This window comes from Erythrolamprus reginae, chromosome 4 (assembly GCF_031021105.1).
Source record: "Erythrolamprus reginae isolate rEryReg1 chromosome 4, rEryReg1.hap1, whole genome shotgun sequence".
Lineage (NCBI taxonomy): Eukaryota > Metazoa > Chordata > Lepidosauria > Squamata > Dipsadidae > Erythrolamprus > Erythrolamprus reginae.
In genome coordinates, this window is record NC_091953.1 from 138,374,169 (window position 1) to 138,518,347 (window position 144,179).

The 144,179-nt window shown below is 43.6% G+C and overlaps 1 protein-coding gene across 4 annotated transcripts; it reads right to left on the reverse strand.

The window, feature by feature from the left end:
* Positions 1-9,513: 9,513 nt before the first annotated feature.
* Positions 9,514-79,900, reverse strand: FGFR3 (fibroblast growth factor receptor 3). Of its 4 annotated transcripts, none has more exons than XM_070751450.1 (17): positions 79,579-79,900; positions 51,284-51,547; positions 39,663-39,728; positions 35,467-35,636; positions 33,971-34,094; positions 32,124-32,314; positions 29,612-29,762; positions 23,825-24,012; positions 22,120-22,265; positions 21,154-21,275; positions 19,788-19,898; positions 18,106-18,296; positions 16,121-16,243; positions 15,382-15,452; positions 14,747-14,884; positions 13,427-13,532; positions 9,514-12,417 (listed from the first exon to the last, which is right to left on the reverse strand). In XM_070751450.1, the coding sequence occupies exons 1-17, from the start codon at positions 79,748-79,750 to the stop codon at positions 12,253-12,255; spliced, it is 2,499 nt and encodes an 832-aa protein (XP_070607551.1). In that variant the 5' UTR covers positions 79,751-79,900; the 3' UTR covers positions 9,514-12,252. The 4 variants fall into 4 exon arrangements, with proteins under 4 accessions (XP_070607551.1, XP_070607552.1, XP_070607550.1 ...); XM_070751451.1 differs by lacking the exon at positions 29,612-29,762 and adding an exon at positions 27,712-27,856 and having other exon boundaries at positions 10,975-12,417; positions 22,120-22,268; XM_070751449.1 differs by having other exon boundaries at positions 10,975-12,417; positions 22,120-22,268.
* Between the last annotated feature and the right edge of the window lie 64,279 nt (positions 79,901-144,179).

Consider the following 144,179-nt stretch of genomic DNA (forward strand, 5'->3'; position numbering starts at 1 on the left):
GTGAGTCCAGGAGAACCTCACTGTATTACTCGGAGTATAAGACACACCTTGGTTTGGAGGGAGGAAAATAGGGAAGAGAATCTGCTCACCAGGTATTCCTCTGACCAGACTCATCCTTATCTCGTCAGCTTCAGCACATTATTTTATCTCCTGGTTAGGGCTTAAAAAAACTTTATTCAGAGAGTAACAGTGAAAGAGCTTGCAAACCAGTAGGAGCTGGGAACATCATTAGCACCTGGAAAGAAACGGTCGGAGCAAGTAAAGCAATGGAAAAAACCCTGCAAAGTCTTAGGGCTTGGAGAACATTCTTCTTCGCAGAGAGTAACAGTGAAAGAGCTTGCAAGCCAGTAAGAGCTGAGAACATCTTAAGCACCTGGTTAGGGCTGGAAAGAAACTTATTCAGAGCAAGTTAGAGCAAAGAAAAAAAAAACCTTGCAAAGACTTGGGGCTTGGAAAACATTCTTTGCAGAGAGTAACTGAAAAAGAGCTGGGAACATCGTCAGCAGCAAGTTAGGGCTGAGAAAAGCTACATTCAGAATATAAGCCATCCAAATTATGAGACTCTTGGGGAAGAAAAAGGTACATCCTCTACCAGTGATGGCAAACCTTTTTTTCCTCGGGTGTCAAAAGAGTGTGTGCGCACTATCGCGCATGTGTTAGTGCCTACACCCATAATTCAATGCCTGGGGAGGGCGAAAACAGTTTCCTCCATCCCCCTGTTTCTCAACTTCTGGTGGGCCCAGTAGGTTCGTGTTTTGCCCTCCCCAGGCCCCAAAGGCTTCTCTGGGTCTCTCGCTTCCTGTTACGAGTTGGAGTAGCCATGGAGTAAAGAGCAGAGCCAAGATAAAACTCTCCTGCCCAGCATCCACTCAGGAATGTTGTGAGTTGAACTCCACAGAGCTTAAATCCTGATCTATAATGTCCCTTATTTCATTACTACATTTTAACATTCACAATACGGAATGGAAGAACAGCAGTTCGATACCATATTTATCGAAGTGTTGGTGAATCTAAGATTCACACATGCACATACACACAAATTAAAATAAAATTCTGCTTAAATAATCTTATAAATTGTTTTGGGGAAAATATTCTTTTTTCCCCCCCCCCAGGTAATTTAATGAAAATTTAATTTTCAGGTAGTTTGATTGGGTTGCGATGGGCCACACAGGACTTGACAACTAACAACAAATGTTTGCTTCAGCTTTAGCAAAAAATAAGAATCTTGCCCCGCAGGTATAATAGTCTTTGTCTGAAATATGCTTCTGTTTAACAAGATTGAAAAGAAAGCAAAGCATAATTATTTATTAATTATTTATTAATTTAATTTATATGCCGCCCAGAGCACATTATTGTATAGTTAAATTATTATTCTCTTCCCCGCCACTAGATGTCCCTGTTGCCACACGAATCACCTTTGGATTCTTCACGGGATCTTTACTCTAGGTAGTAAAGGAAAAACCCACTGATTTCTAAGATGATAAAATGGATCTTATTCCCCACAGATTCTTGGGAATTTAGAGCATCAGATCTATATTCTATATGTGTAACACATATAAATGCATTTTTTTTTATTATGACATCCATATTGTTTTACAAATCAGCCTTCATGCATTTCCCGTTTTTGCCCAAATTTTTCACGTTCTTCCTGGAGAAATGAGAGATGTTTGCAGGCAGAGCTTCAGCCAATGCAGTCCCACCATTGTGTTAAACAGAAGCTCTTGGTTTTATTCCTTTTATTTTATTTTATTTAACAGGATTTAGATGCTGCTCAACTCCAGTGGACTCCGGGCGGCTAACAAAATTTAGAACAAGTGTAAAAAGATTACAACATGAAAATAAGAGGGTAGAAACATAAGAACCTAAGAAGAGCCCTGATGAATCAGGCCAAAGCCCATCGAGTCCAGCCTTCTGTGTCCCACAGTGGGCCCCCAATTGTCCAGGGGGATCTTGAGCAGAAGGAGAAGGCAAGACCCTCCCTTACAGAGGCAGCACATGGACATCTATTTCAATAACCACCGATAAACTTGGCCTCCATGAATCTGTCTCATCCTGCCTTGAAGCTCTCCAAGCTGACAGCTGTCACGACCTCTTCTGGAAGGGAATCCCATCAACCAAGGACCCTCTGGGTGAAGAAATATTTTTCTTTATTTGTCCTCACTTTCTTACCTATGAGCTTTAGGGAGTGGCCCCCTCATCCTAGGATTGTGTGATAGAGAAAAGAATTTTTCTCTATCCACCTTTTCTATCCCATGCATGATTTTATACACTTCGATCAAGTCACTTGATCATTCTTGTTGCCCTTCTTTGCACCTTTTCCAGTTCCATTCTATCCTCCTTGAGGTGCGGTGACCAGAACTGTACACAGGACTCCAAGTGTGGTCTCACCGTAGATTTGTACAGAGGCAATACAACACTTGCCGACTTATTTTCGATTCCATTCCTAATCCTGCCAAGCATGGAATTTGCTTTTCTTACAGCTGCTGCGCACTGGGTTGACCTCTTCATTGAGCTGTCCACCAAAGCCCTAAGATCCCTTTCTTGGGTTGTCTCAGAAAGCTTGGTCCCCATCAGTTGGTAGCTATATATTAAACAAATAATAACCCTTAAAATAACATAGTACTCTCAGTCATTCATTGCTCCCAGGCCCGCCAGAAAAGCCAGGTATTAAGGGCTTTCCAGAAGGCTGGTAGGGTAGGGATAGTGCAGATCTCTGGAGGCAATTGTTTCCAAAGGGTCAGAGCAACTGACATTGTTTGGTAGACAGGACCTGGAGAAGGCCAACTCTGTGGGACCTTATTGTCCACTGGGAAGTAGGCAGTAGGAGACAGTCCCGTAAGTAATCTGGTCCCAAGCCTTTAAAGGTAATAACCAAGACCTTGAATTGCGTCCGGAGGTCAACTGATAGCCAATGCAGCTCACAGAGAGTTGGAGTGAAGCAGGTGTATCTTGGTACAACCACTATGTCTTGTGCGGCTGCATTTAAAACCAAGTGTAGTCTCCGAGAACTCTTCAAGGGTAGCCCCATGTAGAGCGTATTGCAGTAGTCATGGCGTGAGGCAATGAGGGTGTGAGTGACCATGCAAAGCGCTTTCTGGTCTGGGTAAGGCCACAACTGGTGCACAAGTCGTACCTGTGCAAAAGTCCCCCTAGCCACAGCTGAGAGGTGTTGATCTAACCTCAGCTGTGGATCTAGGAGGACACCCAATTTGTGAACCCCATCTGAAGGGGTTCCTTCCCCCCCCCCCACCTCCCCAGGACCAAAGAGGGACAGATCATATGGTCTTTAGAGGACAAACCCACAACTACTCAACGTCTTGTCGGGATTTGTACCTGAGATGATGACGTAAAGCAAAACACCCAAATCCATCTCTACCTGTGGTTCGCCAATAGAAATCCGACTGTAAAGTAATCGGGTCAACAGTTGGCAACAATTGCGATACTTGACAAATTTATAGATATGAATTTATTTCTCTTTCTTTTTTTCTTTTCCTTTCTTGCTTCCTTCCTCTTCTTTCCTTCTTTTATTGCTTCCTTATAGGTTTCTGAGAGTCAGCAAGTAAAAGTTCATTTTGCATGAAAGAAATAAAGAAAATGTATCTTTCATTGAAAACAAAATATAATGCATGGAATTATCATGATACCAGATCAGAATGAGTTCGGTGCTTGGTATCCGTTGTTACATGAAGAGGGTGTGAAGGTAAATTGTATTTATATTTTGCTGATCTTATTTTCTGAGCTCTGCTCTTACAGCTGCTTATAACAACAGAATGTTGGCTTAGAAAGCCTTGGGTCTGGTCCTGCAGGTTGTTCTGTGGAAAGGGAGAAATACCGTAGGTGTGTTCTTCCTTTTTAACGTTTTTTACTTCTGGAGTTATATTTAGGAAAGGTGGAGGCTGTGCGTGTTCATTGTGTACTTTAAAAAAAAACACTTTGGGGTAATTCCACTTTTTAGCTGAGCAAATGCTCAAAGGACTTTTAATGTGGGCCGGTCCCAACATCCCAAAATTATTATTATTTTTTGATCTCTCAGAATAACTGGGTGTGTACCCAGTTTCTACCTTGCAAGAAACAGCTTGCCTTTTTTCAGTGTAATGTTGATGTTAGCTTTTGCCAGGGAGATGCTTCAGAGAGATGCTCCCTCTCACACACACACACCTTGCATATCTAGGGGGGGGGCTCATTAAGTAGGACTACTGTAAGGCTCTCTACATGGGGCTAGCTTTCAAAAGTGTTCGGAAACTTCAGATCATGCAGAATGCAGCTGCGAGAGCAATCATGGGCTTACCTAGGTATGCCCATGTTTCACCAACGCTCCGCAGTCTGCATTGGTTGCCGATCAGTTTCCGGTCACAATTCAAAGTGTTGGTTACGATCTATAAAGCCCTTCATGGCATTGGACCAGAATATCTCCGAGACCGCCTTCTGCCGCACGAATCCCAGCGACCGATTAGGTCCCACAGAGTGGGCCTTCTCCGGGTCCCGTCAACTAAACAATGTCAGTTGGCGGGCCCCAGGGGAAGAGCCTTCTCTGTGGCGGCCCCGACTCTCTGGAACCAACTCCCCCCAGAGATTAGGACTGCCCCTACTCTCCTTGCCTTTCATAAGCTCCTTAAAACCCACCTTTGTCGTCAGGCATGGGGGAACTGAGACATCTCCCCCGGGCATATACAATTTATACATGGTATGTTTGTAGGTATGTTTGTTTAGTAAATGGGGTTTTTAAAATATTTTAAATTATAATTTAGATTTGTCATGAATTGTTTTGTTTTGCTGTGAGCCGCCCCGAGTCTGCGGAGAGGGGCGGCGTACAAATCTAAATAATAAATAAATAAATAAATAAATAAATAAATAAATAAATAAAGGCACATGGGGGGGAGAACTGGTAGCATTCTGTTCATATGTGTCTTAAAAGGAAAAATAATAATAATAAAAAGAGCAAGGTTTCCATTTAGGCAACAGAAGTGAAGGGAGGGGAGGGGAGGGAAGAGGAGGAGAGGAGAAGAGAGGAGAAGGAAGAGAAGAGAATTAGGGATATGCTTGACAAATTGTGCTCAAGTACTCTTCTTTTCATCTTTACAACACATCTCAATTTGGTTTCTGTTGTGGTCCCTCTGTGTCCCGCACAGCTGGTCATGGATCCTGAGGATCGGGAGATGGTTGTGGCCTGGTCTCCTGGGCCCATGTACCTGGCACCCGAATCTGATAGCAAGGAGGTCAGAGAGGACATGACGTCGGAGGCTGAAAGCCAACCAGGGCCTTCTGCACCTCCCAAGGTGCACATGAGTGATTTGGGAGAAAAGAAGGAGCCTCTTCTTGATGCTAGGGTACGCAGGGTTGCCAGAAGGCACAAGTGGCTAAGCAGGAGGAGTTCTCTGTGTAAATAGATCTCTAGAACAATTGGCCACACCCTTAGGCTATTTAAAATTGATCCACGTGATGCTTCAGTGTGGAAGTCAACTTTCATTATGTTCCTGATATCTACTGGCATTTGTCTCTTGGGATATTTTTATTTCAATGATGAATTACGAACTGGGGAGTTGGGATCATCGCTTGGACAGAAAAATCTCTTTGGGTGATCTTAGACTTTCCCCCAGTTTTACACCTCTACAACTGTTTTCAGAAAGGAGTACGGACAAAGAGGTCGATGTAGAGAGTAATGCCAGGTTTTTGTGAGTCACCTGCTCTCACAGTGGCTTAAATAGCCATGGTTTTAAAACAGCATCATTGAAGATTTCCACTTGAGGAATGATGGACAAGTGCAGCATTAGCTTCAGAGTTGAGCCGTTCAAATACGTTCAAATAAATGTATTGTGTGCACTTCTACATTTCGTATCAAATATTGTTCGTGCTGAAAGTATTTGCTAGCAAGGAGAACATCAATCAACTCGGTTTTCCTGTTTTGCCAGCAGCAACTTAATATATAAGCAAGTGAGGCTGTTTTTAAGAATTTGCTTCAGAAACAAGTTATACCAATTTGATCATCGTTTAATTAAAAAATAAATGATTTATCTGCCTGGGCAAGGAACCAAATTGTTCTGTGTGTAGTAAGGATTAACTCCTTGCTTTCGTAACACGTTTGAGGAGAAGATCCTGCCGGTCTGAAATACGTATTTCCAAGTGGCGTCCTTTCCTCAGCTTTCCCGCTGTGTGTTTCGAAACGGTGTGGCTGCCGTCTTCTCTAGCCGTGTGTCACACAGGGATGTGGAAACCACCAGGGTGTGGTCTTAATAACTGCTAACCCTAAGGTTATTGGGGTCACTATAGCTCAAGCTCGGGGAGCCTTTAACAAAGGTCACCAAAACCCACTCAACCCAATGTGATGAGTGGGCCTGTTGTGTGAACTCAATGAGGGGCCACCATGGGTGAACCAAGTTGGTCTTGATATGCAGAGATATCAAGATGAGGACGGCCCTCCCTCTTTGATTGACACCCTCCCCCCTTTTAATGTGTGTGCGTCGCATGCAAAAGGACAGAGATGTTTATCATTTTTATTTGATCCTTTGTTAATAATCAGACAGCTATGTTGTCATGGACTGCAGAGGAACCCAGATATCATTTTTATTTGATCCTTTGTTAATAATCAGACAGCTATGTTGTCATGGACTGCAGAGGAACCCAGATATATTTCATCAGGCTTCTGAATTCAGGTAGAATTAGGATTTCTCTCACCTTAGAAACATAGAAACATAGAAGTCTGACGGCAGAAAAAGACCTCGTGGCCCATCTAGTCTGCCCTTATACTATTTTCTGTATTTTATCTTAGGATGGATCTATGTTTATCCCAGGCAGGTTTAAATTCAGTTACTCTGGATTTATCTACCACGTCTGCTGGAAATTTGTTCCAAGGATCTACTAGTCTTTCAGTGAAATAATATTTTCTCATGTTGCTTTTGATCTTTCCCCCAACTAACTTCAGATTGCTGGATGCAGGGAAAAAACCAAGGTGGGTTATGTTCTGTCCAGGGATGGGTCTGGCCACAGAACGGCAGGAACGCCATACCGGTAGTGGAAATGGAGCGCATAACGTAGCTACGTGCAACCGGCGTGCTTCCTATAAAAATCACTGTGCATGCACAGAAGCAAAGAAATGGGTAATTTTTGCCCAAATCTCGCTGTCGGAAGGACTGAATCTTGCTCTGGCGCCTAGAGCAGCAGCTGGGGCCAGTGGCAAAAGCGGCCTTCCCGAGCTGTGGCCACTCTCCCTCACCGCAGGCATCTCTCAGTGTGGCGATGGTGCCTTGGGTGAGTCGTGGCCTTTGAGAGCAACAGCGCTGTGCTCCTGAAGGCCACGACTCGCTGGGCTGCCATCGCTGGGCTGAGAGATGCCTGGGGTGAGGGAGAGAACAGAGCAGGCCACACGGCCGGAGCTCAGGGCCGGTCAGCCTCCTCCCCACGCCACATGTCATCTTCTCAGTGCAGTCAGGGAGAAACCGTCACACAAACACTCTCGCAGCCACAAGAGCAATCATTGGCTTTCCTAGATATGCCCATGTCTCGTCAACACTCCGTGGCCTGCATTGGCTGCCAATTAGTTTCCGGTCACAATTCAAAGTGTTGGTTATGACCTATACTGCCCTACATGGCATCGGGACAGAATATCTTTGGGGCTGTCTTCTGCCACACGAATCCCAGTGGCTGATTAGGTCCCACAGAGTTGGCCTTCTCCGGTCCCGTCGACTAAACAATGTCGCCTGGCAGGACCCAGAAGAAGAGCCTTCTCTGTGGCGGCCCCGGCCCTCTGGAATCAGCTCCCCCCAGAGATTAGAACCGCCCCCACCCTCCTTGCCTTTCGTAAGTTGCTGAAAACCCACCTATGTCACCAGGCATGTGGCACCTGATGTATCCCCTTGCTAATATGGTTCATGTATGGTATGATTGAGTTGTGTGGCTATTTTAATGTTAGGGTTTTTAGATAGTTTTTAAGTATTGGATTTGTTTACATTGTTCACTATTGTTGTGAGCTGCCCCAAGTCTTTGGAGATGGGCGGCATACAAATCTAATAAATTATTATTATTATTATTATTATTATTATTATTGTTGTTGTTGTTGTTATTGTTATTATTGTTATTATTATTGTTATTATTATTAGGCAGGCGGCGGGCAGGGGAGCACTTAGGCCACTCATCGCAGCAGGGCAGGCAAACGATCAAGCGGTAGAGCCTCGGTGACTTGGAAAGTTCAAAGTTTGGGTTGCTGTTCAGATGGAAGATCTCCAGAAATTTCTACGTGGTTGGGCAAGACCGGGAGTCTGAAAATGCACCCAGGATGGGTGGCGCAACGGGCCAGGAACGAAAAGCCAAGCGTCGATTCCAAGTCGGTAGGAGCCAATCTTGACATGAAAGGAAACTTGTTCAAAAGTTCCGTATCTCAGAGCTATCAGTGTTCAGCAGTTCCAGGAGTCCTGATTAAACACTCTCGTTTATGAAACCATCTTGTTAGCTATGCAAAGCGAGTGTGGCTGGAGGCAAAAGGGCAATTATTACAAGATAACACTTGTGGGGGAAGAAAAAGCTTGACAAGAGTATTAAAGTGTATCAGATGTAGAGATTTCAGTGCAAAATACAGAAGCATCGATGGGTTCCAGATAGCAGCAGATACAACCTCTGATGAGAAGGGCGTTGGCCCCATTGTATCCTCCGGAGACACAGCAGGAAGCCAAGCGATCACCCCGGGACTTCCTTCATTTCCCCGCTGACTTGCAGCCCAGGAGAGAAGTTCTGAGTTTTCCTACCACGCGACTCAAGAAACAGAAGCTTTCTGACCCCCTTGGGTTCTTAATTTGCACTAAAATTGGGGAGGGGGTCTCCTGGTGCTGCAAAGAAAAAGATGGCTGCTTTGGGAGGCCTCCACGGAAAATACTTCGACACCGCGACAAAAAAAAGAGTTCAAATAACGTAAAAAGAAAATGCATATAACAATATTATTTACATTTCATTGATATTTACTTCCTTGACATCGGTATAATATTTTTATGACTGTTTGTGTAAATATATGGTTTACATATGTATAAATATATATGTTTTCCTTTTTTCTTGATATCACAATTATAGATTCACAGTTGCGGTCTTTTATATATTATCTTATTACAATTTTATTTATTTATTATGAGTTTATAAGCTCTCCTCTTAATATGAAACAGAATGAAGGGGGTTTTTGACCAATGATAGATCAGGAATTTGGGAATTGATTGGAACAAACAGGAAGGGTCCCTACATTTTCAAATTTTGGGACTGTCAGGAATGAAAATCAAACTTCCTATATAACTTCCTATAACTGTACAAATGAGTACTGATATTTTTAGAAGGCCTTTGGTTATGACAAATTGTGTGGGGGGGAAACGAATGATAAATGAAGATTCATAAAATGTGAATAAACAAATATGGCTTAATATTAAAAGGCACTTGAAGAAGAATTATCACGATGAATTAAACGGATAGCATTCAAATTGGGGAGAAGTGGTTGGAAATCGAATATTGGAAATCCCAGAAGACAAAATTAGACTTATATAATTTTCTTTTCTTTTTTTTATGCTAGCACAATAATTGTATGACAATATACTTGAAATGAAGAATATACAAATGACTGACTGAAAAATGTAAATTACAAGCATGTGTTTACAATACTGTACAGTGTAAAAGTAGATGGACTGATGTGTGTATTGTTTGGAATTTTTTAAAAAAAGAAAATTACTGTGAGAAAAGAAAAAGAAAACCAGAATTCTGTTTCAAATTGTTATGTGAGGGACTGGAACGGCTCCCAAGGAATCTAAAAAAATCTTGCAACAACTCTTTGAAATGCTGTCAATGTATCTAGAGAGGTTTGACCAACCTATTCACAAAACCTAGCATTTCCCCAAGCAACATGTGAGGTTCGGAGTCTATCTACAATCGTCAGAACTTTCTCTACATACCGTATTTTTTGGAGTATAAAACACACCTTTTTCCTCCCTAAAAGAGGCTGATAATTTGGGTGCATCTTATACTATTAATGTAACTGTTTTTTCCAGCCCTAAGTAGCTTCTAACAATCTTCCCAGCTCTTACATTGCAGGCTCTTTCATTGTTACTCTCTGTGAAGAATGTTTTTCAAGCCCTAAGTCTGTGCAGGTTTTTTTTCATTGCTCTAACTTGCTCCAAGTAAGTTTCTTTCCAGTCCTAACCAGGTGCTAACAATGTTTCCAGCTCTTAGGCGCTTGCAAGCTTTTTCATTGTTACTCTTTGCTAAGAATGTTTTTCCAAGCCCTAAGTCTTTACAGGGTTTTTTCCATTGTTCTACTTGCTCCAAATGTTTATTTCCAGGTGCTGACAATGTTCCCAGCTCTTACCGGCTTGCAAGCTCTTTCATTGTTACTCTCTCCGAATAAAGTTTTTTAAAGCCCTTAACCAGGGGATAAAATAATGTGCTGAAGCTGACCAGACTAAGGACGCTAGCCAGATGAATCCCTGGTAAGCAGATTCTTCTGCCTATTTTCCTCCCCAAAAACTAATACTTATATTCCAGTGCATCTTATACTCCAAACATATGGTACATTCTGAGTTATTATTTTATTTGGATCCTTTTCTCTACCAGAAAAAAACCACACACACAAATTGGAACACACACATGTAGTGGATTAATCATTTGCAGTCAACATTCAGCTCTGCCACATATTTGATATTTTTTCAACCGTGAAGAACACCTTCATTCAAAGAGGGAAAAAATCTCAATGCACAGAGGCAAAAGTGACGAAAGATTTCTTAGCTCTCACAGAGGTGGAAAAAGGATTATTTTGGCTGTCAAATGTTTGGGTTTAATGTTAACATATTACAGAATGCATGTCCTGATCGTTGTTGCAACTCAGGAAAAGCAGTATATTTTTTTGGTTTGTTTTTTTTAATAAAGAAAAATTAGTATTAAAGTAATGTGTTGGAGGACTATACAACTATACATTTTTCTACGATTTCTCAGCAATTCAGAAAAAACAATCTTGAATAATCTTCCTCTATTTTTAATAAGTTAAAATCCTTAAATCTGATGAAAAAATTAAATGTATACATTAAAGAACATATGTTAATATCTATAAATAATTTTACAAATATACATGTTAAAATATAAACTTTTAAAACAAAACAAGTTGACAAAATAAAAGAAACCCTTTGCCTAAATCAGTATGTCCTACTCTGGAAGAATTCTTAACTGGAATAAATTCTTCTTCTGTCTTGTCAGCCCTGTTAATATCAGAGATATTATATACACACAAGAGCTATTTATAGATATATGCATAATTGTACGAAATAAAACTTTGTGATTCGTTGAAAGGCGTTCGACTTTGGGGTACCCGTAATATATATATATATTTCTCTTTCTCTCTCTCTCTCTCTCTCCAAGTGTTTGATAATAGATTTCTGGGAAAAATTTATGGACCTCCGTAACAAATATATTTAAACTTTATCTAAAAAAACCCCCTCACCCAGAAAATAGCTAAATAAATGTAGCAAATAGCAGAATTTCGGTTTGAGGCACATTACAGTTCATATAAACCCCCCTGGAAAAGTTAGCCAAAGTCACTGCTACGTGCTTATTAACAAACGACAAACTCGCACACCCCAACACACACACACACACACACACACAATTTTCTAGAGTTTGCAACACCTCCGGGCCTTCACGTCTCGTCTTGCCTGCACACACTCAACTTATCCAGCCATTAGTGCAAGAGGCGGTGTGTTTCCCACCGCGAGAAAAGTGAAGGCAACTTTGAAAGAAGGTTTAGTTTAAAACACTCGAGAGTGATTAACTCCTCAGAATGGCTTCGAATGCGCCCTTAAGTAGATGGCGACGTTTTATATTTATTAAATATCAAACCAGTCCTTAACTGAAGAGTCCCTGCAGGGAGCGTGGCTACGGAGCCCTAGCGAAGGAGATTTCGTGTACGGATTGCACGAGGGAGGGGCAGCGTTGCCTACATTCTTGGCGCACGGGTCTCTTTGTTTGTTTGTTGTCATTTTCCCACCCGCTCCTAGAATTTTCAGGCGCAGAAAACGGACTCGAAGGCCGGAGGCATCCCGTCCTCTCCTTTGCCTTTCAAGGTTTTCTGGGCGTTTGACAAGACAAGTAGGAAGAAAGTACGTCCGGTGTGCCGCGACTTAATGGCAACGCGGGCCTTCAAGCAGAGCAACACCTCTTCCTCCTGGGGGGCGGGGGTTTCTCGTTCCGGAGTTCCTTCCCAGACCTACATTCACGAATCTCGTTTTTGAGGCTCAGTGTCCGTCATCCGGTCCTGACGATGCCGTTGGCCTGCTGTTTTGGAAGGCAGGGCTCCTCCGCGAGCAGCTCGTGGGAAAATACGGAGTCGTCTCCCGAAGAAGAGGCGCTGTGGGTGTCGTGGCCTTTGGGGGAGTATTGCTCGAAGGTCACGGACAGATCGATGTATTCCTGCGTGGAGAGCAACGGCGTGAGTATTTGCTTTCTTTGTTTGCTTGTTTATTTATTATTAGATTTGTATGCCGCCCCTCTCCGAAGACTCGGAGCGGCTCTCAACAGGAATACAAAATACAAATCCAATGATGAAAAAGCAAAACAGTTAAAAACCATTGATTAAAACCACTCATACATCCCAAACAAACCATACATAAAATGGAGCGGCCGAGGGGAACCAATTTCCCATGCCTGGCGACAAAGGTGGGTTTTTAGGAGTTTGCAAAAGGCCAGGAGGGTGGGGGCTGTCCTAAGCTCCCTAACATTAAAATAGCCACACAACTCAATCATACCATACATAAACCATATTAGCAAGGGGACACATCAGGTGCCACATGCCTGGTGACATAGGTGGGTTTTCAGCAAATTACGAAAGCCAAGGAGGGTGGGGGCGGTTCTAGTCTCCGGGGGGAGTTGATTCCAGAGGGCCGGGGCCGCCACAGAGAAGGCTCTTCCCCAGGGCCCCGCCAGATGGCATTGTTTCGTCGACGGGACCCGAAGAAGGCCAACTCTGTGGGATCTTATTGGCCGCTGGGATTTGTGCGGCAGAAGGTGGTCCCGAAGGTATTATTGGGTGATATTTATCCGCGAGGCAAAGGGCAGACTATAAATCTAATAAATAAATGTGCTGCCCAACTCCAGCAGGACCCTGGGTGGCTCACAACAATCACAACAACTGAAAAGCAATATAAAATATAACAACAATAAAAGAGCAAATAACATAAAGTACATGAATAACTCTTAAAAAGCCATACATGCACTCAATCATTCCTAGTGCCAGGCCTGCCAGAGAAGCCAGGACCTAATGACTTTACAGAACACTGGCAGGGTGGGGACCAGCGAAGGCCTGTCGTCTGCCCCCTTGGAACGGCTGCAACACTCAAAAATGCTCCCGGGTCGATTCTCTGTGTATTGGGGGGAGGCTAGCCTAAGAGCTCTCCTGAGTAAGAAAGGAGGAGGTACTCACATCTGTGGAGGTGACGGTCAGCACTCGGTCCAGGTCTTCTACCAGCTGCTTAAAAGTTGGCCGCTGAGAAGGCACCGCATGCCAGCACTCCCGCATGATCATGTACCTGCGGAAGAGAAGGGCTGGTCAGCGCCACTGATGGAGAAGGACCTACGGCAGAGAGAGGGTGGCAAGACTTTTGTTGGCTACACACAGGGGTGGGTTACTTCCCGGACAGGGAGGAACGGAGTGGGGGAGCGAAAATGGAGCTCCACCCCAGAGCCCCCAATTTACATTTGAAAGATGTTGAAAGGAAATGTGGGGCGTCCTGCATAAGCCACACCCACAGTGGGGTAGTAACATTTTTGGTAGCACTTCACTGGCTACAGAGCTGCATTCCAAAAACAAACCAACAAGGCTGTGACCTTCAAATAAGTCAGAGGTAAGACCTGTGCAAGAATAGTTTTTAGACTTATAACCCCTATTGATGGCAGAAAAGTTCAAGAGAGCTTCCATGTGGGTCCCTGTTCTTGGTTTTCCTTACAACAGTAACCCTGTGAGGTGGGCTGGACTGAGAGAGAAGGAGAGAAGGAAAGAGGGAGTGGGAGTGGGAGTGGGAAGGAGAGAGAGAGAGAGAGAAAAGGAGAGAGAAGGAAAGAGGGAGAGAGAAAGAGAAGAGAGAGGGAGAGAAAGAGAGAAAAAGAGAGGGGGAAGAGAAGGAAAGTAAAGAGAGAGAGAAGGTGAGGGAAAGAGGGGAAGGAAAAGGAGAGAGGGAGAAAAGGAGAGAGGGAGGAGGAGGGAGGAGGGGAGAGGGAGGGGGAAGACAAAGATATAGACAGGGAGAGGGAAAAGGAGAAAGAGGAAAGAGGGAGAGAAAGCAGAAAAAGATGGGGAGAAGAGAGAGAAAAATAGAGAGAGAAGGCAAGGGAGAGAGGGAGAGGGAGAAGGAGGGAGGAAGGGAGAGAGGGGAAAGTAGAAATATAGAGAGAGGGAGAGGGAAAAGGAGAGGGAGAGAAGGAAAAAGGAGAGAAGGAAAGAGGTAAATGAGAAGAGAGGAAAAAGAGAAAGATATGGAGAGGGAGAGGGGAAAGGAGAGAGAGACAAGGTGAAAATGGGAGAGAAAAAAGGAGAAGGGGAAGGGGAAAAGGGAGAGGAGAGAGGGAGAGAAGGAGACAAGAAGGTGGGAGGAAAGGAGGGAGGGAGAAAGGGAAGAAGCAAAGAAGGAAGGAAGGGAGGGAGGGATGAACAGAAAATACAGAAGGGAATTAACTGAATTAACAATCCTGGCAGATAGGAAGACCTGCTTCCCCGAAGTATCATATTCTCAGGTCGAAAACTTACAAATCTGGGTTACAATTTGCAGGCTTGTCCATTCGGTGGCCTTCCTTTAACAGCTTGAAGAGTTCTTCCACTGGGATCCCTGGGTAGGGAGACCCTCCTAAAGTGAAGATCTCCCACAGCAGCACCCCAAACGACCACCTGAAAAGCACCAGGGTTGGAAAAAATCCAGTGAAATATTGGGCGGGGGGGAGAGAATAAATTAAGATGTATTCCCCTCCACCCCCCTCTTTGAAGCCATTGCAAAATAACAGGTCATCCATAGTTTGATTACTGAACTTCTTGGATCGTATTATTATATATTTTTTCAAACCAAACACTGGCCAGTTGGGTTGAACAGAGTCTCTTGGGAGTTGGGCGGCATGCAAATAAATAAACAAATAAACAAACAAACAAACAAACAAATAAACAAAAACAAACAAACAAACAAATAAATAAATAATCCCAAATTTTATAAGCACTTAAATAGATACAGCTGTTCTCTTTGATCTTTGTGGAAGCTCCATGAAATCAATGAACAGAACAAGCCCGTTTATTCATGGATTTCGGGATATCTTTCTCTGCGTGGCATCTCAACTCTTGCCCTGAATGGGTTGTTTTGTTCCCTTTTTGATTTGAAAACTGTAGGTATTGCTTACACATCACTCTGATGAGTGTAGACCCGGTCGAACAATGCTTCGGGAGCCATCCATTTCACCGGCAGGCGGCCCTGTTATCAGGGACATGAAAACAGAATATTATCCATCGGCAATTCCGGTGTCTTACTGCTGTCACACCATCAGAGACACACACACACCCTCTGTTACAAACGGGTCCAAATCACCTTTAATCAAACCTGATCATCCCAATTCATCTAATTATTGTGAAGTCGATTGCTACTGTTCTGTCCCAGCACCGAGCCCCCCAGAAATCAGATACACACCACCAGTTTTAAATAATAAATAAATAACATTTACTATGTACAAGAAGAATTTTGCAGTTTTTTCAAAATGAAACTAAAGTCTTTTAACGGCTTCACCATATTGCTATAAAGTCTTATCAGCTGGCTAGAGTCCCAGAAAGAGATAAGCACAACAATAATTACCCAGCTGGAATAATATTCAGAAGCGGAGACGTACAGAAGTTAGCTAGAAGCCCGGAGCTCCTCAGAAAGCCGAGAATGTAATACAGTGGTACCTCTACTTAAGAACACCTTTACCTAATAACTTTTCTAGATAAGAACCGGGTGTTCAAGATTTTTTTTGCCTCTACTTGTGGTCATTCTCCATTTTGGCTGGGGGATTCTGGGAGTCACCATTCCAGCACATTTAGCTGGCCAATGACCAGAATTCTCCCTTCTATTTTTAAAATAAAAATAAAAATAAACTTTCCACTTACATTAGTTGTTTTTTTGTAATAATCGATGTTGTGGACGTCTCTGGCTAGACCAAAGTCAGCTATCTTCATCACATTGTCTTCTGTGACCAGGACGTTTCTAGCGGCCAGATCCCGGTGAATACACTGCAAGGAAAGAAGTTTATCAATAAAATAAAAGTTAAAAATGCATGGTACTTACTACCACATGTGGTGGTTATGTTCAGAAACAAGGAAATTCTGGATTATGGTTCAAAATATGGTGAAAGAGATATTAAACTTTGAATTAGAATTTAAGCCTGAGACATTTTTATTAGGAATAATCAGAGGACAACACGAAAAGGCGAACTATTATTTAAAATGTTTTACTTGAGAAGGAAATGTTATACAGTGTTCCCTCGATTTCCGCGGGGGATGCGTTCCGAGACCGCCCGCGAAAGTCAAATTTCCGCAAAGTAGAGATGCGGAAGTAAATACACCATTTTTGGCTATGGACAGTATCCCAAGCCTTCCCTTAACACTTTAAACCCCTAAATTACCATTTCCCATTCCTTTAACAACCATTTACTCACCATTATTACTGGTACTCACCATTGAAAAAGACACTTAGTGATCCTGATATTTATAAACATAATTTATTAACAATAATTTATTTATTTATTTATTTATTTATTCAATTTTTATGCCGCCCTTCTCCTTAGACTCAGGGTGGCTTACAACATGTTAGCAATAGCACTTTTTAACACAGCCAGTGTATTGCCCCCACAATCCGGGTCCTAATAATTTTTTTGTTATTTATTTGCAAAAATTATTAGTTTGGCAATGACGTATGATGTCATAGGGCGGGAAAAATCGTGGTATAGAAAAAAACCCGCGAAGTATTTTTTAATTAATATTTTTTGAAAAACCGTGGTATAGGCTATTCGCGAAGTTCGAACCCGCGAAAATCGAGGGAACACTGTATATTGTTATTTTTAGACATTGAAGCCCTGTTTTTTTATTATTCTATGTATGTTTTATTGTACGGTGGAGAAAAATAAAGAACAATTTATAGACATTAAATTTCCTCCGTTAGAGACAGGTTACAAAAATTCCCTGAAACTTCCTGGTTCCATCTGATTTGATCTCTGAACGACGGGATTTTGCAGGCAGCAACAATATCTTATTATGCAAGAAGATTTACAGCGAAGTCCCTCCGTGTTAAAGACGTTATGTTGTATTATATTCCAAATCTCTGGAATTCGACAGTCTTTGAGGAATGATGGTTATGCTCAGATTGGGGCATTGCCACAAGAATTATTTTGAGAAATAGGAGACGGGTAATGGATCTGTTTGTTTTTGAAATAAAAGGCAATTTTCCCCACTTCACATAAAATGAAGTCATGTCTTTCCCGCTGACCCAGATTTCCCAATATTTTACAATAGTTTCGTCGTTTTCTATTTAACAATAAAGGGCATTATTTTTCTGCGTAGTTTTATGATATGCAGGTGATATATCTTCCAAGCTTCTTTCTTTCTTTTCTGTTTATAATTTTCTTAGTAGTTCCGGGGGGACTGGTGTTCTAGGGGGCACATCACAGCGAGAAATGGCTTCTGAGCATGCGCAGGAAGCAAATCTCGGGAGAAGGCATGAGATTGCAGCGAATTTTTTTCATGCGCAGAAGCCAAAAACACCCTAGAAAACGTCCAGAGATACTTGACGAGAAGAGCCCTCCACTCCTCCACTCGCAACAGAATCCCCTCCGCCACTAGACTCACAATCCTGGGTTAGAACTACGTTGCCTTAAACACGACCTAAGCACAGCCCACAAAATCTTCTGCTACAATATCCTTCCTGTCAGCTTCAACCACAGTAACACACAAGCACACAACAGATACAAACTCAAAGTAAACCGCTCCAAACTTGACTGTAGGAAATACGACTTTAGTAACCGAGTAGTTGATGCCTGGAACTCGCTACCTGGCTCTATATTATCAGCCTCTGGGATCCTACTAGCTTTGGTACTCACCTTTTGAGACGCCAGATACTCCATCCCACGCGCCACCTGGTACGCACACGAGACTAAGTCCTTAAAGGTGAGCTGTTCCTCAGGAATCTTGCAGGTATCAAAGGAATAATCCATGCCAGGTAGCCGACGGGCTCTCAGGTATTCCCTTAAGTTCCCCTTGGAGGCATACTCCACGAGAACGTAGAGAGGACCTGGAGAAAACAACCTATTGTTACTTGACACGCCCTCTCATTTCTCTCGCAACTTTCCTGGCAGCTTACTACTCGTTTTAGGATAGTTGTGTCCTTTCGTTCTAGAAGGGGAAATTCAGTTCCACGATAGATGCCTTAACCCTTGGGAGGAAGAGGAGCAACACCGGAAGTATTTACCAAAATGACATAGGGTGGGTGAAGATGGATGTGGTTCAAACTATCATGTTGTTCGGAGTATAAGATACAACCTTTTTCCTCTCTAAAAGAGACTGAATATTTGGGTGCGTCTTATACTCTGAATGTAGCTTTTTTGAAGCTTTTTTTCCAGCTCTATCTAGGCGCCAACGATCTTCCCAGCTCTTACGTTGCAAGCTCTTTCATTGTTACTCTCTGCGAAGAATGTTTTTCCAGTCCTAAGTCTTTATAGGGCTTTTTTCCTAGCTCTACTTGCTCTGAATAAGTTTCTTTCCAGCCCTAACCAGGTGCTAATGATGTTTCCAGCTCTTACCAACTTGCAAGCTCTTTCATTGTTACTCTCTGCAAATAATGTTTTTCAAGCCCTAAGTTCTTTGCAGTTTTTTTTCCATTGGTCTAACTTGCTCCAAATGTTTCTTTCCAGCCCTAATCAGGTGCTAATGATGTTCCAAGCTCTTACTGGCTTGCAAGCTCTTTCATTGTAACTCTTTGTGAAGAATGTTTTTCCAGTCCTAAGTCTTTGAAAGCTTTTTTTCATTGCTCTACTTGCCCCAAATATGTTTCTTTTCAGCCCTAACCAGATCCTAACTGTTCCCAGTCTTACCGGCTTGCAAGCTTTTTCACTGCTACTCTCTCCAAAAAGGTTTTTTTCAGCCCTAACCAGGGGATAAAATAATGTGCTGGAGCTGATCAGACCAAGGATGCTAGCCAGATGAATACCTGGTAAGAAGATTCCCCCCCCCTCTTATTTCCCTCCCCCCCAAAAGAAGGTGCTTCTTATATTTCAGTTCGTCCTATATGCCGAAAAATACGGTATAGGCATCAAAGCTGAAGCTGGAAGAATCCACCATCTTCCAACCACTCCTCAGAAAGGAAGCCCAAAGCCCAGGCCATGCCAGGAGCTTCTTAGCAAATGGAGATTAACTGACTAATCCAAGCTCTTCACGGTTGCCCTGAGGAGGTCTCGTTTGAAAGGCCACCTGCGTATTCAGCACCAAGGCCTTCCTGAACACCCACTCAGCTTCCAAATTCAGAGAATGGAAAATCTGAGCTCATGCGGGAATTTCTGCCCACACAGCTCTACCTGTGAGGTTTCCTCACGCAGGTGTTTCTCCAGACTAGAGTGATCTTGAAGGGGCAGTACTCACCTCCTTGGCTTTGAGGAGGACCTCAACGGAAGAAAGCAAAATCAAGGACGCCCGAAGGATATCAGTAGCCACAAAGAGGCCCCCAGCTGAGCAGACGCCTGACTAACATTACAAAAAGCTCCACAGCTGTCTTGTTTTCGAAACGTACCATCCTGTGTGCAGGCCCCCAAGAGATTAATAATATTTTTGTGTTTCCCGATCATCTTCATCATTTCCATTTCCGAGACCAAGTCAGAAAGATCTTTGTCGGTGGCATCATCTGCAGGAGAGAGAACAAAGCAGCAATGAGGTGAAAGGCTCATTGCAAGGTGGAACGCTCTACACGGGGCTACCCTTGAAGAGCGTTTGTAGACTACAGCTGGTCCAGAATGCAGTTGTGTGAACTATGGTGAGTGCACCTAGGTACTCTCACGCTACACCAATTCTTCACGGACTACACTGGTGCAATTCAAGGTGTTGGCCATGACCTTTAAAGCCCTACATGGCTTAGGGCCAGACTATCTTCAAGACCGCCTCCTACCACATAGCTCCCAACAACTGACAAGGGCCCAGAGTTGGTCTCCTCCGGGTTCCGTCAGCTAAACAGTGTCGGCTGGCGGGTCTGCAGAGGAGGGCCTTCAATGTGGCTGCTCCAACTCTTTGGAACCAGCCACCTCCCGAGATCCGTACTGTCCCCACCCTACTGGCCTTCCAAAAAGCCATAAAGACCCGGCTTTTCGGGCAGGCCTGGGATTATTGATAGATGGCACACCATCAGGATCTGACCAGTAAAGATATGCATGGCTTTAAAAAAACTATTTTAATTGTTAATTGCTGGTTTTAAATTGTTTTGAACAGTTTCTAGGAGGTTTTATATTACATTTTATCTGTACAGTGGTACCTCTACCTACAAATGCCTCTACTTGCAAACTTTTCTAGATAAGAACCAGGTGCCTCTTCTCAAGAACCATTTTCGGACAAAAAAACCTAGCTTCCAAAACGGTAACCAAAAAAGGCAGTGAGAAGCCTCCTTGGGGCCTCTATAGGAATCTCCTAGAAGGAAACAGGGCCGGAAAAGGCAGGGAGAAGCCTCTGTGGGGCCTCTCTAGGAATCTCCTGGGAGGAAACAGGTCCGGAAAAGGCAGGGAAAAGCCTCTGTGGGGCCTCTCTAGGAATCTCCTGGGAGGAAACAGGACCGGAAAGAGCATGGAGAAGCCTCTGTGGGGCCTCTCTAGTAATCTTCTGGGAGGAATCAATGGTTGGAAAAGGCAGGGAGAAGTCTCCGTGGCCTCCCTAGGAATCTCCTGGGAGGAAACGGGGCCTCCACCCTCCCTGTGCTTTCCCCAATCACACCCATTATTTGTTTTTACATTGATTCCTATTGGAAAAATTGCTTCTTCTTACAACTTTTCTACTTAAGAACCTGGTCACGGAACAAATTAAATTCGTAAGTAGAGGTTCCACTGTATTTGGTTGTAAGCCGCCCAGAGTCCTCATGAAAACACCCGTGTCCTGGCATTTGGGGCCTTTGGTACCTTTCAGCATCTTGACCGCTACAGTAACAGGCTTGCTCGATTTCTCCTTGTCGATTCCCATGGCTTCAGCCATCACAACTTGACCGAAGCAGCCTTCACCCAGCGGCTTCCCAAGAGTCAAGCTGAAAAGCAAAACCAGCCAGAACATGAGTATGGAACAGGTGGAGACAGCGGAAGAAGGAAAAGAAAACGGCCCTCTCAAAGTCCGGTTTCTGTTCTGCTTTGGCCTATTTGGATCAGAAAGAAGGTAGAATCCATGCGCTGAGATTTCAAACAACACAATTTTATATAAAAAGCAGGATTTATACAAGCAAATTCAGGTCTTTCCGTTCATCTTGGCAGCTTTACAGGTTAAATTGGCTAAGAGATAAAAGTCCGGGCGGCCACCAAGAGTCAAAGCTAATTATAACATTCCTCAGTGATCAGGGTTCTTCGGTCACACATAAACACACTCACAAATCTTCATGTTTTCCTCAGACAGCTGCATCCCTGCACAATGAACTTAAAGGGATAACAGCAGTTGCCAGCAAAGCATTTCTGGAACCCCAGATCTAGGATCTCCATTATTACAAATGTTGATTCTCTACATCTCTTTTCCCATAAATCCTCACTTATATACTGTCTGGTGTGGTCAACTGTTTCCTAGAGATATTCACTGTCTAAACTTTCTTTCATAGAGATTCACCTTCTAGAACTTTCCCCTTAAAGATATTCCTATCTGCTTCGTGATCTCCTGACCTGGGCATCTAATAGGGGCTCCTGATCTCCCATGTCTCCCTCCTCCTCTGACTCAGGCATTGCCATCATTGGGGTTTCTACAGTCTCTGGCAGTTCCTCAGGTTCCAACTCTTCCTCACTCTCACTAACTGACTCAGTTGTCTAGAACGCAGTCCTAGGGTAGCAAGATGGGCCCGGTTCATCCTCCTCAGAATCCGTCACTAACTGACCCGGTTGTGGACCACTCACCGAGCTCTCGCCAATTCCCATTTTGGATCTGCCGGCAGTTCCAGCTCAGAGACGTTGGCCAACATGGCGCCCTCGCTGGAGGAGAGGCGGGTGATCCTCACCAGAGGCGTGTTGGAGTTCATGGAGGAGTTCGACTCCAGAGACACCTGCTTGGGTAGAGCAAAGGAGCGGTTACTGGCAACAGCCTCTCACGGGGGGAAGGAGGGCAGCCCAAGTGGCGGGAGGGGGTAGGGCAGCCTTTCCAAGCCACAAACGCAAGACAGAATGGTCCCAAATCTTGATGGGATGCCACTGAGGGACCCTTGTTCTTTTTTAAAAAAAAATAATTTTGGGTTTAAATAATCTAATTCCCGAGAGTTAGCAACTCTGCTCCTTTGGGATTGGATGCGATGAGAGTAGTGCATCTTTTTTTCATTCTTTTGGGGAGGGGGCTGCCCCTGGAAAAGAGTCCCGATCCCTGTAAGAACATGGTTGCAAGTATAGAGCAGAACGACCACAAGGCTTCCTGTGATCTTGAGGCTGATATTTGGCATGGAGAAAAAGCAGCTGAGGGGGGGAAACGAATAGGGAGGGAAGCATTCGTGTTCTCTCCCTTTCTCCCTCCCTCTTTCTTTGTCTCTCTCTTCCTTGCTCACTCACTTTATCTTTCTTTCTTTTCTTTCTTTCTGCCTGTCTGTCTCTCTCTCTCTCTTTCCCCCTCTCCCTGTGTCTCTCTCCTTCTTGCTTTCTCTTTCTCACTCTTTCTTTCTTTCTTTCTTTCTCTTCCTGTCTCTTTCTTTCTTTCTTTCTCTTCCTGTCTCTCTGTCTCTGTATATCTTACTCTCTCCACCTCTCTCCCCCTGTCTCCCTCATCTCTCTCTCTCTCCTTCTTTCTTTCCTTTTTCTTTCTCTCTTTCTTTGTCTGTCTCTGTATCCTCAGCCGAGGACAATGGAGCACACAGGAAGATAGAAGGAGGTGTGAAGAAGGCTCAGCAGGGTCAAAAGGGGGGGGGGGAGGGAGGAGTCATCTACTCCGCAGTGTTTATATAGTCTGCAGAGTACATGCCCCTTTTTGTCATCAAAAGGTGACACAGTAATATGTACTGGAACATACACATTTGTGCCTGCATTCTGTAAATGCATGAATCAACAGAATTGTAAGTAAAGATTGCAGTGTATTTCATCTTTATGAAGCCAGGATCATTCATTGCTAACAAATGGGATTCGAAGCCACACAATTGATTTCTGGCCATGCTGAATCCGTTGCAAGTTAAGCCAGCTGAACTCTGCTAATACTAATAATGTTAATAGCAATCAAATACCCAACAATTCGATTCTACCCCCTGGCCAAAGAATGTATAGCAGGTTTGTTTGAAGGGGATGTCTGCATGTTAATAGGCCTTTTAGTTTCTTTTAAAATGTAATTCTTAATTTTAACTTTAATTATTATCTCGATGCACACTGCTTTTATATGTTGCAAGCCGCCCCAAGTCTTCGGAGAGGGGCAGCATATCAATTTAATAAATAAATAAATAAATAAATAAATAAATAAATAAATAAATAAATAAATAAATAAATAAATAAATAAATAATGATTGATGATGATGATGATGATGATGATAATAATAATAATAATAATAATAATAATAATAATAATAATAATATCCAGACAGGGAGGGCAGAAGGAAGAGAGGGGGACAGAGATCTTGTATCTACTTTCTGTTACCTGTCTCTTGAGTGGGAACTTGGAGACTTTCTGGACTGCGGTGGCGCTTATGGCTTTTTTGGCCGGCCGTTTGATTTTATAGATCATGACCATCACAGCCACCAGGATGGAAAGGGCGAAGGCGATGCCGTAGCTGAGAATGCCTGCATAGAACGAGCTGGAATCCTGTCTCGCCAGCCGCTTTTCGGCTGCAGGAGGAGAGAGACACACGTTAAGAAGCAGGGAAATATCCCGACCGTATTCAGATGCGTTTCCAACACAGACCATCCCCCATCTAAAGTACCCACGAAATGCACACAATGCTCAGGGCACAGCACCTCAATGGCTGCCACTTCCAGATTTCTTTAAATATGGGGGTTTGACCCTGATGTAGAAGGGGTTTTAGCAGACAAGACACAAAGGCCTCTCGTCTGAAAATTCTAATAGCTTCCTCCGCTAGATCCTTTGTTTATTAGGAGGCTTGGTGGTAAAGTGGCTAGAGTGCAGCACGGCAGGCTACTGCAAACTGTAGTTCAGCAGTTCAAATCTCACCAGGCTCCAAGTCGACTCAGCCTTCTGTCCTCCCAAGGGGGCTCAAATGAGGGTCCAGATTGCTGGGGGTAGGAGGCTGACTCTGTAAACTGCTTAGAGAGGGCTGGAAAAGCACCATGAAGTGGTATATAAGTCTAAGTGATTTATCTATCTATCTATCTATCTATCTATCTATCTATCTATCTATCTATCTATCTATCTATCATCTATCTATCATCTATCTATCATCTATCTATCTATCATCTATCTATCTATCTATCTTTCTATCTATCATCTATCTATCTATCATCTATCATCTATCTATCTATCTATCTATCATCTATCTATGTATCTATCTATGATCTATCTATCTATCATCTATCTATCTATCATCTATCTATCTATCTATCTATCTATCTATCTATCATCTATCTATCTATCTATCATCTATCTATCTATCTATCTATCATCTATCTATCTATCTATCATCTATCATCTATCTATCTATCTATCTATCTATCATCTATCTATCTATCTATCTATCATCTATCTATCTATCTATCATCTATCTATCAACTATCTATCTATCATCTATCTATCTATCTATCTATCATCTATCTATCTATCTATCTATCATCTATCTATCTATCTATCTATCATCTATCTATCTATCTATCATCTATCATCTATCATCTATCTATCTATCATCTATCTATCTATCTATCATCTATCTATCTATCTATCTATCTATCATCTATCTATCTATCTATCTATCTATCTATCTATCTATCTATCATCTATCTATCTATCATCTATCTATCAACTATCTATCTATCATCTATCTATCTATCTATCTATCATCTATCTATCTATCTATCATCTATCTATCTATCTATCTATCATCTATCTATCTCTATCATCTATCTATCTAATCTATCTAATCTATCACATCTATCCATAGTCTCTATCTATCCATGATATCTATCTGTCTTTCTTTCTTTCTTTTTTCTGTCTGTCTGTCTATCTACGGTATCTATCTATCTATCTATCTATCTATCTATCTATCTATCTATCTATCTATCTAGTTCAGCCAGTTCAAATCTCACCACCGGCTCACAGTGGGTCAAATGAGGACCCAGATTGTGGGGGGCAAGAGGCTGACTCTCTGTCTGTAAAAGCTCTAGGAAGCGATATATAAGTCTAAGTGCTATTGCTATGTAGGAGCAGCCATTTAAATACTGTAACAACCGACGCATTGACATTCGAGGGTAATTAACATGCACAGTCCTGCGAATAAATGAGTGTGTAAAAAGAATAAATGCCAAAGTGCAAAATTTCAGTTCATGTTGCAGCCCTGAATGAGGAACGCTCTGGGGCAGGGGTGGGCAAAGTGGGCTCTCCTATGACATGTGGACTTCAACTCCCAGAATTCCTGAGCCAGTCATGCTAGCTGAGGAATTCTGGGAGTTGAAGTCCACATGTCACAGAAGAGCCCACTTTGCCTGCAACTGCTCTGGGGGGGTTCTGAGATGAGCTGGCAGCCAAACAGACGTGTGTGGAGATTGGGGCTGAGAGTGGCATTTGTTTAATTTGGGACTGGGTGAGTCATGGGTGCAAATGGTGAACGTAGCCTCCCTTTGGAGAGATAGCCCAGGGCAGAAGAAGGCTGGGTGGCTGGGTGGGGCTGAGCCAGCAGGCCCTTCCTTGCGTCCACCTCGTGAGAAGCCGAGAGCCACAAGTGACTCACAGGAGGTTCCCAGGACACACTCTTGGGTTCTCCAAATTAAACGTGGGCGCAATTCAACCAGGGAAAGTTGGGGATCCAGTAATAAGGGAACCGCTCCATTAGACTGAGCATTCAGAAACACCCCAGCTTCTAAGTGGTGTGGAGCAAAGACTGTGGAACTTCTAGGGGGATGCCCCACCCACCAGGAGAGACCCAAAAGTCCCAATGGCCTTTGCAACGGTTCAGCTGAATCCGTGGCAGCCTCTCTCTTATCACACACTTGTGGCCGTCTAAACATCAGGCCTGCATCCACGACTGGTCAGAAAAGGCCACCACCACCAGGGCTCCGCAGCAGGAGGAAGGCTAACAATTCACACTTACTCTGGAGCAGAAATGTGTCATTTGTGGTTGCATGAAATGAACTAAAGATTGTCAGTACCACGTACTGCACTGGTTGGTTTTTCAATATGTGAACTAATCAGCAATGGATATTTGGATGAAACAGTGTGGTGTTACTTTAAGAGCTAGGCTGCGATTAGCCATAAAAGGGAGGCAGATGTGCTGTTCTCTGTTGCATTGTTCTCTTGCCTTGTATTGCCTTGCATTGCATTGCATTGTTGGCTGTTGGTGTTTATATGCTGGTTAGTATTGATGCTATATTGCTGCGTACTAAGTTATTGATGTAATCTAATATATAACTGTGTGCTTAATACTCTTGTGTGTTAATAATAGAATATATTCTGCTGTGTGCTAATACTGCTGTGTGCTAATAAGAGAATATATTGCTGTGTACTAAATGGTATATGTATTTGCTGTGTGCTAATAAGAGAATATACTATATTGCTGTGTGCTAAACAGAATATATAATGCTGTGTGCTAATATTGCTGTGTGCTAATAAGAGAATATATTGCTGTGTGCTAAATGGTATATGTATTTGCTGTGTGCTAATAAGAGAATATACTATATTGCTGTGTGCTAAACAGAATATATAATGCTGTGTGCTAATATTGCTGTGTGCTAATAAGAGAATATATTGCTGTGTACTAAATGGTATATGTATTTGCTGTGTGCTAATAAGAGAATATACTATATTGCTGTGTGCTAAACAGAATATATAATGCTGTGTGCTAATATTGCTGTGTGCTAATAAGAGAATATATTGCTGTGTGCTAAATGGTATATGTATTTGCTGTGTACTAATAATATACTATATTGCTGTGTGCTAATAAGAGAATATATTGCTAAATGTGTGCTAAATGGTATATGTATTTGCTGTGCTGCTATGTGCTAATAATATACTATATTGCTGTGTGCTAAATATTGTTCTATGTGCTTTCTGTGTGCTAAATGGTATTGCTAAACAAAGGTCTATGGATTATATTAAGGTTACTGTGTAATATTAATGATAAACACATCTACTACGTTGGTTTGTGTTCTTGGCTGAACAACCATCATGGCCACATAGACTCTCTTTGGAGTTGGGCATTCTAACATTGGTCAGCCCAGTGTGGGATGCTAAGAAAGATGATCTTTTTTGTCCTGAATTGCAAGATGCAACTCTCACTCAAGAGCTTCACCTTGGCATGAAAGGGGCCTTTTAGAGGCAAAAGTATTTGCTGTGGGTAGGGAAAGGAGACCAAGCAGAAATACCTGGTAATACCGTCAGCCAAGCGGAATGGTGTGAGTAACCAATAGAATTCCCCGCCAGGCAAGTATACTCCCCAGCGTCTTCAAAAGTGACATTGTGCAGGGAGAGAATCTCTAGCTCTTTATCCGTTTTGTTAACACCTGCTGTCTAGAGAGGAAAGAACAAAACAAGAGACAGGAAGGAGGGAAGGGAGGAAGGGAGGAGAACAGGATAAGCAAAAATTCCCAGAAAGAAAGATCACCCAGGCGAGTTTCCAAAGAAAGCGGCGGATCGGAAGGGCCCCAGTGGGCCTGTCCTGGTTCCCTTTGCACCGACCGACCGACCGTGGTTTTCTTTCCAAAGCAACCAGCTCCCTTCACCAGCCTCGGACTCTGTCCCACTCAGGGTGCATGCAGGCCAAAGCGCCTCCGGAGGAAAAATCCCCTTCACAATATGACTGTCTCAGAGGGGGGGAGGGCGAAGGGTGAGAGACAAGCAGGGAGGGGTCGATGCCGGGGGGCAAAAGTGGCTTTGCAAGAGAGAGAGAGAAAAGCTTTTCATGTTTCAATTTGCAGAATTTATCCAGAGATTGCTATGGCGGGTTTGTTTGGATTTTTTATTGGTTTATATTTCTTGTGTTATTTAATGCAAGATATTTTATTGTTTCAGATTGCCTATGACTATATGGCGCCCAGAGTCCACTAGGAATCGGGTGGCTTAGAAGTTAAAAATTAAATTAAACTACCATACTTTTTTGGATTATAAAATACACCTTTCCCCCCTCTAAAAGAGGCTGATAATTTGGATATATCTTATATTCTGAATGTAGATTTTTTCAAAACTTTTTTCCCCACCTTAACAAGCTGCTAATGATTTTCCCAGCTCTTAACTTGCAGGCTCTTTCATTGTTACTCTCTGTAAAGAATGTTTTCCAAGCCCTAAGTCTTTGCAGGGGTTTTTTCATTGCTCTAAATTGCTCTGAATAAATTTATTTCCAACCCTAACCAGCCCTTCTCTCTGCGAAGAATGTTTTCCAACCCCTAAGTCTTTGCTCCAAATGTTTATTTCCAGCCCTAACCAGGTGCTAACAATGTTCCCAGCTCTTACCCAATTGCAAGCTCTTTCATTGTTACTCTCTGTCAAGAATGTTTTCCAAACCCTGTCTTTGTAGTGTTCTATATTGCTTTACTTGCTCTGAATGTTTCTTTCCAGCCCTAACCAGGTGCTAACAATGTGCCCAGCTCTTACCGGCTTGCAAGCTCTTTCATTGTTACTCTCTGCAAAGAATGTTTTCCAAGCCCTAAGACTTCGCATGTTTTTTTCATTGCTCTACTTGCTCCAAATGTTCCTTTCCAGCCCTAACCAGGTGCTAATGATGCTCCCAGCTCTTACTGGCTTGCAAGCTCTTTCATTGTTACTCTCTCACCAGGGGATAAAATAATATGCTGAAGCTGACCAGACTAAGGACGCTGGCCAGATGAGTATCTTGCAAACAGATTCTTTTCCCTATTTTCCTGCCCCAAATCTAAGGTGTCTCTTATACTCTGGTGTGTCTTATATTCCGAAAAATACGGTAAATAAGGGTTTGACAATGGCTCTAGTGAGGTGAGCTTGATGGAGGACGAAAAGAGGAGATGGAGGACTTGGTCAGACAAAGAGCCGGTTAATAACACAAATGGGAGGAAGAGACGCTTCAAAGACAGTCATTAATTGTGGGAATTTTTCTCAGCGATGGATTCATAAAGCATTGCGTTATTCTAAAAGTTAAAAGGAGAAAAGTCACAAGCCATCGTCTCAAGGACGTAGAGGAGAGGACACCAGAGGAAGAGGAATAATAACAACTAGCAGTTGGAAGCTTCTGTTTTTATTTTGCGGCTCATTCGTGCAGCTGCAAAGCCTCTGGGACAGAGTTGAGGGATTTACCTGCTTCTGGTTTGTGAATGTGGAGCCAAAATGACCTTTCGGCTCTGCCTATGAAATTGTTGGCTCTACAAAGGTATTCGCCTTCGTCTTGTTTGGTCACATTGAATAGATTTAGGTTAACATCGGCTTCCGCCTTTTTACTGATCCAAGACTGCGGAACAGACAAAAACTTGAACTTCAGTAACCCAACAATCTCTCTATCACACATTAAGACAAGGCAGGGCCTGGCTAGCCCTCACTCGGCTTCGCTCTAGGGCAGAACTTTGCATGTTGGAAGAGGAGGGCTCCTTCTCTCGGGGCAGGAGAGAGAGAGACGGTGGCTGGGTCTCCTGCTTGGACCCTTCATCCAGGAGGATAATAAAGCCCACCTCCTCTCCACACCAGGGGTCTCACTGCCCCTAAGAAAATTCCCCCATCTGGAGTCTGCCTTTCGATCTCTTGGACCCAATTTCTTTTTTTCAAATTCTGCACTCTAGCACAGGGGAGAATCAGATTTGACATTAATAATAATAACAACAACAACAACAGAGTTGGAAGGGACCTTGGAGGACCTTGTTGTGAGCCACTCCGAGTCTTTGGAGAGGGACAGCATATAAATCTAATATATTATTATTATTATTATTATTATTATTATTATTATTATTATTATTATTATTATTATTATTATTCTAGTCCAGCCCCCTGCTTAGGCATGAAACCCTCCACTACTTTAGACAGATGGTCATCCAATATCTGCTTAAAAACCTCCAGTATTGGAACATTCACAACTTCTGGAGGCAACTTCTGTTCCACTGATTAATTGTTCTCACTGTCAGGTTCTCCTTACTTCTGAGTTGCTTCTCTCCTTGTTTAGTTTCCACCCATTGCTTCTTGTTCTACCCTCAGGTGCTTTGGAGAATAGCTTGACTCCTTCTTCCTTGTGGCAACCCCTGAGATATTGGAAGATTGCTATCCTGTCTCCCCTGGTCCTTCTCTTCATTAAACCAGCCATGCCCATTTCCTGCAACCGTTCTTCATATGTTTTAGCCTCCAGTCCCCTAATCATCCTTGTTGCTCTTCTCTGCACTCTTTCTAGAGTCTCAACATCCTTTTTGCATCATGGTGACCAAAACTGAATGCTGTATTCCAAGTGTGGCCTTAACAAGGTCTTGTAAAGTGATATTAACTCTTCGCGTGATCTTGATTCTTCCCATCTGTTGATGCAGCCTAGAACTGGGTTGGCTTTTTTGGCAGCTGCTGCCCATGGCTGGCTCCTATTTAAATGGTTGCCCACTAGGACTCCAAGATCCCTCTCACAGTTACTACTCTTCTTTGAGGGGGTCCTATTAAGACATTTGAATGGGGATATCCTAAACCCCACCACCCTCCATCTTCTCTTTCCAAGGTTTAGCAACTCTTCAATCTCCTTCCACAGCCATCTACTTCTAGCTTTCTCTTATTGTCTCTCTCCCACTGATCCATTCTCAGGCTGCAACCTAGAGGCATTTACTGCACGATCTATTAAAGCAGTTAGTGGATTAAGGAATTGTTGCAAAATTCATTCTTGTTAAATAATAAGGATGGAATTTAAGGTGCTCACGGAACCAATGACTTTATTTATTATTTGTTGATTAGATTTCTATGCTGCCCTTCTTCGCAAACTCAAGACATCTCACTAACAAAATTAATGCAATAATACAGCACACAAGAGATCTAAACTTTATCTAAATCTAATTAAATCTAAACTTTAAACAGACTTTATGATCTGTTTAGGAGCTTCTTAAGTATTGATGCCAGGCAATCTACGTCAAACGATTGGTGAATCATCCTTATCTTCTTCTTCTTTTTAAGATTAAAGAACATTTTGTATTCTCCAATGTCTGCAATTTCTACATTCAGAGATCAATCCATCCATGGACCAATGATGGAAACCAGCAAGGCATCATACAGCTTTGCTAAGAAATTACAATCAGGGCTTTTCTAAACCAATCGCATCTTGCTACTTGCATGAATTTGGTCGTGAAAGATGGAGATCTTTTTTAAGAAGGCTATCGGGAAACAGCTGCAGATCATCCTGATATTAATTCTGAGTGATGGATATCTTCTCCACCATAAAGCCTGTTGAGTGGTATTATCTTGAGCATGCTGAACAGGTTCACGATATAATGTTCAGATTTACATCAAGACTTTCCCAAAGGTGTTTTTCCAAAAGTCACTAAAAACTTCTCATCCAAGATACCTCTTCAGTTCTTCCCATTTTCAAGGGGGGGGGGGGGGGAAACCCCAAGAAATTCCAGTTGACTTTTGGAAAACCACCTATGGGAGAACCATAACTTGGATGATGGACAACTTCCATGGGCGTCAAACCTTTCCCAATTTGTGGTCCTATGACCTCTCAGACATGGTTACATCATCAGGATTAAGCCCTGGCTCTTCCAACAAGATTCTCAGAAGATCTCAAGTGACTTCCTGTAAATATCTCCCCATTCTAGTAGACCCCACACTTAGAAGACTCTAACCGATGGGTACCAACCTTTAGGACAGAAACATAAGGAGTCCCATCTGGCCCGTATTTGCTCCCGTTGACCTCCACATGTTTCAACCACTGGATGTGAGGCTGAGCATCACTGTACACTTTGCAGTGGAATTCCACGTTGCTCCCAATCACCACCGTTTGATTGGCAGGCAGCCCCGCCTGGAGAATGGGGCGGTGTGGAGATCTCTCTACAGAAAGGAGAGAGGACGCTTACTTATTATGGGCAATGAGTAAACCCTTCTACACAACACTTGTACAATAAAAGTTCCCAGTTAGCACACCACAACATTGCTGCTAGTTGTTGGTTATTGAAACGGATGTCCATGTGCCGCCTCTATGTTGGTTGAGGTAGGCAGGGTTCTCTTGGGTCCCATGTGTTGGGGGTCAAGGGAAAGGGAGGGTCTTGCCTTCTCTGCTCAAGATCCCCATGGACAATTGGGGGGCCACTGTGAGACACAGAATGCTGGACTCGATGGGCTTTGGCCTGATTCAGCAGGGCTCTTCTTAGATTCTTATGTTAGGAAGGAAGGAAGGAAGGAAGGAAGGAAGGAAGGAAGGAAGGAAGGAAGGAAGGAAGGAAGGAAGGAATTGATAGTTATTGAAACGGATGTCCATGTGCCGCCTCTATGTTGGTTGAGGCAGGCAGGGTTCCCTTGGGTCCCATTGGTTGTCAAGGGAAAGGGAGGGTCTTGCCTTCTCTTTCTGCTCAAGATCCCCATGGACAATTGGTGGGCCATTGTATGTGACACAGAATGCTGGACTCCATGGGCTTTGTCCAGATTCAGCAGGGCTCTTCTTAGGTTCTTATGTTGCAAGAGGTCTACATAACCACAATACCGAGACGTAATATAATATGTGCATGCATAAGCTCTTGCTCAATTCTCGTCACTACCGTGGAAACAAAAAGGTGGACTGAACCCAGCATGGAAGAGCCACAAAAGGCAGATTCTCTTGCTCAGTCTGGCTTCATAGATGGGCAGCAAAGTTCGTTATCATCAGCTACCACGTCTTTACTGCAGAAGTAATAACACAAGTCTACATTTTTTTGTAATCATCGCAGTTGACCTTGTACTTTTCTGAATCATTTTTTTGTTCTGATTTCAAAAATGTATATAGTTTTTCTGTAGCAGGAGCAGCATCATTATGAAAAGGTATAGGAAATATGCTGGCGACATTAAGAAAACAGTCATTACCACAGACATTGAAAATGTAGAAATAAGGTAATAACAAAAGTGCTTCTCTATCAGAAACTTTATGTGATAGAGCAAAAGTGCTCTGTTTGTGAGTTGCCCAGAGTCTACAGAGAGGGGCGGCATACAAATCTAAATAATAATAATAATAATAATAATAATAATAATAATAATAATAATAAAACTAAGCATATATTTGGAATTAGCACATCAAACTCCATAAAACAGACATAATACCTTTGCTGATGATTTTTTGGGTGGTTGACTAGTGTAATTTAAACAAAGTGTTTGCAGAACAAGAGGGATTATCTATTATCTCTGTGTGTAGTTCTGAAAATTGTGAGTGCATTATTTTTCTTTTGAGATAGAGATACAGTATAGTCCCTTTTTTTATTACGCGCCACCAGGAAACTCCTACTTCCTCTAAACTCTGAAAGCCGAGGCTGGAGGGAAACAAGTGTAGCGGTTCCCAATTCAGCAAGTCTCCTTTCCAACTGTTTTTTCCAACTTCAGAAGTGGAGGAGCTGAGACGAATTCTTTTTTTTTTTCTTCCAGAGGATGTTAGTTTGGGACAGATGGGGAACAGCTGTCCATTCTGTGACTGCCAAGTGGCAGCGCATGGATCTTGGCTGCAAAGCTTAAAGCAACACTTACCCAGAACATCCAGTTGGTAAGTATGCCTGATGACACCATGTTTGTTCTGGACCACACAGGTGTAGTTGCCTCGGTCTGACGGGACAACACTCTCCATGACGAGGCTCCACTGCTGGTGCCGCAGCTGGGAAAAAAAATAAGGAAAAGACCAGTAGAAGTTGTTGTGGCCCATCTGCGTCCAGCCCAGCTGATCATGGATTCTGAGGATGGAGAGACAGGTGTGGGTTGCTATCCTAGGCTGGTGTATTTGGCAGCAGAGTCTGAGAGTGAGGAGGTCGGAGAGGATGTGGGGTCAGAGGCTGGAAGCCAACCAGGGACTTTTGCATCTCCAGAGGTGCCCAGGAGTGACATAGGAGAAGAGGAAGACCCTCTTCTCGATGCCCGAGTACGCAGAGGTGTTAGAAAACATGAGTGGCTGAACAAGAGGAAGACTCTGTGTGAACAGAACACTTGGACACGCCTTTTGGATATTTAAGGGTGAGTTTCGTGACAAGTCATTGCAGAAGTCAAATTTTGAATGTGAGCAATGATTGTCTGGATTGGGCTTTTGAACTATTTATGTGATTTACCAATTAAGAATTGACAAAGGTCCCTGCTTTGCAGTATAAAGGTATTGACTGTGCAGATACGCTAATGAATACGCAACAGCATCTTGGCACATTCACAATTAACTTTCCATAATAACACTGTGTGTTCTCTGCAATAATATAACCCAACTTGATGAAAATGATGGAAACCCTCTACCATACTTGGATTTAAGTTAGAAATTGGATTTGTATTGGAAAACCTAATACTTACATTAAGGAAGTTCACATTAACAAATACCATATAACAAATCAATATCTATCTATCTATCTATCTCTCTATCTATCCATCCATCCATCCATCCATCCAACCATCTTCAGTCATCTATCCATCCATCCATATCTATCTATCTTTCTGTCTAGCCATCCATCCATCTATCTATTTATCTATCCATCCATCCATCTTTTATCTATCCTCTATTCATCCATCCATCCATCCATCTTCTATCTATCTATCTATCTATCTATATCTATCTATCTATCTATCTATCTATCTATCTATCTACAGTATCTATCTATCCATCCATCCATCTTCTATCTATCTATCTGTCTGTCTGTCTGTCTGCCTGCCTGCCTGCCTGTCTATATCTATCTATCATCTATCTATCAAACATATTTATCTTTATTTCTCTCTCTCTTTATGTTTGTCTATCATCTATCCACATACATGCTCATTAAATAGATTACGTATCAACGCTTACTACCAGTGTAACCTCTGGGTCTAATTCACAAGTGCCTAAAGCATCTGGTGCATTTCAAGAATAACCTCAAAGCCACGTAATGAGTTTTCAGTAACCCAATTGGGGGAGGGGGTGTATGTATTTATCCCCAAAGGCCATTCCATCAGAGAGAGAAACAAATGGGTAAGCAAGGAGGGTGGCCACCAAATCCCACCCACGAGTGAGGACTTACTTTAATGCCTCCAATACGGTTCTCTGCTTTGAATTCTTTGCCATTTTTCTGCCAGTATATGGAAGGAAGCGGCTTGCCAGCTGCCGGGCACCGGAAACGAACAGTATTGGCAGCCGGTACCGCCAAAAGCTTCTTGTCCATTCTGTCAAGATGGGTCCAATAAGGTGCAACTGCAAATGAAATGCAGAATGAAAGAGGTCAGCTGAGAAAGACCACAGGCCTTCAGCTACGGAGGTAGGGGGTCTTATCTCCACCAGTTTCCTATCAGGGGTGGACTTCTAAACTTAAGGAGTGTGCAGAATGACCTTTGAGTTATCAAGAACATGCACAATGTGGGATTGCAGAAGATATCCAGGAGATACGAGTAATTATTCAGTCGTACAAGACTGATCTATTAAAGTGCATAAAATAGGGTTTACTTTAAAAATAGTACAGTCAAGATAAACAGTCATTATCTCTCTTACAAGAATAATATTACAAGCCTGTCTTTGTCTTACATATCAGACATACATTACAGCTTACAAGTACATCAAACTAAAATAGAGCTTACTACATCAGTCACAGTGAATCAGCAGAATAAACAGAGAGAGCAGAGAGAGAGAGAATCATGCTTTCTGGCTCCCTGTTGTGGCAATTTGCAACATTACCTCTTAAAGCTACAGTACTTCAATACATACAGGCATTCATTGTTAGCTTGTTTATATATTGCCAACCCAACTGTTTGTACATAGTACTAACAGCGTTCAGCAGTCCTAGGCAGCATAATCAGAACTAACGTTTGATGGAGGTTTGCAGGACTACATGTTACCCATCCTTGGGTAAAATGACCTCTCCAAAATGTGCAATTAAGCCTAAGATGATGATGAGAAGAACAGATTGAGTGAATGTACCACCAGCCTCTCTGGAGATTCTCCATCATCCAAAGGTGTTTTTTCAAAAGACAACTGGAATTTCTTTGAAAACTTTTTGCTTCTTGTCCAAAAACCTTCTTCAGTTCCTCTGGGTCAGCCAGCGGGAGCAGAGATTTGTCTTCCAAACTCCTGGACTTGTGCTGGAGCCCATCCTCAGGGAACTTACATAAGAACCTAAGAAGAGCCCTGCTGAATCAGGCCAAAGCCCATCGAGTCCAGCATTTTGTGTCCCACAGTGGCCCACCAATTGTCCATGGGGATCTTGAGCAGAAAGAGAAGGCAAGACCCTCCCTTTCCCTGGACCCCCAACAAGTGGTACTCAAGGGAATCCTACCTGCCTCAACCAACATAGAGGCGACACTTGGACATCCGTTCCAATAACCATCTATATGGTTAGCATCTATGAATCTGTCTAATCCTGCCTTGAAGCTCTCCAGGCTGTCACGACCTCTTCTGGAAGGGAATTCCATAAACAAAGGACCCTCTGGGTGAAGAAATATTTTCCTTTATTTGTCCTCACTTTCCTATCTATGAGCTTTAGGGAGTGGCCCCCTTGTCCTAATATTGTGTGATAGAGAAAACAATTTTTCTCTATCCACCTTTTCTATCCCATGCATGATTTTATATACTTCGATCAAGTCCCTCCTTCAATGCTGTCTTTCAAGGCTGAAGAGACCAAGGCGTTGCAACCTGGTTTCATAAGGGAGGGGCTCCGTTTCCTTGATCCTTCTTGTTGCCCTTTTTTGCACCTTTTCCAGTTCCAATCTATCCTCCTTGAGATGCGGTGACCAGAACTGTACACAGGACTCCAAGTGTGGTCTCACCATCGATTTGTACAGAGGCAACACAACACTTGCTGACCTATTTTCAATTCCCTTCCCTCTCTTTCTTCAGTTTGACTGAAGCAAAACATTTTCAAAGAAAAAAAACAAGTCCAGTTCTTGTTTTTCTTTGAAAACATTTTCCTTCAAAAGCTTCTTCAAAGAGGAATGTCTTCAAAGAAACCCAAGGAAGCCCAGTTGTCTCTTGAAAGAAATCCCCCTTGGGACACCCAGGACAGAGAATCTCCACGGACATTCATCATAGCTATCATAGAATAAAATTCCAGGCTAGGGTTTCAAACGGGAATCAAACTGTAATCATCATTTCCGAGTGGAGCCCATGAGTCGACAGAAGGAAATAAGCTGGACGAAGCATCCCCTCCTTCATCCCCCAGCGATCAAAGCTGAACCTCAGATGATGGACAGGAACCGTGACCTTCCGGAGGTCAGGAGGTCCTGGGGTGGAGCCATCGGCCGAAGAGGGCAGCGAATCTGCTGAGTTGGCTCCAACAGTCCCAACAAAGGAAATGTTTGGGGCAGCTATAATTACTGGCCAAGGGATCTCGCGGTGGGATTTGCCAATTAGGAGTCAACTGAGAGCACAGACCCAAAGCAATTTCATGGGATGGTGGCTTCGGAGAACAATCGGCAAATGCCAGACTACATCCCTACAATGAGCACTAAAGCCACAAAGATTAGCTTTGCCGGCTGGACAAAATGCTGACCATACGGATACATCTGGGCACTCTGTCTCCGGCCCAAACACAAAAAATAACACGAAATGCCATCCGCGGCTGAGAATGTAAGACCACGCAACCTACGTGTGGTAGGTTATAACCTTACAACCGGTAATCTCACACCACTAACCGGAGCATACAAAACTTTTGCCAGACCAGTCCTGGAATACAGGTCATCTGTCTGGAATCCACACCGCATTTCAGACATAAACACTCTATAAAATGTCCAGAGATACTTTACCAGAAGAGCCCTCCACTCCTCCACTCGCAACAGAATCCCCTACGCAACTAGATTTACAATCCTAGGTTTAGAAAGCTTGCCTTCAACACAACCTAAGCATAGCCCATAAAATCATCTGCTACAACATCCTTCCTCTCAACGACTACTTCAGCTTCAACCACAACAACACATGAGCACACATCAGATACAAACTTAAAATAAACCACTCCAAACTTGACTGTAGAAAATCTGACTTTAGTAACCGAGTAGTTGATGCCTGGAACTCGCTATCTGACTCTGTAGTATCTTCACCTAACCCTCAAAACTTTCCCCTTAGACTGTCCACTGTTGACCTCCCCTGATTCCTAAGAGGTCAGTGAGGGGCGTGCATAAGTGCACCAGCGTGCCTTCCGTCCCCTGTCCTCATGTTTCTCTCTTACTGGTATCATGTATATAAACATTGTTATATCTTTGCATATTACTAATATGTGCTTGACAAAATAAATAAATATAAATAAATAAATGAATACGCTTTCTGAAGTAACTCTTATTGTAGACTTGAAGCCTACAGGAAAGGCCAGGAAAGGCAAAGCACCTAGAATATCATCTGAAATAAGAAAAGCACCCGGGGAGAACACTACTCAGATGGTCTAGAAAATGCTCGAGGAGGATAGGAAAGCAAGACCCTCCCCAAATCTTCCTCTAAAACAAGGGTGGGCAATTCAGAGTTTGGATATGGCCTCCAGCACCTTAACGTCAGGCTCTGTCGATTTTGTGCGCTTCAGTAAACATCTTGGACACCCATCTCAGCAGTGTTCATGCCCTTAGCATTCAGGGAGCCTGTCCCTTCCTCCTTCCTCATCCATCCATCTGCCATTGTTCTTTCTTCCTTCCTTTTTCATCCATCCATCTTACATCTCTTTCTTTCTTTCTTTCTTCCTTCGTTCATTCATTCCTCCTTTCCATCCATCCATTCATCTGCCATCTTACTTCCTCCCTTCCACCTTCCCTCCCTCCTTCCTTTCCATCCATCCATCCATCCTCCATGCATTTGCCATCTATCTTCCTTCCTTCCTTCTTTTCCCTTTCCTCCCTCCCTTCCTCCTTTCCATGCATCCATCTTCCATCTTCCTTCCTTCCGTCTCTCCCTCCCTCCTCCTTCTTTTCTCCTTCCTTCCTATCTTCCTTCCTTCCTTCCTCCTTTCCATCCATCTCCCATCTTCCTTCCTCCCTCCCTCCTTTCCACCCACCCATCCCTTTCACAAAAGAAGAAGGAACTTCGAGGACAGAAGAGGGTTGCTCTAAACTCTCTTTGGGGGCTTCCTTCTGAGCAAATATTTTCTCCGGTCGGGTGGGGGCTGAAAATCAGCCTTCACAGACTTGGTCTCAACGCCCAGGAACTGCCAACAGGGGAAAACAGAAAATGTTTTATTGGAGAGCTCTGATTCAGGTCTAGCTTTTATGAATGCCGGTTCTACCATGCTTTGCTTCCCTTCGTGATATTTACCTCTGTCTTCAGAGTCTTCATCTTCTTCATCATCATCATCTTCGTCATCACCCGATGATGGGGATTCTTGAAATGGAAAGAAAAACAGGTGAGAATTGTTTCTGAAAATAAGATTCTAAACATACTTTTGCAAACATGAGAACATAGAATTAGTGGGGCCTCAGCAAATATTTTCTCAATTAAAAAAGATCTTCTTATTAATAATAATAATAACAACAACACAGTTGGAAGGGACCTTGGAGGTCTTCTAGAGACACTACACTACTTCAGACAGATGGTTATCCAACATCTTCTTAAATACCTCCAGTGTTGGGGCATTCACAACTTCTGGAGGCAACTTCTGTTCCACTGATCAACCATTCTAACTGTCAGGAAATTTCTCCTTAGTTCTAAGTTGCTTATCTCCTTGTTTAGTTTCCACCCATTGCTTCTTGTTCTACCCCCAGGTGCTTTGGAGAATAGGTTGACTCCCTCTTCTTTGGGGCAACCCCTAAGATACTGGAAGGCTGCTATCCTGTCTCCCCTGGTCCTTCTTTTCATTCAACTAGACATGCCCAGTTCCTGCAACCGTTCTTCCTATGTTTTAGCCTCCAGTCCCCTAATCTTCTTGGTTGCTCTTCTCTGCACTCTTTCTAGAGTCTCAACATCCTTTTTGCATTGTGGCGACCAAAACTGAATGCCATATTCCAAGTGTGGGCTTATCAAGGCCTTGTAAAGTGGTATTAACTCTTCATGTGATCTTGATTCTATCCCTCTGTTGATGCAGCCTAGAACTGTGTTGGCTTTTTTGGCAGCTGCTGCACATGGCTGGCTCCTATTTAAATGGTTGTCCACTCAGACTCCAAGGTCCCTCTCATAGTTACTACTGTTGAGCAAGGTGCCATATATACTGCACCTGTGCATTTGGGGGGGGTGTTGCCTAAATGTAGGACCTGACTTTTTGGATTTCATTTTGTGAGATAGCGCCCATTGCTCAAGTCTGTCAAGATCCTTCTGTGTCTTGAGCCTACCTTCTGGAGTGTTGGCTCTTCCTGCCAGTTTGGTGTCATCTGCAAATTTGATGAGTTCCCCATCTCTCTCCTCATCTAATGATGAAGATGTTGAAGAGTCCTGAGCCTAAAACAGACCCTTGGGGGCCTCCGCTATACCCATCCCTCCGTGTAGATGCAGTTCCGTTGAGCACCACATGTTGAGTGAGTTTGGTTCACCTGTTTTGAATCCACCTGGAGGTGTTGCTGTCCATCCCACATCTCTCTACTTGATTTAGTAGTAGGTTATGGTCTACTTTGTCAAAAGCCTTACTGAAGTCCATTCTATGGAGCTTTATTTTCTTCATTACCTCATCACACGTCTCCAAACATGGCCAAGAGGTAAAATGTCACCAAGCACATCCACAACCAGGGGTCAGACTAGAAGACCTCCGAGGTCCCTTCCAATCCAATGTTTTATGTTCTAGTCTTTCCTAGCCTGTATCTTTACTTCTGAACCAATATTAGACTGAAATGTTTCCATTTGAGGGTCAAATCAGCCCACCACGGTTTTTCCACACCAATTTCATTTTTATTTTTTAATTCCCCTAAATATCCTCTTATCACCTCCTTCTCCGAAAATTGACTTGCCCAATGAGAGCCAGCAACCTGCCTCTCCCAGTTTAGAGAACCCCAACCTACAAAAGAATAGAATTAAATAAGGCAGAACAACATTAAATCAAAATTATAAACACTCTAAACTCACAAGTTGTTCGGTTAGAAACTTTCCGTTTGGTTAGCATATTGGAGTGATTTGGCTTTCCAAATCTGGAATAAGCTAAAGTGGCTTTAAATAGGGTGGAATTTTTTTTCTTTTTGTCCCTGTTCAGCACAACAATTCTTTTCATGAAGAAAACCATTAGAATTCCCTGCAAATGAAACGCCAGGACGCTTCGTCCCAGCCCAAGTCTCTGGACCGATTTCAATCTGCTTTGTCGCCTGAAAACTGTTTTCTGCAGCTGCCTCTTGAGAACATGTGAACGTGTTTGCCTACAAGGAGCTTTGGAAAATATTTATTAAGAAACCTCAACGTTCCTGCGAAGGGAAGGGCGTGACAGCAATATATTATATAGTATTTCTTCTTTCTCTCTCTCTTTACGGTCAAAGCTGCATTATGTCATACAAAGTAAAAAGGCTTCCACAGAGCAATTTTTTTTAATTAAGCATTATTTTTTCTCGGTTTGAAACAACTGAAGCTTCATTAAGATGTACTTAAAACCCTGGGCAACTCCCAGCTTTGGACAACGATGCTACCAAAAAAGGAGATTTGGTAACCTACCGTATTTTTCGGAGTATAAGATGTACCTCTTTCCTCCCTAAAATAGGCTGATAATTTGGGTGCATCTTAAACTCTGAATGTAGCTTCCCCCCCCAGCCCTAACTAGCTGCTAACGATCTTCCCAACTCTTACCTTGCAGGCTCTTTCATTGTTACTCTCTGCGAAAAATATTTTCCAAGTGCTAAGTTTTTGCAGGTTTTTTTTTCATTGCCCTAACTTGCTCTGAGTAAGTTTCTTTCCAGCCCTAACCACGTGCTAACAATGTTCCCAGCTCTTACCAGCTTGTAAGCTCTTTCATTGTTATTCTCTGCAAAGAATGTTTCCCAAACCCTGTCTTTGTAGTTTTTTTTCATTCTCTACTTGCTCCAAATGTTTCTTTCAAGCCCTAAGCAGATACTAACAATGTTCTCAGTGCCTACAGGCTCTTTCAATGTTACTCTCTGCGAAGAATGTTTTCCAAGCGCTAAGTCTTTGCAGGGTTTTTTTCCATTGCTCTACTTGCTCCGAATGTTTCCAGCTCTTACCAGCTTGCAAGCTCTTTCATTGTTACTCTCTCCGAATAGGTTTTAAAAAAAACCCTTAACCAGGGGATAAAATAATGTGCTGAAGCTGACCAGACTAAGGACGCTAGCCAGATGAATACCTGGTAAGCAGATTCTTTTCCTTATTAAAGTGCGTCTTATACTCTGAGAAATACGGTAGATACGACAACTTTTATTTTTCTGTTCTTTTGTCTGGGACTATAAGTTGCCTCCTCCCCCCTCCCATATAATCAATGTTTGATTTGCCTACACCAGAGGCTCTCACATGCTTCAAGAAGGGAGGGAGGATTCTTTGGGGCTTCCAGATCTGCAAACCTTCGGATCCGCCTGCCTGTGCTCCGTTTTGAATTACGGTACAATTTTTGGAATAGTTACAGTGGCAGTTGGTGTGAAACAAAAGAATTTTAATTAAGCGAGTTAATGGGTGGAAGATCATTAAAGAGAGACCCAAGCTAGAGCGAAAGAGAAATTTCTCAACGGTTAGAATAATTAATCAGGGGAAGTTGTGAGTCCTCCTTCACTAGAGGTTCTACAAAGAGATTGGATCACCATTTGTCTGAAACGGTGGAGGGCTCCTGCCTAAAAAAGAGTCAAAAAGAGGGTGGGGAAAATATTGACTGACCCCTCGCATCCTGATCACAAACTGTTTCAACTCCTGCCTTCAAAATGTCACTACAAAGCACTGCACACCAAGACAACTCGACACAAGAACAGTTTTTTCCTGAACGCCATCACTCTGCTAAACAAATAATCCCCACAACACTGTCAGACTATTTACTAAGTCTGCACTACTATTACTACTAGTTTTTTCTCATCCTTCCTATCACCCATTTCCTCCCACTTATGACTGTATGATCGTAATTTGTTGCTTGTATCCTCAAGATTTTTATTTATTGATTGTTTCCTCATTGCTTATTTGACCCCTGTGACAATCGTTAAGTGTTGGACCCTCTGATTCTTGACAAATGTACATTTTCCTTTATGTACACTGACAGCATCTGCACCAAAGACAAATTCCTTGTGTGTCCAATCACACTTGGCCAATGAAGAATTCTATTCTATTCTATTCTAAGCGGGGGTTGGACTAGAACAAGGGTAGGCATAGCTGGCTCTTCTATGACATGTGGACTTCAGGTCCCAGAACTCCTGAGCTAGCATGGTTGGCTCAGGAATTCTGGGAGTTGAAGTCCGCAAGTCCTGGACTAGAAGACCTCCAAGGTCCCTTCCAACTCTGTTATTCTGTTATGCTAAATGCTGCTTCCCTAAAGATTCGAAGAAACAAATTCCATGAGATTATGGGACATCACTTCTTCTCTCAGTTTCTCAATTGAGAGGATTTCTCAGGAAAATCGAGAAATCTGTGAAAACAAAGAGCCCTTCACGAATAAACACAGAGCTGATAAAGTGATTAAATCAAGCATCTGTATTATGGGCGGCCTTCCAGCTATCTCTCACCTCTGGGGTCCTGGGATTGTCCCACTCAGCTTCAAGGTCTTGAGTCTGTCCCTGGCACTTATCTACCCATTCCTGTTTACTTTCGCCGGAGTCAGGCAGATACAACATGAGTAAATCAATGTACGAGGGTTATGCGGAAAGTGAGGTTACAAGACACTTAGCTCTCGCGGGGAATGTTCGTGGGGGAAGTTGGCATGACTTGTAGCGGGAAGCCAGCGGAAGAGACCAAGCAGTGCCAGGGGTCAGCAGGTCATCGACTGGTGTTGTGGGGAAGGTTAGAGATGAGCGTCCTCATTCCGTTTCCCTCAAAGGGCGAAGTGCACGTGGTAATGCGCTACCTGAATGTGAAGGGCAGGAATGCTGCTGCGATGGGGGCCCAAGATTTTTCTCAGCGATTGCTGAGTTTTGAATTTTGGGGCTGAAGGAGAATGGGGATGGCGCCACTGCACTGATTGACGTTTGCTCTCTGGAGTCTGGCGATGAGTCCAAGTTTCATCTCCTGTCACTACACAGTTGAGAAAAACCTTACCTTCAATCTCAAAACGGTGAAGGAATTCTTGGGCAGCACTAATTCTGTTGATGTTGTGCGCTTCAGTCAGTATCTTGGGCCCCCATCGCAGCAGCATTCATGCCCTCAGCATTCAGGTAGCGCATGACAGCGCACACTTCACCATTGGAGGGAAACAGAATGAGGACGCTTCTCTCTAACCTTCACCACAACGCCAGTCGATGATCTATTGACCCCTGACACTGCTCGGTCTCTTCCGCTGGCTTCCCGCTACATGAGAGTCGTACCAACTTCTCCCGCGAACATTCTCCGCAAGAGCTACGTGCTTGTACCTTACTTTCTGGAGAACCCTCGCATGAACCAGGTTGTCTAGGTTTATGACAAGGGTTCCCAACCAGTGAAAGTTCTAACTGGCCAGACTTCAACTCCCAGAATTCTCAGCACTGACCACTCCAGGTTTTAAACTGTGGGAATTGAAGTCCATATGAATAGAAGTCATCCCAGTTAGAAAACACTGGTGTAGGGAATGAAAATGTAGATGATGGGGTTTTTTAAGGTGCGCATTGCACAGGGTTGTAAAATAGTGGTGGGACATCAGTTTGTTTATTTATTTATTTATTTATTTATTTATTTATTTATTTATTTATTTATTTATTTATTTATTTATTTATTTATTTATTTATTTATTTATTAGATTTGTATGACGGCCCTCTCCGTAGTCCCAGGGTGGCTAACAACAACAGTTGGGCAGTTGTGACTCCTAAAATGGCCCCATTGTCGATATGTTTTCCGTCTCTCTCTTTCCCAAGTTGCCAAGGATGGACAATGGGTGGTTTTGAGACAGAGCACACCCAAATGGATGATCTATTAATGCCTCTACAGAAATGTCTCCCCCACCCTTTTTTAAAAAGAAATGCCCCCAGGGACTCCGATGGAGGAGTTTTAAAAGTTGAAAATTAAACCAAGAGGGTACATCCTAGTAAACTCCACATTAAACGACCACTGTGTGTTAAATATTAATCCTTTGTTTGCACATGACATGAGATACATGGCACAGCAATAAAAGAGGGTTGGGGGAGGGGAGGGAATATGACTGGATGTTTCCACTGTCCAGCTCTGCTCTTTGATGCCGTCTCGCCAATGAAATGTGGAAAGGGCTTTTATTTTCAGTCCCAAATCTGTTTGTTCAGCTATGACTTTTCAAGGATCCAAAATCATTCATAGAGGCCTATTGAAGAAGCCAAGGAAAGCCATTAAAAGCAGATTATGCTAATGCAGAGCTAATGGTCCCAGTGGCCAACGGAAGGATTCTCCAGCACTCAGGCCAAGGGGAAGCAGCACACTTCCAAATTCCCTCCTTAGCATCCTTCTTCTGCCTCCTGGATTTTTTACAATATGGTTTCATAAGACCCTAAGAAGAGCCCTGCTGAATCAGGCCAAAGCCCATTGAGTCCATCATTCTGTGTCACGCACAATGGCCCCCCAATTGTCCATGGGGATCTTGAGCAGAAAGAGAAGGCAAAACTCTCCCTTTCCCTTGACCCCCAACCAATGAGACCCTGCCTGCCTCAACCAACATAGAGGTGGCAAATGGATGGATGATGGATAAAGATAGCTGTATAGCTAGCTAGAAAGAAAGAAAGAAAGAAAGAAAGAACGACAGACAGACAGACAGACAGATGAACACATGCAATAGATAGACGCATGCAATGATAGGTAATAGCTAGCATTTAGACTTATATACCGCTTCCTAGTGCTTTTCCAGGGGCCTCGGAGGTCTTTTGTCCAACTCCCTGCTCCAGCAGGAACCCCTATACAGTATATGTATATGTGATGGGGAACCCATGGCACGTGTGGGTGGCACGCTTAGCCATATGAAAGGGCACATTGGCCTATGTCAGCTCCAGTGGCTCTTCTTATGTTCTTATGTTCTTATCTATCCATCTATCCATCTGTCTGTCTGTCTGTCTGTCTGTCTTTATCCATCCATCCATCCATCCATCCATCCATCCATCCATCCATCCATCTATCTATCTATCTATCTATCTATCTATCTATCTATCTATCTAACTATCTATCGCGCAGCCCTGCAGGCTACTTTCAGCTAACTGTTCAGTGGTTCAAATCTCACCACCGGCTCCAGGTTGACTCAGCCTTCCATCCTTCCCAGGTGGGTCAAATGCAGACCCAGATGGTTGGGGGCAAGAGGCTGATTCTGTCAACTGCTTCGAGAGGGCTGTAAAAGTACCGTGAAGTGGTAGATAAGTCTAAATGCTGTTGCTATTGCCTCTCCATCTTTAAACAGCTGACACTTTGCAAAACGGCAGGCAGCTTAAGAGACGTTGAGCTCTGAAGAAAAAGGTGGGTTGCAAATAGAGACCCCTATTTCTGCTTTTACGCGGAGTTTGGTTTCTCTTCGGATTGTATAAATCTTCTTCATTCAGTGGCAACAATGGGTTTTGGCTCTTGGTTTGTCTCGCACCATTTACCAAATATATTAAGCTCCTGGTGGCTCCAGCTCCAATTCCTCTTGGCCGGGACATTCAATGCGGGGGCCATCGTTTGTCTAAATAAGGAACTGCAGTGTATATGTGCCTGTTCATCCTTTCTGCCTCATGTCGGTCTCCATTCACAAACGGAGGACTCTTCCGTTCAATGGCACTCACGTTGCGTGCAGAATGTGGTTCAAGCCAGAGAAAGAGCCCGGGATGTGGCTTAAATTTGGCTTAACTTTGGCCAACCTCAATTCATAAATCTTCCATTCAAGGGAGTCTTGCGAAGATAAGGGAATGGGACATTAAGCAGCCCCAAATCTATGAAAGGGTTTTTTTTAGAAACTACCAGGCTTAGTTATTCTGGCCTTTCAAGTGCATGTACTATCTTGATATTTTATCATTTGGAGTCTATTTGGATTCTTTTTTTAAAAAAAATTAAAAAAAATTAATTAATTTTCCACTTTTAAAAAGAAAACACAAAAGTAAATACAGAAGAAAATCCAAGAAAATTAAATTAATTATAGTATATACAGATATTATCATTAAAGTCACTATATTTATATTATATTAATTATACACTAAACTATAATTTGTCTCAAGTATATAAATTAGTACATTAATTAATTATTTTATTTTATTCAATTTCTGTTTGCATTTGTGAGTGGTAAATTTAATGCTAGTTTTATTTTATGTTACTGAAATATTTCCTCTCTTTGAGCCATTTATACCCTCTTTCCCAAGCTGTACAGAAACCCGAATCATCTTTATCATCAAGCTCCATAGTCAATTTTGTCATTTCTACACATTCCAAAACTTTATAACATTTAAAGTTGTAGGAATTGTTTCTTTCTTCCACATTTGGGCATACATCATTCTTGCTGCCGTTATTAAATGAAGAATTAAGTATTTATCTTCTTTTTTAAGGAGATGTTGTCTGATAATACCAAGTAGAAATAATTCTAGTTTTAGATGAATTGTTTGAGAGATTATTTGTTCTATGTATTTTCTAATTATTTGCCAATATTTTTTGCATATATACATGTCCACCACTTATGATAATATGGTCCTGGTATATTCAGATTCATGTCACTGGATTACTGTATAGCAATACTTTTCTTAATTATGTATATTAAGAGTTTTGATTGTTTTTTCAGTCAATTTGTTTTCACTTGGTATGCAATTCTTAGGACTCATTCTCTGCTGGTATGTTTGATAGAATAGAATAACAGAGTTGATATTTATATCGTTATTAAAAAAAACACCTTTTAATGCAAATGAATGAAGAAGTAGTATGATGATCCAGATATCTTCTGAGTGTTTGGGGAAAGAAAAAAAATTCGATGACCCTGAATTTAGCTTCTGGAGGAATTGACCTTGTGAAATACCCTCCATTCATTCTCAAAGAGCACTTTAAATCAGTTTAGGGAACAATGGGTGTAAGGAATAAAGAAATTCAGCACTCAAGTTTTAATCTAATCAGGCTGAACTGATTACTGGAGATCCTGCTGGGTTGGGGATCAGTTTCAACAATTGTGCAATAATGCAAATATATATTATGAACAGAAACACTATTAGATAATGCCGATCCTTTTACCATGAAGAGCTTTCGTTATGGGGTCATTTACTTCTTAAAATAGCAGGTAAATATTTTAGGGGGTGTAAAATGGCTTTCTTAACTTACTTTGCATCGTGTAGATTTTCAAGACGCTTTTTTAAAATGTGCATAATTTTTCTTAAAAGTTAGATGCAGACTTTTTCTTGGCAATTAAGCTCAAACTTTTCTTATTCAAATTATTTGCAGGACAAATCAATAAATACAAACTAAAATGAAATTGATGAAATTCAGTTCCGATTCTGTCTGTTTCTTTGTCTTTGCTCCTTTACTGGCTAAAATCAATTTTTTTAAAAACTGTCATTCTACTGTCAACCAAAGAAGGAACCAACTCTATCCGAGAGCGTGCAGGAAATCTATATATTAATCCTTTCGATCAAAGCAGAGTTTGTCCAAAGTACCAACTCACATCGCTGGGGTGAAACTCTTCAAAACCAAACCTTTATAGCAGGATCAAGAGATTTGTGCGAACACAAACCTAAGGAACGGCAATAACCTCTCTTGACTGTCAAAAACCCTGGCTGTCAAAAGGAGCCCAGCCTTGCCAGTAAGAAGCGCCATACACAAAGTGAAAACAATAAAAGGATTAAAACGCACAAAGAGGCAAGGGAGCTGTTTAATCTGAACTCTGATGTGGCCGGATTGAACAAGTGTAAATATTGAACGACTTGGAGGCCTCCGACACCTCGCCCAGGAATAGCGATACCAATTGTGCGTTTTTTCTGCAAGGCAAATCCGCCAGTGAGCGGCAACCCTTCTTCCCTTGGCCAAAACCTGCCAGGATAATTTAGCATTAAGGAGGCTATTAAATCTGTGTGTGAAGCAACAGGAAAAGGGCATCACAACAGAGGAGGCGTCAACGGGCTCGCTATCTCCAGCTGGCACCGCCACAACGGACCCTGTATTCGGAGGCTATTGTGTCTCTTCTCTCCGAAACGTAGATGGCAGAGTCCGGGGTCTTGCCAGGGGGAGGGAGAGGGGCACTCCAGCACGGGACAGGCGAAATGTTAATGAGCTAGTGAGACTGAGCGGCCTTTCATCGAGACCACCCTGGCAGGCCAAAGGCAGGTTGCTTCAAGCGCAAGTCGGGACAGTTGTGAATCCAAATGTTCAATTGAAAGACCATTGAAGATCCGATTCAATGATCCTCCTCTGGCCCTGGATACACAGAACCATTCAGAGTCCACCAGGAAAGGTTTGCCTTATGGAAGGCAAACTTGGACTACCATATTTTTCAGAGTATAAGACGCACCGGATTATAAGAGGCACCTTAGTTTTTGGGGAGAAAAATAAGGAAAAGAATCTGCTTCCCAGGGATTCATCTGGCCAGCATCCTTAGCCAGCACATTATTGTATCCCCTGGTTAGGGCTTTAAAAAAACCTGAGTGTCTGTGGGATCTGCCTGTCTGTCTTTGATGCTGGGGGGAAGGTAATAATGCCCTCAGGTAAGGTCCCCAACTTGGGTGTCCTCCTAGATCCGTAGCTGAGGCTAGATCAACATCTCTCAGTTGTGGCTAGAGGGACCTTTGCCCAAGTTTGTCTTGCGCACCAGTGGCAACTCTACTTAAAGCAGGAGGCCTTCCGCATAGTCACTCCCTCCCTCATCACCTCAGGCCTTGACTGTTGCAATGCGCTCTACATGGGGCTACCTTTAAAAGGCGTTCAGATATTTTAGCTGGTTCAAAATGCAGCTGCGTGAGCTATCTATCTATCTATCTATCTACATACCTATCTACCCACCTACCTACCTACCTATCTACCTATCTATGTATCTACCTACCTATCTATCTATCTATCTACCCACCCACCCACCCACCCACCCACCCACCCACCCACCTATCTATCTATCTATCTATCTATCTATCTATCTATCTACCTATCTATCTATCTATCTATCTATCTATCTATCTATCTATCTATCTATTAGATTTGTATGCCACCCCTCTCCGTAGACTCGGGGCGGCTAACAAGAATAATAAAACAACATATAACAAATCTAATATTTAAAATAAATAAAAACCCTTATTAAAAACCAAACATACACACAAATATACCATGCATAAATTCCAACCCTTTGGAATCAACTGCCCCCAGAGGTCCACACTATCTCCACCATACCGATCTTCCAGAAAACCGTTAAAACCTGGCTTTTTCGGCAAGCCTGGGGCTGTTAGGTTAGCATCTTGATTCAGCCATGAATGGTCCAGAGTATGTATGGTCTTTTAAGGGTGATTGATGTATTTTTAAAGTGACTTTTAACTGTTATTATTGTTGTAGCCGTATTTCACATTGTCTCTTAACTCTTATTATTATTATTATTAACTATGGTTATTGTCGTAAGCCGCGCAGAGTTCAATTGGAGTTGGACAGTATATAAATTCTACAAACAAACAAATAAAAACAAGCAAACTCCGAGAGCACCAAGGACCCCACAGTTCTCCTTCCCCCCTCCTCCTCTCTTCTAACCCTGATGGTGTTACCCACTTTGGGTAATGAAACATCTGCAAGAGAACAACCAAACTCATAGAGCATTAAAGACACCACAGTCATCCTTCTCCTCCTCTTCCTGTCAAACACTGATTATGTTTCCTAGCTGGGTCGTGAAACCTCTGCAAAAAAACCCACCAGAGCTCAGAGATCACCCAGGGGTCCTCATTCCAACCTTGAGTTACAAATACTCTCCTTTATTGCTACTGACTCACCTGTAACTCGGACCGTAAAGTTCCTGAGCATTTCCACCGAATGCCTCTTCCTACAGCTGTACAGCCCTGAGTCATTGTAGGACGCATTTATAATCCTCAAGAGTTTTTGACCAACATGAGTCCGGTTGGTAGCTGAAATCCCAACACCGTCTTTATACCAGAGGAGGGAGACAGGGGTGTCCAGGGTATTGCACTGAAGTTCAATCGTATCGCCACTTCCAACCACCAACTCTTCGAAGAAACCCCTTTCACTTCTTAAATCATCTGCAAGAAAGGTATTTTTAAGAAAAAGAGAATTAGGTTCTCAAGCCGTTGAGATATATTGAATCAAATTATACGGTAGCATTGATTGTGTACCACCATAAAAGTAGTGGGTTACGACCTGTACAGACCACACTATAGTTCCGGTAGCAAAAATACGAGCCCTTCCAGGAGCGAAAATACAAGCCACACTATAGTTCCAGGAGTGAAAATACAGGTCACATTATAGATCTGGTTGCAAAAATATGGGCCACACTATAGTTCCAGGAGCTAAAATATGGGCTACACTATAGTCCCGGAAGTGGAAATATGGGCCATACTATAGTTCTGGTAGAAAAAATATGGGCAAAACTATAGATCTTGTAGCAAAAATACAGGCCACACCAGAGTTCCGGGAGTGAAAATACGAGTCACACTATAAATCTGGTCGCAAAAATATGGGCCACACTATAGTTCTGGGAGCTAAAATACGGGCCACGCTATAGTTCCAGTAGTGAACTATACTTAACTATACTTATATTTATTCTAAGCCATTCAATTCCACTCACAACACAATACCCTACACAACTAGACTTACAATCCTAAATCTTAGAACTACATCCCCTTAAACACAACCTAAGAATAGCCCATAAAATCATCTGTTATAACATCCTACCTGCCGATGACTACTTCAGCTTCAACCACAATAACACACAAGCACACAACAGATAGAAACTTAAAGTAAGCCACTCTAAACTCGACTGCAGGAAACATGACTTTAGTAACCGAGTAGCTGATGCCTGGAACTACTCTGAAGTGTCATCACCAACCCCCCCAAAACTTTATCCTTAGACTATCCACTGTTGACCTCTCCCGATTCCTAAGAGGTCAGTAAGGGGCGTGCATAAGTGTAAGGCATTTTGTTGCCAGCGGAGGAATGGAGGACTCTTCTTGTGAAATATTTCTGGACTCTCTCGATTGTATTAATGTCCGATATGCAATGCGGATTCCAGACAGGCAAGTTGTATTTCAGAATTGGTCTAACGAATGTTTTGTAAGCTCTGGTTAGCAGTGTAATATTGCCAGAGAAGAAGATACCAGAGAAGGACGGATACTCATGGAAAAGTATGGCCAAGAGTGGAGCCCACCACCATTTTTCCTCACACCTGAGGCACATGGACCAGGCGCATGGAAGAATCCCAATGCCCTTCAAACGTGGCACAGAAAGCAATGGGCCATAACGAATTTTAATTTTAAAACATCCATTTCTCTCTCACACATGTTGTGCCTATTAGTGAAGTGACATGACAGTTACAAAGAGGGCGAAGGGGAGGTGGGTAGGTTTTTGTGGCTGGCCACAGTCTGAATTTAGAAAGGCACTGTTGTTCTTAAACTTGGTTTCAAAAGTTGGAAGCCTGGTATAATGGCTTGGAGGCAAGATTTAGCACCCACTATCTCTCCTCCTCACTTTTTCAGTCCTCAAAAACGTCATTAACATGCTTGCTTGCTCTGGGCCACTTTGCAAAGGGTTTTATTATTATTTTCCCCCTTCTCTCCTTCAGCCAGCAACTCTGCAGATAAATGTCCTCCATTCTTACGGGGTCTCCCTGCCCTTTTGTTGCAGCCCCTCAGATGAAATCTTCCCTTAAAACAGACAGCTGGCTTCCAACACCTCAAGATGAAAATGCAGGATGCTGCAGCCCCCCACTCCCCACCCCCACAAAAACCTTCATTAGGAAAACAAAAACACAAAAGCCACTTTGGATCACTCCACAAAGGACACAATGGCCAAACTTTTGCTTGGCAAGCTAATTAAAACGGAAGCCACCAATGGTCCAGAGCCAACATCGAGGGCCAAACCAGGAAAAGGGGGCGAGAAAAGAGCCAAGGGGGCTTAACTCCATTCAAAAACCAGCTTCCAACTGGGATTATGCTCGGCGCACATTAATTGTCATTCCGACTACAACTGTCCTAGTTTCAGTGCGAAGTTTACTCTCCAGTGCACAACGACTGAAAAGCAGCCATTGGTTGCATGGGCCCCCGGGAGCCTGGAGTATTTAGTGTTTGTTTTTTTCCACAGCAAGTAAAAGGGAACTTTTAAGAAGCATAAAAGTCCTGAAAAACTTGGCCTTTTTTCCCTCCAGCTTTCTATCATTCCCATTCACTCCAAAAACATGTAATCTCATTGTGGCTTGAGTACATAACAGTGTTTTTATACTTGCCCAGGCACAAGAAATAAGGAATCTAAAATCAACAGAGGGACATCATAATAAAAAAAAATGAGATGGGAGCAAAGGGGGTACAGGGGAAAGATTTAAAAATATGAACAAGTTTCTATGCCAGTCACTAAGGGGGTTCCTTCAAACGCCGCATCGCTTCTTTATGATAATAAGTCCTTGGATTTCTAGGCAAATCTCCTTCCGGAAGAGATGAACCTCATAGCATAAGACAGACCATCAGGGCACTAAGAAGTTGGTTGGCTGGAGTATTGCACCTGTTCACTCTATAGATGCTGAAATATACTGCACAAGTCAAAAAAAGTGGGCTGTGAAAATATTGACCGACCCCTCACATCCTGGACACAAACTGTTTCAACTCCCACCCTCAAAACGTCGCTACAGAGCCCTGCACACCAAGACAACTAGACACAAGAAGAGTTTTTTCCCCAACGCCATCACTCTGCTGAACAAATAATCCCCTCAATACTACCAAACTATTTACTAAGTCACTATCAAACTATTTACTAGTAGTTTTTTCTCATCATTCCTATCACCCATTTCCTCCAACTTATTGCTGCATGACTATAACATGTTTCTTGTATCCTTAAGATTTTTATGAATATTAATTGTTTCTTCATTGCTTATTTGACCCCTATGACAATCATTAAGTGTTGTACCACATGATTCTTGACAAATCTATATTTTCTTTTATGTACACTGAGAGCATCTGCACCAAGACAAATTCCTTGTGTGTCCAATCACACTTGGCCAATAAAGCTATTCTATTCTATTCTATTCTATTCTATTTTACATTCCATTGCATTCTTGACAAATGTATATTTTCTTTTATGTACCCTGAGAACATCTGCACCAAGGCAAATTCCTTGTGTGTCCAATCACACTTGGCCAATAAAGAATTCTGTTCTATTCTATTCTATTTTATTCTATTTTACATTCCATTCTTGACAAATGTATATATATTTTATGTACACTGAGAGCATCTGCACCAAAGACAAATTCCTCATGTGTCCAATCACACTTGGCCAATAAAGGAATAAAAAGGAAAGATTTCTAAAGAATAAAAGAAAATGCTTATGGGTGGGTGATGCCCCTAAATCCTGACCGTCCAGATGTTCTCCTTTTATTCCTTTCTAGAATCTTCAAGACCATGTATTTGTATTCATGTAATTATCCATGCATTCTAGCTGGAATGGGTGTTTGTTTGCAAAAGTACATTTTTGTGGCGTTTGCCTCAATGGTAAGCAACACCTTCAATTATTTCTTAGACCACTATCTCTTCTGATCCTTTCTTTCTATTACTCTTCTGCTCCACCCCAATTTCAACAACCCCAATTTCCCAATTTCCTGTCTTTTAAGAAATGACTTGTTTACATTTTGCCTTGGAGTCTCGATGATAATCTCTGGGCAAACAACCCAGAGTCCAAAGCTTGGTGCTATCAAGAGCCATGATAAAGAGGAGAGATAAATCATTTCAAGAGGGGTTAAATGCATAGGTTGCAATGTTTGAGAAAGAAAGAAAGAGAGAAAGAAAGAAAGAAAGAAAGAAGGAAGGGAGGGAGCATGGAAGGAAGGAATGGAGGGAGGGAGGGAGGGAGGGAGGGACGAAAGAAGGAAGGAAAGAAGGAAGGAAGGAAGGAAAGAAAGAAAGAAAAAAGAGAGAGGGAGAAAAAAGAAAAAGAGAAAGGAAGAAGAAGAAAGAAAGAAAAAGAAAAAGAGAAAGGGAAAGGGAAAGGAAGAAAGAAAGAGAAAGAAAGAAAGAGAGAAAGAGAAAGAAAGAAAGAGAGGGAGGAAGGAAGGAAGGAAGGAAGGAAGGAGAGAAATAAAGGGAAGGAGAGGGAGAGAAAGAAAAAGAAAGGAAGGAAGGAAGGAAGAGAGGTTGAAGAAAAGAAAAGAAAAGAAAGCTACCTAAAATTTGAACAACCAAAATCTTGAAGGTGCCTCTCTATCTTGTAACAATTCAGCATCTCTTTACCAGCAACGGCATTTCAATTTCAATGGCTTTGTTCACCCAACTCACTAATTCTTGGTTAACCAGAAGTAAAGTTAATGAAGTAATTCAGTTGCTTTGCGCAGCACAAAGAATGATGAGCTGGTTGAATAAGATCCTGGGCCACCAACTCAAGAACTGGGCTTTGGTCTAGTAAGTTATTAAAATCCAGCCCTTGAGCAAGAAGAGACCGATTCGTATGCCCATTGCTCTCGCACCCATCCAAAATTCCCTTTTTCCATGTAATTTTGGCTTTCCACTCAAGCGGTTACAAGGTGCCAATGTCCACATAACAGCTTTCTGTGCTCATGTGCTGCCTCAGTGTCCTTCTAATTGCACAAAAGAGGGATTCTCCCATTGGATGTACTTTCAGCACCGAATTAAAAATGCTGCATTTGTGATCATTAAAATAAAGCACAAAAATCACTAAAAAAAGAAAGAAGCAGCATAATAAAGATAACAACCAACCGAATATAACTGTAAAGGGATGCGTTCACAATCCGAAATTTTGTTCACTAACCAGTTCAAAATTTAGCAACATCTGGGGTCACTAATTGAATTGTTCACTAACCAAGCGTTCACTAACCGAGGTTCCATTGTACTTGTTTTGATATTCCTCTTGCTCAAATTCCTCTTTTGTGATTTGTTCATGTAGACACATATACAGTCATCTCTCGCTACTTCGCGGTTCATCTTTCGCGGATTCGCTACTTCACAGGTTTTCAAATCAGGCTAAAATCCATTAAATCCATTGAAAATTCATAAACTTTTCATAAACAGTATTCCTGTACTCGTATTAGAGAAACTGGTGGGACATCCCATGTAGTTCCAGCTGAGAAAGATTATAGAATGACTGTTTCATGCAAAGGGTGGGGTTTAAAAGTCCAAAGACTCGTTCAATACATAAAAAATAATCTTTCCTCTACTTCACGGAAATTCCTTTTTCACGGGTGGTCTTGGAACGCATCCCCCGCGGAAAACAAGGGATCCCTGTACATATTGTGGTGTTGATCTTTCTTCAATAATTTTTTTTTCTTTTATAAAAGTAAAACTCAACCTCTGAGAAGAAGCCCCCAATTCCCACCGCAACTCCCACAGTCCCCCCCCCTCATTCCCGGCTGCCTGTTTTGGGGAAGATCTGCTGAAAGTACACAACGTCTCAGCCTTGTCTTTCGTGCGCTAGGTAAAGATGTGGGACACACAACAACACATTCCATTCACCAGCAACACAAGGCCCTTCTATTTGGGGGCTAATTAAAACGGTGTTTTCTCGAGTCTTCCTCCTTGCCTCCGAGGATGGAAACCGCCCGAGAATTAGATTTCCTGCCGTGGAGCTGCGGCATGAAGTTGGCCAAGAGCGTTTTGTCGTTTTGTGCTGCTGGGTGAGGGTTCTCGCACACTTGGCAACTGCGGGACTTGTAGATGTCGGGGCCCAGAATTCCTCGGGTTTGGAGACCCCTGGGCTATAACTCTGTGTAGGATGTCCTCAATGCTTGACCATATCTGAGCCCCGAACTTCTCTTGCAGGGAAGGGCTACCAAAATATTTACTACCCTGTTTCCCTGAAAATAAGTCACCCCCGAAAGTAAGACACTGGAGAGGTTTGGTAGAATTGCCTAATATCAGGCATCCCCCCGAAAATAAGATGTAGGAGATGTTTCGTTCCACAGCATTCCCGAACAGAACATATATATAACATATATTTGAAGAAAGTGTAACTGTCATAAGACTCTAAATTGTTAAAGTACAAAGGAAAATTACCTGGTGACAAAATACAATGTATAAAGGAGAGCAAGATATCTATATTAATTAAGATTATTACCTTTTGTCTCTTTATTTTTTGCTAATTAGTAATTATTAATTGCTATTTAACATAGGCAATAGAGAATGTACATAGTTAATGTCACTATACAGACTTGCCGCACACTCGCCCACTGTTTATTGTGAGTTTTAATTGTGTATGTTTGTATTGTTTATATATGTAAATAAAATTTAATAAAAAATTTAAATGTACATCGCTTACAGGCGCCATTTCAAAACTCAGCTGCAGGCGCACTATCTGTCTGAAGAAACACAAAATTTACACACGCAGTCCTGAAAATTCAAATAATGTGTATCTAAAGTTTCACATTTGTACCATTACTGTAGGCTGAGAAAAAAAATGTGGTGCATTGCTTTCTGGGCGACCCTCGTATAATGTCCATTATAAAATGGATATAATATAAGAGATCGGTATTGATCTGTGTAAAATTGCTGTGATGTTTTTAAAAACGAAAAATGGAATAAACAAAGCATTTTGGAAGAAAAGGAAACAAATATTGTGTCTGGGAAGCTTTAATCTTCCCCATCCTTCTGGGAATGAAAAAGCTGATTAAAGAGAGAGGTGTTTATGGGGAACCATCAGATGACATGGCCTTCTTCGTAGAAATAGCAGCCACGATTCCTGTGCTGGAATTCCAGGGTCAGAGCAGATCTACATGTTATTGCTTCCTCAAGAACCTCAAATAATATTCTCCAGTCACCTTCCAGGACCTCTTTCCCAGCAGATTCTTCGGAGCAGCTGACCGCTATGTTATCCTTGATGTTAAATCAAGACCACCTACATGGTGTAAGTAAGCCGAAATAGCGTGTGAGACAAGGAGACATTTGATTATAAAATTGGGGGGAGAGGTTTCCTGTATTTTATTTTTTAGCAGAGGGGTGGGAGGGTGGGGGGATAGGAATCGTCTCCTTGCTCTCTGCAAGCCAAGCCTGTCAACCCTCCAATCTACTCCAATTGCGGTCAGATGGTAGAGAAAGCAAGTAGAAGGCTTGGCTGCATAGCTAGAGGTATCACAAGCAGGAAGAGGGAGATTGTGGTCCCGCTGTAGAGAGCGCTGGTGAGACTCCATTTGGAATACTGTGTTCAGTTCTGGAGACCTCACCTACAAAAAGATATTGACAAAATTGAACGGGTCCAAAGACGGGCTACAAGAATGGTGGAAGGTCTTAAGCATAAAACGTATCAGGAAAGACTTCACGAACTCAATCTGTAGAGTCTGGAGGACAGAAGGAAAAGGGGGGACATGATCGAAGCATTTAAATATGTGAAAGGGTTAAATAAGGTTCAGGAGGGAAGTGTTTTTAATAGGAAAGTGAACACAAGAACAAGGAGACACCATCTGAAGTTAGTTGGGGGAAAGATCAGAAGCAACGTGAGAAAATATTATTTTACTGAAAGAGTAGTAGATGCTTGGAACAAACTTCCAGCAGACGTGGTTGGTAAATCCACAGTAACTGAATTTAAACATGCCTGGGATAAACATAGATCCATCCTGAGATAAAATGCAGGAAATAGTATAAGGCAGAGTAGATGGACCAGGAGGGCTTTTTCTGCCGTCAGTCTTCTATGTTTCTATGTTCAAGTCCATTTTTTGTGATTGCAATGGCAGAAGTCAATAGGACTGTAGGAGAGGGGACGGTAGGCACATTGGTACGCTTATGCATGCCCCTTACAGACCTCTTAGGAATGGATGAGACCAGGGGTGGGCTTCTGCCTGAATGGATGGGGGACGCAGAGGGTATCAAAAATGGAGCCCCACCCCAGAGCCCCCAATTTGCACTTAAAGATGTTGAAAGAAAATTCAGGGCGTCCTGCATAAGCCACGCCCACAGGGTGGTAGTAAAAATTTTGGTAGCCCTTCCCTGGGTGAGACCGACAGTAGACAGTCCGAGGTTAAAGTTTTTGGGGTTTGGGGAAGAAAGCTCAGAGTCAGGTAGGGCATTCCAGGTGTTGATCCTGCAGTTGCTGAAATCGTCTTTTCCGCAGTCGAGTTTGGAGCGGTTTCCATTGCATTTGAATCAACTTTGTGCTTGTGTATGGTTGCAGTTGAAGCTGAAGAAATCAGCTTGTTTATTTATTCTTTCATTATTTTATTTGTTTAAAAATTATTTATTTACTTAATTTGTTTGTTTAATTTAATTTTGCCAAATGCCTATTGGTAATATACATAGATATAATGTTGTTTATATACATCGAATATACAGGTAAGAGGGAACATGAGGACAGGGGACGGAAGGCACGCTGGTGCACTTATGCACGCCCCTTACTGACCTCTTAGGAATCGGTCAACAGTGGACAGTCTAAGGGGAAAGATTTGGGGGTTAGGTGATGATACTACAGAGTTTGGTAGTGAGTTCCAGGCATCAGTTTACTTTGAGTTTGTATTTGTTGTGTGCTCCTGTGTTGTTGTGGTTGAAGCTGAAGTAGTTGTTGACAGGAAGGACATTGTAGCAGATGATTTTATGAGCCATGCTTAGGTTGTGTCAAAGGCAAAGTCATCCTAAACTTTCTAAGCCCAGGATTTCAAGTCTGGCTGCATAAGGTATTCTGTTGCAAGTAGAGGAATGGAGGGTGAATATTGACAAGTGGGACATTTTGGGAGATGGTTTTATGAACTACATTTAGGTCAGATCGAAGGCGACAAAATCCTAGGTTTTCTAAACCCAAAATTTCAAACCTGGTGGAGTAAGGTATTCTGTTGCGAGCAGAAGAGCAGAGGACTTTTCTTGTGAAATATTTCTGGATGCTCCCAATTATGTTGATATCTGATACACAGTGAGGGTTCCATACAGGTGAGCTGTATTCAAGAATTGGCTCAGCAAATGTTTTGCATGCTCTGGTTAGTAGTGTAAGATTGCCAGAGACTTAATATCACCTTGATGTTAGGGAGGATGGGAAGGAGACAGCAACTGATGCTTGGTGGATATGTAACTTCACAGAGGTATCAAAAGCTTTTTGCAAGCCTTCTGCATCATCGGCTGACTTCATATTATTATTATTGTTGTTGTTCTTATTATTATTATTATTACTATTACTACTACTACTACTATTATTGTTATTATTACTATTATTATTAGTAGTAGTAGTACTATTACTATTATTATTATTATTATTATTATTATTATTATTATTATTATTATTTAGATTTGTATGCCACCCTTCTCTGAACACATCAAATTGTGAGCACCCCTTCCGAAAAACTGCCAACCAAAACAAGGAGAATATTTGCAGCTCAGGGTTGAACTGAGAGGTCCTCTGTCCACTCCGACCTTGAAACCTCTGCGATGCTGAAGTATTGTGAAACTATGCTCAGAATAGAACAGAATTCTTTATTAGCAAAGAGTGGGTTTGGCACACAAGGAATTTGTCTTTGGCGCAGATGCTCTCAGTGTGCATAAAAGAAAAAAGGGCACCAACGAACTCTTCAAGTAGGTTTTTTTTAAAATAAATACATCAATCGACATGAGAAGCCAGAGAACTTGTGGGAAATCTCCATCATTCCACTTTTAGGAGTTTTATAATGTTTTTTATTAGGATTTTGGAGGTCAGTTGGTGCCATCTGGTGGCATTCTGTGGCCAAGCCAAAGCAGCCACATCCGTCCCAGCCTGTCCAAGGTTTCGGGCCAAAGCAGATTGTGGCAGCTTCATTATTTGCCATTAGCCCCCTGTGTGTGTGTGTGTGTGTGTGTGTCAGTGTTTGATTGCCTCTAATGAGATTCTTTCTCTCTAATGAGATTCTTTCTCTCATATCAAATGACCAAGTGCCAAAGCCCACTGCAACAACATCATCAAAAAGGCTTCAAGAGTTGTTAACCTCCTCCTACGTAGCTTCTGCTCTGGTAATCTCACACTACTAACTGGAGTATACAAAACTTTTGCCAGACCAATCCTTGAATACAGCTCATCTGTCTGGAACCCCCACCGCATTTTGGACATAAACACTCTAGAAAATGTCCAGAGATACTTTACGAGAAGAACTCCTCCACTCCTCCACTCGCAACAGAATCCCCTACGCAACTAGACTCACAATCCTAGGCTTACAAAGCTTAGACACAACCTAAGCACAGCCCATAAAATCATTTGCTACAGCATCCTTCCTGTCAACCACTACTTCAGCTTCAACCACAACAACACATGAGCACACAACAGATACAAACTTAAAGTAAACCGCTCTAAACTCGACTGCAGGAAATATGACTTTAGTAACCGCGTAATTGATGCATGGAATTCACTACCAGACTCTGTAGTATTATCACCAAACCCCAATAATATAATAAAATTCCTGAATAATGGAGAAAAATGGGAGCAATTCTCCTTGCACAGCAACGGGATAAAGTACTTGTGTGTTTGATTCGATAATATTATTTGATAGAATATTATTTGACAGAAAGAGTAGTAGATGCTTGGAACAAACTTCCAGCAGACGTGGTGGGTAAATCCACAGCCACTGAATTTAAATATGCCTGGGATAAACATATGTCCATCCTAAGATGAAATACAGGAAATAGTATAAGGGCAGACTAGATGAACCAGGAGGTCTTTTTCTGCTGTCAATCTTCTACGTTTCTATGTTTCTATGATAAGGTGTCAGGGTTTTTATAATGGGTTTTTACTGTTTTTATTATCTATATTTGACTCCTGCATCTTTGTATTGTATTATTTACTGTTGTAAGCCACTCTGAGTCCCCTGGGATTGGGCAGAATAGAAGTCTAATTAATTAAATTAAATTAAAATAAATTAAATAACTTGGGAATCCCAGCGTGGATTATCTTAAGGGCACGCTACTTTTTCCAAATGAAGCACAATTTTGCAAGACGAGAAAACTGAGTTGAACAGTCAGTTATCTCCTGAGTATTGAAGAACCAGTTTGGGCCTGCCCCTCATCCTTGAATTATGACCATTGGGGAGCCTGCCCATAAATCACGACAGTTGTAAATCAGGGAACTCACAGGATTTTACAACCTTTTTTTTTTTGCAATTTTATTTTTTTATTTATTATTTTGTTTATAGTAATCCCTCGCTACTTCGCGGTTCATCTTTCATGGATTCGCTGCTTCACGGGTTTTCAAAGGGGGCTTAAATCCATTAAACCCATTGAAAATTCATAAAATTCTTCTGCAGTACTGCTGTACTCTAAGAAACTGGTAGGATATCACATGTAGTTCCAGCTGAGAAACATTATAGAATGGCTGTTTAATGCAAAAGGTGGGTTTTAAAAGTCCAAATCCTCGTTAAATACATAAAAAAATATCTTTCCTCTACTTCACGGAAATTCATTTTTCACGGGGGGTCTTGGAACGCATCTCCTGCGAAAAACAAGGATTCTCTGTATTCAATTTGTATGCTGCCTAACTCCCTAGGAACTCTAGGGGACTCACAAAAGCTGCAGTTGTCAAGCAAACCTGTGGCTCTCCACGCACCAGTTTTATAAAAGAATTTTTAAAAAAAATAGAAATAAATGCTGCAAATGGCAGTTAAGTTTGGCTCAGGATTTGAGTGACCAAGGGGCGTCCAAGGGAGTGACCAAGGGGTGTCCAAGGCTCAGGATCTGAGTGACCAAGGGGCGTCTCGCGCAGACAAGGGTTGCAACCAGCGATGGGCTACGAGCCGGAACGTTAAATTGTGCTCACCACCGCGGCTTGTAAGTTCTTGCAGGACCAGCATGATTTTCGCTGCTGCACCTGTGGAGGTAGCAAAATTGCGCCCGTGTTTCAGTGAGGTTTTACCTGCGGCTCCATGTGCGATTTTGCTCCCTTTACAGGTGCAGCAGCGAAAATTGCGCTGGTCCTTTAAGAACTTACAAGCCACTGCAGCGAGCGCAATTTAGCGTTGCGGCTCGTAGCCCACCGCTGGTTGCAACTTACCTCCGCTACATGCATGGAAGCATCTCACTCGCCTATGTGTCCTCTTGCGAGATTTTGCTTTAAGTGCATGCACAGAAGCCAAATCTCACTCCAATGGACCCAGCGGTCCCCGAGCTGCGCACAGTGCCATTCAGGTAGGAACCCAATACTGGTCGTGTACAATGAAGGGTGCAATTTTTTTTTTTACTACCATACTGTGGGCGTGGCTTATTTTGTGGGTGTGGCTTGCTGGCCATGTGACCAGGTAGGAGTGGCTTGATGATCATGTGACTGGGGGTGGCTTAAAGGTCATGTGATTGGCCTAAAGGTGGCCAACTTGACGCTACTCACATCAAGGATTTGGGTGAGGGTGCCTGACCTCACCTCTCCTGGCCTCAAAGAGAGACAATTTCCCCCTCTATTGACTATGACTGAACATCCAAAATATACTCTTTAATTTTATGTATATATGCCATATGTGGACATACATATTACTCACAGGCATACAAAAATATACATTACCTACTATATAAAGTGTATGTACACACACAAGCACAGCTCTTCTAAAATTATACACATTCAACCTCATTTACTGCAGTAGGAAAAACTTACCCAGAAGCCAGAAGGGAAAAAAAGAAAAAAAATTCAAAATTTTTCTACCGGTTCTGCGTACCTGACCGTACCCATAGGAGCCCAATACTGGTCCCGGGTCCATTGCGGTGGGTGGGGGTTTGGGCCCAACCATCAGAACTGTGTTTTTCCCCAGTAGGTCTGTCATAACTTTGAATGGCCTCTAAGTAACTGGTCGTAAACGGAGGACGTGTCTGGGTTAACCATGCAGAAAAGAAAACTCCCTCCCCGCCTGGCTCCGTGCCCTTTCCTCCAATGTTAGAGAGAGAGAGAGAGAGAGAAACCAGGCGAGTTCAATCCGATTATCTTTCGCCTTAAACAATGCAGTTTGCCCAAGGTTTAGCTCTTCCCTTCCCTGATATTCCTGTTTGCTTTTGCTGTCTTGGTGACCAAAGGCGACTTTGCAACAGTCAATTAGAACGAGCATCAAACTCACTCTGTGCAGCCTCCCCTGCGCTCTGCCCACAGCTCCCTAGCAAGGCGGCCATAAAAACACCATTCAGACGACAGCGCAGGGAGAAAGCAAGGAGATGCGAAGAAGGCTGGATGCACCAACACAGGGACATTGAAACTGCCCGGTTTTCTTACATTCTGAGCCTCCGACTCTTCCTCTGGAAGAGCAAAACAATCAATAGAACTGCCTACATTCTGCTCAAGGGTTTTACACATCTATTGTACAGTATTCAGCAGTGGGCAATGATCAATAAAGTGGCAAAGACTAGAAGAGACTTGACTTGAACTTCAACTTGAATAGAGTAGAGTAGAATAGAATATAGAGTAGAGTAGAATATGAATAGAATAGAAAAAAGAAGAGAAGAGAATATAGAATATCATAAAAATAGAGTAGAGTAGAATAGAATATAGAATAGAGTAGAGTAGAGTGGAATAGAATAGAAAAAAGAGTAGAGTAAAGTAAAGTAGAATAGAATAGAATAGAGTAGAATAGAACAGAACAGAATAGAATTCTTTCTTGGCCAAGTGTGATTGAGCACACAAAGGATTTGTCTTTGGTGCAGATGCTCTCAATGTCCATAAAAGAAAAGAGACATTTGTCAAGAATCATGAGGTCCAACACTTAATGATTGTCATAGAATACAAATAAGCAATCAGGAAACTATCAATATTAACATAAATTGTAAGGATACAAGCCACAAGTGACAGTCATACAGTCATAGGTGGGAGGAGATGGGTGATAGGAATGATGAGAAGACTAATAGTAATAGTAATGCAGCCTTAGTGAATAGTTTGACACTGGGGAGGGAATTCTTTGACATGGGAAAAAATTATTACCCAAATTGTATTTTGTTCCCTCTCCTCCCTTTCGCTTCATTGAAGCCTACTTGGCGTTGGGCGGCTTATAAATCCAATGAAATAAATAAATAAAATCTTGTGCTGATTATTATTCACCAGAGCTCTCCCGAATACTCCCGGCCCAACCCACACCTTTCCTGGGAAAGTTGTCCTCTCCTTCCTGGTTGCCATGGGGCCAGGTTGGCAGAGCAGAGGGCCCTTGCCCGGCTCTCTTGAAAGGGCTACTTCTTCTCTGCAAACACACCGCTGCGGTGGAAGGCTTCGGGAGGCAGCCTCCATTGGCTGGGCCATGTTTCTTCCTCGGGATCTTGGCTGGCCCACGCAAACCCTGGCTACAAATGTCCTCGCCCTGCTCACAAGAGGACATCGCAATTTGGGGAAATGTTTGGAACAGGCACAAGAGGTGGATTCCCACTGCAAAATTACATTAAGTGAAATTTACCAAAGCAGAGTAAATTAGTATCCTTTGACTATTACTAGGTGTTGTAGCGAATAGAATAGGACAGAATCGGATAGAATAGAATAGAATATAGAATAGTTGAGTGTAGAGTAGAGTAGAGTAGAGTAGAGTAGAGTAGAGCAGAATAGAGTAGAGTAGAATAGAATAGAATTCTTTGTTGGCCAAGTGTGATTGGACACACAAGGAATTTGTCTTTGGTGCGTAGGCTCTCAGTGTACATAAGAAAAGAGACATTTGTCAAGAATCAGGAGGTCCAACACTTAAGGATTGTCATAGGGGTCAAATAAGCAATCAGGAAACAATATTAATAAACATCTTAAGGTTACTGTACAAGGAAATTGTCTTTCGTGCATATGCTCTCAGTATACATAAGAGAAAATATACATATGATTCTTGACTAATATATTTTATTTTATTTTTATGTACACTGAGAGCATATGCACTAAAGCCAAATTCCTTGTGTGACCAATCACACTTGGCCAAGAAAGAATTCTATTTCTGTTTCTAAACGCCCCTTGAACTTTCAACCTAAATATTTGAACAAAGGTGCCCTGGTTCTCTACTGCAGAAAGGGGAGGGAGAGAAATATGAATTTGAAGAAACATAAAATATGTATGTGTTATTGTATGTTAGGGTTTTTTTAATATGTTGTGAGCCGCCTTGAGTCCACAGAGAGGGATAGCATACAAGTCAAAGAAAGAAAGAAAGAAAGAAAGAAAGAAAGAAAGAAAGAAAGAAAGAAAGAAAGAAAGAAAGAAAGAAAGAAAATAAAAAAAAGTTCAATAGGCTACAGCCAGATCCTCAAGTGGGCCTACACTCAACATGGGTAGGTTATCAAGAAATCTCATTCTGTGTTTTATCGTCTCCAATGGCCAAGCCTACTAGAGATACCAACAGTTTGTTTGCTTATTTAATTTGACTTGACTTGTTTACTGAGTGACCATTCAAATCAGATGATTAAATCCACGGCGGCTCAAAAGACAATGCTCGGGACAAAGGTTTGTATCTCTGCAACCCTCCAAAAGGGTGGATTGAATCAGATTGAAGGCGATTGAATCAACTCGTTCCTCCATCTAAGAGGTGATAACAGCAATATCTACAGATACCTTCAGATCACTCCAGAGGACCAAGAAATGGAGCCTGGAGCTTTCCCTGAACAAAGATGGAGAAAGAAAGAAGTGGTGTCCCAGGTCTCAGTGACCACAGGCTCTTAGAGAGCATGGGAGAAGGTTGTGCTCTTTCCATCTTTCATTCTTCTACCAGAACTTAATTTAGGCAGGTCAGACTCTGCTTCTTCCATCCTCTTCCTCTCCTTTTCCTGCTGAGCATCGGCCTGAATGCAAAACACAAAACACAAAAGAGCCCAACACCCCAGGGAGCAGGTCTCCACGGTTGCTCTTGGCAAAGGGATTTTTTCCTCTGGGCAATACTGTGTGAGATCATATGCTCTGGTATTTATCTGGGTCATTTCTTCACAGTGGACCCAAACAATTCTGCAGCAGGTATTGTAAGAGACCACCTATATTCAGTGGAGTCATTCAAGGTTCTAGGCTGCATCAACCGAGGGAGAGAATGAAGATCACGTGAAGGGTTGATACCACTTTACAAGGCCTTGGTAAGGCCACACTTGGAATCCTGCATTCAGTTTTGGTCACCACGATGCAAAAAGGATGTTGAGACTCTAGAAAGAGTGCAGAGAAGAGCAACAAAGAGGATTAGGGGTCTGGAGGCTAAAACATATGAAGAGCGGTTGCAAGAACTGGGCATGGCTAGTTTAATGACAAGAAGGACCTCGGGACCTTGTGATTCTCAGCCTTGTCAACTTTTAAGACATGTGGCTCCCAGGATTCTCCAGCCAGCATAAATGGAAGCCCATAGATCTTAGAACATATGCTTGGCTTGGCAGGGTCAAGTCTAGTCCAACCCCCTGTCCACTATCTTCTTGAAAACCTCCAGTGTTGGAGCACCCACAACTTCTGGTGGCAAGTTGTTCCTCTGGTTGATTGTTCTCACTGTCAGGGAATCCTCCTTAGTTCTTGAACGATCGTCCTCCCTGTTTCTTCTCGTAGAGCTGAAGCTCTCAAAAGGTTTGAGAAACACTGACAGCGGCGAAGGCTTTTCAGCAACAGCCGAGTGTCAATCACAGAGACGAAATCACAAAGTGGGCTTGTAGAATGCTCCTTTCTTGGCACATTGAAGAGTGTTTCCCCTTTGGAGAGGAATAAATGTGAAGTTTCTCAGTTGGTGGCTGACATTCAGCTCCATAGAATCCAAGGAGGAGAAGACCTCGGTTGCCAAGTTAGCTTTCAACACAACCCCTGAGAAGCAGGCAGTGTGTCTCTCAACACATCAGCAAGTCTTCTTTGTCTCCTGTGGAGCTACCCAGAAGTCACTTTGCCCGTCGTTTTCTGTCTTTGTCTCCGTCTGGCTTTGTCTACTTTTTTCCCCCCTGTACAAGCGAGACCAAAACTCTCATAGTTAGATTGATGCAGGTATTCCTTGACTTAGGGACACAGCTGAGCCCCAAAAATTTTAACAACAACAATAATAACAACAGAGTTGGAAGGGACCTTAGAGGTCTTCTAGTTCAACCCCCTGCCTAGGCAGGAAACCCTACACTGCTTCAGACAGATGGTTATCCAACATCTTAAAAACTTCCACTGTTGGAGCATTCACAACTTCTGGAGGCAAGCAGTTCCACAGATTAATTGTTCGAAGTTCTAACTGTCAGGAAATTTCTCCTTAGTTCTAAGTTGCTTCTCTCCTTGTTCTGTGTTGTGCAACGTTCACTCCCACAAGTTTGCCAGATCAAAATCCAAAAGCCCGTGAAGTTGCTTTCCTAGATTTGGAGCTCTTTTGGGTTGGAAAAGGAGATATACAGTATATTTGTTTGCCTTATTTATTTATTGACAGATACACTGGGGAACAGCAATTGCATTGTCTTAAATCTGTGACTTGTTTTCAAATACATTTTGGCCTCTGGATCCAAAAATAACCACAGTTTTTGTCTACGGGACACCCTCAAAAGTCATAGAAATTGTGCATTTCAAGGAAAGTAAAAATTTACCAAATATGCTGTTTACAAAGAATAATTTTATTCATACAAATGCTATAACAGTTACTGCAAGTTAAATTGTGTTTATGAAAATAGTTGGTTTTTTTAATCAAGAGATAATTATACGTATTAAGGTAACAATTTTCACTTATAACTTTTTCTGGAGTGTTTAATCTGTGGACCTTCTTGCTTGATGCTCCAACAACAGTCAGCCATTGTATGTCCATCCCATCTGCCTTGATCCTGGGCTTCTGTGAACTTTAAATCTCGGTGGAATCGCTCACCCTGCTCACCACTCACTGCACCAAGATTTTCCAGGAAGTTAGCAAGAGGGCTATGTCAAAAAATGCAATTGGATGCTCAGGTTGCCAATTAACTATATTATATATATAATGTGGTAGAAGAAAACTAACTACAGTTTTGAAACTGTTCTGTCAGGCTCTCTGGTAGACTCCTCCCAAAAATTCATAGGTACAAATTTCAGACACACACACGTTTGAAAATTCAAAACAATGTTCTTTATAATGAAAAGTCACTTAAACTAAGCCCTCTTTTGGTACAGCAAAGAGCACTCGTCTCCAAACAAACTGGTAATGTGTACAAGTCCCTTATCGGTTCTGTGATACTTAGCTTGCAGCTGTGAGGCAATTCACAGTCCTTCTTCTTTCACAAAGTGAAACACACTTTGCCCTGGTTTAGTTTCAAAGCGGGGAAAAATCAGCACCCAAAAGGTCAAAGTCAGTAAAGCAGTCACGAAACACAACGATCAGATAATCCTCCACAATGGCCAAACCCACAGGCTGCTATTTATAGCAGCCTCACTAATGACCACAGCCCCACCCAACCACATGTGGCCTCATTTTCTTTGATAATAATCTCTCAGTTGTTGTTGCCTATGCATCGCTCTCTGCATGTGTGGCTGTATCATTAACTCTTGTTCTGAATCCAAGGAGGAGACAGATAATTGATCTCCTCCTGAGCTGTCTTCCCCACTCTCCTCCTCCCTGTCACTCATGTCTTCTTGGTCAGAGGAGCCTTCATCAGCAGATTCCACCGGGAGCAAAACAGGCCTGCAGCATGTGGATGTCTCCCCCACATCCACAGTCCTTGGGGCAGGAGCTGGGCCAGAGCTGACCACAATAGAAACCAGCCTGCCTAATCACCTATGAAGAAGCTCAAAAACCAAACTGAACAGAAATTGTGCTACAAACTGTTCCCCAGTTCAAGAAGGTGGCAATCAATGTCTTCCTTCGCTTGTGCAATGGGGAATGTTTTTTTAAAAGCTCGTGAAGGAAACGCCTGAAACTATCAGCCAAAGCATTGCAAGGTTGAAAATATGGATTATTTTCCCGTCACTCTTATTCTGACAGGCAAGAGAAAAAGTGCAGACATTTTGACCCTCGGTTAAAACTGTTCTGGAATCTAAAATAAAACGGAGCCTGACTCATATTCCTGCAGCCAACAAAACGGCCAAGATTTGGGGCGAAAACCGGGACAAATTCCCTCGTGGAAACCGTTGGATGGCGAGGGAAGAAGAAGACGATATATTTTCCCCTCTTCCATCTTCAGAAGCTGTTGGGACTCTTAGCTGCATCGTGTTATTTCGTTCCCTGGTTTTATATGTTGCCTTTCATTAAGAAGAAATAATAAAAGGGCACTTTCAGGATTAAATAACTAGGATCGGGTTAAATTAAATGGTTGGACAGGCCCTTTCATGCCTCTCGCCCACAGTCTTAAGCCACAACTGAGAGCAACTCCATAAAGTCAGACCAGATCAGACCTCAGATACGGCTCCTTTTAGCATCCGAGTGGCTGGAAATTTGAATAATGCTGCTCAGTGCCTGGTCGGGTGTCTCAGCTCGGTCCACACATCTTGAAATGACAGAGGTTGAGAAGTCAGAGGAGAAGCTTGAGCAGAAGGAGTTGGCTGACCAACGAGGACTCCGGTGAGCCAGACAGATGCCTGGAGCTGTGCCCCAGAGACACAAATTCCTTGTGTGTCCAATCACACTTGGCCAATGAAATAGTCTCTTCTTCTTTTCTCCTCTCCTCTCTTCTCCTTTCCTCCTCTCTTCTCTTCTCTATTTTATTCTCTTCTTCATTCCTACACCTTCTCTTCTCTTCCCTTCTCCTCTCCTCCTTTCCTTTCCTGTCCTCTTCTCTCTTCTCTTCTCAATTTTATTCTCTTCTCTTCTTCATTCCTATACATTCTTTTCTCTTTTCCTTTCCTCCTCTCTTCTTTTCTCTATTTTATTCTCTTCTCTTCTTCATTCCTACACCTTCCCTTCCCTTCTCCTCTCCTCCTTTCCTTTCCTGTCCTCTCCTCTCTTCTCTTCCCCTCAATTTTATTCTCTTCTCTTCTTCATTCCTATACATTCTCTTCTCTTCTCTTCCAGTATTCTGTTCTGTTCTATTCTATTCTATTCATTTCTACTCCACTCTCTATTCTACTCTACTCTACATTCCATTATTCTATTCTATTCACTCTATTCATTCTGTTCTGTTCTGTTCATTTCCACTCCACTCCACTCCACTCTTCACCATATGTAGCTAAGCTAGAAACCAAACTGAGGTCAGATGTTGGTTGAGAAGGTGCCTCCTGGTCCATCACTACTATTACCACTCAGAGGCCGAACCATGCGCACCTACCTCAGGACTATCATACCAGTAGTGAACTTTCAGCTACAGGTAGTCCTCCCCTTACAGTACGAGTGTAATGAAGCCCATCCATGTGACTGACCCAATTTTACAGCCTTTTTTAAGGTAGTGGTTAAGCCAATGCAATACTGAAATTTGGATTGACTTTGGACCAAGCGAAAGATGATGAAGGGTGAATTTTTAACCTACTCTGTGTGAAGAGATTAAATATCATTTATGAGATACAGACAAATCTATGTTTTCTTTTATGTACTCTGAGAGCATCTACACCAAAGGCAAATTCCTTGTGGGCCCAATCACACTTGGCCAATAAAGAATTCTATTCTACATAACCCAAAGGCACTATTTACGGTTACAACTGCTAAAAACATTACATAAAGTCGGTAAAAAGTGTGGTGCTTGAGTCTAAAAGAAATGAAAAAAAACCAAGGGGAAGAAATTGAGGAGAAGGAAACGGGGAAGTCATTTGGTTACATGATGGATATAGACTATTTGAATTTACTCCAATTTATATTGACATGCCGATACTAATTATCTATTATTCCAAACATCTACCGAATCACTTCTTTCTTACCATATACACCTTGTGGGGGCAATAGGATGGCTCTGTTAAAAAGTTCTATTGCTAACATGGTGTAAGCTGCCCTGAGTCCAAGCAGAAGGGCGGCATAAAAATTGAATGGATGAATGAATAAAATAAAATAAAATAAAATAAAATAAAATAAAATAAAATAAAATAAAATAAAATAAAATAAAATAAAATAAAATAAAATAAAATAAAATAAAATAAAATAAAATAAAATAAAATAAAATAAAATAAAATAAAATAAAATAAAATAAAATAAAATAAAATAAAATAAAATAAAATAAAATGTCTTACCGCTGAAAAGCAATGAATTGTGGTGAAGTCTAGAAGTTTTCTAAAGAGACGCCAAAGAAGATAAGAATTGTTTCCTAATAGGATTTCTATGGGGTGCATGATAACCTTAATATAGACTTACACCTGCTTGCTTAGTGACTGTTCAAAGTTCTAATGGATCTTCCTGTAGGTTCTTACGCAATCCAGCTCCAATGCTAAGCACCCAACACGCGCTCATTGATTTCAGTCATGTGACCACATGTTGAACCTATGGCGACATTGACCACTGGTTGCAGCATCCAGAAATCACCTGACTGCGTTTTCTCGCAGTTTTGCTGAAAATGGACATTTCCGTTCTTGGTCAGGTACACCAAACCAGTAGAAAAAAATTGAATTTATTTTCTTTTTTTCCCCTTCTGGGCTCTGATTGAGTATGTTTTTCTTATCGCAGTAAATGAGGTTGGATGTGCATTATTCAACACTGTGCATGCCTATGTTTACATACATTTTATATAGTAGATAATGTACAGTATATTTTTATGTGCCTGCCTGTAATATGTATGCACACATAGGACATATGGCAGATGGTGAAGAAAAGAGATGGTGGTGATATGACACCAAGCTTAAATATCAATATTAGTTAGATGAAGACATGGATATAAGAGGTTTTATTAATGTTTACATTTAGGTAATGTTTTACTTCTAGATGGAGAAGTAAAAACTTTTGAGGTTTGAGATTTTACATTGTTAGAGAAGAAGAAGAAGAAGAAGAAGAAGAAGAAGAAGAAGAAGAAGAAGAAGAAGAAGAAGAAGAAGAAGAAGGAAGGAAGGAAACTATTTTTGATATATGTTTTATGATAAGCATTGCTGTACTGTTTGTATTTATACAATGTTTTACAATGATTTATTTTAAGGTGGAGAAAATATATATATATATATACCCTAAAAAATATATCCTAAATCAACAGCTGAGGCAGAGATTGAATTGACCAGCCTACTAGTCCTCAACTTTTTCCCCATAAGAACCAAGGCTTCATCACTGGATCATTCCACGAGCCATTTGTGTTCTTAAAGAGTTGGTCACTGGTGACATTACCGAGTTGGGTAATGAAACATTTTGCAAGAAAACCACTAAAACCAAACAGCACCAAGGAGTCCACTCTCTTTCTTAACCACACCGGGCACGGAGGCATACTTAGATTGCCACATTCTGAGTGCAGAAGGGAGCAAAACGCACCGTTTCACATATGTGTTGCACAAAAGTGCCACTATTTCCAACAAGGGAAAGTTTCATTGATGCCTCTGCAGGAAACTGGACTGCAACTAAGAAAATCAAACCAAATGCCATTTTGACAGTCTCCAAACGGGTGAGCAGTGTGGTCGGGCGGTAGGGACAGCGAGTAGGATGCTTGGCTGCATAGCTAGGGGTATAACAAGCAGGAAGAGGGAGATTGTGATCCTGCTGTATAGAGCACTGGTGAGGCCCCATTTGGAATAATACTGTGAGCAGTTCTGGAGACCTCACCTCCAAAAAAGATATTGATAAAATTGAATGGGTCCAAAGACGGGCTACAAAAATGGTGGAAGGTCTTAAGCATCAGACTGATGAGGAAAGACTTCATGAACTCCATCTGTCTAGTCTGGAGGACAGAAGGGAAAAGGGGGGGACAGGATCAAAACATTTAAATATGTGAAAGGGTTCAATAAGATTCAGGAGGGAAGTGTTTTTAATAGGAAAGTGAACACAAGAACAAGGGGACCCAATCTGAGGTTAGTTGGAGGAAAGCTCAGAAGCAATGTGAGAAAATATGATTTGACTGCAATAGTAGATGCTTGGAACAAACTTCCAGCAGACGTGGTTGGTCAATCCACAGTAGCTGAATTTAAACGTGCCTGGGATAAACATAGACCCATCCTAAGATAAAATACAGGAAACAGTATAAGGGCAGACTAGGTGGACCAGGAGGTCTTTTTCTGCCATCAATCTTCTATGTTTCTATGTTTCCGTTTCAAATTTGTTCCAAATTATTTTCTTTCCATTCCCGTAAATTACAAGATCTACAAGCTGCAGATTGGGAAACACTAAGAACCCTAAATATAATTAGAAATGGCTCAACTTTTGTTGTTCTTGTTGTTGTTTAAAAGACTTAACTCATCCAACACAAAAAAAAACCCCAATTAGAATTATCCAGATAAGAAATCTTGTGGGCATTATCCAAAAACAGGTGTTATGACTCTGATCGCCATGTCAGGATAATCCTGTTTGAAACCAGAAAGCGATGCCAACCCAGCTAGACAAATAAAACCCTAGCAGTCATCACAATTTTCTTGAAATGTTTATACTACAGATCAATTGTTCTCATTAACAAAAACGCCGATGAGGAAACTTTCCGCCCCTAAGCAGAGAAAGTCAAAGGACATGTGAACGCATCGGAGGCTAAAGAGCACAAGCACACACTCTCACAGACACACACACACGCACAATTTCAGATCAGAATGACAGCATCATGAAAACAGAAACCTGTTGCAGCCTGCGTACAAAAAGTAGCCTCTTCCACCAACCTTCCTCCTCCTTCCAAAGCAATTCTACCGCTCGAGGCTTGAGTCGTGCTCCGCTGCAGAACTGATGCTGCCAAAAATCAAAACTTGGAAATTTAGGAAGAGGGGCTGCCACAAAAAAAAGGGGGGGCACTTATTTTCCAAAGTACCAGAAGGCAAGACAAGAAGCAATGGATGGGAACTAATCAAGAAGAGAAGCAACCTGGAAGTAAAGGAGAAATATCTTGACAGTTGGAACAATTAACCGGTGGAACAGCTTGCCACCAGAAGTTGTGGGTGATCCATCGCCGGAGGGTTTTAAGAATGGACTGGACAGCCATTTGTCTGAAATGGCACATGGTTTCCTGCCTAAGCAGGGGGTCAGACTAGAAGACCTCCAAGGTCCCTTCCAATTGTTTTATTCTATCATTCTGACTAACCGTAGAAATGAACTTAATTCATGAAAAGCAAAGGCCTTTTAAGAAAGCTAGATTGGATTCAGAGCTTCCCTGTGGCTATCATGTGGATTTGCCCATGATTTAAACAGGGCTTATTTCAAACCAGTCAAAGTCTCATCACTCCCTCTTTAAAGGTCTGCAGCTAGCCACCCTCCCTGGTTTAAGCCATTTCTCCTGGTCCTTCCCCTGTTTCCTTCCCTTCGGCTGTTGTAACCATTGTGAAATGTTGCTTTGCGTTAACATGCTGTAGGTTTTAAAAGAGCAAATATTATTATTTTTTAATTGCTTTTTCAAAGTCATATAATCCTGCCGGAGCCTGGAAAGTGGGCGCAATTATTCCCCAGCTAAAAATAAACACAAATTGCAAACAGTTTCTCCCTCTTTTCTGCATGCGTGTATTTTATTTTTCCCCTCAAAGTTTTGCTTGTGCATATTAGCAACAAGTTGTCCCAAGCCTCCCTTCGGTTTCGGAGCTGAGAGAGAGAGAAATATACGTTCCATGCGAAGCAAAATCATTTTCCCTTCGGTGGGGGGGTTTAAGAAAGAAGCCTAGCGGGCCCACAAGTGCAGCCCAACCCCTTGTGGGTCTCTTCCTAGTTCCCCCCACACAACTCTTGTTTGCAAGCGAGGGAGTTAGTGCTACTTGTCATGCACCAACCGTACGGAGTTATATCTTTATTTGAATGCAAATGCAAATTTGAAGGCTCTTTTTTTTATGTATCTCCGTGTCTATTCTGTGGCGGCTGAATAGAGTGGCCGCCTGTTCCCCCGGCTGCAAAGGAGTTCAGTGACCTCCCTAATCACCGCTGCCACTCTCATGAATGACCTACACGTCCCATTCGGTCTTGCCTCTCTACTTTCATTCATAAAAATAAAAAAAAATAAAACCGACATGGTCTTTGCTGCAGCCCAGGAGAAAAGGAAGCGAAAGGATTGCTGGGCACAGAGGAGCCCCCCCCAAAGACTTCGGTTTGGACCGCATTCAAGAACGGGCCCCCGCCATCTGCCTTCGCCTCGCTCACGGCGGAATACCTCCCTGGAAGATGCTAGAATCTGCACCACCTTTACTAATAGCTGGTACTCCTATGAGCAAACACCAGGCGATTTGCACAGAATGCCTCCTTTCAGGCCAGCTGAGTGGCAGCACAAGGCAGGAGCTGTTACAACCTTCCCAGCCCCGCGTGGAGAATTAGATCACAAGCAGAGGGTGGGGGGATGTTTCCAAGGCCCCCTCCTGCTTTTTTTTTTTTTTTTTTTTGCAAAATAAGGCCTTGGACAGCGAACTGCAAAGCTTCTGAATCCCCCACCCCTTAGGAATGGACCAATGGCCGGCCTCTGTTTCCCCTGCGTTTTTGACCTCTCTCTCTCTCCAATGTTCTGATCCGAAAGTAAACATCGGTGTTCCGTCTGGGGCTGAAACTGTCTGCTTTGTTCTGGCTAAGATTGAGATCACGGCTGCTGTAATTATAGCATTTGTGGCCTCTTGAATGCCCACCCTTAAAAAGTTTTGGGCGGCTTTTTATTAACAATTTTATTTATTTGTTTGTTTGTTTGTTTGTTTGTTTTGTCCAATACACAATAATACACAATGAGGGATATAGAGCATATAATCAGGTAGAATGTATTAAAGGGGGAATAGAGGAGAAAATAGAGGAGTGAAATATAACTATGAGAGAATAGCAGGAAAAGATATAGGGATAGAAGAGAAGATATAGGAGAGACAATAGGACAGGGGACGGTAGGCACTCTGGTGCACTTATGTATGCCCCTTACTGACCTCTTAGGAACTTGGTGAAGTCAACCGTGGATAGTCTAAGGGTAAAGTGTTGGGGGTTAGGGGATGACACTACAGAGTCCGGTAGTGAATTCCACACTTCGACAACTCGATTACTAAAGTCGTATTTTTTACAGTCAAGTTTGGAGCGGTTAATATTAAGTGTGTATGTGTTGTGGGCTCTTGTGTTGTTGTGGTTGAAGCTGAAGTAGTCTTTGACAGGCAGGCCGTTGCAGCATACGATCTTGTGGGCAATACTTAGATCATGTTTGATCTAAGTATTCACCGTTTGCCTCCTCCAATGCTGAGGATAACTGCTTGTCATCGTTCACTCAAATTAAAACTGTTTTGTCTTCGGGAACAAAGTCTAAATTGTTGTTGTTTATTCTGGTGGGACTTGTAGCTACTCACACCCAACAAATTGGTCTTTTGTGTATCCGTCCTTTGACCACATTTTCTTCCAAATAAGTTGTGCTTGTTTACACATAATATAGCAGTGAAACCAAATATTGGCGTTACTTGGGGAGCGTTATTTAGTTAATTTCGTATGTGTAAAACTAAACAAACAACTGGTAATGTAATACAAGAAGAAGTTCTTGGGCTCTTTCTATCTCTAAAAAAAAAGAATTGAAAAGCTGAATATGACTGTCAGCAGAAGCAGGTAACTCACCTGGACTATTTTATTTTTACAAGGTAAATATTATGTATTCTGTCCACCATTCCTTAGGACAATAACTCTCCCCTGAACATTAAGTGAGACGCTAAGAGGAACAGACAAGGCTTTTAAGGCCTTCAGTCTCTTGCAACCTAAGAAAAAAAAGTTTTTGAAAGTTTCCCCTGGGAGTTCACAATTGCTTTTATTTACAATTTGCTTTTATAACAAGCAAAGGCAGCTGGGAATCTAAACCCCTGAATGCAACTGTCCATTTCCCCCTTTTCCTAGGTTTTAATATCCCCAAGAATAAAAACCGAACTTTGTTGTACGCTGTCCAGAGTTTGCAAGGAGTTGGGCGGCCTATACATTCAATAAATTGAATTGAATTGATCTGTCATTTTCTGCGTCACGGAAAGATGCCACAACAGACATTACACATTGCTTCCCAGTGAAATCGGAGCACAAACAGGCTTCTTTCCCTCTTCCAAAGTACAAAAAGCCCTTTTCATTACAGTCCCGGTGGCTGCCACGGCTACTATTCTGAGAACCAGCAGACACACCTTGTGTTGCTACTCCGGTCTATAGGCGACACTGAGGCGGGCAGGCTAATATTTGCTCAGGGTTTGAAATCCCGCAATAGCTGGAGGAAACAGAATTCCTCTGCCTTCTGTGCCTTGGGCCAATTGGTCACCAAAGTAGCCTCTGGAAAGGAGAACTGGGGCTTGCAAAGACAGCAAAAGTCCCCCCAGAAAGGAGGGAAGGGCTGCGGGCTCTTTTGAATAGTTGATGGGTGCAAAACCTCGGTGCAAAAGACTTTGGACCAAGGCACAGAGGATGGGTTTTTAACCTCCTCTGTGAGAAACGATTAAATACCATTTATCGGATACACCCCAAAGGCACTAGTGGCAGTTACATTGGCTAGCAACCTCCAGCGAAGGAGCGGGAAAAGAGCGCGCAGCCAGCCGAGCGGAGGCGAAAGAAAACCCCGGGCACGAGTCCCCCAACCAGCCAGGATAAACTTTAGGTGGGCCGGTTCGGAGACATCCCCATCCCAAACAGCCCCCACCCCGTCTGAGCCCCCCAGACAGGAGAGAACCATCTGCAACCCGCCCGTTGCGCCCAATCGCAAACTTTCTCCGAGAACCTCCCCAAAGTTTTTCCAAGCGCACGAAGCGCTTCAAGGGTCCTTTAGGCGGCGGAAGGGGTGGGGGGCTTTGTCGGTCGACCCCGCGAGGGCTCCCTCGGGGAAAAAGCGGTGGGGAAACGGGACCCCGAAAGCCACCGGCCACCCGGCAAAGCTCCGCAGCCTCCGCCGATCAGCTGCGTGGAGCGGCGAGGGGGCCGATTCCTCCCTACCTCCTCTCCCTCTTTTCCCTCTTTCTCCTCCTCTTCATCCACTCCCTTTTAAATAATAATAATAATAATAATAATAATAATAATAATAATAATAATAATAATAATAATAATAATAATAATAATAATAATATAATAGATTTGTATGCCGCCCCTCTCCGAAGACTCGGGGCGGCTCACAACAACATAAACAGTGTACAAATCCAATTTTCTTCCTCTCCCTCTTTCTCCTCTCCCTCTTCTTCCTCCGTCTCTTCCTCCTCTTCTTCCTCATCTCCTCTCCCCCTTCCTCCTCCTCCTCGTCCTCCTTCTCTTCCTCCTCTTCCTCCTCCTCTCCCTCTTCTCCCTCCTTCTCTTCTTCTTTCTTTTCCTCCTCTCCCTCCTCCTCCTCCTCGTCCGCGGGCGGCTTACCTGAGGGTTGGCGGGGGGCCCCGTTGGCCAGGTCGGTCAGGGGTAGTCCGGGGGCCGGGAGTCCGCGCACGGCGCCCAGCGACAGCAGGCAGAGCAGCGCAACGCAGAGTCCCCGCATGCCGCCTCCGCTCCGGGCCGCGGGGGGAGCGCTCGGCCGGCCGGCCTCAGCCATCCTCCAGGTGCATCGCGGCTGCCCCGCGCCCGGCCTTCTCCGGCGCCGCCTGCGAGGGCAGGGAGGGAAGCGGGGACGGCGCGCGTCCGAGGCTCCTGGGCACCGCGCGCCCCGTCCGACAGCAGCCGCGCTCGGCTCCGGCTCCGGCTCCTGCCCGCCCAGCGCTGCCGCCAGGGAGGCGGGACGGCCGGCCCGGGACACCCCCCCTTGCCCGCCCCCGCCGGCCCGCCCCCGGCCCGCCCCAGCCCGGACCCCCCCCCCCGCCCCCTAGTCTACCTGCCGCTGCGGCTGCCTGGCGCTGGCGGTTCCTCGAGTTTGGGGAGGAGGACGGGGGGGGGGGGGATGAAGCAAAAGTAGAAGAAAAAGAAGAATGAGGAGAAGAAGAAGAGGAGGAGGAAGAAACAAGATCACAATGGACGAGGAGGAGGATGAAGTAGAAGAGGAGGAAGAGGAAGGGAGAAGAAGAGGAAGACAAAGATGAAGATGAAGACAAACAGGAAGACAAAGAGGAAGGAGAAGGAGAAGGGAGAAGAAGGAGAGGGAGGAGGAGGAGAAGGAGAAGGAGAAGAAGAAGAAGAAGAAGAAGAAGAAGAAGAAGAAGAAGAAGAAGAAGAAGAAGAAGAAGAAGACAAAATTAGTGGACCAGGGAATGCTGTCAATGTGGTTTACTTGAACTTCAGTAAGGCTTTTGACAAAGTAGACCATAAGCTACTACTAAATAAAGTAGAAAAACTGTGGGATGGACAGCTACACCTCCAGATGGATTCAAAACTGGCTGACCAACTGCACTCAAAGCATAGTGCTCAATGTAATGACATCAACATGGAGGGATGTATGCACTGGAGGACCCCAAGGCTCTGTTTTAGGCCCAGGACTCCCCAACATCTTCATCAATGACTTGGACGAGGGGATCGATGGGGGACTCATCAAATCTGCAGATGACACCAAACTGGCAGGAAGAGCCAACACTCCAGAAGATGGGCTCAAGACACAGAAGGATCTTGACAAATGTGAACAATGGGCACTGTCTCACAAAATGAAATTCAGTGGTAAGAAAAGTCAAGTTCTACATTTAGGCAAGAAAAACAAAATGCACAGGCACAATGTGTGTGGAACGTTGCTCAAGGGTCGTAACTGTGGGAGGGATCTTGGAGTTCTAGTGGACAACCATTGAAGTAGGAGCCACCCGTGGGCAGCAGATTTCATTTTTCCAAAAATCCATACATTAATCCATAAACCTTTAAATGTCACAACATTGTAAATACACACTCATACTTATAGATTTTTATGTTCAGTCAATCATTTATATATTCTTAAAATGTAAAACAATTTATTCCAGGCATATTTTCATAAAACTATTGTGCATCTTAAAAAAAAAAGAAAAATATATATAATAATTTTGTCTTCTGGGATATGTACCCATTGATTTCAAGCAGCCCCCCCCCCCAAAAAAAAATTAGCCGCTATTATCTTCATTTACCAAGCTGGTTACTCTTTCTGATGCTTTTGAATTTTAAGTCAGATTTGCTTATTCATCTTTAATTCATCTTCTTACTGATCATTCTTTTTTTCTCTCCCCATTTTATCATAACACAAGAACAAGGGGGCACCATCTAAGGTCAGTTGGGGGAAAGATCAGAACCAACAGGAGAAAATATTATTTGACTGAAAGAGGAGTAGATGCTTGGAAGAAACTTCCAGCAGACGTGGTTGGTAAATCCACAGCAACTGAATTGAAACATGCCTGGGATAAACATATATCCATCCTAAGATAAAATACAGGGAATAGTATAAGGGCAGAGTAGGTGGACCAGGAGGTCTTTTTCTGTCGTCAATCCTCTATGTTCTATGTTTCCATGTTTCTATCACTGAATGCCCTATGAAAAAAACCATACTCATTTCACTAGAGCTAAGTTGAGGAGGAAAAGAACTTAAAATCAGGAATTTGAGGGGAGGTTTTGGGAAGCTGCCTTTGCTGGAGACATTCCTGGAATGTGGACTTTGATGGTGATTATCTGGATTTAATCTTAAACCAGAAGACGCCCCCGACCCTTCCTGGCTGGACCGACTGTCAGAGGGAATAGAGCGACGATGTTGGGGTGTGTGGAGGGCAATGGCCACAGGGGCAAAACCCCTTCAGAGATTTAGGAAAATTATTTATTATTATTATTATTTATTAGATGCCCAGAGGAGGCAGAATTCCTGCCAAAGGGATTGGTTTTCACCCCCATTTCGGCCTGTGTGGACACTCCTTCCTTCCCAATCATTTATTTGGCAATAACAATAGTCATAGCTATTGTTATATATTGCTTCACAGGGCTTTGCAACCCTCTCTAAGGTTACAGAGTCCGCCAACAATCTGGGTCCTCATTTGACCCCCTTCGGAAGGACGGAAGGCTGAGTCAACCTGGAGCTGGTCGGAATCGAACTGGTGGCAGAGGGCTGAGTTTGCCTGCAATGCTGCATTTGAAAGAAGGAAGGAGGGAAGGGAGGGCAGGAGAGGAGAGGAAAGGAGAAGGGAAGGGAAGAAGAAAGGGAAAGGAAAGGAAAGAAGGAAAGAAAGGGAAAGGAAAGGAAGAAGAATGAAGGGAAGGGAAGAAGGGAAGAAAAGAAAAAGGGAAAGGAAAGAAAGAAGGGAAGGAAAGAAAGGAAAGGAAGAGGGAAAAGAAAAGAAAGAAGAAAGGAGAGGAAATTACTAGCAATAGCACTTAGACTTATATCCCGCTTCCTAGTGCTTTTCCAGCCCTCTCTTAGTGATTCACAGAGACTCAGTCTCTTGTCCCCAACGACCTGTGTCCTCATGTGACCCACCTGGGAAGGATGGAAGGACGAGTCAACCTGGAGCCGGTGGGGAGATTTGATCTGCTAAACTGGCGATCTGCAGATGTAACTTGCAGTACTGCGCTCTAACAGTTGCACCACCAAGGCTCATTTCCATTGCTAAATAAAGCAGTTGCTAAGAAAGGCAAGATGGTGGACACTATGATACAATAATAATAAGAACAACAGAGTTGGAAGGGACCTTCGAGGTCTTCTAGCCCAACCCTCTGCATAGGCAGGAAACCCTACACCAATTCAGACAGATGCTCATCCAACATTTTCTTTAAACACTCCAGTGTTGGAGCATTCACAACTTCTGGAGACAACTTCTGTTCCACGGATTAATTTTTCTAATTGTCAGGAAATTTCTCCTTAGTTCTAACTTGCTTAGTTTCCACCCATTGCTTCTTGTCCTACCCTCAGGGGCTTTGAAGGATAGCTTGGCTCCTCCTTCTTTGTGGCGACCCCTGAGATACTGGAACACTGCTCTCATGTCTCCCCTGGTCCTTCTTTTCATTCAACTAGCCAGGCCCAGTTCCTGCAAACTCATCTGTCTGGAACCCATATCACATCTTGGACATCAACAACCTCGAAAATGTCCAGAGATCCTTCACCAGAAGAGCCCTTCACTCATCCACTCGAAACAGAAGACCCTACAAGACTCAACTTTCAATCCTGGGCCTAGAAAGCCTAGAACTACAATGCCTTAAACATGATCTAAGTATTGCCCACAAGATCATATGCTGCAACCTCCTGCCTGTCAATGCTTACTTCAGCTTCAACCACAACAACATATGAGCACGCAACAGGTTCAAACTTAATATCAACTTCTCCAAGCTTGACTGTAAAAAATATGACTTTAGCAATCGAGTTGTTGAAGCGTGGAATTCATTACTGGACTCCATGGTGTCAACCCCCAACCTCCAACATTTTTCCCTTAATCCACGGTTGACCTCTCCAGGTTCCTTAGAGGTCAGTAAGGGGCGTGCATAAGTGCACTAATGGGCCTTCCGTCCCCTGTCCAATTGTCTCTCCTATATTTTATATATGTTTTCTTCCATTCATATATCCTTTCCTCTATTCTTCATTGACGTATTCTATTCTCATATCTTTTCTTCTATCCTTTCCCTGATATTTACTACTACATGTTTTTATTCTCTTTAACTTTAAATTTTTATTAGACAAAATAAATAAATAAAAATAAACAAACCGTTCTCCCTATGTTTTAGCCTCCAATCCCCTAATCCCTTTTGTTGCTCTTCTCTGCACCCTTTCCAGAGTCTCAGCATCGACCAGATGCCACCTGGACTTTTTTGACCATATCCTGCACAAGCCCCCTCAGTGGTTTTGGTGGGGGAGCGGGGGGGCTGCGAAGGGTCCATTGTGCAGGAAAGTAAAAATGTTTGCAGAGCAAACACAAATAATTTATGTTTTCATGAATAATCCCACAGTCCCAAGGACGGTGGCAAAACAGTGGGGCAAAAGTTGAACGATCTAATAAATGAATCCATTTTGGGGGGGAATTAGAGAGAGAGAGAGAGAGAGAAAACGTCCTTTGGAAACATATAGTAGGTGTTGTGTTTCCTAATGAAAGAGAGCGTTTAATAGGAAGCTATATTGGGAATCAAAAACGTATTCTAGCCGGCAGGAGTAAACAAGGAGCTTTGGGACAAGCGGTCGCCTGTCGGCTGCCCCCGTGAAGCTAATAGCCCGAGGCTGCGGTGCCAACACACCACCGTTCCTGCCCCGACATTATTTGGGTTGAGATGGGTACATAACGCATTTTTCTTGGGAATACAAACCCCCTTTGCCTTTTCTATTGACCTACGTAAGGTTTACAATGGAGTGTTCCAGAGTTATGGGATCTTTCTAATTCTTTTAATAATAATCTTTATTTGTTATATACATTAAAAAAGACAAACAAAACATATATAACAAAAAAAAGGAAAGAAGAAAAAAAAGTAATAAACAATTTCCATAATGTAATTGTACGTGGTACACATCATAAAATAAAATAATAGCAATGCAACTATATGAGATTATTTTTGCGACACATCAAGTTTGTCTGTAATAACTTATCACTGTATAGTCAATATACAGTACATATAAATATATAAATATAAATTTTATTTTTTATTCTTTCTAAATTTTATTTCTCACATTAACTTGCCTCTGTCGGCAGACTTGGGGCCGTGCAGTTTAACATCTTATTTAGTATTTATTTATTAATTGGGTGTATATGCCACCCCTCTCCAGGGGCAAATGTGATTGTGTGATGGTTGTTGAACAAATGTTTTTTATACTTATTAGGTTTTTAACTTTTAGTGTTAGGTTGGGTTTCACCCATTATATTGTATTGTATTTTATTCCTTTTGTTTATTCTCTGAGTCTGCATAGAAATCTGACCAAGTAAAATAAATAAATTTTAAAAAACAACACCGTTTCTCTCACACTTGCAGTCCTACTTTTCTGGGTATATATTTTTTTTCTCCAATGTAAAAAACATACATACGGGAGAACACATATAGCATCGATGCCTAACAATATGCTTATAAAATCTTATATATACTTTTCTGATGGAAACAGTAGATGGATATGGAGATATTAAACAAGGGAAGTTTTTTCTATAGAGATAATCCTCAATTTATGGGCAATGGTTCAGAATTAGAACTGTGACTTGGTGATCTCTGAGCTTGGTTGCTTTCGAGCAAATGTTTCATTACCAAACTAGGTGGCATCATCAATGGAGGAGGAGGAGGAGGAGGAGGAGGAGAAAAAGAAGAGGAAGAAGAGGAAGAAGAGGAAGGAGAAGAAGAGGAGGAGGAGGAAAAGTAGAGAAATTTTAAAAAATGGCTTGAAACCAGAAGAAATAACAAATGAATTAATAAATAACACATGAACATAATTGATAATTGCAAATAACATTCTGAAAATGTAAAAAAAATTGATACACGGACTAGACAAAGGATTAATGAGGTATGTCTGACTGTTTAAAAGGGATGGTTGGTTTTTAATGTTACTTTTGAGTTTTAAGGATTTGGGGGGTTTTAGATTAATTAAATTGATTTTAAATTTGGACTTAGGATGCTTTTACTTTTTTTATACAGTATGTTGTAAGCTGCCCCAAGTCTTCGAAGAGGGGCGGCATATAAGTTGAAATAATAAATAAATAATATTTACTGTGGCAAATAGATTAATCAAGAACAATCCTAGGCATACACAATTACATCAGTCAATACTCTCAATCCATATACAATATTATAATCCTCTCTCGATATACACTGCTCAAAAGAAATAAAGGGAGCCCTTAAACAACAGAATATAACTCCAAGTAAATCAAACTTCTGTGAAATCAAACTGTCCACTGCAACATTGATTGACAGTCAATTTCGCATGCTGTTGTGCAAATGGCATAGTTGTGCAAATGGAATATTCAATGAGAAAATTTCATTCATTCTGATCTAGGATGTGTTATTTGAGTGTTCCCTTTATTTTTTTGAACAGTATATATACAACACTATAATCCTTACTTACAAAATACATTACACTTCTGGCTCCCTCTTGTGGCTAACTGCAACACAACTGCTAAAGCTATGGTGTTATAGTTCATTTAAACATACATTGATCGTTTGTTTATATATTGCCCAACCCAACCCGTTATGTACATTGTACTAACACTCCACGATCCAGACAGAACTGAAGAAGCTCCTTCGATGAGAAGAGAAACATCTTCAAGGAAAAAGCCAAGAAAGTCCCGTTGACCTTTGGAGAAAGCTCCTTTGGGACAGCCGTGAGCATCTCCCTACTTCTGATCATAGCTTCCCTCTGATCTAATGGGTCTTCCTTGCCATGAGAAGGACCTGATTCCTTTTCCAATTCCCTGCCATGTTACTAGAGGCTTTGAGCTTCATACCCCGCACACTTCCCCTTCGCATTGCTGGGCTTGTCTGACAGGAGGCAAGAGCTGAATACCAATGAAAGGGGGGGGAGGGGGTTGTCTTTTGGCAGAGGTTCGGATAGGAGGAGGAGGGACGGGGGGGGGGGGTCCCAGAGTCCATTTGCCCTCCGGTATTTTCCCTAAATTCTCCCTCTCTTTATCTTGGCATCCCTCGGAAGCCTTGCACCCAACTCAGGAGGGGTGGTGCAGAAGGTGCCCCCCTATGAAATCAAGCGTTCAGCCCCCAGATCTCCCAGGTCACCCTAAGTGTCAGGTGGCAGCAGTTTCTCAGGACTACAAAAACAAGCAGAGAGAGAGGGAAGGACAAAGCCTGGGAGCCCAGGCAGGGAAGATTTGCATGGAAGCTACTGGTGACAGCTTTATTGCCTGCCGCACAATGGCTCCATCAAAGAAGCTTTAAGTGATGATTAAATCTAGGCTGTTCTGGGGGGCTCTGTCCCTCTGTCCCCCCAGGGCTGAGGAAAAGGAGGAGGAGGAGGGAGGAAAAAGAAGGAGAAGGAGGAGGAGGAGGGAGGAAAAAGAAGGAGGAGGAGGAGAAGAAGAAACAAGATGAGAATGGAGGAGAAGGAGAAGAGGAGGGGGAGAAAGGGGAAAGAAGAAGAAGAAGAGGAAGAGGAAGAAGAAGAAGAAGAAGAAGAAGAAGAAGAAGAAGAAGAAGCCCCACAGGTCTCACCCCATTAGAAGAACACACCTTTGTGATGCCCTCTAAGAAAAGCTGCCACTCAACCAAACCAAAGGCATTTTATAATCTGCTTATTGTGCTTCATTAGGTTGGAAACCAGGCGCTGTGTATCCTAAGAGGAAGGGGGGCTCCCCCACCCCACCTCCCCCTCGGTGCTAATAAAGACATTTCCCCCTTCGGAATCTCCAAGCGTGACAAGGGGCTCTCCTTGTCCTTTCTCGGGGGACGATTTGACATCTTCATCCCCCTTTTTGCGGGAGGAAGAGATTGTCTGGGATTGAAAGAGTTTGGAAGGAGTTTGTTTGGACTGAGTAAAAGTTTGGGGGGAAAGAATTTGTGTTTGTCTGGATGGTCTCAAGGTGCCCTTGTCAATATCACTAGAGAAAATGGGTATTTAATCCCTTCCTCCAAGATCCCCCCCCCCCATGGGATTAAATTAAATTTGAATTCTGAAAGTTTGGGCAGCAGTTGTACAGAAAGGCACATTTTGTTCCGTGTAGAAATTTTTCTTTATTTTTTCCTCCATCATAAAACATGCAATACAGAATATCGTCTCTTTTTGATACATAGAAACCTAGAAGACTGACGGCAGAAAAAGCCCCCCTGGTCCATCTCGTCTGCCCTTACGTTATTTCCTGTATTTTATCTCAGGATGGATCTATGTTTATCCCAGGCATGTTGACATTCAGTGACTGTGGATACAATAAAAGGCAATTTGATTAGTACATCACATATAATCACTGGGGGAAAAACATTTTTAAACCAAATTTAATGTCGGTATCATTTTATTTTCTAATTTTGTCATCCGGATTAACCAATTATCTTCTAGTTTATTTCACCATTGCTATTCCTTCCCGTTGTTTTTTTTTAAAAAAAGCAGTATCTCAGAAATCTTCCACATAACTCCTTTCCCTACATACTTTCTAATTTTGTATAAGATAAACCCATTATCTTAGAATTGAATTTCATCATTAATATTGCTTTAAGATAAACAATTGCAAAGGCACAATTTTTATATATCTGAGCTGAGCCCCTGAGAGGCCCTAAGACAGCTGGCCTTCGTGTTTAAATTCTCCTCCTCCTCCTCCTATCTTCTCTCTCCTCCCCAAACAACATTCCCTTTAGCACTGGTGGTGTTACTTAGTTGGGTAATGAAATGTCTGCGAAAAACGACCCAGCTTTGAAAACACCTAGGACCCTACAGTCTTCCTCCTCCTCCTCTTCCTCCTCTTCCTCCTCTTCCTCCTCTTCCTCCTCTTCCTCCTCTTCCTCCTCCTCCTCCCATTTTTGGGTAAATAAATTAAAGAATTGGATTCTATTGCGCCCAGGAGGAGTCTCTCTTTTGCAGGGCTGTGACAAATTCCTTGTGTGTCCAATCCCACTAGGCCAAGAAAGGATTCTATGATATACTAAGCCTGCCTTACTTAACATGTCTTTATTCTGCAATCTGAACCGTTTCTTTGACTTGAATGCCAATTTTCATGTTCCCAAAAAGAGGAAGAGCCGCCCTATAATTATGTTATCATTCTGCAATTACACGAGAGTTGTGTTTGTACATTGTCAATGCTCAAGTTACCATGGCTGTGAATTGAGCCCTTTTCTCTGCCTGCTTTATAAAAGTCACAGGCTTTGGTTTTCCATAACTTCTCAGGCTTCATTGACTTAGTCTTCCTTTTTAAACCTTCTTCTTCTATCTATGGGCGTGTGGTTGAGAGATTGGCAGATTTAACTCTTTGTAGAATCTACTTCTGATCTTTCTTGGATTCCCCAAATGTCCAATCCCAGAAACTGTTTCCAACCACAGAAGAAGAAGAAGAAGAAGAAGAAGAAGAAGAAGAAGAAGAAGAAGAAGAAGAAGAAGAAGAGAAGAAGAAGAAGAAGAAAAAGGAGGAAGAGGAGAAGAAGAAGAAGAAAAAGGAGGAGGAGGAGGAGGAGGAGGAAAAGGAGAAGGAGAAGAAGGAGAAGAAGGAGAAGAAGGAGAAGGAGAAGAAGGAGGAGGAGAAGGAGGAGAAGGAGGAGAAGGAGAAGGAGAAGAAGAAGAAGAAGAAGAAGAAGAAGAAGAAGAAGAAGAAGAAGAAGAAGAAGAAGAAGAAGAAGAAGAAGAAGTGAATGTAGTCCAGGCCCTTCCACACAAACAATTTTCACTGCAACAGGTGAGTGTGGAGGGAGGTTACAGTATCGATAACAAAGGTAAACAAGGAATAAGGAAGCTGTTTGCTGATGAAGTTAAACGTTCAGAAACTTCAGCATGTAACAACTCAAATCAATCTTCAGCCCAGCGTTGTGATCAACAACTTTGCACTCTGGAGTAAGTGTGACAGTCACACGCTTGTGCCATAAAACCAGGCTATTGGTGTGGCTCAACACACCACCACTGTTACCAGGATGGACTACAGAGGTAAGGTAGAGAAAGTCAACAACCTTTTTTCTCTCTCCATAACTCTTTGACTACCGTCAACAAGGACCCAACAAACCGACCCCCCAAGATTTGATGTCTTCTACAGAAGAAGATCCCCTTTCCCTTGGACAGTGAGAGGCTCCGCCCACCTGCCCGGGTGTAATGCGCGAGTACTGAGCATGCACAGAAGGCATTTGCAAACCAGGAGGTGAGGGAAGGGAACCCCACCCCTGACAGCAACCAACATTGTCTCTTAGAATCTATCAGCATCCACTCTTCTATCTGGGGGAGGGCTACTAGGCAGAAGGGGGGGGAAGGCCATTCCGGTGACAGAAATGGAGCACATAGACTTGCTCCATTGCCGTCTGGTATACACACGCAGTGCACATGCGCCAGCACAATTCTGGTAAGAATTACCGGGTTTTTTGCTTCTGCGCATGCATCACCAAATGGCCTGATCTTTGATCTCCTGGGCCACAGCAGAGATGCCTGCGGTGTGGAAGAGCACAGAACAGGCTGCACGGTCAGAATTTGGGCCACCTGGCCTGGTCCCTGTGCCGTGGCCCCTGCAGGTGGTGGTCCAGATAAGCAGGGGTCAGTGGCACGGGGGTGGAGCGAGGTCGAGGGGCACGTCAGGGGCTGGCAGCTCTTCCTTTGTTTCCAATGTCCAGGGGTTTTTTTGCTTCCGCGCATGCACAAAAGCCTAATCGTACACCAGGCACACACGTAGGGTGTGCTCCCGGCGTGTTCCGGTAGGGCTGCAATTGGTAGCCGGTCCCTGCTTCTACAGCATCTCATGCCACCAATATCTAACAGTCTGTGGTGGGTTCCTAGCAGTGCGCTAGGCAACTCCCTTCCAGTAGAGGCCGCCAGATTGCACAATTTGCATGCAACCCCTTTGGTGCCAGTACGTCGGGTGGCACCATCTTTTTTTTCTGAATTTTTGGGCTCCTTTTGGTTCCTGCACATGCTCAGAAGCAATATCCCGTGAGGAGATGCTCACACACATGGGATTTGGGTGGGTTTGTTGCTTCCGCGCATGCACAGAAGCAAAAAAATGAAACTGTGTGCGCGCAAGCCCCAAGGTATTGGGCGGCATAGAAGTATAAACAAACAAACAAACAAATCCCCTTGTGAGATTTCAGGGCGTTTTTGCTTCCTCTGTATGTGCAGAGTCTTTGGAGAGGGGCGGCATACAAATCTAATAAATTATTATTATTATTATTATTATTATTATTATTATTATTATTATTAAAATTTCACAAGGGATGCACGCTTGCAGCTGCGTCTGAATGCACACCGACATGTGGAGAAGTGCGAGCCGCAACTGCTAATAAGGTGGGTTCCATGTGCAGCTTTTCAAGAAAGGGATGGTGCTTCCTTGACCTATGTTCTATTCCTCCTATATACGAACCACGCTCTAAACCCTGGAAAGTCAGTGTGGGGTTACTAACACAGGTAGATTCGGTAACATTTCACCAGAGTCATCACAGGTGGCTTTAAATTACCATTCTTCCTCCATGCAGAGTCCTTATCTTGCTCTTCTGGTTTTTCAGGAAGATAGCAAACTATTTTTATAATCGAGAGCGTTCCCAAAGCCACGCCTCTCTTGAATCAAAACAAGAAAACACCCAGGGAATCGTTATCTCCGAAACACGACAGATAAGGAGCTCTGGATCAAGTTCGGAGGCCTGCGAAATTCTCTACCTTTAAGGGACTCTTCGCGTGGCGGAATTCCAGGTGTTTGTAATTGGAGGGAACATAATTACACAGACCGACGTGTGTGCGTGCGCACCCACACATATGCACAAGCACGCATTGAGCAATGGGCGTGCAAAGAAAAAACCCAAAGCTCCTAAGGGCAGAGATTGTTGAGAAAATTCATCAACCTGCAGCCTAAGAACCAGTAATGGCCTGCCACTAGAATGAGCAGGTGCTCCGTTCCGCTAGCGATTTTCGGGAGGTGTGCACAGCTGTGTGCCTCGATATACACACATACGTCCCTGCATTAGATTTCGCTTCTGCGCATGCGCAGCAAATGAAAATTTGTGTGAAGACACTTGTGAGAGCGAGATTTCGGAGATTTTTACCGATTTTTTGCTTCTGCGCATGCGCAGAAGCAAAAATATCGGAGAAAATTGCCAAAATTTCTTTCCTGCTTTCCTCCCTCCCTCCCTCCCTCCCTCCCTTCCTTTTCTCCCTCCCTCCCATCTTCCTTCTCTTTTCCTTCCTATCTTCCTTCCTTCTCTTCCTTCCTCCCTCCCTCCTTCCCTCCCTCCCTTTCTTCCTTTCTTCCAAAAAACCCCTGATGTCCTTCTGTCCATTACAAAAAGAAAAGAAAGAGAACAGGAGTGGTGGAGACGGAGACGTCTGGATGTTTGCAGGGTTCTTGCACCCAGAAGAAGCAAAATGCATTGCGGCCTTTTTGAGCCCCATCAATCACTTGGGTGAAAGCTCCACCCTGCTGCGGCACCAGAAGTATCACAAACTGCAAATGGCACATCCAAAGGGGCCAGTCAAACCCGGGTCACAATTCCGTAGCGGCTGCTTTTGGTCAGAGACTGACCGGTTTGATTCTCCCTCCTGGATGGCCTGGATTGGTTCGGAGTCGGCCGAAGCCTGCTGGGCCGAGCCGAGTGAGCTTTGAGGCTCCCTTTCAGAGGCCGATTGGATTGAATTGTCACTTTGTCATCCTCTCAGGACTGGTGATGGCGGGGTGGATGGGAGGGGGTCCTGAGCGCCCCCATTTTCCCACCTCGGGATCTGCCCGCCAGGCCTTTAAAGGCCCAAACTACGGATTCCTCCCCTTGAGATTTTCATGGGAAAATTCTTCCGCGATGAACCCAAGGACGACGTGAGCTACGGAGTCTGTCTTGCCCCAAATCGCTTAATAGCCGTGGCCGACCCCTTCCTCGGGGTCTTCCCCTTCATTTAGCCAGAAAAGGCCCAGCTCGATGAAAGAATGAAAGACCCAGCCGAGTCTCTCTCTCTCTCTCTCTCTCTCTCTCTCTCTCTTTCTGGGGCTGAGCCCACAACAATGAGGCCCGCTCTAAATGAACCCTTCAACCACCTTATCCATGCGGACGGTAATCCTGCCCGCATTCTTTCTCCCCGCTGCAGAATCTCGGCACAAAGACCTGCCTCTCTCGAGGATGCCATTCGAGGGGGGATTAAGCAACTTTTGTTGACAAAATACAAATTACAACTTCTTTCCCGGGTAGCCGTCCTTCTCGGCCAGTGACAGCTGTCTTGGGAGTAGATATCAGCCTGGGTGAAGAATCCCGTAGCGACGGATATCATTACCCCACCATCTCTGAAGGAGAGTTGTCCTCCTCCTCTGCTCCTTCAGACATGGTCCCTGGGGTGCTGCTTAATCCCTGGGACAATGGCTTGGTTGTGTGAAGAGGCATTGAGCGGAAGACGCCCCGGAGGCTGTGGGATGCTCTCCCTACACACCCAACACACAGTACAGACCAAGGAGCTGCTGACCCAGTTCTACAGAGGAATCATTGAGTCCGTCATCAGCATCTCCATAACTGTCTGGTTCGGTTCTGCGACCCAACAAGACCGACACAGACTTCAGAGGAGAATCAGAACTGCAGAACAAAACAATGGCTACCAACCTGCCTCCATTGAGGACCTGTAGACTGCACAAGTCAAAAAAAGGGTGGGGCAAACATTGACTGACCCCTCGCATCCTGGACACAAACTGTTTCAATTCCCACCCTCAAAACGTCGATAGAGAGCACCGCACACAAAGACAACTCGACACAAGAAGAGGTTTTTCCTGAATGCCATCACTCTGCTAAACAAATAATTCCCTCAACACTGTCAAACTATTTACCAAGTCTGCATTATTACTAGTTTTTTTCTCATCATTCCTATCATTGTTTTCCTCCAACTTATGATTGTATAACTGTAACTTGTTGCTTGCATCCTTAAGATTTTTTTATTAATATTGATTGTTTCCTGATTGCTTATTTGACCACTATGACAATCCTTAAGTGTTGGACCTCATGATTCTTGACAAATGTCTCTTTTCTTTTATGTCCACTGAGAGCATCTGCACCAAAGACAAATTCCTTGTGTGTGCAATCACACTGGGCCAATAAAGAATTCTATTCTATTCTATTCTTCATTCCAATATTCTATTCTATTCTGTTCTGTTCATAATGTTGATACACGTAGAACTCGACCTATGACAGTTTCAAGGGTGCTGGGGAAAAGTGACTTTTTGCAAAAGAAGGAAGAATTGTGAAGAATTTATTCCTGTAGTTATTCCAGCTGTTTTTTTTAAATTGGATTTTCTATAAGTCGGAGGACAATGGCCAAAGGTTTATGGGAGGGAACCCCTCAAGGCTGGCCTCCAAAAGATGAATGTGCTTCTACTGAATAATCCACAATCCCATTTCACAATTGTTCTTCTCCAATTAGGACTTGCCAAGGATTGGGAAGAAAAGCAGCCATCGACTGAGTCTGCTCCTAACGAAGCCTCATCCTCGAGGGGTTGACAGACCCCCAATTTCATTTCTGTTTTGCATTTTTTTCTCCCTAATATTTGTTCCCTTCGACTTTGACTAACGGCTTGTTGTGTTTTTCTGTTTTGGCTTTAAAATGTGTTGCTGTGATGAAGAGCCACTCACGGGTAGCCGGTCCTGTCCACTTATTTTTTATTGTTTGTTTCCCCTCATTTAAAACAGCCCGAGTGTGACATTCTGCATGCGCCCAGCTGGTCTGTACAAGGCTTGAGCATTTCATTTCTCAGAGTTTACTTTCGCCCGGGGCGTTGGGAGATTTACACGGGAGTCCCTGGCGCTGAGGGGGCCGAGCGGCCAGGACGCATCACCTTATACGGTGGAGGTTTTGTGAGACAGCCAGTCTTGCTGGGTGGCTAAAGTTAGCCAAAACCACACAGGGCTCATTCTGTTCCTGTCGGTCTGTTTACTTCTTGTTTCAACAAACCAACCTGAATCCTAAGTCCAGAAGAATAAAACACTAAACACGAAGTCCATCTTGGAGAGCTGTCTCAACAAGGAGTTACCAGGCCAGATATGTCAACACTGCAAACTCTGCGGAGACCATCTGCCTGTCACAGGCCCCGTGGCTGATACAAGTCCCTATAGAATATGCCATATTTTTCAGAGTATAATATGCACTTTTTTCCTCTCGAAAAGAGGCTGATAATTTGGGTACGACGTATACTCTGAATGTAGGGTTTTTCCCCCCAGCCCTAACTAGGTGCTAACAATCTTCCCAGCTCTTACCTTGCAGGCTCTTTGCAAAGAATGTTTTCCAAGCCCTAAGTCTTTGCAGTGGTTTTTTCATTGCTCTAACTTGCTCTGAATAAGTTTCTTTCCAGCCCTAACCAAGTGCTAAAAATGTTCCCAGTTCTTACCAGCTTATAAGCTCTTTCATTGTTACTCTCTGCTAGGAGTGTTTTCCAAGCCCTGTCTTTGTACGTTTTTTTTCCATTGCTCTATTTGCTCTGAATGTTTCTTTCCAGCCCTAACCAGGTGCTAACAATGTTCCCAACTCTTACCAGCTTGCAAGCTCTTTCATTGTTACTCTCTGCAAAGAATGGTTTCCAACCCTTAAGTCTTTGTTGATTTTTTCCATTGCTCTACTTGCAATGTTTCTTTCCAGGTGCTAATGATGTTTCCAGCTCTTACTGGCTTGCAAGCTCTTTCATTGTTACTCTCTCTGAATAAGGTTTTTTTTAAAAGCCCTAACCAGGGGGATAAAATAATGTTCTGAAGCTGACCAGACTAAGGATGAGTCTGGTCAGAGGAATGCCTGGTGAGCAGATTCTTTTCCCTATTTTCCTCCCCAAAAACTAGGGTGCGTCTTATACTCCGAAAAATACGGCATATTGTCTGGGGTGCGTATGCGTTGCCTCACAAGGCTGAGGAAGCATTGTTCCTTTCCTTGAGGCTGATTTGGATCAAGCACAGGGTCAGTGCGTTTCTGAAGAGTCTCCAAGCAAGCTGGTGTCTCTTTTCAAGCGTGAAACGAGAAGCAATTTAGGGAACAGCTTGGCCTCTTCACGGTGAAGACCACAAGCTTTGGTTGAGGGACCATCGGCAAAGCCGAAGAGAGCTGTGGGTGCTGCAAGTTAACCAACAGTGCTTGAAACTAGCCAGGTATATGAAGCTTGAACAATGGGCACATCTAACAAAATAAAATTCAGAGGTGAAAAAAGTCAGGTTCTACATTTAGGCAAGAAAAACAAAATGAACGTGTACAGTGTATGTGGTACCTTGCTCAACAGTAGCAAGTGTGAGAGGGACCTGGGAGTCTGAGTAGACGACCATTGAAATAGGAGCCAGCCGTGGGCAGCAACTGCCAAAAAAGCCCACACAGTTCTAGGCTGCATCAACAGAGGGAGAGAATCAAGATCACGTGAAGGGTTAATACCACTTTATAAGGCCACACTGGGAATATTTGCATTCAGTTTTGGGTGGGGATAGAGAGAGAGAGAGAGAGAGAGAGAGAGAGAGAGAGAGAGAGAGAGAGAGATAGGTAGGTAGATAGGTAGAATTTAACAAAAACAACAACAGAGTTGGAAGAGTTGGAGGTCTTCTAGTCCAACCCCCTGCTTAGGCAGGAAACCCTCCACTACTTCAGACAGATGGTTATCCAGCATCTTCTTGAAAACCTCCAGTGTTGGGGCCTTCACAACTTCTGGAGGCAACTTCTCTTCCACTGGTTAATTGTTCTGACTGTCAGGAAATATCTCCTTAGTTCTAAGTTGTTTCCTCTCCTTGTTTAGTTTCCACCCACTGAAATAAATAGGATTGACATCTCAGGTATTTAGTGTCCAATTTTCTCTCCCCTCCCATGCTGAAAGAGCTTCAGTCTGTTTAGAATACAAATCTTCTCTCTCTTAATTTATCTCCACAACTCCTCTCTAAATCTGTAACGTTTCTATTGTGTCTCCTCCAGAATTTCCATGCCCAGGAAAAGCTTCATTCTGACTTCAGATGCTAAGAAGTCACAGTTATGAAATATATTTTGGAATGACTTCTAAGACGTTGTTTAAAGAGCCTGGTTTCCATGATCTGTGGTCCCCCACTTTCATTTTTACAAATTATGGCCACTAAGCCTCAAACAGTAAGAGTGGGAAGGGACCTTGGAGGTCTTCTAGTCCAACCCCCTGCTCGAGCAGGAAACCCTAAGCGATCCAAAGGCCTTTATTGGTGCTCCACAATTAGAATGGAATGGAATGGAATGGAATATATAGAATGGAATGGAACGGAACGGAACGGAATAGAATAGAATAGAATTCTTTATTGGCCAAGTGTGATTGAACACACAAGGAATTTGTCTTGGGTGCAGATGCTCTCAGTGGATATAAAAGAAAATGATACATTTGTCAAGAATCAGGAGGTCCAACACTTAGTGATTGTCATAGGGGTCAAATAAGCCATGAGGAAACAATCAATATTAATAAAAATCTTAGGATACAAGCAACAAGTGACAGTCATACAGTCCTGAGTGGGAGGAGATGGGTGATAGGAAGGATGAGAAAAAATAGTAGAAATAAAAGTTCAGACTTAGTAAAAAGTTTGACAATGGTGAGGGAATTATTTGTTTAGCAGAGTGATGGCATTTGGGGAAAAACTGTCCTTGTGTCTAGTTGTCTTAGTGTCCAGTTTTAAGGATAGGAGTTGAAACAGTTTATGTCCAGGATGCAAGGGGTCAGTCAATATTTTCCCCGCCCTCTTTTTGACTCGTGCAATCTACAGGTCCTTAATGGAAGGCAGGTGGGCAGCCATTGTTTTGTTCTGCAGTTCTGATTCTCCTGTAGAACTGGATCAGCAGCTCCTTGGACAGTTGGAGCTTCCTGAGCTGGCGCAGAAAGAACATTCTTTGTTGTGCTTTTTTGATGATGTTTTTGATGTTAGGTGACCATTTTAGGTCTTGAGATATGACACAACCTAGAAATTTGAAGGTCTCTGCTGTTGATACTGTGTTGTCTAGTATTGTGAGAGGTGGAAGGGTAGAAGGGTTTCTCCTAAAGTCTACCACCATTTCTACGGTTTTGAGTGTGTTCAGTTCTCGCTTGTTCCAGCCACACCACAAGGTTAGTTGTTCAACCTCCCATCTGTATGTGGATTCATCGTTGTCTCGAAGACTCTTTGAGACAATTGAAGGCTCTTGGGAGGCAGCAGCATCTTTGAAATGCAAGGCCCTTTCGTTTGCAAAAACACTCCAGAATGGGAAGGTTTGTTGTTCTGTTGAGCAGATTGATTGATTGACTGGCTAAATAAATAAATAAATAAATAAAACCAAGAGATTTCGGTCAGCCCTCTCCAACCCAACCCACTTCTCTTGATTCCCCAAAAACAGCAACGGTGGGCCTCTCCTGCCAACTTAGTGCCTCCCAGGAAAAGAGAGAGAGAGAGAAAGAAATTTTCCTCCTTTTATTTTGCTCAAAACAAGAAAACAAAAACGAATCGAGTGCAACATTTTATTATTTTATTTATTTATTTATTTATTTATTTATTTATTTATTATTTGGATTTGTATGCCATCCCTCTCCGAAGACTCGGGGCGGCTCACAACAAGTGTAAAACAAATCATAAATAATTCAATTAATTAAAATATTTAAAGATTTAAAAAACCCCATATACTAACAGACACACACACAGGCATACCATCTATAAATTAAATGTGCCCAGGGGGAGATGTTTAGTTCCCCCATGCCTGACGGCAAACATTTTAAAGAATCAAGGGTGTCTCGCTTGGGCTTGTGTATTTATTTACATTCAATCTGCTTATTAGCTTTTCATTCTGCTTTTATTTCCTGATAGGTACCCTCAAGGTGCTGGAGAAAGCAGACTATTCTCCAAGGCACCTGAGGGTAGAACAAGAAGCAATGTTGGATAACTATCTGTCTGAAGTAGTGGAGGGTTTCCTGACTAAGCAGAGGGTTGGACTAGAAGATCTCCAAGGTCCCTTCCAACTCTATTATTCTATTCTGTCCTGTCCTGTCCTGTCCTGTCCTGTCCTATCCTACTCTACTCTACTCTACTCTATCCTATCCTATCCTATCCTATTAATTCATGTCTAAAACAACTGGGCTGGATTCAACGGAGGGCACCTTGACTCAAAGAGCAGAGGAGAAAATCCTTTGCTTGTTCTCCATTCCTTACAGGATTTATTACACACACACACATACACAACCTGAGAGATCTCTATCTGTAGAGAGAGAGAAACAATAGTATGAAAACTTTGGGAACAAAACTCATCAACTCCAGAGCTTTCTTCCGTGCTAGATAGCCACACCAAAAAGGGGATTAAAAAAATATCTTATTTATTTATTTTTATTTATTAAATGTATAGGCCGCTCTTCTTCTCGTGGACTCAAGGCGGCTTACAACAATAAAAACATAATACAAAATTTTAAAATACCCCAATACATAATAGCAAGGTTAAAAAGTTTATCCCAATAAAGATAAACTGTCTGAAGTATGGAGGGGTTTTTGCCTAAGCAGAGGGTTGGACTAGAAGACCTCCAGGGCCCCTTCCAACTCTGTTGCTGTTGCTGTTGCTGTTGTCCTCGAAGAGGGGCGGCATACAAATCTAATAAATTATTATTGTTTAAATCTAATACATTATTATTATTATTATTATTATTATTATTATTATTATTATGACAACACACAATCAACACTTGTACATACTAGTGGCTGGGGCAGAGGACTATCGCTTAACGGCCCCAGGCCTGCAGACATAGGTGTGTTTTATGCACTTTTCGGAAGCCGAGGAGAGTGGGGGCAGTATAAATCTCTGGGAGAAGTTGGTTCCCGAGGACTGGGGCCACCACAGATAAGGCACTCCCCCGTGGTCCCACCAGCTGGCATTGTTTGGCTGATGGGATCCAGAGGAGGCCGACTCTGAGTGAGCTAACCGGTTGCGAGGCAGAAGACCGTCCTGTAAATAATCTGGCTCTAAGCCACATAGGGCTTTATAGGTGATATAACCAACGCCCTAAATTGCGTTCGGAGACTGATCGGAAGCCAGTGCAGCTCACAGAGTGTTGGGCTGATGTGGGCGTATCTATCATGGCTTCCGTGGCTGCATGCTGGACAAGTTGCAGCCTCCAAAAGTTCTTCAAGGGTAGCTCCAAGTAGAGCGTATTGCAGTAATCAAGCCCCGAGGTGATGAGAGCCTGAGTGACTGTGAGAAGAGACTCCCTGTCCAAATGGAGCCACAATTGGTGCACCAAGCAAACCCGTGCGAAAGCCCCGCTAGCCCCAGCTGAGAGGGGTTGCGCTCGCCTCAGCTGTGGATCTAGGAGGCAGGTAGGCAAAGTTGGGTCTTCTATGACATGTGGACTTCAACTCCCAGAATTCCTCAGCTAGCATGATTGGCTCAGGGATTCTGGGAGTTGAAGTCCACACGTCATTATAGAGCCAATTTTGCCCACCACTGATCTAGGAGGACTCCCAAGTTGCAGGCCTTCTCCAAGGGGGTCAAAAGCTCCACCCCCAGAGTGATGGGTGGACAGATGGGATTGTCCTTGGGAGGCCGAAGTCACAGCCACTCTGTCTTGTCAGGGTTGAGCTTGAGCCTGTTTTGGGTGTTTTGACAACATGCTTTAGCCGAGAGGGGAACGCAGGAAAGAAGTTAAGGAATGTTGGGTTTAGAAGATGACAGGGTTTCCTCTTGTGAGTAAACCACCATCTGAGGACACACGTGGCAAGATCATTAGAGCCAGGGTTCCCACGCACTGACTGAAGGCTGTGGGAATGGATTTATTCACCTGCCACTTTAAAAAGATGATTGGGAACTGATGAAGCGGCCAAAAGCGAGTCAAGAGTTGAACAAACAGAACACAAGATAAGCATCCCCCCCTTTCTTATGTAAACAATCCCCCCCCTCTCTCTCTGAATTAGATTGTGCGCAGTCACATAATGGAGGCACTTCCGTATTTTAATACCTGCCTCTGTGCAGTGTTGGTCCTGATAAAACTTAATATTTGTGATTATAGCACATTTTAAAAATTAGAATGGGTTAATAGGATCCACTGCTTTATGCAGAGCACCTAATAAGAATATTCTGAAAGAAACCTGAATTTTTCTGAGGTTGTGGGTCTGCTTGCTTTTATTTCACAATTTCTAGCCATTCTCCAAAGTGGTTGTCCTGCTTTTTAAAAAAGGAGATCAGGTTGGCCTGAAACAATTTTTCTAGATAACTCAATTTTGCTCGGCTCCTGGATTTCACAACAAATTATTTGTCTACTATCTGTGTCGAGCTGACCAATTAAATTAAATGATGTCTGCAAAAATCTTTGCTTGGAAGTTTACGTAAGTTTCCACCGTCTGTGCTGATTTGGACAGCCGCGTCCTCTGCTGGTGTTGGTCCACTGGGCTTCATTATATAGCATCCATCTGTCCGCTGAACAAAGGCAAATCGGACGAAGAAACCAACACCGTCATTGAAACTGAAATTTTCAACTTGGACCATTTGTGGTGACGTAAGGACCCTAATCTGATGACATGTTTAACTCCGCCCTGCCTGCTCTTTCCCTACATAAATTGAGTCTGGGATCCTGCTCCATTAAACAGAGGACCTATAGAGGGGATCTCTGGAGCTCCACTCATTTTTGAATCTACTCCAAGGAAGCAAGCAGCATGGCCAACAAAACATCGGCAGGTCTTCTTAGTCTCCTGTGGCATTACCCAGAAGTCTTCGGCCACAACCAGCAGCCATGAAAAACTACGTTCCGGGATTAAATATATATTTTTCTCTGCAAGCCGTTTGCAGATCTTGGTTGATCCCTGTTTATGGAGAGAATCCTTCGGAGGCAGAATTCATCAGCCTGGCTGGGAGCAGGGAAGGCAGCCAAGGCATCTACTCCAGAAGATTAAGCATGTGGAAAAATATAGAGTTCACACACACAACCCACCACATTAAAACCCTGGCCATAGTTTCCCATAGTTCAGCAAAGTCTGAGAATACTTAGGGAAGCTGTCATCCCACAATTGTCCTGCTGCAGAACTCCTCCTGTTTTCTCACCAACTCTTCGACGGGAATATCCAGAAGAAGATTGAAGACGGAAGACTGTCTTTGAGAAGCTACCTGTCTAGGCTGTATCAACAGAGGGATAGAATCAAGATCACGCGAAGGGTTAATACCACTTTACAAGGCCTTGGTAAGGCCACACTTGGAATATGGCATTCAGTTTTGGTCACCACGATGCAAAAAGGATGTGGAGACTCTAGAAACAGTGCAGAGAAGAGCGACAAAGAGGATGAGGGGACTGGAGGCTAAAACATAGGAAGAACGGTTGCAGGAACTGGGCATGGCTGGTTTAATGGAAAGAAGAACCAGGGGAGACATGATAGCCTTCTTCCAATATCTCAGGGGTTGCCCCAAAAGAAGAGGGAGTCAAGCTCTTCTCCAAAGCACGTGAAGGTAGAAAAAGAAGCAACAGGTGGAAACTAAACAAGGAGAGAAGCAACTTAGAACTAAGGAGAAATTTCCTGACACTGAAAACCATCAATCAGTGGAATAGAAGTTGTCTCCAGAAGTTGTGAATGCCCCAACACTGGAGGTTTTTAAGCAGATGTTGGACAACCCTTTGTCTGAACTAGTGCAGGGCTTCCTGCCTAAGCAGGGGGTTGGACTAGAAGACCTCCAAGGTCCTTTCTTCCTGACTCCTTTTTCTTTGTGGCAACCCCTGAGATATTGAAACACTGCCAGCATATCATAAGAATGGATGTTCTTATTCCCCCAAGCCTTGGGCCTGCCACTCTCTTTTAGCCCTAGGAAACAGGGAATGGCAAATCACGTCTGAAAAACCTTGCCAAGGAATCTGCAGTTGTCTTGGGTCAACACTGACACAAAGGCACAAAGACACACAAAAGCTTGAATAACAATATGAAATGCCAGGCTTGCTCACAGCTTGTTTGCAGTCTTAGGCTGAAAATGTCTTCTTACTTACTTCTAAGCCCTGCACACCAAGGACAGTTTTCCCCCGAACACCATCACTCTGCTAAACAAATAATTCTTTCAACACTGATAAACTATTCACTAAGTCTGCACTACTATTACAACTAGTTTTCTCTCATCATTCCTATCATCTTTTCCTCCCACTTAGGACTGTATGACTGTAACTTGTTGCTTGTATCCTCAGATTTTTATAAATATTGTTTCTTTATTGCTTATGACCCCTATGACAAGGATTAAGTGTTGTACCCCATGATTCTTGACAAATGTCTCTTTTTCTTTTATGTACGCTGAGAGCATCTGCACCAAGACAAATTCCTTGTGTGTCCAATCACACTTGGCCAATCAAGAAGTCTATTCTATTCTATTCTATTCTATTCTAAGCCAACCAAATCAATTGGAACTCACTACTGAGTAACCTTCGTGCCTGCATAATACTCAGAGATCCATCCTCAATGTCTTGGCAGGCTGCTGTTGTATGTTTTTCCTCCTACTTTGTCCTAAAAGCAGTGTTGGTATTTGTAGGCGTTTGTGAGTTTTGCGTTTATTGCCCTTCCTGGCAACCGATGCCATCCCTGTAGCATAAAAGAAGAGGATTGTGGTGGTGGTGGTTTTTTCAAAAGCCTCATGATTGTATTCAAACATTATTTCTGGAAAATAACTGAGTTGCACAGCTCAGTCTTGTATAACTGCGAAACTCGGTTACAAAATGCTCCTTGGAGGAGACGGGGGGGGGGGAGAGCTTGGAAAAACATTGCTGTGACTGTGCTACTCATGAGCAATTTCACAATCCCACTGCTAGCCTTGGTTGGTAATCAGCAAGAAGGTAGTTTTGTGTCAAAGGCGGCTTTGTAAAGGCCACTTAATCATGTATTAAAAGTCTCCTTCCCTGGCCATGAGTTGAGCAGGCGGCCTCTTCCGATAAGGAAAGATTTGAAGGACTCTCTGTCTTCCACACGCCCCCCCCCCCTTTGCCTAGTTTTACCTTTTCTAGACAAAAAAAGTACACACAGACTCAGAAAGGCTGCCTACACAATGTCCTCTTTCTTGCCGGGACTCAAGCCTTGGAATCTCTGCCACATCACGATCAGGCGTGTCTTGAACACAGGTCCCCCCAAGCGGAGTTTGCCTGATGAGGGCAGGGCCTTCCAAGCCTTGGGTAGGAGACCCACAACCCCCAATCACGCGACAAGCAGACGGAAGGAAGTCACGGCAAAACAACAGAGGAATCATTGAGTCTGTCATCTGCACCTCTATGACTGTCTGCTTCGGTTCTGCAACCCAACAAGACCGACACGGACTTCAGAGGAGAATCAGAACGGCAGAACAAAACCATGGCTGCCCACCTGCCTTCCATTGAGGACCTGTAGACTGCACGAGCCAAAAAGAGGGCGGTGGAAATACTTACTCACCCCTCGCATCCTGGACACAAACTGTTTCAACTCCGACCCTCAAAACGTCGCTACAGAACCCTGCACACCAAGACAACAAGGCACAAGGACAGTCTTTCCCCCGAACGCCCTCACTCTGCTAAACAAATCATTCCCTCAACACTGTCAAACTATTTACTAGTAGAAAAACTTTCTCATGCTTCCTATCATCCTTTTCCTCCCACTTAGGACTGTATGACTGTGACTTGTTGCTTGTATCCTTAAGATTTTTATTAATGTTGATTGTTTCTTCATTGCTTATTTGACCCCTATGACAATCGTTAAGTGTTGGACCTCCTGATTCTTGACAAATCTATATTTTCTTTTATATACACTGAGAGCATCTGTACCAAAGACAAATTCCTTGTGTGTCCAATCACACTTGGCCAATAAAGAATTCTATTCTAATTAAAAATGAAAAGATAGATAGATAGATAGATAGATAGATAGATAGATAGATAGATAGATAGATAGATAGATAGATAGATAGACCCTGAGCTCCATGGTTGATTCAATCGATGGGAAGAGAGCAATAGCATTTACACTAATATACCGCTTCATAATGCTTTTCCAGCCCTCTCTACATGGTTTACATAGCGAGCCTCTTGCCCCCCACAATCTGGGTCCTCATTTTACTGGCGTTGGAAGGATGGAAGGCTGAGTCAACCTGGGGCCTACTGAGATTCGATCTGCCAAACTGCTGGCAGCCGGTGATCAGCAGAAGTAGCTTGCAGTCCGGCACTCTAACCACTGCGCCACTGAGGCTCTTATATGGCACTTTGTGTTTGGAGTGGCAGAGGGTCTTCAGCTCAAGCAGGGGGTTTGACTAGCAGAAGAGCCTCTGGGCCTGTGTGTGTTTGTGACGGTGTGTCTGGTGAACACTTCACCCTCCTTTTTTAAAAGTTGGCCTCCTTTGGGCTTACGGCTCAGGGATCAAGTCGCCAACTAGGGTCCTGTTCTTATCAGACTGAAGGAAACAGAGATGGAAACTCAGAGCTAGAAGGATCAGAACTAAAATTCAGGTTCCATTTGATCTCTTTTAGATCATGTTTTAACACAGAGGGCAACATTGTTCAGCCTGCAAGGCCCATGTTCTCTTTTTCCCACCCCTAGGAGCTGCGGAGTAGCCCTGAGGAGGGAGGCTGTGTTAGACGTAGGTGTAGAATCCTGTCTGTCTGTCTGTCTGTCTGTCTGTCTGTCTATCCATTCATCCTAAGATTTTTATTAATATTGATTGTTTCTTCATTGCTTATTTGACCCCTATGGCAATCATTAAGTGTTCTACCACATGGATTCTTGACAAATGTATCTTTTTCTCTTATGTACTCTGAGAGCACAAATTCCTTGTGTGTCCAATCACACTTGGCCAATAAAATTCTATTCTGTTCTATCTGTCTGTCTGTCTGTCTGTCATCTATCTATCATCTATCATCTATCATCTATCATCTATCATCTATCTATCTATCTATCTCTTTCTCTCTCGCTCGCTCTCGCTCTCTTGCTCTCTATCTATCTATCTATCTATCTCATCTATCTATCTCATCTATTATCTACCGTATCTACTCTATCTACCTGGAAGGGACCCTAGAGGTCTTGTAGTCCAACCCTTTCCCTGTGTCAGGAATCCTTTTACACCCTCTCCCTCAATATTCCAAGTGTCAGGAGGTTTCAGCATTTGCAATCTGTTTTGTGCCTGCTTTTTTAAAAAAAAAATAATAGATGCATGAATTTTATTCTGCTTTTTCCTATTTTAATCTAATAAGGTTTGGGTTTCTTCCACGTAGGTTCCCCAATAAACACAGACACACAGTATTTCTGGGGAGAAAAATAAACAAATATATATAGAATGAATTGTGAATGAATGAATGAACGAACGAATGAATGGATGGACTGTTTTTAGCAGACGCCCGATAGTCTTCGATGAATAGTTCCTTGATTTTCCAAAATTATTCTTATGGGTTTAATTTGTTATTTCATCTTTCCTGCCTTCTGGGTTCTTATGGGGCATCAGAAGGCGGCTCTTCCCCTGTCTTTGTGTTCGATCGAACTGATTAGAAACTGCAACCGAGGGGGGAGAAGGGGAGGGAAAGAAGGAAACAAGCTTTACATAGGCAACATTGTGTGTGCGTTATTGTGAATTGATTTTTCCAGCTGGTGTTTGTGTGGCAACCTTCAGAGGAAAGGCAGTGGTGGACATGGATATCGGAGATTAGATGAACAGAGTTGGAAGGGACCAAGCCGCCTGTCAAAAGCAGGAGATCCTACCCCATTTCTGACCAAAGGCAGTCTCTTAGAGAGAAGGGAAGGGAGGGGAGGGAAGAGAAGAGAAGGGGAGAAGAGAGGAAGAGAAGAGAAGAGAAGGAGAGGGAGAGAAGAGAAGAGAAGGGGAGAGGAGAGGAGAAGAGAAGGGGAGAGGAGAGGAGAGGAGAAGAGAAGGGGAGAAGAGAGGAAGAGAAGAGAAGAGAAGGAGAGGGAGAGAAGAGAAGAGAAGGGGAGAGGAGAGGAGAAGAGAAGAGAAGGGGAGAGGAGAGGAGAGGAGAAGGGGAGAGGAGAGGAGAGGAGAAGAGAAGGGGAGAGGAGAGGAGAGGAGAAGAGAAGGGGAGAGGAGAGGAGAGGAGAAGAGAAGGGGAGAGGAGAGGAGAGGAGAAGAGAAGGGGAGAGGAGAGGAGAGGAGAAGAGAAGGGGAGAGGAGAGGAGAGGAGAAGGGGAGAGGAGAGGAGAGGAGAAGAGAAGGGGAGAGGAGAGGAGAAGAGAAGGGGAGAGGAGAGGAGAGGAGAAGGGGAGAGGAAGAGAAGAGAAGAGAAGGGGAGAGGAGAAGAGAGGAGAAGAGAAGGGGAGAGGAGAAGAGGAGAAGAGAAGGAGAGGGAGAGAAGAGAAGAGAAGGAGAGGGAGAGAAGAGAAGAGAAGAGAAGGGGAGAGGAGAGGAGAAGAGAAGGGGAGAGGAGAGGAAGAGAAGAGAAGAGAAGGAGAGGGAGAGAAGAGAAGAGAAGGGGAGAGGAGAAGAGAGGAGAAGAGAAGGGGAGAAGAGAGGAAGAGAAGAGAAGAGAAGGAGAGGGAGAGAAGAGAAGAGAAGGGGAGAGGAGAGGAGAAGAGAAGGGGAGAGGAGAGGAGAGGAGAAGGGGAGAGGAAGAGAAGAGAAGAGAAGGGGAGAGGAGAAGAGAGGAGAAGAGAAGGGGAGAGGAGAAGAGGAGAAGAGAAGGAGAGGGAGAGAAGAGAAGAGAAGGAGAGGGAGAGAAGAGAAGAGAAGGGGAGAGGAGAGGAGAAGAGAAGGGGAGAGGAGAGGAAGAGAAGAGAAGAGAAGGAGAGGGAGAGAAGAGAAGAGAAGGGGAGAGGAGAAGAGAGGAGAAGAGAAGGGGAGAAGAGAGGAAGAGAAGAGAAGAGAAGGAGAGGGAGAGAAGAGAAGAGAAGGGGAGAGGAGAGGAGAAGAGAAGGGGAGAGGAGAGGAGAGGAGAAGGGGAGAGGAGAGGAGAGGAGAAGAGAAGGGGAGAGGAGAGGAGAAGAGAAGGGGAGAGGAGAGGAGAGGAGAAGGGGAGAGGAAGAGAAGAGAAGAGAAGGGGAGAGGAGAAGAGAGGAGAAGAGAAGGGGAGAGGAGAAGAGGAGAAGAGAAGGAGAGGGAGAGAAGAGAAGAGAAGGAGAGGGAGAGAAGAGAAGAGAAGAGAAGGGGAGAGGAGAGGAGAGGAGAAGGGGAGAGGAGAGGAGAGGAGAAGAGAAGGGGAGAGGAGAGGAGAAGAGAAGGGGAGAGGAGAGGAGAGGAGAAGGGGAGAGGAAGAGAAGAGAAGAGAAGGGGAGAGGAGAAGAGAGGAGAAGAGAAGGGGAGAGGAGAAGAGGAGAAGAGAAGGAGAGGGAGAGAAGAGAAGAGAAGGAGAGGGAGAGAAGAGAAGAGAAGGGGAGAGGAGAGGAGAAGAGAAGGGGAGAGGAGAGGAGAGGAGAAGGGGAGAGGAGAGGAGAGGAGAAGAGAAGGGGAGAGGAGAGGAGAAGAGAAGGGGAGAGGAGAGGAGAGGAGAAGGGGAGAGGAGAGGAGAGGAGAAGAGAAGGGGAGAGGAGAGGAGAAGAGAAGGGGAGAGGAGAGGAGAGGAGAAGGGGAGAGGAAGAGAAGAGAAGAGAAGGGGAGAGGAGAAGAGAGGAGAAGAGAAGGGGAGAGGAGAAGAGGAGAAGAGAAGGAGAGGGAGAGAAGAGAAGAGAAGGAGAGGGAGAGAAGAGAAGAGAAGAGAAGGGGAGAGGAGAGGAGAAGAGAAGGGGAGAGGAGAGGAAGAGAAGAGAAGAGAAGGAGAGGGAGAGAAGAGAAGAGAAGGGGAGAGGAGAAGAGAGGAGAAGAGAAGGGGAGAGGAGAAGAGGAGAAGAGAAGGAGAGGGAGAGAAGAGAAGGGGAGAGGAGAAGAGAAGAGAAGGGGAGAGGAGAGGAGAAGAGAAGGGGAGAGGAGAGGAGAGGAGAAGGGGAGAGGAAGAGAAGAGAAGAGAAGGGGAGAGGAGAAGAGAGGAGAAGAGAAGGGGAGAGGAGAAGAGGAGAAGAGAAGGAGAGGGAGAGAAGAGAAGAGAAGGAGAGGGAGAGAAGAGAAGAGAAGAGAAGGGGAGAGGAGAGGAGAAGAGAAGGGGAGAGGAGAGGAAGAGAAGAGAAGAGAAGGAGAGGGAGAGAAGAGAAGAGAAGGGGAGAGGAGAAGAGAGGAGAAGAGAAGGGGAGAGGAGAAGAGGAGAAGAGAAGGAGAGGGAGAGAAGAGAAGGGGAGAGGAGAAGAGAAGAGAAGGGGAGAGGAGAGGAGAAGAGAAGGGGAGAGGAGAAGAAAGAGAAGAGAAGGGGAGAGAAGGGGAGAGGAGAAGAGAAGAGGAGGAAGAAGAGAAGAGAAGATCCCTTTCAACTCAAAGAAAGAAAGAAAGAAAGAAAGAAAGAAAGAAAGAAATGTTTTTATTAGGGATGATATCAGAAAATATTGATAAGAAAATGATGTATTTGAGGATTATCTTCATACAATATTGGAAAAATGAAGAAAATACAGCAAAGGGAAGAGATAATTAAGAAGAGGTGAGATTGTGCATTGACTGTCCTTGAAAATCAAACCGAAAGAAGCCAGGGAGTATCCAATGTTATGGAGTACTATCAAACAGGGCAATTATTTTACCAACGGTTGGGAAAGAGGGGTGGAGATTGAGAAGGAATCTGTATTGCTAAGCAGACAACACAACGTTTGTTAAGCCCTAGGAAATATAAAATTAATAAAATGTATTTTAAAAAAAGATAATAATCCTCCCCTGGGGATCCATCTATAGCGCATGAAAAGGAGACCACCAGCAAAAGACGAGTAAACATTGAATGGTTGGAAGACTTCAGATAATACTGTAAATAAACGCGACTCTTTTGAATTTTTCTTTTCTTTTCCGTCTCTTGTTTGTTCAACCTATTTCAACAATTGGCTTCAGGTCTCCAGCTGGCATTCAACTCGAACAGGCCTTCAGTAAATACAACATGCTGTAAAATAGATATATATGAAACACAATCAAAGAAAGGGGACGTCAATTACACCTATGTAGCCACAAGAAGCCAAACCGGATCCTTGCAAAGTGTTAAATCCTGAGAAGAGGTTTTTTTTAAAAAGATTGCTACCTGCAACTCAGGTGTAAAAGAAGAGAATTTATTTATTTCCCTTTTCAGCTATGAAACTTCCTAGGGGTGGGATCCACTTTCCTTCCCTACCTGTTCGCATCAGGGTGGAAGCGCGTATTTCACCCTGTCACGATGGGGAGTGTGAACAATGGTTATAAGTCTCTGTTTTTCAGTTTACGTTGCTGTGGAGCCCTGCCCACCAAGACAACTAGACACAAGAACAGTTTTCCCCCCGAACGCCCTCACTCTGCTAAACAAATAATTCCCTCAACACTGTCACACTATTTACTAAGTCTGCACTACTATTACTACAAGTTTTTTCTCATCCTTCCCATCACCCATCTCTTCCCACTTATGACTGTTTGACTGTAACTTCCATGTATCCTTACGATTTATATTAATATTGATTGTTTCCTGATTGCTTATTTGACCCCTATGACAATCACTAAGGGTTGGACCTCCTGATTCTTGACAAATGTGTATTTTCTTTGATGTCCACTGAGAGCATCTGCACCAAAGACAAATTCCTTGTGTGTCCGATCACACTTGGCCAATAAATTTTTTTATTCTATTCTATTCTATTCTATTCTATTCTATTCTTATATTCTAGTCTAGTCTATTCTAATATTATTCCATCCTAGTCTGGCCTAGTCTATTCTTATATTATTCTGTTCTGTTCTGTTCTATTCTATTCTTTTCTATTCTAATATTATTCCATCCTATTCTGGTCTAGTCTATTCTTGTATTGTTCTGTTCTGTTCTGTTCTCTTCTTTTCTTTTCTTTTCTATTCTATTCTATTCTAATATTACTCCATCCTAGTCTGGTCTAGTCTATTCTTATATTATTCTGTTCTGTTCTATTCTAATATTATTCTATTCTATTCTAATATTATTCTATTCTATTCTATTCTGATTTCTAGTCTATTCCATTCCATTCTGCCTGTGTAGGGCCTCCCTCAGAGGGTTGGACTACAAAACCTCTGAGGTCCCTTCTGTTAGTCTCTTATTCTTCTTTCGGCATATCCTGTCCAAAGCAGACTCCCAGCTTGGGGAGCAGAGCACGGTCCCTTGGTCAAGTCTCCTGGCTGAAAGAGCTTGCAAAAGTCCCCAGTCTGGAATTTCAAGCCGTGACTGGAGGCGCCTTGTTCTCCTGGGCTTTTCAGCCTTCCTGGAGGAGCTCCTTGGCTCTCTCTGTGCAGCCGGTCCTGTCAGACTCCCCGTCTCCACTTCGTCAACTCCGATCAAGCGGCGCTTTCTTAGGTAACGGCCCCAAGCACGTCAGGGCCGGGCGGTTGTTGCTGCATTAAAACAAACACACTTTCTCTGGTTCACCTCGTGTAGCCGCCAGGAAGCCAAGGGGCCCGATTAGCCAGGGAACAAAGGAGGCATTGGGGAGGCCGCTTTCGGCCCAGGAAGCCCAGCCACAGGCCTCCAAAAAGAAGGGGGCTGATGCTGCCCCAGAATTGGCCCGGGAGGCTGGCACCCTCCTTTTTCAGGGTTGGTCTATTTGGTGCTTTATTTCATGCCTTTTAGCCCGGCTCCACCAAAAGTCCTTCCACACTCTAGAGCAGTGGTTCCCACCCTTGGCAACTTGAAGATATCTGGAATTCAACTCCCAGAGTTCCCAGCCAGCGAATGCCAGCGAATGCCAGCGAATGCCAGCGAATGCCGGCTAGGGAATTCTGGGAGTTGAAGTCCAGATATCTTCAAGTTGCCAAGGTTGGGAAACCCTGCTCTAGAAAACGTCCAGAGATATCCAGAGGAATCGAAAATAAGTTGGTAAGTGTTGTATTGCCTCTGTACAGATCGATGGTGAGACCACACTTGGAGTCCTGTGTACTGTTCTGGTCACCACACCTCAATAAGGATAGAATGGAACTGGAGAAGGTGCAAAAAAGGGCAACAAGAATGATCAAGGAAATGGAGCCCCTCCCTTATGAAACCAGATTGCAACACCTTGGTCTCTCCAGCCTTGAAAGGCAGTGTTGAAGGGGGGACTTGATTGAAGGGTATAAAATCTCACATGGGATAGAAAAGGCGGATAGAGAAAAATTATTTTCTCCATCACACAATGCTAGGACGAGGGGCCCCTCCCTAAAGCTCACAGGTGAGAAGGTGAGGACAAATCAAGGGAAATATTTCTTCCCCCAGAGGGTCCTTGGTTGATGGGATTCCCTTCCAGAAGAGGTCGTGACAGCTGTCAGCCTGGAGAGCTTCAAGGCAGCATTAGACAGATTCATGGATGCCAAGTGTATCATAGGTGGTTATTGAAACGGATGTCCATGTGCCGCCTCTATGTTGGTTGACACAGGCAGGGCTCCCTTGGGTCCCATTTGTTGGGGGTCCAGGGAAAGGGAAGGTCTTGCCTTCTCTTTCTGCTCAAGATCCCCATGGACAATTGGGGGGCCACTGTGGGACACAGAATGCTGGACTCCATGGGCTTTGGCCCCATTCAGCAGGGCTCTTCTTAGGCTCTTAGGTTCTTATACTTTACAAGAAGAGCCCTCCACTCCTCCACTCGCAAGAGAATCCCCTACAAACCAGACTCACAATCCTGGGCTTAGAAAGCTTAGAGCTACCTCGCCTTCAACATGACCATAAAAATCCTCTGCTACAATGTCCTTCCTGTCAACGACTACTTCAGCTTCAACCACAGCAACACACGAGCACACAACAGATACAATAGAATAAAATTCTTTGTTGGCCAAGTGTGATTGGACGCACAAGGAATTTGTCTTGGTGCATATGCTCCAACTATAAGTAAACAGCTCCAAATTCAACTGCAGGAAATACAACTTTAGAAACTGAGTAGTTGATGCCTGGAACTCCCTATCAAACACCAAACCCCCAAAACTTGACCCTTAGACTCTCCACCATTGACCTCTCCCAATTCCTCAGAGGTCAGTAAGGGGCGTGCATAAGTGCACCAGCCTGCGTTCCGCCCCCTGTCCTCAGGTTTCTCTCTTCCTAGTATCTTGTGTATAAAACATTGTTGTATCTTTGTATTCCACCAAGACGTACTGGACAAAACAAATAAATAAAATACATTTAAACAGAGAGAGGAGAAATGATGCTCAGAGGCTTTGCAGAGGGGTCGGACGACTCAGCAATAAAGACCCCCGCACGGCCCTGGTGCTGAAGTCAAAGTCAAAGTGTGTGTTGGTGTGTCAAGCAGGGATTGCTGCTATCACCACTACTGGCGCGCTGTGCACACAGCGTGGGCAACACAAGCGCAGGAAGCAAAGTCTCACGAGGGGACATGCGCCAGTGCTACATTTTGGCAGGCTTCTGGGTTAAATTAATTGGATTTAGAGAGTTGTACAGTATATTTGTATGGTTTTTTAAAAAGTTTATTTATTGATTTTAAAAAATAATATTTCTCATATATATTTTTGTACAGGGCGTAATCCGTATCTATTACATTTTAGATATTCAATACTCTATATGTTCTATTAACTTATGTACATTCAAATAATAAATAAAGTATAGTATTAAAAAAGAGAAAACACTAGATATCAATACAATGCAATACAATCAACTTTATTTGATTAGTCAATCGACCATATCAAAGCAAAAACAGGGCCCACATCGGTCGTCATAAAACTGCGACTGGTTAAAATAGAATAAAATTGGATAAAATGAAGGGAATTAGATATCAATAAGCATAAATTCTTTTAGTTTCTGCAACAAAGCGGTTATTGATCATAAATGTTTATTTCGCTTATCTCTATTGCATGTTTTGATATGTTGTAAGCTGCCCCGAGTCTTTGGAGAGGGGCAGCATATAAATCCAACTATAAATATAAATCTGTTGTTTTATAAATATAAATATAAAACAATAGAAAAACATCCTAAGCCCAAATGTTAAAGTCAGCTAATTCAACTAAGAGAACCCACCTTTTAAAGACTTTTACGTTTGTTTTTATAAGGGAGAAAGAATTTTTTTTAAAAATCTTCATTGAAAATAATAATAATACTATGTCCTAAAGGAGGGCAGTGCCCACAACTCCCACGCCACTTTTGTCTAAACTGGACAGCAGGATTATTCCGCCATCCCTCAATGGTCCTTCCAGCGTCAGCAACCCCTGGCCTTTGTTTTGTATTCCTAGTTACCAGCTTTGGCTCCCAAGGCCAGGAATTCAGTCCAGACGAGCTGAGCCGTGCACTTTTGAACTTGTTGAAACACACACAGCGGCTTCTCTAAATCAACTTCGGGACGGGATGACGCCGAGCAGACCACTCCTGCCTCGTAAAACCATTCCCCCCCTCCCCACCTCTCCCGGAATGGAAAGGAGGGCTGGGATTTTGGAGAAGCAAATGACCAGTACTTCTGCAGGCTTACTCAGACCACTTTTCGGATCTGGACCGAACATTAGTAAACCCAGCTTTCTAATTTGGACTGGGCTCAACAGTTATTTGTGCCTACAGCCCATCTGTCTGGAACCCCCACCGCATTTCAGACACAAACACGCTAGAACAGGGTTTCCCAACCTTGGCAACTTGAAGATATCTGGACTTCAACTCCCAAATGCTGGGCTGGGGAATTCTGGGAGTTGAAGTCCAGATATCTTCAAGTTGCCAAGGTTGGGAAACCCTGCTCCAGAGAATGTCCAAAGATGCTTTAGTGGAAGAGCCCCCCACTCCTCCACTCGCAATAGAATCCCCTACCCAACTAGACTTACAATCCTGGGCTGAGAAAGCTTAGAACTACGTTGCCTTCAACACATCCTAAACTCAGCCCATAAAATCATCTGCTACAACGTCCTTCCTGTCAATGACTACTTCAGCTTCAACCACAACAACACACAAGCACACAACAGATACAAACTCAAAGTAAACCTCTCCAAACTCAACGGCAGGAAATACGACTTTAGTAGCCGAGTAGTTGATGCATGGAACTCACTACCACATTCTGTAGTATCATCTCCTAACCCCCAAATCTTTACCCTTAGACTGTCAACTATTGACCTCTCCCGATTCCTAAGAGGTCAGTAAGGGGCGTGCATAGTGCACCAGCGTGCTGTCCGTCCCCTGTCCTCATGTTTCTCTTTTATTTTTATTTTAGTAGTATCATGTATATGAATATTATTATATCTTTACATCCCTCCAATATGTGCTTGACAAAACACATAAATAAAAATAAATACGCTAGAAACTGCAGTGCTGTGCAAATTTTGGGGACCCTATTCTCTCTTTTCAAACAGTTGCTTCTCTCCCATTTTTTTCCCTTAAGAAACAAATTATGCCATGAATGAATGATACAAGAACGGTGGAAGATCTTAAGCATAAAACCTATCAGGAAAGACTTCATGGACTCCATCTGTGTAGTCTGGAGGATGGAAGGGAAAGGGGGGACGTGTGAAAGGGTTCAATAAGGTTCAGGGGAGAATTGTTTTCTAGCGGTTTCTAGCCCTTGGCCAAGCGTGGCTTTCCCCCTTCTAGTAACCAAGATACTTTCTCATCTTCTGGTGGGAGCCTCGGGGGTGCAGTGGTTAGAGTGCAGTACTTCAGGCAACTTCTGCTGATCCCCGGCTGCCAGCAGTTTGGCAATTCGAGTCCCAGTAGGCTCCAGGTGGACTCAACTTCCCATCTTTCCAAGGTCAGTAAAATGAGGACCCAGATTGTTGGGGGCAAGAGGCGGACTCTCCGTAAACCACTTAGAGAGGGCTGAGAAGCACTGAGAAGCGATGGATAAGTCTAAATGCCATCGCTATATAAGTCTAAATGCTATCATCATCATCTATCTATCTATCTATCTATCTACCTACCTACCTACCTACCCATCCATCCATCCATCCATCCATCCATCCATCCAACAATCTGAGGGGTCAGATTGTTGGGGGCCATATGCTTACTCTGCTTACTCTCTGTAAACCGCTTAGAGTGGTCTCTAAATCTAAATGCTGTTGCTATTGGTGTCCTCTAGTTGTGTTGGATTCCAAATATACCACAAAATCCAGCAATCACAAGAGGTGATTTATAACCTCTCAAGAAGTTCCTAGATTGGAGGTTGATGAGAAGCCAGAAGACGCAGAAGGTACAAAAAACGAACAACCTTCTCCTTCTCCCTGTCTGGTCTTGTTTTGTGGAGATGAGGCTTATTTCGCAGGAAGTGAGGCTCTGTTGCTCTGTTGCTGCACCTATTTCCAACACACACACACACACACAACTCCCAGCTCCCCACCCGAGAGGGCAGACCCTGGCGGGGAGGACGGAGGAGGTGTTTGCAAAGCCGCATTCCCCAACCCTGAGGTCAGTCTGGGTTCTGTGGAGAGCTCCCACCGACCCTTGAAACACAAACAGGAGCTGCGGAATCGCTCTCTAAGCAAAGTGCAGAGAATGAGTCCGTCAGCATCCGACCGACCGCACGGGAGCCGAGGGCTTCCTTTCAAAAGTGGGGAGGGGGCAGAGAATGAAAGCATCCGGCTGATTCCGGGCCTGGGGTTCTCTTTGGCCAAGTGCTGATCCAATCCTCTTTCCATTGGGATGCAGAGAAGGCGACCCGCAGCGGCCTAGATTAAACTGGTCCATGGTTTATTAGATCAATTGGAAGCTGGTTGCATTGGGATGGGAGGCCATCAGGAATTTCCGGGACCACAGCAATAGCATTTAGACTTATATACTGCTTCCTAGTGCTTTTGCGGCCCTCTCTAAGCGGTTTACAGAGTCAGCCTCTTGCCCCCCAACAATCTGGGTCCTCATTTGACCCACCTCAGAAAGAAGGAGGGAGGGAGAGAGGAGAGAGAGAAGGAAGGAGAAAGGGAGGAAGGGATTAGATGAACAATTGTAAAGTTACCTATCTTTAAACTTACACCATGACTTTCTTCCCTCCATAATCTGTCCTATCTAATCATAGAGAGCCTCAGAAAGATGGAAGGCTGAGTCAGACAGACAGATAGATAGACAGATAGATAGATAGATAGATAGATGTATCAATGGAAGAAAAGATATATAAGATATAGGGGAGACAATTGGACAGGGGATGGAAGGCACACTAGTGCACTTATGCTCACCCCTTACTGACCTCTAAGGAACCTGGAGAGGCCAATCGTGGATGGGGTTGACACCATGAGAGCATTCTTCCAAGAAGAGCCTCGGTGGTGCAGTGGTTAGAGTGCAGTGCTGCCCGCTACATCTGCTGATCACCGGCTGCCAGCAGTTTGGCAGATGGAATCTCAGGAGGCTCCAGGTGGACTCAGCCTTCCGTCCTTCCAACGCCAGTAAAATGAGGACCCAGATTGTTGGGGCCAATAGGCTGACTCTCTGTAAACCGCTTATAGAGTGGGCTGTAAAGCCTTGTGAAGTGGCATATAATCTAAATGCTGATGCTAACGTTAAGGCTATTTGAAGGGCTGTCCCAGAGGAGACCAACCTCTTCTCCAAAGCCCCTGAAATCTCTCATCATTGACTACAATTAATCAACTGCCTGACTGGAGGTTTTGAAGAAGAGACTGGGAAAGCCATTGGTCCAGAATGGTAGAAGGTCTTCTGGCTTCAGCAAGGGTTCAACTAGATCAGTGGTTCTCAATCTGGGGGTCGGAGGTCGAAGGACCATTTCATAGGGGTCACCAAAGACCATTGGAAAAGACAAATTTCCCCTGCTGTTAGGAACTCAAGCTTCTCTTCCGGCGCCTTGGAACACATTTTTACAATCCAACCAATCACGTGTCTACAGTGGGGGCTGTCCCTCTGGCCTCCCTGCCAATCAGCTTCAAGCTCTGTTGGGAGAATTGGCGCTAGGCTTATGGTTGGGGTCACCACAGCAGGAGGAACTGTATTAAGGGTCCACGGCATGAGAAAGGTGGAGAACCACTGAACTAGAATATTTCCATGTGTATGTGTGTGTGTGTGTGTGTGTGTTTGTACTTCCTTCAGCCTGTTCTCACAAGATGGACCCACTCAAAGAACAATCTGAGGTTTTGGTTCAGCTCAATGACATTCCGTCTCTACACAAATTACTATATTTTAACTTGTGGGTTGGCAAGATTTGGCTTTCAATCCTGACCAAATGGCTCAGTCCAGAAGAGGCCCGGAGTAGACAGAGCAGCCACGCAGGGCCTTCGTGGTTGTGACCACAGATGACATTTATGGAAACTTAGGCAAGGAGCTTTCTTTAGCATCCATTTTTGGTTGGTTTGTTTTATTTTCCTTTTGGGTTTTTTTTTTCAGTCCTCTTGAAGAAAACTCTCTTATTGTGGACGGGGAAAATTCACAAGCCATTCACTCAACCCCAACCATCTTTAAACACACAGATCTAGTCATGACATCTGGCAACTCCAAATCTCAACCAACAAAGGCTCCGTCCTGCATAGTGGCAAAAAGAATCAGAACAGCAAATACAAGCTAAACAAACAAGATCTTACAGACACCCGTCACTCCATCAGAGACCTTGGACTACTCATATCAAATGACCGAAGTGCCAAAGCCCCCTGCAACAACATCGCCAACAAGGCTTCAAGAGTTGTTGATTTAATCCTATGTAGCTTCTGCTCCAATAATCTCACAATACTAACCAGAGCATACAAAACTTACAGCAGACCAATCCTTGAATAGAGCTCATGTGCCTGGAACCCACAATGCATTTCGGACATAAATACATTAGAGAGTGTCCAGAGATACTTTACTAGAAGAGCCCTCCACTCCTCCACTCGCAACCCTACACAACCAGACTTACAATCCTCGGTTTAGAAAGCATAGAACTACGTCCTCTTAAACACAACCTAAGCATAATCCATAAAATCATCTGCTACAATGTCCTTCCTGTCAATGACTACTTCAACCTCAACAACACACGAGCACATAACAGATACAAACTTAACGTAAACCGCTCTAAACTCGACTGCAGGAAATATGACTTTAGTAAACAAGTAGTTAATGCCTGGAACTTTCTACCTGACTCTGTATTATCATCACTTAACCCCCAAAGCCTGACCCTTAGACTCTCCACTGTTGACCTCTCCCAATTCCTAAGAGGTCAGTAAGGGATCTGTATAAGTGCACCAGAGTGCCTTCCGTCCCCTGTCCTCATGTTTCTCTCTTACTAGTATCATGTATGTAAATTTATTTATTTATTTACTTATTTATTGGTTTTTTTAATTTATTTATTAGATTTGTATACCGCCCCTCTCCATAGACTCTGTAGACTATAATGTTGTTATACTACTGTTGTTATATTGTTATACTCCTTGTATACTACCAATACATACTTGATGAAAGAAAGAAAGGAAGAAAGAAGGAAGGAAGGAAGGAAGGAAGGAAGGATGGAAGGAAGGAAGGAAGGAAGGGAGAGAGAGGGGAGAGAGAGGGGGGAAGGAAGGAAGGGAGAGAGGGGGGAGGGAGGGAGAGAGAAGGAAGGAAGGAAAGAAGGGAGACAGAGAGAGAGAAAAAGAAGGAAGGATGGAAGGGAGGGAGGAAGATAGGGAGGAAGGAAGGAAGATAGAGAGAGAAAGAAAGAAAGAAAAAGAAAGAAAAAGAAAGAAAGAAAGAAGGAAGGAAGGAAAGAAGAGAGAGAGAGAAAGAGAGAGAGAAGGAAGGAAGGAAGATAGGGAGGGAGGGAGGAAGAGAGAAAGAAAGAAAGAAAAAGAAAGAAGGAAGGAAGAGAGAGAGAGAGAGAAGGAAGGAAGGAAGAGAGAAGGAAGGAAGAGAGAGAGAGAGAAAGAAAGAAATAAATAAAAAGAAAGAAAGAAGGAAGGAAGGAAGAGAGAGAGAGAGAGATGGAGGCTTCCTTCAGACCAGTAACATCTTTGCAGAACAGCAGGCAAAGAGAAATGTCAGCTATTTAATGTTAAAAGTGATGCCATTTGAAATAAAAGGCATTTTTCAAAGTATCTCTCAGCCCCACCCTGTGCATAATGACATGAGAATAACAAAGACTCTTGGAGCAACTTAGTTTATATCTATATCAGACTTTTAATCAGGTGACCCGATAACCTCTCTCCCACCACAGTGATGGATCGTTTCAGAACATTTTTTGGATGCAGAAGGATATTTTTGCAAAAACTGAGCCAGCGCTAATGTTTGCAAAGCCAAGAGCTGTTGCTCAACCTTTGAGGCTTTGCTGCCTTTTCACCTTCTCGCTTTCCACCAAAGTTCCTCCACCGAGTAATGTATACACACACACACACTCAGGTCTTCAACCCTATGCCGCCCCACCGACCAAAATCAACAAAGGTGTCAACACCAACGGGGCCTTTTGCTGAAGGCCTTCAAAAGCCCGGCTGACGTCAAAACAGGCCACCAGGAGAAGGGGGGGAATGACCTAGGAATTTTTTTTTCCTGGAACATAAAAAACCCCAAAGTTCTATTTTAGAAAAAAGAAGAAAATGCAGGAAAGCATGAAAATATTGGAATGGAATGAATAGAATAGAATAGAATAGAACAGAATATAATTTTATTGGCCAAGTGTGATTGGACACACAAGGAATTTGTCTTATTATTTATTTACCTTACTTACTTACTTACTTACTTACTTACTTACTTACTTACTTACTTACTTACTTACTTACTTACTTACTTACCTACTTACTTACTGGGACTTGTATGGCCCCCAACTCCCGAGGGACTCTGGGCGTCTTGCTCTCAGTGTACATAAAAGAAAAGAAAAGTTTGTCAACCATCCTAAGGCAGAACACTTAATAACAGTCCAGATACAAATAAGCAGTAGAATCATATTAGGAGCCACTCAGTATAAATTGTGTGGCTACAAGCAACAGAGTTACGGGCCTACAGTCATCAGTGATGGGAGCTTCTTTGGGGTTCCATTCAAGCCCCTCGGGACTTCCCGAAATGAGTGTTGCAAGGTAGACTATGAGATGCCAAAACTCCTTTCTGTTTTTGCATCGCCCCTTGTTCTTTGTGATGTCATTTCTGGATAACAAGCCCTGATAATGTCGCCCGCTGTCTCTACATGCTGGAACATTGTTCTAGGAACCCACAACCACAACGTTTCAGATGGAGACTTGCAGCTCCCCACAGGCTTGACTTGAAAACAAAACCGCCAAGAACAATCGCTCCTTCCTGCGAATCTCTCATTGCATTTCTGGGCTTGCCCCACAACTTTTTAAACCCCCCATTGAATGTAGTTTATTGTTGGTTAATAAAGCAAAGAAGTGCCACCAAAACGAGGGAACCTATTATCATATGTGGTGGACGTGCCCAAAACTTTAAAAAAAGAAGGTGGATTAAAATATATAAATGGTTAGAAGAAATAACACGTACAATATACGATTTTCGCGGGGGATGCATTCCAAAACTGTTGTATCCTGTAATGGCTACCTTGTAACTCTGTAAATAGTTTGTTCCTCTTTCAGCGCTGTCTGAGCCCAAGCAGGAAGTCGCTCCTGATTGGCTCAGACGCGGCCGGCTCTGGCTTTGGCGGGAACCGCAAATATATAAAAGGAGCGGTTTCTCCAGCCAGAGTCAGTCGGTACTCGCTGAATTGTCACTTTACCTTGCTGAGCTGTCACTTATTCTCTGAGCTGAATAAAAGTACCGATTGCTCCAAACCCTGTCTCTGGGTCTACTTCACTGGCGACGAACGGACGGAAGAAACTTCGCGTGCAACATGGACAAAATCCAGATCGGCCAGGCTCCGGAACTCTTCGATCCCGAGAAATCGACATGGGACGAGTACATGGCCACCTTCGAGATCTTCCTCGAGGCGGCGGGAATGCAGGACGCCGAAGCCGATCGCAGACGGGCTATTTTCCTTAACTACTGCGGCGCAGAAATCCGCAGACTAGCCCAAACTCTCACCGAACCAGAACAAGCAAGAGCCACAGCGTGGGACGTCCTACAACAAAAACTGGCGAGCCACTTCAAGCCGACCAAACCAGCCATGGTTTTTCGGCATCAATTCCACATGATGGTTCAGAGGGAAACCGAGTCGATCAGCCAGTTTACAACGCGGCTGCGAACGGTACTTGCTCAATGCAAGTTTAAAGACCCGGAAGCTCGCCTCACCGACGCCCTGGTTTTCGGCATGAAAAGCAACACGGTGAGAAATAAACTCCTCATCGAAGAAGAGCCGACTCTACAAACCGTAATTAAACTGGCGCAAACCGCAGAAGCAGCCGACGCGGCGGCGAGAGAATTGAAAGAGCACGGAAGGCGAGAAATCATTGCAAAAATCGACTCCGCGTCTCCCAGCGCCGTGGAAACAGACAACCCCAGCCAACAAAGTTCCAGCGGAGACAACTGCCTCCTGGTGCAAGACCAGCCGAGACACCTGAGAGCTACTCACCCAGCCCCCTGCGCGGGCTGCCGGGGAAATCACCAGCGCCATCGATGCCCCTTCCGAGACGCTACATGCCGCCGTTGCAACCGGAGAGGCCACATCGCCATCGCATGCAGAGCAACAGCGCCAGAGGACACGTTTGCCACACCGCAATACCAGCGACCTCAAAACCAGACCCCCCAAGCGCGAGAAAGGAGACCATTCCGCAACGCGGGTCAAAGGAACTACTCAACCGCTAACCGCGACTACTATAGAGGTAACTCTCAATTTTCCGTGAATAACACGGCAACCAAAAAGGGGGCTAAAATTGTTATATCACTGTTACTCAATAACCAACCTTGCTCAATGGAGCTGGATACGGGCTCTAGATATACCATCATGCCCTGGGAAAAATTTAAACTGTATATGCCTAATGTATCTAAGGCTGACCTAAATCAAACCTCTTTGGTGATTAGAGACTTTCAGGGGGGAGTAATCTCGGTCTTGGGAACAGCAAATGTACCTATCGCATTCAAGAATGTTAAATGTACCCTTCCCATGCTTATTGTAACAGGGGCCAAGCACTCTCTTCTGGGTTTAGCATGGATGGAACCACTGGGGATCGAGATTTCGGGTGTGTGTAATGTAAACTGTTATGATATGCCTAACTTTGTGAAAGAGTTCCCTGAAGTGTTCAGCCCCACACTGGGATTGTATAAGGGGCCCCCTATATCTTTCTCTATTGACCCCAAGGTCCCACCGATCAGACTAAAACCTCGCAGGGTCCCCCTGCCGCTCCTCCCCAAACTAGACATACAGCTGGACAAACTCATTAGCCAAGGTATTTTGGTCCCTGTGGAGCAGGGGCCATGGGAAACTCCCATAGTTACCCCTCTGAAGCCAGATGGCTCGTTAAGAGTTTGCGCTGATTACAAATCGACCCTAAACAAGGCACTCCAACACCACCCCTACCCCATCCCGGTTGTGCAACAACTGCTACACTCCCTGGGGGAGGGGAAAAGGTTCGCAAAGATCGACCTGGCGCAGGCTTACCAGCAACTTCCGGTCGATGAACAAACAGCAAACGCTCAAACAATTGTAACGCACAGGGGGGCTTTCAAATGCACGAGGTTACAGTTTGGGGTAAGCATAGCCCCAGGAATATTCCAGAGCATTATGGAACGCCTATTGTCAGGGGTAAATGGGGCCATTCCATACTTTGATGACATCTTAATTGCAGGGGAAAACCAGGAACAAGTAAACAAAAGAATAAGGGAAGTACTTAAGAGGTTACAGGACAAAGGTTTAAGAATCAAGCCTGATAAATGTGTCTGGGGAACCAACAGTATAGAATTCCTAGGATATAAAATAGATAAGGAAGGTATCCACCCCACAACAGAGAAGCTGAGAGCAATTAGAGAAGCCCCAGAGCCACGAGATAAGAATGAGTTGCAGGCATTTTTGGGCCTCCTTAATTTTTATTCCGTTTTTTTAAAGCAGAAGGCAACAGTAGCAGAGCCTCTCCATCGTTTACTCCAGAAGGAAGCCCGCTGGACATGGGGGAAAACTGAACGTGAAGCTTTTTCTCAAATAAAAAATTTATTAACCTCTAAAAGTGTAGTAGTCCAATATAGTGCTTCACTACCCATTAGGCTCACGTGCGACGCTTCGCCGTACGGCATAGGAGGAGTCCTAGCTCACGTTCTACCTAATAAGACAGAGGCCCCAATAGCATTTTTTTCTAGAACCATGACCAGCACAGAAAGGAATTATAGCCAGTTAGACAAGGAGGCTCTAGCATTAGTGGCAGGGGTAAAGAAGTTTCACAATTACATTTTTGGAAGAAGCTTTGAGCTAGTCACTGACCACAAACCCTTACTAGGCCTGCTAGCCCCCAACAAGCCCACTCCACCTTTCATGTCTCCAAGACTAATCAGATGGGCTCTTTTCCTCTCAGGGTATCAGTATGATCTCACCCACAAGGGGGGGAAGGAAATCAATCACGCAGACGGCCTAAGCAGATGCCCCATAGCAGACTTAGTGGAAGACCCTGTTCCTTCCACAGATGTGTTAATGATAGAACTCGAGGAAAACCCACTAACCACAGCAAAAGAGGTAGCTGCACACACGCAGCAAGATCAAATCCTTAAACAAGTGGTGAACTGTGTTCTAAAGGGATGGCAAAATGATGTTGTGAAACCTGAATTGTGTGATTTTAAAAACAAAAGACTTGAATTATCGTATGTAAAAGGTTGTTTACTGTGGGGGGATAGAGTGATCATTCCCAAAAGCCTAAGGGGAAAGGTACTCAAAATGTTACATGTGGGTCATCCTGGGATTGTCAGGATGAAGAGCCTGGCAAGGGGGCATTTATGGTGGCCAGGGCTGGATGCTGATATTGAAAATTGGGTTTCAAAGTGTGATCCGTGCCAAGAGTCACGACCCAGTCCCCCCAAAACAACTCCGGCTGAGTGGGAACAGCCTGCTGGTCCTTGGTCTAGAATCCACATTGATTTTGCTGGCCCAGTGGGGTCTCAGTATTTTTTAATAGTGGTGGATGCTTTCTCCAAATGGTTGGAAATAATAGCAATGAACAACATAACCACAAGTGCCACTATCAAGGTATTGAGCAGACTGTTTGCATCCCATGGTTGCCCAGATCTCTTAGTGTCTGACAATGGGCCACAGCTAACAGCCAGGCAATTCGAATTGTTCCTAGATGGCCTAGGGGTCAGGCATGCCCTCATCTCGCCTTATTCGCCCTGGGCTAACGGATTGGCAGAACGTTACGTACGGGTGGCAAAGGAGGCATTGCGCAGATCAGGCCCTGGGGATGTGCAACAGAACTTGGACCAATTCTTACTCACCCAACACATTACCCCTAACTCGCACACACATGTAAGCCCTGCAGAGTTATTGATGGGAAGGAAGTTGAGGTCACCACTAGACAGGTTAAACCCAAGGTTCTGTGTTAATAATAACCAAATGTGTACAAAACCTGAAAGAGAAATGTATTTGGGACAAAATGTATATGTAAAAAGTTTTGATGGAAATGTAAACTGGATGAAGGGAATTATTGTTAAGCAAAATGCACCTAAGACCTATGTTGTTAAACTAGAGGATGGTCGTTTGTGGAAACGACACATAGACCACATTCGGAAGCGAACAGAAAATCAATTGCCACAAACCGCTGACATGGACTCTCCCCCTTCAACAGACTTTAGTACATTGCCCGAAATAAGAGACACGCAAAGAGACTTATCGGGCCAGGGGGAACCATCCAGCGACGCCGAACCATCCTCGTCCTCCGAAGCCTTCGTTGGGCCCGCCAGGCCAAGTCCGCAACACCGGGAGAACAGCGGCGAGCCATCCTCCACAGTCGGTGGCGAAGGAGAAATTGAACTGCGCAGGTCAGCGCGAGCTCCTCAGAGGCCCCACCGATTGGACGACTTTGTCACATGGCTTTCTTGATGGATGTGTCCAACTATGAGGGGAGGGGTGTTGTATCCTGTAATGGCTACCTTGTAACTCTGTAAATAGTTTGTTCCTCTTTCAGCGCTGTCTGAGCCCAAGCAGGAAGTCGCTCCTGATTGGCTCAGACGCGGCCGGCTCTGGCTTTGGCGGGAACCGCAAATATATAAAAGGAGCGGTTTCTCCAGCCAGAGTCAGTCGGTACTCGCTGAATTGTCACTTTACCTTGCTGAGCTGTCACTTATTCTCTGAGCTGAATAAAAGTACCGATTGCTCCAAACCCTGTCTCTGGGTCTACTTCAAAAACCACCCATGAAAAATGAATTTCCGTGAAGTAAAGGAAAGATATTTTTTATGTATTTAATGAGTATTTGAACTTTTAAAACCCACCCTTTGCACAGTCATTCTATAAAGTTTCTCAGCTGAACCACAGTTGTGCTGTAGAAGAATTCTGTGAATTTTTAATGGATTTAAATTTTTCAATTGATTTAATGGATTTAAGCCCCCTTTGAAAACCCGTGAAATAGCGAATCCACGAAAGATGAACCGCGAAGTAGCGAGGGATTACTGTATACAAATGGTAATGTATAGTTAAAAATGAAAATAAGATTCTATAAGTTTGATTGTAAAGAACAGATATATTGACCAAATAGATGAATTGATAATGAACTGTAAAGGCCATGCAGGAATGATATAGATGTGAAAATATAACGTCCAGGTAATTTGTTTGTTTTTAATAAATATTATTAATTTATTAATTCACCGCAGAAATAGTTGAGAGGTTGAATGTTATTTGTATATTTGTAAATTTATTTCTTTACTTGTCTTGTTTATGTGTCTTGTTTTGTATTCAATTGTTTTTTTAATATTTAATACAAAAAAAAAAACCATTATCACACACGCCACTGCAGAAAAGGGGCCGATGCAGAGGAGGAGTTTTTGGCCTTGTGCAGATCAGTTTGTGGTCTGTTCCTGCTAAAACTCCGGCATATTTCAAAGCAAGCACCGCTAAGACATTCGCGGCTGACTCGGATTCCCCAAGTCCTTTAAAGGCTTGTTTGGACTCCGCTCCTCCATTGGACGGACGGCTTCTCGCTTTCTGATCCCCCCTTTGAAGCTGACAGATCTTCTGTAGATAAACCTAGAACGTTGCTGTAATCCCTAGATTATAGACCAGAGGAATAAAGGAACTGGGAGTGATTTAAACCTGCACGTTCTTCTCTTAGTTTGTAACTCTGGCTTGTTTCTTCTTCTCCATCAGCCCCCAGATGTTCCTGGAAACAGACGCACCACTGTATTTCCATTCCTCACTAGGATCTCGGTCCATTTTACACATAGCAAAAGCATTAACAACTTACCACACACGCATGCACAGGCCCATAGAGGCAGGCACATTTTGTGTAACTATGTGGAAATAGTCAAAGTGGATTTCAAAGCCAGCCTTTTGCAACATCTGGCATGTGACATTCATAAAAGCCCAGTTGTTCTGCTGTTTGCTCTGCCTTCAATTCAAGGAGGAGGCTTTTGCTAAGCATCTGATTCCATGAAGTGGTTAATGCAATTTCGGCCACATCTGTCTTGGTTCTGCCACAGAAAACTGCATGTTGAAATTCCTGCCGGGAAACACAAATAGATACCGTATTTTTGGGAGTATAAAACACACCTTTTCCCTCCCTAAAAGAGACTGAGAATTCAGGTGTGTCTTATGCTCTGAATGTAGCTTTTTTTGAAGCTTTTTTTTCCAGCCCTAACTACCTGCTAACAATCTTCCCAGCTCTGACCTTGCAGGCTCTTTCATTGTTACTCTCTGGGAAGAATGTTTTCCAAGCCCTGAGTCTGTGCAGGCTTTTTTCATTGCTATAACTTGCTTCAAATGTTTCTTTCCAGCCCTAACCTGGTGCTAACGAATTTCCCAGCTCTTACTGGCTTGCAAACCCTTTCATTGTTACTCTTTGCAAAGAATGTTTTCCAAGCCCTAAGTCTTTGCAAGTTTTTTTCATTGCTCTACTTGCTCCAAATGTTTCTTTCCAGCCCTAACCAGGTGCTAACGAATTTCCCAGCTCTTACTGGCTTGCAAGCTCTTTCATTGTTACTCTCTCTGAATAAGTTTTTTTAAGCCCTAACCAGGGGATAAAATAATGTGCTGAAGATGACCAGACTGAGGATGTTAGCCAGATGAATAGCTGGTAAGCAGGTTCTTTTCCCTATTTTCCTCCTCAAAAACTAAGGTGCGTCTTATACTCTGAAAAATAAGGTATTTCATTATGATGTTGCATAGCTCGCACTATGATGTTGCATAGCTCGGACCTATGCTTTGGAGTACAGCACTCCAGGCTACTTCAGCTAACTACTAGCTGTAGTTCAGCGGTTCAAATCTCACCACCAGCTCAAGGTTGACTCAGCCTTCTAACCTTCCGAGGGGGATCAAATGAGGATCCAGATTGTTGGGGGCACGAAGCTGATTCTGTAAACCGCTTAGAGAGGGTTCTTCCCTAAAGCTCACAGGTAAGAAAGTGAGGACAAATCAAGGGAAATAATTCTTCACCCAGAGTGTCCTTGGTTGATGGGATTCCCTTCCAGAAGAGGTCATGACAGCCTGTCAGCCTGCATAGTTTCAAGGCAGGATTAGACAGATTCATGGAGGCCAAGTATATTGGTGGTTATTGAGATGGATGTCCAAGTCTCTATGTTGGTTGAGGCAGGCAGGGTTCCCTTGGGTCCTATTAGTTGGGGGTCAAGGGAAAGGGAAGGTCTTGCCTTCTCTTTCTGCTGAAGATCCCCATGGACAATTGGGGGACCCCTGTGGGACACAGAAGGCTGGACTCGATGGTCTTTGGCCTGATTCAGCAGGGCTCTTCTTAGGGTCTTATGTCCTTCCTTCCTTCCTTCCTTCCTTCCTTCCTTCCTCTCTCTCTCTCTCTCTCTCTCTTTGAGTTGAGGCAGGCAAGGTTCCCTTGGGTCCCATTAGTTGGGGGTCAAGGGAAAGGGAAGGTCGTGCCTTCTCTTTCTGCTCAAGATCCCCATGGACAATTGGGGGACCCTTGTGGGACACAGAAGGCTGGACTCGATGGTCTTTGGCCTGATTTAGCAGGGCTCTTCTTATGTTCTTATGTCCTTCCTTCCTCCCTTCCTTCGTTCCTTCCTTCCTCTCTCTCTCTCTTTGAGTTGAGGCAGGCAAGGTTTCCTTGGGTCCCATTAGTTGGGGGTCAGGGGAAAGGGAGGGTTTTGCCTTCTCCATCTGCTCAAGATCCCCTTGGACAATTGGTGGGCCATTGTGGGACACAGAATGCTGGACTCGAGGGGCTTTGGCCCGGTTCAGCATGGTTCTTCTTAGGTTCCTCTGCCAATCTGCCAAGGCAGAAAGGTTTGCGTTCAATGCAAAATCTGACCCCAAAATGGAAGACTTGAAGTCTAACTCTTTGCTGCCATCTGATGGTTGTCCGGAGCTTTGCAAAGCCATATTTGGTTACTCTAGCTCTGTGCTTCTCAAACTTGGCAACTTTTAAGACGCTCGGACCTCAATTCCCAGAATTTCCCAGCCGGCCTGCCAACTTTGAGAAACCCAGCTTAAGCAACCGAAGAAGGGGAAAAAATCCCTCTTAAAAAAAAGGTTTGAAGAAGGGGGTAAAAGCCACAGAGAAGATTGCTGTTTATATTCCTTTCCAATATTTCATAAATAAAAAATGTCTCTTCTAAGACCCACCAGTAGAACAAACAGGTATCTAAGTAGGAGCTAAAAATAAAACATGTTTCGCAGCCTGGAGTTAAAAACAGCCTCAGCAGCAAGAGAAGGAAGATTATCCACCAGCCCCGGAGGCCTCAGCAGAAGGGCCCGGAAGACGTGAAACGCTGGTTTTTTCACTTAGGATCAGCAAAGGACGGACGTCTTCGGCGCTATCGGGGGTCCCTACGATGCCGTGCGAGCGGGTGGGCAGCCCATCGGTGTGAGATTTGGCTTCTGCGCATGGACAGCAAGTGAAATCGTGCATGGGATTTCTGTGATTTTCACCGATATTTTTGCTTCCGCGCATGCCCGGAAGGCGCTCCGTCCCAGGAGCAGCTTCCCCTGGAGAGGGCGGGGCTTCCCCTCCTCCTTCGGGCTCAGAGGCCGACGGGCAGGACGTCTGCAGCACAGGAGCCGCCCGGCTTCCCTGCCCCGATGGTGCCCGGGTGGGAGAGTAGGCAGGGCGGGGGAAACGGGTAAGCAAAGACCCTGCACAGCTGGCCGGAAGTAAGCACAGAGACCTCCGGCCAAGCTGCGTTGGGGCGGGGAAGGCGAGGCAGCAGTGGAGAGCTCAGAATCCCCTCCCCCCAGCCTCTTCCCAAGGGGGCTGGTTGGGAGGGGAAAAAAGCGGGACATTTTTCAAAGGACGTGGGACAAATAATGAAAAAGCGTGACTCTCCTGCTGGAAGCGGGACGTCTGGTCACACTAACCTAGGCACACTGTCTGCTACCCACCACTAAACAGGCCCTCCCAATGGGCTGTTTTCCACCCTCAGGCTTCCCTGAAGCCTCCAGAGGGCCAAAAACAGCCCAACAGGACAACAGGAAGTTTGGAATAAAGGACTTCCAGTTTGCCTGTTGGGTGGGATTTTGGCCCTACGGAGGCTTCAGGGAAGCCTCCTGAAACTTCCGCAGGGCGAAAACGGTCTTCCTCAAGGCCAAAAACCAGCTGGCCAGGGCCTGCATGCACGCTAGAGCTAACATAGGTCAACATGACGTTCGTGATCCTTGTGCCATACGCTCGGCATCACAGTTCTAGACCAGTGATGGTGAACTTTTTTTTCCTCAGGTGCCGAAAGAGCATGGGCGCATGTGTGAGTGCCAACACCCATAATTCAAAGCCTGGGGAGGGCAAAAACAGCTTCCCCTGCCCCCCTGCAGGCTCTCTGGAGGGCGGAAATGGCCTGTTTCCCAACTTCTGGTGGGCCCAGTAGGCTCGTGTTTTGCCCTCCCCAAGCTCCAAAGGCTTCCCTGGAGCTGGAGGAAGGTAAAAACGCCACCCCACCCCCCGGAGGCTCTCTGGAAGCCAAAAATGCCCTCCCAGAGCCTCTGTGCAAGCCATAAATGTGCTAGCCAGCACACACAAGCACATTCACTACTTCACTTCTCCACTCCTCCACTCGGAACAGAACACCCTACGAAACTAGACTTTCAATCCTGGGTCTAGAAAGCTTAGAACTACAATGCCTAAAACACGATTTAAGTATTGCTCACAAGATCATACGCTGCAACTTCCTGCCTGTCAAGGACTACTTCAGCTTCAACCACAACAACACAAGAGCCCACAACAGATACAAACTTAATATTAACCGCTCCAAACTGGACTGTAAAAAAAATGACTTTAGCAATCAAGTTGTCAAAGTGTGGAACTCACTACTGGACTCCATAGTGTCTACCCCTAACCCCCAACATGATTGACCTCTCCAGATTCCTAAGAGGTCAGTAAGGGGCGTACATAAGTGCACCAGGGTGCCTTCCGTCCCTTGTCCAATTGTCTCTCCTATATCTCTTATTTCTTTTCTTCCACTCCTCTATCTCCTCTGTCCTCCATTGATGTATTGCATTTTATTCTTATATCTTCACTCCTATCCTTTCTTTCTTTCATTCCTTTCTTTGATATATGTATTCTACATGGTTAATCTCATTAACCATGTATTGTATTGGACAAAATAAATAAATAGGTAAATAAAACATTGGAGCTGATCTTGCGTGCCAACATATATGGCTCTGGGGGCCACCTGTGGCATCTGTGCCATAGGCTCATCATCCCTGTCCTAGACTATTGTGGAGAAACAGCTGTCCAGTTTCTTCTTGGAAACGTCCAGTGGTGAAGCAACTTCTGGAGACGACATTGCACTGATGAATTGTTCCAACTAAGGTGGTCTTCTTGATTCTGGGCTGCGTCTCTCTTTACGGAGCATGATTTTGGTCAAGCAGAAGCCTTCCCCGTTGTCTGTTCTCCTTCAAAGTTGTTTGTTTTATGCCTGGCATGTTTATATACAGTTATCGTGTCCATCCAAACAAGCAAAACTACAGAAATTGTAAACCGGTTGTCAACTGAAGTCCACCAAGAACTTCAAACTTCGTACAGAAAGAGGCAGAGCTTTCCCAAAAGTGTTCCAGGCTATCACTAAACTCACCTTTCTAAAAATGTCCCACGTCTTTCTGATATGGAAAACGTTTGTTGGGGGTTACGTTCTTTTCTTTTCTTTTTTGGCCATAAATTTTATTGATCATCTTGTTTTTACATCTTAATATTTTCAGGTAGACCAACATCCATATATTTACATTCATAGTAATACATTGTATGATTTGTACATTATAGACACAATTATTCTTTCTGGCCTTTTCTGTTTCCCGTATCCATCTCCCATTGATTTTTTGTCTTTCTTTTTTGTATCCATTTATACCATTTAGTCCAAATGTTACAGAAGTCCAAGTCTTGTTGATCATTCAGCTCCATTGTTATATTGTCTATTTGCGCACAATCATATTTTTTAAAAAATAATCTCCTTCTCCAAGGGTATCTAGCGATTTTTTAATCGTTGTGCGTAAATAGAATAGAATTCTTTATTGGCCAAGTGTGATTGGACACTCAAGTATTTTGTCTTTGGTGCAGATGCTCTCAGTGGACATCAAAGAAAATATACATTTGTCAAGAAATGATGTCATAGGGGTCAAATGTCATAGGAGTCAAATGAGCAATGAAGAAACAACCAATATTAATAAAAATCTTAAGGATACAAGCAACAAGTTACAGTCATACAGTCCTAAGTGGGAGGAGATGGGTGATAGGAAGGATGAGAAAAAACTAGTAGTAATAGAAGTGCAGACTTAGTAAATAGTTTGACAGTGTTGAAGGAATTATTTGTTTAGTAGAGTGATTCTGCTGCTATTTCTACATGTAACGTTAAATAATATATTTGGGGTATGATTTTTTAACAATACGATAAGAAAAGTTCCAGTGGTTCATTAATGAACCATTATACCACAGAATAAATATAGTTGAAACAAAAGGAAACATAGAGAAATAGATATTGATAATTTAAGGAGACTAATGTGTATTAGTAAGTAGGAATTGAAATGGTTGCAAATGAATGAGCTGCAAACAAAAAAATATCCTGCTATATAGCAGGTATCCACTTTAAGTTCTGACACCAACGTTACTTAATGTATAAAGCATAATGCTTTATTTTGTCTTGTTTGTGTGTATGTATGCTTTTTTTCTATGTTGTTTTGTTTTTATGAATGTAAATAACTAATAAAGATATTTGTTTAAAAAGTTCCAGTGTGAATTCAACTACTGTGTCAGTCATTTCCTGCAACCATTGATGGATTTTCCTCCGATATCTTTTTGCTTCGGGACACGTCCCCCAAAAATGAAATAAGGCGCCCTGCTCTCTTTTTTTGATGGGGGTTACTTTTGATGATGTACAAATATTTCATTAAGTGGTTGCCTGATTAAATACATTAAGCTAAGCGAGGAAAAATATCTTTTTGCTGAAGAGAAAGAGCAGCAGATTATTGCCCTAGAAATGCAACAATTTCTCCGTTTCCTCCTTGCCCTGAAAGATTGCGATGCAACTGACACGAGTGACAGCCTCATATCACCCGGGGACACATTTGGGGTCTTTGCCTAAGGATGCCGCGTGCCCGTAATGGCCATTGTGGTGTTTGTGCAATGTCTAATTTTACTGTAGCTTCTGGCTGCAAACGTGACCAAGGATAATGACAATATTTATTTCCCAGAACAACTCAGCAAAGTCAATTTCTAGCTCTTGGTTTTCACAGTTCTCCCACTGTTTCTTCCTGAGGAACCTTCCTGGTGATTGATGAGAAAACCGTTTTTAATCAAGAGGTATTTGCCCGGGGCTCCTTCAGGTTCTGTACAAATACCTCGTCTTTATACACCTTGAGTAGGGAGCTAAGCAGACTTTTAAACCTGTTTAGAAACTGACAGACGTGAATTTCTGGTCTTAAAAGGGGAGCTATCACCACACCTGTGCCTCGGGGGGAAGGTGGACGCGGACAGATTAGGCCAGGGGTCTCCAACGTTGACAACTTTAAGCCTTGTGGACTTCGACTCCCAGAATTCCTTGGCCAGGAGAATTATGGGACCTGAAGTCCACAAGTCCTAAAGTTGCCAAGGTTGGACAACTCCTGGAATCGTTTGTCTGGGTTTTGTTTGTTTGTTTATTTGTTTAGTTGTCAAGTATGTATTGGTGGTAGACAAAGATATAACAATGTTTATACACATGATACTAGTAAGAGAGAAACATTAGGACAGGGGACAGAAGGCACGCTGGTGCACTTATGCGCAGCCCTTACTGACGTGTAAGGGGACATATCAGGAGAGGTCCACAGTGGAGAGTCTAAGGGTCAGGTTTTGGGGGTTAGGGGATGATACCACAGAGTCAGGTAGCGAGTTCCATGCATCAACTACTCCGTTACTAAAGTTGTATTTTCTGCAGTCAAGTTTAGTGCAGTTTACTTTAAGTTTGTATCTGTTGTATGCTCGTGTATTGTTGTGGTTGAAGCTGAAGGAGTCAATAGGAAGGACGTTGTAGCAGATGATTTTATGGGCTATGCTTAGGTTGTATTGTTGTGAGCCGCCCCGAGTCTACGGAGAGGGGCGGCATACAAATCTAATAAATAAATAAATAAGGCAACATAGTTCTAAGCTTTCTAAACCGAGGATTGTAAGCCTAGTTGCGTAGGGTGCTCTGTTGCGAGTGGAGGAGTGGAGGGCTCTTCTCGTAAAGTATCTATTCTAGAGTGTTTATGTCCGAAATCTGGTGTGGGTTCCAGACAGATGAGCTGTATTCAAGGATTGGTCTGGCAAAAGTTTTGTATGCTCTGGTTAGTAGTGTGAGATTACCGGAGTAGAAGCTACGTAGGATTAGGTTAACAACTGTTGAAGCCTTTTTTGCAGTGGGCTTTGGCCCTTGGGTCATTTGATAAGAGTCCTCCAAGGTCTTTTACGGAGTGAGGGTTGTCTCTAAGGTCTTGTTTGTTCAGCCTGTATTTGCTGTTCTGATTCTTTTTGCCAATCTATGTAGGAGAGAGCATTTGTGGGTTGAGATTTGGAGTTTGACCATTCAGACACAAAGTCAAGGTCTTCCTGGAGAGTAGCTCTGCTATTGGTGGCGTTGAATTTTAATTTATCCACATGCCTGTTTTCCCAACTGCTCCTCACTGGATCGGGTGGCATCTAGGGTGGGCTAGACTAGAGAACACCAGGGGCGGATTTGCTCGGATGCTCAGGAGCTGAGCCCAAAGATGGTTATGAACAGAGATAATTGCTCTTCTTCTTGAGCCTTTGAAGTTCAGCAACCCTGCCAATTTTAATCACATCCTGCTTTCCCTAAGGTGAAATAGTTTTTGGTGAAGAACAGTTTCGTTCCGTAGTCCTCTGAGGGAAACTACATGGAATCCAAACTAGATTCCAAAGCAGAAGAACCCCTCCACTCCTCCACTCGCAACAGAATCCCCTACGCAACTACACTTGCAATGCTAGGCTTAGAAAGCTTAGAACTACGCCACCTTAAACATGACCTAAGCAGAGCCCTTAAAATCATCTGCTACAATGTCCTTCCTGTCAACGGCTACTTTAGCTTCAACAAGAACAACACATGAGCACACAACAGATACAAACAAATTTGTCTTTGGTGCATATGCTATTAGTATACATAAAAGACAAGATACATTTGTCAAGCATCATTCAATAGAATAGAATAGAATGGAATGGAATAAATAGAATAGAATAGAATAGAATACAATACAATACAATACAATACAATACAATACTTTATTGGCCAAGTGTGATCAGACACACAAGGAATTTGTCTTTGGTGCAGATGCTCTCAGTGTCCATAAAAGAAAAGAGACATTCGTCAAGAATCATAAGATACAACACTTAAGGATTGTCATAGGCTACAAATAAGCAATCAGGAAACTATCAATATTAATAAAAATCTTAAGGATACAAGCAACAAATTACAGCCATACAGTCCTAAGTGGGAGAAGATGCATGACAGGAATGATGAGAATAAATTAGTAGAAATAGAAGTGCAGACTTAGTAAAAAGTTTGACAGTATTGAGTGAATTATTTGTTCAGCAGAGTGAGGGCGTTCGGGGGAAAACTCTTCTTGTGTCTAGTTGTCCTGGTGTGCAGTGCTCTGTAGCGACGTTTTGAGGGTAGGAGTTGAAACAGTTTGTGTCCAGGATGTGAGGGGTCAGTCAATATTTTCACAGCCCTCTTTTTGACTTGTGCAGTCTACTGGTCCTCAATGGAAGGCAGGTGGGCAGCCATTATTTTGTTCTGCAGTTCTGATTCTCCTCTGAAGTCTGTGTCGGTCTTGTTGGGTTGCAGAACCGAACCAGACAATTATAGAGGTGCAAATGACAGACTCAATGATTCCTCTGCAGAGCTGGATCAGCAGCTCCTGGGGCAGTTTGCGCTTCCTGAGTTGGCGCAGAAAGAACATTTATTGTGGTGCTTTTTGGATGAGTGCAACATGAGTTGAGTGCCAAATGAGGCGACGTCACGAGGAGATATGAGTTTCAAACCGTCCAACTGACAGCCATCTTTTGCTGCTTAATAGGACAGCTGATGGCTCCGATCGGAAAGCCTTCCTCTTCTTCTTCTCCATTTATCTCCCTTGGCCGAGGGCCGCCATTCCCAATGGAGCCCCCGGGATCTTGGCTGAGGCCGCCCATGCAGGACAAAGCAGCCCTCACTCCGCGGCCTCCTGTCTCGGTGACCATGTCACCACTGGAGCAGCGAGGTCTCCTGGTTCTCACATCCCACACTATGCGCCGCAGCCTTCCCAATTAAATCAAGCCATTGATTAAACAAACCAATGAGCCTAATTGGCTTAATTAGATTCTCTCCCTATTGGCACCAGACCATTGTGGGGAGGCCCTTGCAGAATGAAGGGAACCCAATGCTCCCCCCCCCCTCCTGTCTCTCTCTCTCTCTCTCTCGGAGATAATTAAGAATTGGCCGGTGCAATTTTAAAACCCACAACTCTGAATAGCATCTTTGGGGGGGAGAGAGCAAGGGAAGGGTGAATGGAGGGGGGAGGAGGAGAGAGAATGGGCCATACCTCCAGCCAGTCAAGGGGACGGGGGCTTCGTTGGAGGCGGGGGTCCTTCCTGTGGAAATGTGTGTGTCTCAAGTGCAGTTACTCAGTTGCACAAGATTCACACATGACCTTTTATTCAGGTGTCAATTCCATTCTGTGGAAGGAAATTCCAGGGCCTCAAAGCAGAGTCCAGTCAAAAAGATTTTGGAGACTTCTGCAAGGTTTTCAGGGGGGGCTTAAAGCAATCGACGAGGGCTGTAGGTGGTTTAGAAATAGGGTAAATAAACATACATGCATGCATACATACATGCATACATACATACATACATACATACATACATACATACATACATACATCAGCCACAGATACATGAGTGACTCTCTGGTAGCAGCTGCCAAACAAAGCCAACCCAGTTCTCGGCTGCATCAACAGTGGGATGGAATCAAGATCACGTGAAGGGTTAATACCACTTTACAAGGCCTTGTAAGGCCACACCTGGAATCCTGCATTCACTTTTGGTCAGCACGTTGCAAAAAGGATGTTGAGACTCTAGAAAGAGTGCAGAGAAGAGCAACAAGGATGATTAGGGGACTGGAGGCTAAAACATATGAAGAACGGTTGCAGGAAATGGGCATGGCTGGTTTAATGAAGAGAAGGACCAGGGGAGACAGGATAGCAGCCTTCCAGTATCTCAGGGGTGGCCCCAATCAAGAGGGAGTCAAGCTGTTCTCCAAAGCTCCTGAGGGTAGAAGCAGAAGAAATAGGTGGAGACTAAACAAGGAGAGAAGCAACTTGGAACTAAGGAGAAATTTCCTGACACAACGGTTGATCAGAGGAACAGAAGTTGCCTCCAGAAGTTGTGGACGCTCCATCGCTGGAAAAAATTGGACAGCTGTTTGTCCAAAGTCTCCAGCTGGGTGATTTTTGGGGTAGTCAGAGCTGCAGCAATGAGGTCATGAAAATCACTTCTGAACATGTTACCACGAAAACTGCAGGGACTTGTCCAGGCAGGTCACGCGAGAGAAGCAACGGCTGACTCAGAGGTAGATGGAGCAATGGGGCGCAGGGCCTGGGGCTAACCAAGGGAGGTCCCGCTCACCTCAGGTTGCCTCCTCTGGTTGCCTTCAAAATTCTGGTTTGATTTTATGAGTAATCAGTCTAGTCAGGAGATTTTTCTGTGGTCTGCGCAGCTATGGAATCTTGGTGACCGTTCCATCCGTTGCCTGTGGACCAGTTGCTGATGATCTGTGGATCACCGTTCAAAGGTCTCCCAACTGGATTCCTTTCAGGTGCTTCCAGTGTTGGGGCTTTCACAACTTCTGGTGGCAGGCTGTTCCACTGATTAATTGTTCTAACTGTCAGGAATTTTCTCCTTAGTTCTAAGTTGCTTCTCTCCTGGTTTAGTTTCCACCCATTGCTTCTTGTTCTACCCTCAGGTGCTTTGGAGAATAGCTTGACTCCCTCTTCTTTGGGGCAACCCCTGAGATACTGGAAGGCTGCTATTATGTCTCCCCTGGTCCTTCTTTTCATTAAACTAGCCAGGCCCAGTTCCTGCAACCGTTCTTCATATGTTTTAGCCTTGCATCCCCTAATTGTCTTGATTGCTCTTCTCTGCACTTTTTCTAGAGTCTCAACATCCTTTTTGCATCTTGGAGACCAAAAGTGAATGCTATATTCCAAGTGTAGCCTTATAAAGTGGTCTTAACCCTTCATGTGATCTTGATTCTCTCCCTCTGTTGATGCAGCCTAGAACTATGTTGGCTTTTTTGGCAGCTGCTGCCCACGGCTGGCTCCTATATCAATGGTCGTCCACTAGGACTCCAAGGTCCCTCTCACAGCTACTACTGTTGAGCAATGTACCACATATCCTGTACCTGTGTGTTTTGTTTTTCTTGCCTAAATGTAGAACCTGACTTTTTTCACTTCCTTTTAAATGTTTATTTATTTATTTGATTGAATTTGTTGCCCAACTCCTGACGTGGCGAACAAACTTCCAACAGACGTGGTTGGTAAATCCACAGTAACTGAATGTAAACCTGCCTGGGACAAACCTAGATCCATTGTAAGATAAAATACAGGAAATAGTATAAGGGCAGACGAGATGGACTTCTAGCTTTCTCTAATGCCCACCTCACAAATGTGCAGAGCTTGACGTAAAAATTGTGGGGTCTTTGGTCTCGTGGAGCTGAGGGACTTTAATCCCTTCTGCCCAAATCACCGCAACTTTAACTGCAAATGAAATCTTGCTGGTTTGACTCCTCCGGGGCGGTTGAGCGGACAATAGCCCCTCCTCACGCAGGAAACCCCCCCCCCCTGTAGATGACTTGTGCTAATGAGCAACGTGGGAAGCTTGTGGAGTGTCTCCTCTGATCCGGTCCTGGGGCGTTGAAGAGGCGAAGGCTTTTCTGGCTGGCTCCCTGTCTGCCGAGTGAAGGGCCATCCTGGGCTGTTCTGTGGGGAGGGTGGAGAGGACGGGAGAGGTTGGGTGAGGTGGAATGAATGAGTCAGCACTAAAGCCAGGAGGCGGGGGGAGAAATGCTGGGGCTGTGGTCTAAAATATCTCCACATGCCTGACTCCCCTTGGAGCAGGGTCGGCAGAGTCTTCCCAGGGGTGTTGGAAAGGCAACGCGGAAGGGGAGAGGTGGGCAGGGGGGTTATAAATTATCTCTATGGATCACTTCACAAGCAAATGCCTTCTCTCCCCCGATGATGTCAAACTTTTCGACATCACCGTTAACACAGCTGCTCTCCAAAAAGACCTTGACTCTGTATCCGAATGGTCAAACACCTGGACACTCCAAATCTCAACCAACAAATGTTCTGTCCTACACATTGGCAAAAAGAATCAGAACACCAAATACAAGCTGGATAAAGAAGTCCTTGCAGATGACCCTCACTCTGTAAAAGACCTTGGGATACTCGGAGAGGGGCAGCATACAAAGCCAATCAGTCAGTCAGTCAGTCAGTCAATCAATCAATCAATCAATAACCTCAGTGCCAAAGCCCACTGCAGCAACATTGCCAAAAAGGCTTCAAGAGTTGTGAATCTAATCCTTCGCAGCTTCTGCTCTGGTCATCTCACATATACTAACCAGAGCATAAAAAACTTTCACCAGACCAATCCTAGAATACAGCTCATATGTCTGGAACCTCCACCACATATCGGACATAACTAGACTTACAATCCAGGTTTAGAAAGCTTAGAACTACGTCGCCTTAAACACGACCTAAGCACAGCCCATAAAATCACCTGCTACAATATCCTTCCCGTCAACAAACTACTTCAGCTTCAACCACAACAACACACGAGCACACAACAGATGCAAAGGTAAAGTAAACCGCTTCAAACTCGACTGCAGGAAATATGACTTTAGTAACCGAGTAGTTGGTGCATGGAACTCACTATCTGACTCTGTAGTATCGTCACCTCACCCCCAAATCTTTACCCTGAGACTATCCACCATTGACCTCTCCCGATTCCTAAAAGGTCAGTAAGGGGCCTGCATAAGTGACCAGTGTGCCTTCCGTCCCCTGTCCTCATGCTTCCCTCTTAATTGGATCATGTATATAAATATTATATCTTTGTATAGCACCAATACGTAGGTGACAAAACAAACAAATAAACAAATGAACAAATACTGTAAATAAATAAATGTGCGACCAAGCTGTCTGTTTAAATTGTTTAAAATTACAGAACTATTGTGAAGGTGGCATTTTTTAAAGGGGCACCTGGGTTCTGGAGTGAGGCACGAGATGGAAAAGAAAGGGGCTGAAAAGGACGGAAGAGATGAATAGGATTTAATTTGAATTTAATTGCCAAAAGCGATGGATAAAGAATAATTAAGAAGGCTGCCTCCTTGTTTTACAATAAAATGGTTATTTTTGGAGGAAGCCTGGGGGTCCGAGATGACGCATAGAAAATCCTGCACCAGCTTGGCATCAGATTGCAGCATTGCCGAGCCAGCTCACCTGTAACACCTTCCAAACAGCCTCAGGTGCTGAACCGAATGGAGACAGTGAGCTGTTGGAAGCAAGACTTTAATCCTTTGGGGTGATATTTCTTCCAATAAAAATTCCATCCACGCTTCGATTCAGCCATGGAAAATGGCTCCAAGAAGGGGGAGTGGTTGGAGGAACTAGGAAGAGAAAACACACAATCTTCTAGATGGTGCGTGGTGTTGATTTGGTCTCCTTCAAAGCTACTGGAGATCAGGTCCCAGATTCCTCCTGTGTGGAAGGTAGCATAAAAACCTGGATCCATTTCAAGCTTCCAGCCAGCCATGAACACGTTGGGGTTAACTAACCCTAAACTTCACTAAAACACTAAACAACCTGACAGCATTGTGGTGGGGAAGGCTGGGGCGGAGGTTATGCGTGTTTGTGTTAAAGCATATACTGTTGTGACTTCCTTAAAGAAAATATGAAATGTAGATGAAATAATTACATGTGCGACAAAGCAAGAAAAATAGATTTCAACCAGGTTCTGCAACCCAACAAGACCGACCCAGACTTCAGAGGAGAATCAGAACTGCAGAAAAAACAATGGCTGCCCACCTGCCTTCTTCCCTTGAGGACCTGTAGACTGCACGAGTCAAAAAGAGGCCCGTGAAAATATTGACCGACCCCTCGCATCCTGGACACATTTCAACTCCTACCCTCAAAATGTCGCTACAGAGCCCTGCACACCAAGACAACTCAACACAAGAAGAGTTTTTTCCCGAACGCCATCACTCTGCTAAAGAAATAATTCCCTCAACACTCTCAAACTATTTACTAAGCCTGCACTGCTATTGCTACTAGTTCCTTCTCATCATTCCTATCACCCCTTTCCTCCCACTTAGGACAGTATGACTGTAACTTGTTGCTTGTATCCTAAGATTTTTATTAATACTGGTTGTTTCTTCATTGCTTATTTGACCCCTATGACAATCATTAAGTGTTGCACCTCCTGATTCTTGACAAATGTCTCTTTTCTTTTATGTCCACTGAGAGCATCTGCACCAAAGACAAATTCCTTCTGTGTCCAATCACATTTGGCCAACATTCTATTCTATTCTATTCTATTCTATTCTATTCTATTCTAGACAAATATATCTTTTCTTTTATGCACACTGAGAGCATCTGCACCAAAGACAAATTCCTTCCTCACATTTTCCATTTTCCACTTACAAACCCAAGCGTCCCAAACTGTCATCGGAAAAAGTGGGGAGAACCCTCCGCGAGGCCTCTCTAGGAATCTCCTGGGGGGAAACAGCGCCGGAAAAGAGAAGCCTCTGTGGGGCCTGTCTAGGAATCTCCTGGGAGGAAACAGGGCCTCCACCCTCCCTGTGGTTTCCCCAATCGCAAGCATTATTTGCTTTTACATTGATTCCTATGGGGAAAATTGCTTCTTCTTACAAACTTTTCTACTTAAGAACCTGGTCACGGAACGAATGAAGTTCGTAAGTCGAGGGACCACTGTGTGGTGTGTGGTTTTTTCTTAACAGCAAGAGAAGGTCAGGGCTCTCAACTGGCGTCTCCCCCACCACCATTTATATAAGCCCAGATTACTTTAATGACGGAGCCTCAGAAGGGAGGAAGAAGAACAATTTGGTGGCTTCCAGGCAGAATACTATCAGGTTCCGCTCCTGCGCCCCTCCAGCCTCCAAGACCCCGTCCCCAAATTCTTCTCTGGAAAGAACCCTGGCCATCCTGGCTCCAAGGGAAACCACAGTTTTCGTTGCTTATTTGTTGCCGTTGCCAAATTCTGGCTTTCCCCTTCCCACCTACCTTCCTTGACAAAGGAGGGGGGCTTGGAGACCCCCGGATTCCCAATGCGAAAACATTTTGCAAAAGCTAATTATAGGTTGCTCTTTGCTAAGAGGGAGAGAGCCCAAGGAAGCCCCCACCGAAGCCAGGCAGCCCGCTTCTGTTACACTTTCTTCGCCGTATGTAATTATTTAAAGAGAAAACATATCCTAACCCGAAAAGCAGCCCTCGTTGTGGGGTTTCAAAGGAGAAGGGGCCTGCCGAAAACATTGCAAAGTCCCTGGAGTGGGGCCAGAGCTTGCAAAATTGTATGTGCCCACCTCCAGGATGGTCTCCGTTTTTACCCCTTCTAGGAGTCAGATCGCGGGCGATTGTTTACGAAAGGGGTTAAAGAAATCCCTGTGGTTTGCACGTTCCCACAATAAAACAGGCGCTCCCAGTTCCACAGGAGGAGAAATCCCACGTCCAACTTACCAAAGGGAGCCTTTGTTGGCCTCTATCTGACCAACCGTTGCCCCCCACCCACCAAATCTCACACAAGTGTCCCCCACAGAGATTTTAATTTTAATTTTTCCCAACAGGGGAAGAACACAGGAGCCATCTCAACCTCTTCAGACAACAAGAAGAGCAACAGAGAAGGAAGTTAATTTCAACCTTAAGAGTTAACTGAACTGTTATGGTTACAATTTAAAATGAACTGTTAGAGAGCCTCGGTGGTGCATTTAACCCAGATTGTTGGGGGCAAGAGACTGACTCTCTGTAAAGTCCTTGGGGGGGGAGGCACAGAGAAGCAGTATATAAGTCTAAATGCTATGGCTATTGCTAAGTCATTCTCCTAAATGGAGGAAGCTGGAATTTTGCAACAATAATAGAAGCATAGAAACATAGAAGATTGAGGGCAGAAAAAGTTCTCAAGAAGTTCTCAAGAAGAGCCGTTTGTCCTGAGTGGTCTAGGACCTTGGAAACATAGAAGATTGGCGGCAGGAAAAGACCTCCTGGTCCATCTAGTCTGCACTTATACTATTTCCTGTATTTTATCTTAGGATGGATCTAGGTTTATCCCAGGCATGTTTAAATTCAGTTACTGTGGATTTATCAACCACGTCTGCTGGAGGTTTGTTCCAAGCATCTACGGCTCTTTCAGTGAAATAATATTTTCTCATGTTTCTTTTGATCTTTCCCCCAACTAACTTCAGATTGTGTCCCCTTGTTCTTGTGTTCACTTTCCTATTAAAAACATTTCCTTCCTGAACCTTATTTAACCCTTTAATATATTTAAATGTTTCAATCATGTCCCCCCTTTCCCTTTTGTCCTCAGAGCCTGGCTAATATTTAGAGCAAAAGTCACAATGTTTTAATGTCAGAATCTCTTGCTCTGAGCTAAAGGAACAGTGCTCGGAGGATTTAATTCCTTTCAAAGTTATGAGAAAGAAAAGCAGAGTCCGAATGGCGTTATATGTTATAAGCTGCCCAGAGTCCAATTGGAGTTGGGCGGCATATAAACTGCACCCATAAATAAATTGCACAAATAAATAAATAACAGAGGCTCTGATTTCCTGTGGTTAATTATATTCCATTAATTCCTGAACGTTTCAATTGTTGCTCAGCTATGCAGTTTAAATGTGGTTCACAGCTTCTCCACTTGGATGGAATAAATAAAAAAAGTGCAGCACAATGAAACATTAAAAACATTTTTAGCTCAAACGAAAGCCAAGACATCAACCAGTTGGAAGGGTTGCATGGTCTTCGTAAGGACCAAGGATGGGCGGGTGTCCAACAGCTTGTGTTAGTTTGCTGCCTCTTACCCAGATTCGTCAACAAAAGAAGGTCACCAGCTTAGACAATGAGAAGACCTCATTTGGAGCACAGAGAAAGCAGAATGACAGCAAGAGCCAGGTGGTCTCTTTACTTCCATCAGGCTACTACTATGTGTTAGATTAGCTGTGGCTTTAGGCCAGAAGGGAAGAGGGAAACACCCAGCACAAGGGAAGATTTGAGAAGACAAGACGAGGTCTTATCCTGGATTGATGGAGACATTAAAGCACCCCAACTAGAGGTTGCATT

Bases quoted from the DNA above. Each gene is read 5' to 3' on its own strand.
- FGFR3 (XM_070751449.1), bottom strand. From the start codon at position 79,750: ATGGCTGAGGCCGGCCGGCCGAGCGCTCCCCCCGCGGCCCGGAGCGGA. The intron at 34,095-35,466 runs GTAAGTCCTCAC...TTTTTTTCCCAG, and splicing joins ACCGTATTGGAGGCATTAAA to CTGCGGCACCAGCAGTGGAG. The intron at 16,244-18,105 runs GTGAGTACCAAA...CTTTCCTTGCAG, and splicing joins AGTATCTGGCGTCTCAAAAG to TGTATTCACCGGGATCTGGC.